Source organism: Papaver somniferum, chromosome 6 (genome assembly GCF_003573695.1).
Source record: "Papaver somniferum cultivar HN1 chromosome 6, ASM357369v1, whole genome shotgun sequence".
Classification (NCBI taxonomy): Eukaryota; Viridiplantae; Streptophyta; class Magnoliopsida; order Ranunculales; family Papaveraceae; genus Papaver; species Papaver somniferum.
Window position 1 is genome coordinate 59,973,731 of NC_039363.1, and position 144,179 is coordinate 60,117,909.

The window sequence follows — 144,179 nt, forward strand, 5'->3', positions numbered from 1 at the left end:
TTGAATCAAGTGCGCAGAATCCGGCATGGTCCTAGAGGCGTAAGGAACGGGGTTGTACTTTGATCAGTGTGAGATTGATTAGGGCTCAACTACATTCCAGTCCGAAGTTAACTTGGAGTAGGCTAGTGTCTGTAGCGGCTTAATACAATGTGGTGTTCAAATCTGGACTAGGTCCCGGGATTTTTCTGCATTTATTGTTTCCTCGTTAACAAAATTTCTGGTGTCTGTGTTATTTCTTTTCCGCATTATATTTTGTTATATAATAGAAATATCACAGGTTGTGCGAAGTTCAATCAGTTCTTGAATCCGACCTTTGGGTTGTTGATTGAATTGACTGACACTTGGATATTGGTTTGTGATACCATCCAAGTTACTTCTATTATTCAATCGGGCTCGCAAATTCCTATTTGTTTGATTGCGGTTTGAGAAACCGAGATACAAACTCTTGGATATATTTGCACTGATTGAGTCTGATTGTCTAGTTGATTCTCTTGGAATTATATTGGAGTTTTCCATAAAAATTGCTAAGCGAAATATTTGGTGTGGTTGTTAGACCCCCGCTTTTTCACGTTTACATATACTTCTGTTAGCATTGCCAGCTAAATTAAAGTGGGGCGTGAATTTAATCAATGCCTGTTTTGGGCGAAAGTATTGGGTCCGCCCCATCAGATGAACTTTAAATCTACGCTTGTAAGTTAGGCGTTCGCTATACCTTCGTTTGATACACATATTTGAAGTTCGTCGGGTATCAGGCGTGAATATTATCTACGCCCAATTCAGGCGAACACAATACCTTCGCCAGTGAGTGAGATGCGGATTATACGTCCGTTCAATTTCAGGCATAAATTAAACTGTGCTTGACCATAATTTACACCACACCCGTTGCGTTTGAACGCCTTCAAAGCCAAATTCTTTTATTTTTTAGTTTGATTTTTGCTATTTACTCTGTCTTTCTGGTGATTGTGGACGCTATTTAAAACTGAGATTGTAAATCGATGGTTCTGACTGTAGTCGTTCTACGGTATGGCTTTTTAAACTATCACCGAGCACCAGATGAACGACTCGACTCGGTTCAAAATGGCAGGTTCCTATCCGATTTATTGTCTCAGATCGGTTCATCCTAAAACATGCGGAGTGATCTATAATCCTCCCCTACCGGTCAAAAAATATCTATAGCTTGCCTCTGCCCACCTACCACATGGTCGATATTTTTCGAGGTACTTTCACCTATTCATTTTGTGCTATTCTCTTTGGAAAAGAGATACTTTCACCTATTCATTTTACCTAAAAATATAGGTTAAATTGGAGAAGAAAAAAAATGAGGATCTCTACTTTCAAAAAAAGTATTATTATTTATTTTTTCTATTTGTGCGTCTAAATGAAAACTTGGTGTAAGTTTATTTAATAACTAGACCCATCTTTTCAGGGACGGATGAAGTAGTATTCATCTATCAATTTAATTACGGTCACTATCAACCTTGAGCCTATTCGGTAACTGCTGAAGGCAAATAGCTTAAACCACCTGCATCATAAACCTCAACATGTGCCGCAGTCTTTACTAAACCGGGCGATCTCAAAGCTGAATTTCCAAAGGGAGTTAGGCAAGGACGTAAAGTAAAACCAATGAGGTTCACGACATGAAGAGCTCAAAACTTGAATTTTAGTGAACCCACGTCTATGTGATATGATTCTGTAAAAGAATACCTACATGGTGTGGGCTGTGAAAGGTAACATCAGTTCTTGCCCCACGGTCAAACAGGCCATTCTGCAGAAACATACCATGCCTGGTGTTGCAAGTAAAAAGCTTGCTCCGGTTTACTGTTAGTTCACTTAAAAGAAAAAGGTTCCATTTAGCCAGCCCTGAGACCAGCAACATTCTCAAAAATCTTTTACCATAATGTTGACAACAGAAGACTTTCTCAACTTTAGGCAAGTGACAATTCCAGTACCCAACAAAGACGAGATTTGATTTCCAACAGGAACAACTACAGAGCCTTGAACAACCAAGGGAAAACGAACACAAACTCTATTTTGTGTCATTGAAAGAAAACAAACCCTCCATTTTGCATGAACTTTAACCACTCCACAAAAGATAATAGCATTGTACGCCTCTTAGTGGATGTTCACATAGCAACATCAGGATCAAGTCTTCTCTGAATTGCAGCAGCAGCCTACAAAGAAGTTAAATCCAGTAAATAATGTTTGTAATATGAAATCAAGAACTCGAGAGGTTTTGAAAGTGCAATCATCAACATGAATCTGGTGGTGGCATTTACCTCGAAGTTGCCTAGCTTGTACTGATAAGCCATTTCTTCCCTCAGGCGACCTTGTTCTTTCATTGCTTGTGCCTGTTAATTTCACAAGAAAGAGAAAATCAGATGCTGCTGTAATTTTGCTTTAAGTTAGTAAAAATAAAAAGAATGGAGAAAAAATATAGCATGCACTAACAAGATGCTCACCATTCCACTCTGCATAGATTTTTTTAACAATTCCACCTGCTCCTGCTTTTGTTTTTCACGCGCTTGCTGCACCTCTAGCCTGTAAGGTGGAACAGATTTTAAGATCTTACTCAGTGATACCAACCCAGTACATTAAACAATAATCACAGTACATACAATAACCGAGATGTGAATAGCCAAATCAATAAGTCAAGAATAGTTTGTGAAGCCAGTGTTTTCATCCTAGCTAAATATGTTCATTTAGGAAACATGTAATAGACTAAGAGGTACTGACTTTTAGCAACAGTAAGACAGAAAGAGCATCAAAAGAAAATATAAGACTTCAACTTCAAAGAGAAAGGGTCAAAGCTAAACAGTTGTCCAGGATAGAAGACAACAGGCAACAGTTTCGAAGTAATTTGCTGGAAAAAAAAAAGGTTCCCATAAAACCCGCTTTCAAATTCCTAGCCCTAACAGCAATATTACTCCAAAAACTGTAACACACACTTATACCAAGGGATACAAATTTAAGTGGCCTCTATGGTACAAGGAACACAAGTGATATTTGTCAGATTTCTAAAGCGCGGACACAACTTAAGCCCGAAGAAACAGCGCAACGGTGCAAAAAATAATAAGTAATTCAGGAAAGTTGGATTAGCATATGAAAGGCAGAACCAACTATTCCTCTTTAAATAAATCAGTATTTGTGACTCAGCAGCTACATATGCAATTTGTATACTTGTATAAAAAATTTGGAAATTTGTCCACATACCGACGTTGTTCTTCGTCATTGAATAATGTACGCTCTTGCTGGACCTTTTTAGTACCTTTCTTGATTTCTTTTTCTATCTGATGCTTGTGATAAGCATCTAGACTATAATATCTACAACCACAGAAATGAAATGTTTTATGTTTTAAATTAGTACGCATGTTTGAGTATTAAACCTAGAAAAAATATCACTCATACATAAATGCGATATGGCAATAACACGAGTAAGAAAGAGAGATGACAACACATAAAAGTAGGAGCAGCAGAAGAAGAATACACCAGCTAAAAGGAGATGACGAACATACTAACTAAAACACATTATAAAGCTGGATTTCTCACAGAAAATTACTCTACTGGAAGTGATAATAAAACATTATTACTGTATATCTCATCTCCCACGGAAAAAAGTACCATGACAGTGATACGGCTTCTTTTAAAAAAAAAAATTGAAACGACATTGATATGGCTGATAGGGTTATAATCTTACTTTTTTGAAGGAAATGTAGCTGTATTGTGATCTTCCATAAATCTGTAAGAATATATAAATATTAGCAAAACAAATGAGATAACCAAACCATCCAAAGGCACTGCAAACAACATATTGTAAAGCCAGTCATATTCTTGATTAAGTGAGATAATCTTACTGTTTAAACAATTGCTTTTCTTCCCAATTAGGTACAGTTTCCAGGTTCACCTGTAATCATAATTCCAATTAGCTACAAGTAGATGACACCACAATTTCCAGCCATATCAAACTACAAAATACAAATTGACAGATACAACCTAAAAGAAAATGACGAGGATCAATGCGAAGAAATAAAGGCTAAATGAAAACCGTCATGAATACTTTATCCATCATAACATTGCATATAATGATAAGAATACAAGACAAGGTAATTAATGAATCACAATGGTAAAGGAGATAGCGCCGAAGTTAAAGGTATTTTTTCCCCTGTAAGCTTTATACAATACCTCTTTCACTTCTGAAAGCCAAGCACTAAACTCCGGTCTCTTGTTCCTGAAGAAAAACAGATCAAAATAGTGAAAATTACATTAACAAGCATGGAAAAGAGAGGCAAAAACAGATCAAAATAGTGAAAATTACTTTCATCTATAGTATAACTAGTCAGACATTTGATGTTACATACTACAGAACTACCATAAGTGCTTGAAGTCTAATAAGAGCTGCAACCAAACAACAATTGAAACAATTTGCATACTAATCAAATAAGATGTAACACCAATTTAAAAAACCTAATTCAGTGAGCAACATTACATACCACATATCAGTTTCTCTAATAATTCCATACTTCCCCCAAGAGTTTGTAACAGCTCCTTTAATTCCTTCCTTCTTATCTTTCTTCTTCTTGTTTTTCTTTCGATCTTTTCCATCATCACTGTCTTTCCTCTTTCCTTTTCTCTCTTTGTCTCTTCTTCTTTTCCTTCTTTTCTCCTTCTCACACTCTCTCTCTTTTCTCTTCCGTTCTTTCCTTTTCCTCCTCCTTCTCTCATCTTCACTCTCACTTTCTTCTTCAGATGAATAATCATCATCCGAACTTTCTGATTCAGATTCGGAACCTGATAATTCCGAATCAGATTCCTCGTCATCAGAATCAGAAGGCGAATCATCATCACTGTATTTTCTTCGAGAGCTTTTCTTAGAACCAATGCTCGATTTCCTTCTACCACTACTATTACCCTTCTTCTTCTTACTTCTACTTCTACTACTACTTTTATGTTTTTTTCTATCTCGTGCAATTGATTTATCATCTTCATCTGATGAATGTTCTTCTTCGTTTTTCCTTTTGGATATTTTTTCTTTTAGTTTACGATCTCTCCTTGATGGAGTTACTTCTTCTTCTTCATTATCATCTTTGCTGTTTCTCTCTGATGATGAAGATCTTTTTCGCTCTTTCGCCATTTTTACGAAGTTCTACCCTTTAGGGATTACGGACTCGAGAAAGAAAAGAAACCCCAAACTGTATGTTTTTGGATCGAGTTAGCAACTTAGCCCTTTAGCTATGGGTGTGCAGAAAAACCGAAACCGCCGTTTTCACCCGCAACCGTCCACAAAATTGCAGGTGAAAACCAATCAGTAAGAGTCTATGGATCGGACACGGTTGAGTTTTTAAATCCACAAGGTTTAGCGGTTTGGTTGCGGTTGGACTTTGAAATCCGCGGATTCACCCGCACCCGTAAAAATTGAGTTTTAGATTTTAGATTAGATTAGATATCTCTAATTTAATTTACTGGGAATAAGAAGTTCGTCCTCTTCAGAGAACATTTCAAGATCTGCATAATCTTCCTGAAGAAACTGAAGATTTTGAAGTTTCTCGATGCTTGCATGTGATCCACTTCGTGCGTTGTGAGAACTACTGGAAAAAGAAGTTGTGCCCTCCTCTTGATACTGAATATAAACAAAAAACAAGGTAGCAGTTAATTATCCGCCAAAGGTGGTCTAATGTGGACAAGAATCCTGCTAAAACACTAATCCAGGAAATTCATCTCGCTGTTTGCCAATTCATAAAGGAAATTAAATTCGTTTTCAAAAACAAGGGGCTACATCAAATGATTAAAGATCACTACACTTATCAGTTGCAGTGTTAATTAAGATTACTACCTAGTAAGTATATATTGTACTCATAATGTTGTGCAACAAAACTTTGGCATTTGCTTCATTGTTATTAATTTATTATCATGGGAGTGAGATAGTGAGTTAACATAAATAGAGAGATCAACCATACAAAGGGTTTTCACAGATAGGCAGACTTTTTTTTTAAAAATTCTAAATCCGCGGTTAATCCGCATCCGGTCCGCATCACCCGCTAATCCGTGGATGTCAAATTCGCGGGTGATTGGACCGGTTACGGTTCAATTTTCCAAATCCGCAATTTTGACGGTTTGGTTGCAGGTGACCCCTAATCCGTAACCGTCCATCCGTTACACACCCCTACTTTTAGCAATGAGTCACGGTGAGTGAAGAAGCCCAAAAGAATTATGTTCTTTCACGGGCCCAAAAGGATTACGTTCTAAATAAGGAGTAGTTGTCTCCTGCATTCGAGGACTTTGATTTACTCCATCTTTAGCTAAGTTTTCGAGGGAAGTTTTTAAACTTTATAATACTTTCAAAAGTAGATAAATAGTATACGAGCAACTGATCCATTTTGTAGTTGGCTTTCCAATTAGTTCTTCTCTTGCCTCTTGCAAAGTTTTGTTAATTTGGATGTCGTTTCCTTAAAGATAAAAATCTTTGCAGTTTAGTTGAATAGCTTACTCAGAGCATCTTGGATAACTAGGCAATCCCTTCTTCCTTTACATGGACTTTGTCTCCTCTTGTTCTTCTGCCAATGATTTATCCTCTTGCACCTGTAATAGAAACCTAAATACCCGTTAGTCTTGTGATATGATCAAAACAGCTCATATAAGCAAAGGATATATTTAAGGCATGTTCATTTAGTTGGTAGTCGAAGCTGTTAGCCGGGTTTCTAGTAGGATTTATAGTCTGCATAGCTCATATTGAGATGGTTTATTATGAGTTTTCCTATTCATGTAGGATAGGGAGTTGTCTTTTGATAGACCACTTCACATATTGACTTCCATATGAACTAACATATGGTGGCACATAAAGTTTTCCAAGGTCCGTGAGGGGTTTGGGGATGAGAATTTTGAAACCAACTGGAACACCACTCGTTAAAAGCATCGAAGCTATAAGTAGTATTATCCAGATTTAAAGAACAGAATGCCCAGACAATTCTAGTAAACGATCAATGCATAAAAAAGTGTTCTCATGTCTCAATTTCATTCTTGCACATAGTACAAAGAGGGTCTATATGATTTATGCAAACAAACAAAGCGTTACTGAAAGGCACGATATTATTCTTCATTTCCAGATGAAGAATTGGATTTTAGGAATAACATCGAGCCCCGGGATTTTTTCATCCAGACTATTAGTTACTGATGAAGTTTTTTATATCAATGAGATCATATAAAGATTTACTTGTAAACTTTCCTTGAGGGTCATCAATACACCTCCTCTTTATTTATATTAGGTTGGATAGTTAAAATTCTCTCCATGGTGTACCGGTCAAACATTTGTTGCAAGATATGAGATTAATTCCTCAACTATAGTATGAGTTCCTAAAAAAACGGGGTATAACAACCACACCCAATAATTCGCTCGGCAATTTGTATGGACAAACTCCAATATAATTCCGAGAGCACCAACTTAAGGCGAGCTCAATCAAGAGATACATCAAAGAGCTTTATCTTTATTTCTCAATCCAATCAACAAATCAAACAGATAGAAATCCGCGAGCCTGATTGATAAGATAAATAACTTGGATGGTACCAAAGACCAATGCCCAAGTGTCAATCAAGTTATATCCAACAAACAAGGTCGAGTTTACCAACTGATGGAAGTACGCACAACCTTAGATATTTCAATTATATAAAAAAATATAATGTGGAAAAAAAAACACAAACACCAGAAAATTTGGTTAACGAGGAAACCGCAAATGCAGAAAAACCCGGGACCTAGTCCATATTGAACACCACACTGTATTAAGCCGCTACAGGAACTAGCCTACTACAAGCTAACTTCGGAATGGAATGTAGTTGAGACCTAACCAGGTCTCACACTGATTAAGGTATAGTCGCATTCCTTACGCCTCTGGAACCACGCCGGATTCTTCCCACTTAATTCCCTTAGCTGATCTCACCCATAACTAAGAGTTGCTACGACCCAAAGTCGAGGACTTATAAAAAAATCTGTCTCCCACAGATATGTCTATTATTTATTCGGTTTGTGTTCCATATATTGATAAATCAAGATGAACAAGAACCAATTAATAATTCGGTCTTATACTCCCGAAGAGCATCCTAGAAATATTAATCACCTCACACTAACCCAACTGATTAACATAAAAATCTATTACGGAATCACAAGAGTCTCAGACGAAATTTTGTGATTAATTTTTATATCTTACATATAGGAGATAAATCTCAAGCAAATCTTAGATAAGATAGTACTCAACACGATAGAACAAGTAAGATCAGAATACGCAACTACAGAGAAAATAGTTGGGTCTGGCTTCACGAATCCCAAAGGAAGTCTTCAAGTCGTTAACCTGATATGGTTTTGGAAAAACCTAGGTTAAAGTAGAATCGACTCTAATCTGCAACTAGGACACAGAAAAGTGTCGGGATTAGGTTTTCCAGTTGCTAGAGTTTTCCCTTATATAGTCTTTCAAATCAGGGTTTGCTTACAATCAAAGCTAAGATAGCTTAGTAAAAAAGCATTCAATATTCACCATTAGATGAACTCCTGATTTAAGATTCAAGCTAAGTCGCTCTAAAACAAAGCAATCAATCTCCACCGTTAGATGGTTTTTGCTTGTTACACACAAATGAAATATACCTTCATTTAGATTTGGGTAACCGTACCTAAACGTGTATATTGAGTTGGCTCAATAACAGTTAACCGAAGTCATCCATATGAATACTTTTGTCTTAACCACATTCATCTAACACTTCTAGATCAAATATGGTGATCAATCAATCATGAAAAATAATCAAATGAATCTAATTGTGTTTCAAATAGAGTTGTTCAATTGTTCATTATCTCATAGAAATATATATGAACAAATTGAAACAAAATCGGATTGATTCGTAATTGTACAAAGTACTTATACAAGAATCAATTCATGAACATTAAGCCACGGTTTGCAAAGATTACACTCCTTAATTCATAAGTGTTTAGTTCATGAGTATGAGAATCATACTTAGGATGATTTTAAAACTTAACCACTGTGTTCGCAAACCAGGTATGCAAACAACAACTCCGAACCTTGGTCTTATCCAACCGTTCGCATACTAGGTACACAAACATCCATCCCGGACTTAACTCTGGCGAAACCGTTCGCATACAAGGTTCCCGTACCTTTATGGGTAAAGAAGTTCGCATACTAGGTACGCAAACAAGGTTCCCGCACCTAAATTATAACAATACAGTTCGCATACTAGGTATGCATACCGAGTTGTATCTAGACATGGATAATTATTCGAAACTCCCATTTCAATCATTGAAACATTCTTAGAAGACGACAATGGCTGTCTCACACAAACCATTAGCTTCAAGTAATTTTCAAGTGATCGAATGATCAATATGAAACTTTCCAAGTCGACATCGAATGATTGTCTCACACAATTCATATAAGATGTTTCAAGGCAATTTTCACATGATCATCTTTTGAGTTAATATCTAGTTTCCAGCAAATAAATTTGTCTCCAAATAAACTCGTCAAAAATAATGATAAACATAGTCAAAACAAAAAGCTTCTAACACATATTTCGAGAAATAGATAAGCGAGATAATCTCAACTCGAAATATCAAACGTGTATAATGTAAAAGTCTATATAGCTATATGACTTAGTATCATTAGAATATATAATAGAATAGACTTCTGAGTGAAAGATAAGTTTTAGTCTCCACATACCTTTTGTTGATAAAGTTCCTCCAAGCTCTCCTCAGTAGATCTTCGTCTTCAATCGATGAACGCCGTGAAGTCTAAAGCTCAACTACACATTTTATCCTAATCCGAGACATGGCTATAAGTAGACTAGAAATCAAGTATATAGTTTTGATCAACTAAACTTGACAAACAAGCTTGAGATAGCAACGGTTGCGAGTTCGGCCGAGCAGTGCTTTAACAATCTCCCCCTTTGTCAATTTTAGTGACAAAACTATCAATACATATGACTTACAAAATAAATAAACTTTGTAGCATCTCATCCATCATGCTTGATTTCCTTGGCTCTTCAGCATTCCTTGAATTCTTCTCTACTCCAAGTAATCTAGTGATTCTGTACGTTTTCAACTCAGCATCATTGTTGTTGAAGATCCGTAGTTGGTAGGCTTTGAAAGATGTATGAAATAAGAGAATAAGAAGCCTACATGTTAACCGCAAGTGCACGGTGTCGATTGTAGCTTGTGCAAGAACGGGTCATTTCCACAGGGACTAGGGTGTATAGTTGAAGTTTTTAAGCTAGTTATCTAAATTAACAAGGCAGTAAGTAAAGCAATGAGGTAACAGTGACAGAGAACAAAGAAACAGTGAAACAAAGACAAACAAACCAAGGCTGTGAGCCAAGGGCAGTGATGGAAGCTAAGGGATAAGGTGAGAACTAAGGCTTCAATTCCACCCCTAGCTGCATATAATTCTCTAAGATGATATACTAGTCTTCTCCTATCACAGCGATGCCTTAATCTCAGCTATCATATGTCAATCCCCTAGCATTACTTGTATTTCTAAGGTACAAGCAATCTAAGATTATACTACATTCAGTTCATATAGCCTTTTCGGAAATTAAAACATGCTTGTCATCAAACTGTCATGGAGAAGAAGTGCTCATACAATAGGGTTATATTTATCTAGAGTTTCATCTCTGCCTTAGTAGTAGAATTAAAACATGATGAAGTTCTTAAACATGTTGTTTGTCAGACAACAATGTATAAAACTATCCTACTGATGCTAACATAAGAACATAACATGAACATGAGCTTAATGAAAATTGTAACAATCACACAATCACATTCAAAACATGTTGGAGTTCTGAACAACAAATATTTAACAGTGCATTTGAATTGAAAATTGTGGAACTGAAAGATTGACAAACCCTAAAACTAACAGTTCATGGAAATGTAAATTACAAAACAAAACCTAAACTATTCCTATTGATGCTCTGGCTAATCCAGGCATACCTTATACAACACCCACACATCCCTATTTATAGTTGCAACATAAAAATATCAAAATCCCAAAAAATTAGGGTTTCACCTAAATCGAAATTAAATCATATCAACTCTCTGAAATTTGATTTTGATTTCGACCCATCCCTCTTGTGCGTCTCCTACATCTCATGTTGCTTCCAATTTCATCTTTAACCTAACCTATTTCATCAACCCCTAAAACTAGGGTTTCAGAGAGAAAAAGATCGAGAGGTTGATGTAATAGGTAGATAGAGTGATGGGTGTTGGTTGTTAGAGTGATATGATGAAGGTGGTGGCGGTATGGAAGATGCATACGGAGTTGGTGGTGGCAGTGGAGTAGTTGCAGAGGGAGTGAGAGGAAGAAGATGGGTTCGATGGAAAGAAGGAGGGGAGTGTTTGGCGATGGGTATAGGTGTAGGTTGTTACAGTGTGAAGCGGGTGTAGCCAATTCGATGTCCAGCAAAGCTGAGCCGTGGGATGCGGAAATGATAGATATATCTAACGACTACAAGTGAATAGGCTGGTATCGACCGTCGGATGCCTGATACAACGAAACTGACGGCTCAAGATGGGGTTAGGTGCTGTAGTGTTAGACAGGAGCTTCAGACTTTGATGTACTGACAATGCTGCGACCGTAGGATGCTGAGATGATCCAATCTGACGGCTAGAAAGGGAAACGGGTATGGATATAGGAAATGGATTTGGGTGAGGGTTTTTGGCCTTGGGTATGCCAAGCCCATATCTTCTTTAAGAACAATTCTTCCTCTTCAAGCCCAGTTCTAGCCTTTTGGTCTTACGCACAACATTCTTCGCGGCTTCCTTGTGTGATTCCTCTTGGCTTCCACCACTTTTCTGCTCTTTTTGCTCCGTAATTCATCCAAGCTTTATTTAGTACCTAAAAATGCAAAATTAATTAAGAAAAGTATTTATTCTTGAAAACAACGAAAACACATAATATGGGATAAAATGGAGCGTTAGTGCACAAAAGATGAGTTAAATGCCAAGAAAAATATATAGAAATATGCACTTTTTAGCACTCATCAAATACCCCCAAACCTGAATTTTACTTGTCCTCAAGTAAAACAAAACTAAGGAAATCCTACCTATACCACTGTCGCTGGTCTCTCGAATGCATTTAGCGTATGCACTAAGCCTTTTAAACCACTAAGTGTCCCTAGTGGACGAGTTGAAGTCTCGTGAAGGTTTTCTTAGAACATACCTACAAAGTTCTAGGACAAAATATAAGCTCAGATTCCATGAAATGTGACATGTGCAAGACAGTAGAAGCTCACAGCAAAATGGAGATGTCAATCTAACTATCAAAGGCACAATCCTAGCACTGATAACAACTAAAGACACGTGATAAGAGTGTAAAGTGTATCTACACATGTTTCTAGAATGACCTGAAGTTATGACTACTAATCACCAAGAGATAGTTTTTAGGCTAAGAACCGAATTCTAAGCCAAGCTAGCTGTCCGGCTTTACGAGAATTGTGAATGTTCACCCAATGAGTTGGTGATATTTCAGTTTACCCGCGTTATACATCGATGGATGCACCCTCCTTGCTTATTACAAGACTATTTACAACAAAAAGATGACTCTTTACATGACTCTTATTTACATTGATTACTCTCTTTTATTTTTGGAACAAGAGAGAACTATTGTCTTTAACATGACAAAACATGGAATAAATAAATACTTGATTTTTTTTTTAATATTTTTTTGATTTTTTTGATTTTTTTGATTTTTTTTTTTTTGAAGAAATAACTTTGATATTTACAACATAGTGACACTTTTGATACATGAACAAAAATAAAAACATAATTACATGACTCTTAGCAAGAGGTGGACCTTATCGAATGCATCCGGTCAAATTCTATGGTTGCTTTTCTTAACGTATCCTCCAACTTCTATCCCAACCAACCAAAGAACAAGCTAGTCAAGTCTCATTCAGTATTCTAAAGTGATTGGCAATCTAACTTCCTATCAAACACCTTGAAGATCGAGGCTATACATGTATTGGTAGATTGTGCGTGTGCAAGTTTCTTATCACATGTGAATTGTGCTAGAATCAGGGTGCCTAAATATCTAGACTAAGAATCCTTATGTTTACATACATGCACAAGAGTCAACATTTCAAGGTAAATGAGCTCCATTTTTATGATTTTTTTTTTTTGTTATTATTATTTTTTTTTTCAAAAAGAAAGAGTTCTGTTTTCAATTATTGCATGCTATCGTGGTATCTACTCTTTACCCCCAAACCTAAACTAAACATTGTCCTCAATGTTTCAAAAGATGAACAAAATTGTAATACAACATACGAAGAGGATCATGCTGAGTAGAGAAAAAGTAAAGAGATTACCCAATTTGACGGCGAAAGCAAGATTAGAACTCCGTTATTCAAGGCTAGAATCCAACATTTTTTTAGCCGAGATCATATTGGATTAGCACAATATATACAAAAGAAACAAAAGATTTATCTAGAATATTATCTACTGGATTATATACAAGAAAATTCACCATACACTAACAATCTAAAGAGTTCAGGATCAACCCAAAAGACGGAGTGTAGACATTTCAACAGCTTCACACAATCATAATAGGAAAGAAATGCTAGTGAGGCTGTGAAACAAAATGAGCTACCCTGAAACCTGGATTTTTCAACAGATATAATTTTGGGTACAAAATCTCGCAGTTTTGTGGGTTCATCATGCACGAGGTCTAGCTCGAAATGAACTTTGCTAGGGACGGGAAAACATGCTAATTCCAACCGTGGCTCCTCAAAGATATTATACTTAGATGCAAAATAGTCTAAAAGGACTTGGGAAGCACACAGTTCCAAACCTAGGTTGGGCATTCTCAGAAAAATTGGTTTGACAATATCGGTACAAACCAAATCTAGGTTGGGTGGAAGGCCATCAGATTGTGACTTATGTAGGACGATAGGCACATCATTATTAATCACATCAACATCTCCTAAGTCTTCTACAAGTGTCACAACATGCTCACCATGCTCACACAAATCAGAATCATCAACATCATCAGAAGAATTATTCTCATGCATCGGCAAATCAGTGGAAACATCACAACGTGACCCAGGTAGAGAATCAGACACAACAATTATATTTTCATGCATATTAGTGTCAACAGAAGATTCTATATTACCTAAGTCATTTTCATAGGACAAATGCACATGCTCAAACTCAGTATCAACATCACATGTATATGGAATACTAGAAGAAATATCATTCATGAAGGTCGAGGCAGAGAAGCCTAATGTATTTGAACCCAAAGGTTCCATAACATTTTCAGTATATACATGTTCTTCTAACATAACATCATAATCATCATCATCATCATGATAGGGATTTTGCAATCTAGGATAATTTTCAATCCTAAGGTCGGAGCTATCACAAGAATAAGACTCTAACTCATGGGGGTGACTCATACCATGTGGTGTTGTCCCTGTTTCCCTAAAAGATTCCCATTGATGAGTTTTCTCTGTAATCTCAGCTAAAAATTTCCATGCATCATCCACAGATTTATCAAGAAATTTACCATTACACATAGACTCAACCATGGTTCGAGATTTAAAGTTTAGTCCCTCATAGAGGATGACGACAAGTCTCCATTTCTCAAATCCATGGTTCGGACATTCGCTCAAAAAATCATTAAAACGTTCAAAATAGTGAAAAATAGTTTCCTCATCCAATTGGACAAAACAATTGATACTTTGACGAATAGCGATGGTCCTATGATGTGGAAAGAATTTTTTGAAAAATAGATCTGTGAGTTGGTCCCAAGTGTTGATTGATTGTGGTCTCAAACCGTAAAACCATGTTTTGGCCCTTTCCTTTAGAGAAAATGTAAACAAACGCAATTTCAGACAGTCTTCGTACATATGATCAGGTTGCATAGTCCGACAAATTTGTTCAAACTCTCTTACATGAGTATAGGGGTTCTCAGAATCGAACCCTCGAAATATATGAAGTATTTGTATCATGCTTGCATTTATTTTAAAAGAGTTATTGGTTTGAGGTAAGACAATACATGATTATGGAATTTTTATTGTGGGATACATGTATTCATGGAGAGCACGAGGTTGGCCCATATTGAAAAGACACAAAGCCCACTATTTGGTTTTTTATGGGAAAATTTTGGTTTTGATGGGAATGAAAAACATTTGGTTTTTATGGATTTTGAAAACTCCTTTTGGTTTTAATGGGATGAGGCCCAGCTAACTGGTTCAAATTTTCTGTGGGACAAGCCCAGCGAACGGCCTAGAGATTTGAGTACACGGCCCAACTAACGAGTTCAGCGAACCAAGCCCAGGAATGCACGAGGCCCAGCTGGGTATTTCATTTTTGGGCTCTCAGTTAGCCAAAATACGAGGCCCACTTGGGCCTAAAAACGTTTTTCAAATTTTTGTTGGGCCAAGCCCATAGTTCAGGCTTACTCTTGTAGCACAACCCAGCTGTTCTGTTTTAGTTGCACAGCCCAGTTGGGATTGGTTCACAGCAACAACAACTTAAGCAAGAGCACCAGAGGCTCATCAGCAACAGCAACAAAAAGAAGAAGCAGCAGCAGTAGGAGGCAGCAAGACAGCAACAGCAGCAACACAGAAAACAGCAGCATCACCAGAGGCTGGCTGTAGCAGCACCTGTTGGCTCAAAAGAGAAGATCAGTCTCTTTGAAGCAAATGGGTGAGGCCAAGAAGCAATGAGGAAAAATGGCAAGCATCACAGCAAGAAAATAACAAGTATGCTCAGGCAGCAAGTTTCAGACAAGGCAATGCTATAGGTGCTAGGCCACAGGGCAATGCTGCAGATGAAGCAAGGCTGCAGAGCATCATGCTTACAGGGCATGGCAAAGCTACAAGCAATGAGAAAAGCTGAAGAGAAAGGATGCAAACACAAATGGGCTGATGCAAGGATGCAAACACAAGGATGCAAGCAATGAGAAAAGCTGAAGAGCAAGGTTTGGGGGTATTTGATTTTTGGGCTCTCAGAGAGCCAAAGTGCCAGGCCCAAATGGGCTTTGAAAACGTTTTTCGAATTTTTGTTGGGTCAAGCCCACAGTTCAGTTCAAATTACAAACCCAATAGAAAATGGAAGCCCAGAATTTGGGTTCTCTTAATGGGTTTAGGCTTACTCTTTAAGCACAGCCCAACTGCTCTGATTTTGGTTGCACAACCCAGTTGGGCTTTGGTTCACAGCAGCAACAAGCTCCCAGCAGCAGCAAGCGCAGAAAACAGCAGCAGCACCAGAGGCTGGCTGTAGCAAAAGCAGGAGTTGACAGCAGCAGCAGCATCAGTTCAGCCACAGCACAGCAGCAAGTAGCACCAGCAGCAAGTAGTTCAGTGCAGCAGCAACGGGAAGAAGAAGAAAGAGTAGCAGCACAGCTGCAGCAACAACAGCAAGAGCACCAGAGGCTCAGCTCCAGCAGCAGCAACTCCACAGCAACAAAAGACAAACAGCAGCAGCACCAACTACCTGACACTCATTGTGTGTGATCAGTACACAGAAAAGGCAGGGAAAAAAAAAGGAAAATTGCATAAAGCAGTGCAGTTTGCAGATGTAGTTGGCACGGCCAAGATGCTTGACAGAAAATATGCAGCTACAGATGCAGATGGGGGTGCAGATGCAGTGAATGGAATGCAGATGCAGTGATGCAATGATGCAAATGAACAGCAAGAGAAAAAGCTAAAAGATAAATGCAAGTACAGCTAAGATGCAGATATGGAGAAGATGCAGGCATGCAATGAAATATGTTAATTATGCAGATGCAAGGTTATGCAGATGCAGATGATGCAGAAATTACAGACTAAGTTACAAAGTTGCAGCTAAAGCAGCTAAGTTACAGCAGGTTGAAAACAGAAAAGCAAGAGCAAAATTTTTTTTTTTTTTCTTTTCAACTACACAGCACCAGTCCCCGGCAACGGCGCCAAAAACTTGGTAGGCTTTGAAAGATGTATGAAATAAGAGAATAAGAAGCCTACATGTTAACCGCAAGTGCACGGTGTCGATTGTAGCTTGTGCAAGAACGGGTCATTTCCACAGGGACTAGGGTGTATAGTTGAAGTTTTTAAGCTAGTTATCTAAATTAAAAAGGCAGTAAGTAAAGCAATGAGGTAACAGTGACAGAGAACAAAGAAACAGTGAAACAAAGACAAACAAACCAAGGCTGTGAGCCAAGGGAAGTGATGGAAGCTAAGGGATAAGGTGAGAACTAAGGCTTCAATTCCACCCCTAGATGCATATAATTCTCTAAGATGATATACTAGTCTTCTCCTATCACAGCGATGCCTTAATCTCAGCTATCATATGTCAATCCCCTAGCATTACTTGTCTTTCTAAGGTACAAGCAATCTAAGATTATACTACATTCAGTTCATATAGCCTTTTCGGAAATTAAAACATGCTTGTCATCAAACTGTCATGGAGAAGAAGTGCTCATATAATAGGGTTATATTTATCTAGAGTTTCATCTCTGTCTTAGTAGTAGAATTAAAACATGATGAAGTTCTTAAACATGTTGTTTGTCGGACAACAATGTATAAAACTATCCTACTGATGCTAACATAAGAACATAACATGAACATGAGCTTAATGAAAATTGTAACAATCACACAATCACATTCAAAACATGTTGGAGTTCTGAACAACAAATATTTAACAGTGCATTTGAATTGAAAATTGTGGAACTGAAAGATTGACAAACCCTAAAACTAACAGTTCATGGAAATGTAAATTACAAAACAAAACCTAAACTATTCCTATTGATGCTCTGTCTAATCCAGGCATACCTTCTACAACACCCACACATCCCTATTTATAGTTGCAACATAAAAATATCAAAATCCCAAAAAATTAGGGTTTCACCTAAATCGAAATTAAATCATACCAACTCTCTGAAATTTGATTTTGATTTCGACCCATCCCTCTTGTGCGTCTCCTACATCTCATGTTGCTTCCAATTTCATCTTTAACCTAACCTATTTCATCAACCCTTAAAACTAGGGTTTCAGAGAGAAAAAGATCGAGAGGTTGATGTAATAGGTAGATAGAGTGATGGGTGTTGGTTGTTAGAGTGATATGATGAAGGTGGTGGCGGTATGGAAGGTGCAGACGGAGTTGGTGGTGGCAGTGGAGTAGTTGCAGAGGGAGTGGGAGGAAGAAGATGGGTTCGATGGAAAGAAGGAGGGGAGTGTTTGGCGATGGGTATAGGTGTAGGTTGTTACAGTGTGAAGCGGGTGTAGCCAATTCGATGTCCAGCGAAGCTGAGCCGTGGGATGCGGAAATGATAGATAGATCTAACGGCTACAAGTGAATAGGCTGGTATCGACCGTCGGATGCCTGATACAACGAAACTGACGGCTCAAGATGGGGTTAGGTGTTGTAGTGTTAGACAGGAGCTTCAGACTTTGATGTACTGACAATGCTGCGACCGTAGGATGCTGAGATGATCCAATTTGACGGCTAGAAAGGGAAACGGGTATGGATATAGGAAATGCATTTGGGTGAGGGTTTTGGGCCTTGGGTATGCCAAGCCCATATCTTCTTTAAGAACAATTCTTCCTCTTCAACCCAGTTCTAGCCTTTTGGTCTTGCGCACAACATTCTTCGCGGCTTCCTTGTTTGATTCCTCTTGGCTTCCACCACTTTTCTGCTCTTTTTGCTCCGTAATTCATCCAAGCTTTATTTAGTACCTAAAAATGCAAAATTAATTAAGAAAAGTATTTATTCTTGAAAACAACGAAAACACAGAATATGGGATAAAATGAAGCGTTAGTGCACAAAAGATGAGTTAAATGCCAAGAAAAATATATAGAAATATGCACTTTTTAGCACTCATCAATAGTCATAACAATAAGAAAACAAATGTTCTCAATCATTGTTATACAGTGTCATAGTATTATCTCACAGCATCAAAGTCCAATTGCATCACAACTTTGACAATAATACTACAGTGATATGTATCACTCCCTCTAAGTCAATACTTCATCTCATAGTGAAAACCACCCCCCTTACATAATGATCTGTAAACCATATGTGTGTAGTGTGAACTACCAAATAATTCTCCCCCTCTTTGTCAATATAAATTGGCAAAGGTACGAAAACTACGGGATCATAATGAAATTTTCAAGAAGATAATTCATGAACAAAAGAGAACATATCAACTTGTTTCGATGATTTCACATAGTCGAAACTTAGTGTATTCATCAAGGAGTTTATCAAGATACAAGATAACTCCTACAATATTCCACAGCCGCACTCCGCACAAAGATATGGAAATTAAGCACAAATTCAATTAAGAACTCACCCCAGTATATGTCATTCCCGAAAGAACAATATGACCTTACTTTTACAAGAAAGAAGAATTTCTTTGGACATTAACAAACCACATGGATTTATATCCGGTAAACTCGAATAAATGAACCACAAGAAGACCTTATTGATTAATTTAATCGGAAATGCTCAACATAAGAAAACTTACGGAGTCATACAGTACTTTCACATAAAAATTGATCAGGGAAAGATCAATACTCTCGGAATTTTCAAAAGTTCATTCTACCTTTTATCAATATTTGCATAATGACATAATAGACTTAACTTTTGAGCATATATGAGATAATCATAGTTCACGGACGTAAACACAACATATCCCATAAAATATTTTTGTAATATATTAAACCAATAAAGATTAATACTGCAAAATCATCTTCCAAATAACTCAGAATTTAAATAAATAAATCTAAAAACATTGCAAGATGAACATCGTTGAAATAGTTATGTGTAATCATAATATTTTCTATTCCAAACCCTAGTTATCCTTCTTAAAACATAAGAATAAATTCTCATAAGAAGTTTCCTAGACAAAATAAAATGAACTCCTAAGAACCAAAAAAGAACAAAGTCGAACTAAAATCAAAGTATACTTTCGGAACCTTCACGAGTCTTAAGACCTTTGAGCTTGTGATTGACAGCATCTACTACTTCTTCGGAGAAGATATCCTCATTGAGAAGATCTTTAACATGCGTTTTCATGAGAACAAGGTCAGAATTAACCTTTTTAAACTCAGTTCGTAACACATCGAGACCTTTCATAGTATCAACGAGCTACAGTTTTGCTTCTTCAAAGTATTTAAGAAAATCATGAACCACTTCAGCAGAAACCATTTCATCATGCTCTACATCTTGATGAGTATATGCATAATAGCATGAGACATCAGAATAATCATCAGGATTTTGAGCTTTGGCATCGTCAACTTCTACTAGGGTTCTTTTCTTCTTCCCTTTGGAACTGTAACCAATACCTTTATCAAGAAACCCTTTCGTAAAATCACAAGTGTGAGAAGGAGACGACATTCTTGATATGAGAAAATCAACCTAGAATGAGATAACTCAACTCAATAAGATAGATATATAAACGGTTTCTCATGGAATATATTTTCAGGGTTTTTCGGAGTAGGTTCGTGACTTGTAAAAAACGGGTACCCGTACGAACACAAACTTAACCCATAAGAGGAAATTTAGAAAGAAATATAAAGTTCCTTTTACAAAGGAAACACAACACAATTCTTGTTACGTGAAAATTTTCTTTCACAAATCTTAGATCAATAAATTTTATATGCTCACAAGAGGAAAACTTAGAGCACAAGAGTAGCATAAATATCCAAAAGATTGTAACAACTAAAATTTTCAAAACAAAAATTATTTTGAAGAAAATGAAAATACTTATGCAGTGTTGTCTGTGGGTAAAAGTCTAGCTAACAATCAATAAGATAGTAGCTCAGAGAATATTTTTTCCATCAAGTATACCTGATCATTAGCACAAGTATGAGCATTATGCTCATCAATTGAACAACGTTCTTTGTTAAACTTCTTTTTTCTTCTAATTTTTTGAGGAAACCCTTTTTGATGTGAAAAAGTATCATAAAACTTACTACCATCAAAGTATGAAATCAAGTTTGAATACTTAACCGAAGAGGTTTCTCTGGAGTACTTTGACAGCCTGTTGATAAGATCTTTGTACCATTTAATTATCATATTTAGGTTGTCCTTCACATCTCCATTTTTATTCACTCCTTATAGAACCTTTTTCACACCATGAGAACCATCTCCAAAACTAGTTTGAGAAGGATTCTTTTGAAACCTCCTTGACCGATTTGTATGAAAGCCTTTATCACAGGTTCCAACATTAGAAGAGTAAACTGAACTGATTTTCCTGGAGAGTTTCGTAAGGTGAGTTCTAAAATCGATTGGTTTAGACATACAAATGTCAGTTATACATTTGAGAATTAGATCCAAGGTATGTTGGAGTCGATCAATATAGTTTTCATCCAAACTTAATTTGCACTTCCATCAAACATGTCTCTTTGTATCACAAAAGAGACACACTTTATGATCACAAGCGCGATTATAGTGAATAGGTTTGACAACATCGTTAGAAGATTTCTCCCTTCCGTGAGATGTGGTGATTCCTTGATTAGTAGAAGATACAAGCACATCTTTAGCAATAGGAAGGGTTTGCAATTTAGCTTCTGAAACTGGCTTCATCAGAGAAACATGATTACACGTAGTCACATTTTCCAACATCACAGTTGAGTCATAAGTAATTTGTATAATGGACTCCTCATAAAATCCCTTGCACTGAATAGAGAGTTTGCTCAATAGACGTTCGGTTTCCAAGGCATCCTCCTTGAGTTTAGCATAGAGTAAGGTTCAAGATGAACAAACTACGACGTTTTCCTCACGAAGAATCCTTAGTTGGGAATCACGATCATTTACCATATCAATAATCATATTGACTTTGTGTTTCAGCCTATTGATTTCATCTGCCTGGATTCTAACAAGACTTTATAATCGTTGCACTCTCTTGGGCTGCTTCCCTTTATACTTCAGAGTCAGACTCGTCAATAAGATAATCATGGTAACACTTATCAATATATGTTTGTTTCGTGAGAACATAATGTTCATCTATATGCGATATCGACAAGTCTTTCTCTTTAATAGATTTCATAGGAACATAACTTTTATTCCTGGTGATGCATTTGTCAGAGATAACGCTTCTGTCTATAGAGTCATATTGCTATAAACACAGACTTATGAGGTTTTAGCGTGTTTGCCTGCTCTGATACCAATTGAAAAAGCGGGGATATAACAACCACACCCAATAATTCGTTCGGAAATCTGTATGAAAAAACTCCATTATAAATCTGAGAGCACCAACTTAAAAGCGAGCTAGATCAAGAGATATATCAAAGAGCTTTATCTCTATTTCTCAATCCAATCAGCAAATCAAACAGATAGAAATTTGTGAGCTTAATTGATAAGAGAAATAACTTGGGCGGTACCAAAGACCAATGCCCAAGTTTCAATCAAGTTATGTCCAACGAACAAGGTCGGATTTACCAACTGATTGAACTACGCATAACTTGATATTTCAATTATATAAACAAATATAATGCGGAAAAAAAATAACACAAACACCAGAATATTTGGTCAACGAGGAAACCGCAAATGTAGAAAAACCCCGGGACCTAGTCCAGATTGAACACCACATTGTATTAAGACGCTACAGACACTAGCCTACTACAAGTTAACTTCGTATTGGAATGTAGTTGAGCCCTAACCAAGTATCACACCGATTAAGGTACAGTCGCGTTCCTTACTCCTCTAAAAACCACGCCGGATTTTGCGCACTTGACTCCCTTAGATGATCTCAGCCACAACTAAGAGTTGCTACCACTCAAAGTCGAAGACTTATAAACAAATCCGTCTCCCACAAACATGTCTATTCTTTATTCGGTTTTTGTTCTGTCTTTTGATAAATAAAGGTGAACATGAACCAATTGAAAATACAGTCTTATACTTCCAAAAAGCAGCCTAAAAATATCAATCACCTCACAATAACCCAACTGATTAACAGAAAAATTTATCGCGGAATCACAAGAGTTTTAGACGAAGACTGTTGTGATTAATTTTTATATCTTACCCATCGGAGATAAATCTCTAGCAAATCTTAGAGAAGATAATACTCAACATGATAGAACAAGTAAGACCAGAATACGCAACTACAGAGAAAATAGTTGGATTTGGCTTCACGAATCCCAAATGAAGTCTTCAAGTCGTTAACCTAATATGGTTTTGGAAAAACCTAGGTTAAAGGAGAATCGACTCTAGTTTGCAACTAGGACACAAGAAAGTGTCGGGATTAGGTTTTCCAGTTGCTAGAGTTCTCCCTTGTATAGTCTTTCAAATCAGGGTTTGCTTACAATCAAAGCTAAGATAGTTTAGTAAGAAAGCATTCAATATTCACCAGCAGATGAATTCCTGATTTAAGATTCAAGCTAAGTCGCTTTAAAATAAAACAATCAATCTCCACCGTTAGATGGTTTTATCTTGTTACACACAAATTAAATATACCTTCATTTAGATTTGGGTAACCGTACCTAAACGTGTATATTGATTTGGCTCAATAACAGTTAACCGAAGTTAGCCAGATGAACACTTTTGTCTTAACCACATTCATCTAACACTTCTAGATCAATCGATCATGAAAGATAATCAAATGAATCTAATTGTGTTTCAAATAGAATTGTTCAATTGTTCACTATCTCATAGAAATATATATGGACAAATTGAAACAAAAGGGGATTGATTCGTAATTGTACAAAGTACTTATACAAGAATCAATTCATGAACATTAATCCGCAGTTTGTAAAGATTTCATTCCTTAATTCATAAATGTTTAGTTCATGAGTATGAGAATCATATTTAACAAATTTTAGAACTTAACCACTGTGTTCGCAAACCAGGTATGAAAACACAGCTCCGGACCTTGGTGTTGTCCAGCCGTTCGGAAACCAGGTATGCAAACATCCATCCTGGACCTAACTCAGGTGAAACCGTTCGCACACTAGGTACGCAAACAAGGTTCCCAGACCTTTATACGTAAAACCGTTCGCATACTAGGTACGCAAACAAGGTTCCCAGACCTTTACAGGTAAAACCGTTCGCATACTAGGTACGCAAGCAAGGTTCCCAGACCTGAATTATAACAATACAGTTAGCATAATAGGTATGCATACCATGTTGTACCCATACATGGTTAATTGTTCTAAACTCCCATTTCAATCATTGAAACATCCTTAGAAGACGACAATGGCTTTTTTCACACAAACCATTAGCTTCAAGTAATTTTCAAGTGACCGAATGATCAATACAAAACTTTCCAAGTCGACATCAAATGATTGTCTCAGAAAATCATGTAAGATGTTTCAAGGCAATTTTCACATGATCATCTTTTGAATTAATATTTAGTTTCCAACAAATAAATTTCTCTCCAACTAAACTCATCAAGAATAATGATGAATATAGTTAAAGAAAAAAGCTTCCAACACATATTTCGAGAAATAGATAAGCGAGATAAACTCATCTCGAAATATCAAATGTGTATAATGTAAATGTCTATATAGTTATACGACATAGTCTTATTAGAAGATAAAATAAAATAGACTTCTGAGTGATAGATAAGCTTTAGTATCCACATACCTTTAGTTGATGAAGTTCCTCCAAGCTCTCGTCAGTAGATCTTCGTCTTCGATCGATGAACGTCGTGAAGTTTAAAGCCCATCTACACATTCTATCCTAATCCGAGACATAGCTATAAGTAGACTAGAAATCAAGTATATAGTTTTAATCAACTAAACTTGACAAACAAGCTTGAGATAGCAACGCTTGCAAGTTCGACTAGGCAGTGCTCTAACAGTTCCAATGTAATCAGGGTTTAAGATTAAAGGATGGCTAGTCATATTGGGGAACCTATTATCCTTAAGGATATGAACAATATTACCTCTACCAATTTCCCAAATGCTATGCTTTTTAACTATCATCAAATACCAAGAGACACCATCATTACAATTACCATTGAAATAATTGGTAAAATGATGAAATGATGAGGGTACCAAATACACCACAATATTTTTGGTCCACAACCTATTCAAGACTCACCTTATATAATCTTCTTTAAGCAGCAATCACTAAAATATTATTTTAACAAGATATTCACTTGGGAGAAGGTTAGTCCGGTTGGGCTAATAATGTGGGATAAGGCCAAGTGACAATCGAGGAGAGTTAACAGGTTTCACGGAAGAAGTTGCACAAACCGTTTGCGTTATCAGCTGCAAGCCGTTTGTACCTTTAAACACTTCACTGGCGTGTTCATGCCCAACACAAACCACTATTTCGGTTTCCGAACATCATAATCATATGTTACTGCGTAACACCCTAGCATTTGTCTCCCCAAATTTCCCTTCACGACCAACTACCTAATTCCATTTCTCTTCATTACTCCTACCGACATCACCATCAACAACTTCTCCTTCCTCATCTTCCATCAATTAATCTCCCCCCATAACCACTCAAGGATCATCTATCTCTCTCTCTTACAATCACATTGTCAATAATAAAATCTAGCCAAAACTAGGTTTGCGGGAGCTATATATAGCTGCTACACCATCAGAAGAGGAGACAAGCATTTAGTTGACGCTGCAAGTAGTATGCAGAAGGGGGGAAATGGCACAGAAACATTTATGGTGAGTGGGTCTTGATTTATTGTTGAATTAAACCTGAATCACTGTGGGAATTGATGAATAAAATAGAGGTTGGGATTGTGAATTAGGGTATTCGGTGAGAATGATCAGAATGAGGAATTAGCTTCTTTTGTTATTTACATCTTCACTATAACTTTGAAATCATCAAATTTAAGAAATATTAGGTTGGATTGCATCAATGAATATCTCAATTACCGAATTTCATGTCACCTGATTTCATTTCTAGTTTCATAACTAGGTAGATGGAGCCCGTAGATGGAGCCCTTAACTTACTGCTAGTTTACTTATGTTAATGGAATTGTTCTTGTAAAGTTTAATTGAATAGGGATCGGTTTAATCCTTGTGTTGCAATGAATAACTTTCACCTTGAGTGTCTTGCATCCTTTGTAGTTAGAACAGTTATGTGTTGTGCATCAACTTGTGATAATCATGTTCAATTAATATGTGATCACTTGTGACATAACAAGACAGAGGTTGATACTCATCCATCTGAAATCACCTTGGATATGCGGCAGACTTGAATCTTCACCGCTATCTTTTATAAGGATAAGAATAGTTTCATTAGCTGAAAGTTCCTAGTAGAGGTTAGTTTCATTAGCTGAAAGTTCCTAGTAGAGGTTATGTGGTGGATTTTAACTGCCCTAATACCTTCATATCCAATGTTTAAATCTGTTATTTCAATTTCATTTTTGTATGATGTTAATAACAACTGTCTCGTCGTATCGACAATCCCTTGATCTGAACTAGTATATTTAGACTTAAGAATTCAACTCCGTATCATCCAAGTCCCCATGGGTTCGACCTGTATTTGCCTTGTTCTACATAGTAGACACCGTGCACTTGCTGTTTAGTATAACTGTAGGAATTTTTCTATTCCTACCAGTAATCGCCTCAATTGATCTTGTTACACGCTCCTTACATCTTTGTAAAACTTCTGATGCTACACAATAAGATTATATTTCTTGTGAGGGAGGTGCGTATGAAGTGTCTTGAACTGATTTCTATAATAGATGTTCTCTTTCATATTAGTATTTATGGGACATAAATGGCCGGGAAATTCTTAGAAAGCTTAAGTATTAGCACCTAAGAGCCCGTTCGGTTGGGAGAATTAGAATCCTATGAATCCAATTCCTAGGGAATGCGCCGAATTCCTTGAACCAAACGGGGCAAATTAACTCCATGTAATTGGGAATTTCAATTCCTAGGAATCCAATTCCCTCCATAGATTTCCATTGCATTGGTCCAGTGATGCAATGGAATTGGATTCCGGGGTAATAACAAAGGTGATTGGATTATCTCAACCGAACATGAATTTTTTGGATTGGAATCCAATTCCAAGAATTGGATTAGCCCATAATTGAATTCCTAGGATTCTAATTCTCCCAACCGAACGGGCTCCAAGTGTTACATATGAAGTTTACAGTTTTCGTTTATGTGGAATTGGTTTTATGCATGCTGAGATTCTAAGGAAACGATTTCAGTTGTAAAAAATTCTACCATGAATCATTGATGAGTATTAGAAGGGAAGGACCTCCAAGACTATGTATTTATTTTCTGTCATAGTAAAGAACATTGAAAAGCAATTGAGGCCATGATACTTTAATTGAATAGCTCATAGGTTCTGCATATAAATTGTCTATTTTGTCGAAATTTAAGATTCTCAAAGACACTGTTTAACACTTATTCTCTTTCAAATCCTTTGACAGGTAGCAAAATTGTCGTCGAGTGTACACGTGCCACTTACAGGTAGAGAGAAAAGATTAAAGGATTGGTGGGGCAGAAAATGCTAAACGTGGGACAGATGCAAAGGCAAAAAAACTCGGACAGATGCGGGACTGAGAAAAAGGGAGAGAAAAAGCAACGTGGCGCCCATCCGTGCTTCACGCCAAAAGCACCCCATGCTAATCCAAGGTCCAGGGAATGCCACCTCTTTTCCCGCATCTGTCCAACGTTTTTTGTCCTGCGTCTAGCGGCTCCAGTTGGGGAGATTGTTTTCACTTTCTTTAGAATTCATCCTAGTGTTAATCTCTGAGGCAAACTAAATCATTCGCAGATACTCGCCTCATCTACTCTCTAAGCTGGAGGGACTGTCTTAATCAGTCTCCCCAACCTGCTGCGGTGAGCACTAATAAGGTACTCACTCTTCTTTATAACTCTGTAATCTTATTTACTGTGGATATTGCTCCGTAGTTATTTTAATTTTTTCGCAGGCCGGCTCTACATTCGAGCACAAGGTTCTAGTTGTTGGATATCTAGAGATGCAAGTTCTTGTGTAGAAATGGCGGAAACCATGGAGAATATTGCAAATTTAGCTTGCCCTATTGTAGTACAGAACGTGCTCCAAAGATGACGTGCTCCCTGTCTAATCCAATTCTTTAACCAATGGTAACCTAGCTTGAAGAATTTATAAGTTGGTATAAAATGAAGAAAATGGAATCTCCTCAATTGGTCTTGTTACACGATCTACCTCGGAAACACACCATCGGGTGCGGAAAGTCATGTGGAGACGACTCATTAAATTGTTGCAGAAGGGGGTATGAAGATGAGATAAGATTTCAATACATTGATGGTGAGTTGGTCCTACTTGATATCATTTTCGCATACCCTCTCTCCATTTTCTGTTACTTTCCTACGGACCTTACCTACCTCTCTCTCTCCTTCTCTCCTTACTTGCAAGACGAAACTAGTATGACGTGTATGTAATGGTGTGTTTACTATTTTCATGATCTCTCCATAGAACTGCATTACAACATTTTTGTTTAACTTCCTTTACTGTCAGAAATGGTGGTCCTTATTGAAGATTTAGTATTGGACTTTTATAGTACATATGGGTTTCACTTTTCCCTCTTTAGTTTCTAATCTTATATTTTGATTTATATGGGTGTTTGTTGATGTTTACATATTAAAAACCCATGTCGTATTGGTGATCTTGTGTTTGAGCACTTACCTTTCAGATGAGTAGTGCTAAGGTTGTATTTATATGTTAGAGCACTGCTCGGTCGAACTCGCAAGCTTTGCTATCCCAAGCTTGTTTGTCAAGTTTAGGTGTTAAAACTATAAGTCTTCATTTCTAGTTTACTTATAGCTATGTCTCGGATTAATGTTAGGATAGAATGTGTAGTTAATCTTAGACTTCACGACGTTCATCGATTGAAGACGAAGATCTATTATGGGGAGCTTGGAGGAACTTCATCAACAAAAGGTATGTGGAGACTTAAACTCATCTATCACTCAGAAGTCTATTATATTCTATCTCCTATCGAGACTAAGTTGTATAGCTATATAGACTTTACATTATACACATTTGATATTTCGAGCTGAGTTTAACTCGCTCATATCTTTCTCGAAATATGTGTTGGAAAGCTTTTTGCTTTAACTACGTTCATCATTGTTCTTGACGAGTTTATTTGGAAACAATTTATTTGTTAGAAACTAAATAATGAGTCAAAAGATGATCATATGAAAATCGTCTTGTAACATCTTACATGATTTGTGTGACACAGTCATTTGACGTAGACTCGGGATGTTTCGTATTGATCATTCGATCACTTGAAAATTACTTATAAGCTAATAGTTTGTGTGAGACAGCTATTGTCGTCTTTTAAGGATGTTTCAATTATTGAAATGGGAATTTAGAACAATTAACCATTGTATGGATATAGCACAGTATACATACCCGTATGCAAATGATATGTGCATTATTTGCACTAGTTTGGTACTCAAATGCTTTGTTTTATTGGTAGTTTTTGTATCATTATGCTTTTTATTTCGTTTGCTTTTGAATTTGTTAGGTATTTGAGGCTATCTTAACCAAAAGGAAGTGGAACTCGCTCAAATTCGAGATTTCTTCGCATCACCTTGAAGAGAACGAAAAGACGAAGGCAACGGTGAAAGAATGAGGTCATTCCGACCTCGTATGAAGAAGTATGAAGCATTTGAAGCAAGCTAAAGTTGTGAAAGTCAGAGAATGCACAGAATTGATAAAGGCACACACGCCTTTTATTAGGGGCAGCCTAAGCAGCTCTAAAGGAATTTAAACTGTCAGTCCTCCAAGACTGACGGTAGAAAGAAGCAATTAAGGCTGCCGTGGTCTTCTCCATTGCTGACACGCCTGTATAGTTAGATGATCATGATTATTAACAGCAGGTGGAGCTGTGAAGAACTAACGGTGATGGAAAATATGATGCTGCTGCCGTATAATAAGGAGATGTTGTTGCTGGTGATCGATCGGTGCTGTGTATGGTGGTCTGTTGGTTACTCGGTGGAGAATGATGGCAGACGAGGAAGGTATGGTTAACTGATGTCGATGGAGTTGGTTGACGTTGTTTACAGCCGTGGGTGATGAAGAAGAACTCAAATTCGAGATAAGCAATGGTGCTGGTGACGAGATGGAAGGAGGAGTTTATAAGGAAAGCAGGGAGTTGAGTCTACGTGATTAATGGTAGTAGATAATAGCAGCCATTCGTAATGGCCATGGCAGAGTGTACGAAGGATGGCAGGGAGTGAGTTCGAGGCTGTAATGAAGCTTGAGAATAAGTCAGGGAAACGAGAGAATGGTATGGCTTGTACACTGACTACGGCTAGAATGGCCGAGTTATGAGATGGAGCTCAGGTGAAAAAGAGAAGAGTTTCGAGCTCAAACCTGTTGTTGCTCATGATTCATTGGCAGTGGTGATGATTGATCGATGATGGTGGCTTGCCGCTATTATCGGTGTTGGACATGAATGATGATGATGTTTTGATGGTTGTGCTGATATGAATGAAGAAGGACTCAAGCTCGAGTCTGTGATGGAAATGGAACGAGAAGAGTAGGAGCATGATTTGCCTATGGTAGTTAGCTCGAGCCTGAGTTGGAGAATAATGAAGATGGTGACGATGGCCATTGAAGTAGTCTGGCTATTGATTGATGCTGGTTACGGTACTGAGCACAACGGAGAAGGTAAACTTGAGTTTGAGAAGTTGAACATGCATGGCAGTGACTGAATAAGTCGAGAGAAGTGAGGAGTCGGCTGTTATATGTTGGAAAGAAAAGAAAAAGTTTTGAGAAAGTCAGGGGATTAGATTTCTCACGGAGGGGACAATATCTGTGAGTGGCTGTGTTGAGAAACCAAAATTCAGGAGAAAAATAATTTCATGGAGGGGCCTGGTATACGTGAGTCACTGACCGGCGAAAAAGAAAACTCGGAAGAAAAAAATACTCACGGATATATCTGTGTCTGCGGAAGAGTAGTTGAGGACCGTTGGATGTTCTGCACTGTCAGTTCTGCATAACTGACAGGCCAACTCTGATTTGTGGGCTGGACTTTGGCTGAACTGACGAAGCCCATTGGCTGGGAGATGATTTCTGCACGGTTATAAGGCAGAGTTTTCTATTTCGAAGGGGAGATATCTTTTATCATACACTTTTGGGAAGAGACGAACAGGAGCTAGGGTTTGGAGTTGCGATTGATAATCACGATTCTAGGGTTTGCTTTACCTATTCCCTTTTATATTTTTCATGGGTTTTGAGAAATCCGTGAGTAACTAAACCCTTTCTTATTGGTTAGAGATGTAGTCCTAAGTTGGAAAACATGTTATTCAATTGAAGTATTCACTCTCATTCATTCATAATTTGTTAGTGTCGCGTATGTTCTAGCGTTTATATATATGATTGATTGCTAGTTTGTTTAAGTTGCAAATTAAATGAGCATGCATTCATATCTATTGCTAAACTAGGGTTTGAGATCCGGAATTGTCAAATAATCCTTGTTAGAAGTAGCATAATATAGTTGTTAACGACGGGATGTTTCCATACAATTATATGTAGAAGCGTAACCTAGGTTAAATCCGTGTTGCTCTTGCGCCGGATTGCTTAGAATAACCTCAACTCATAAATATTAGTTTTTTCATTGGGTTAAACTTGTGTGGCTCTTGAGCCGAGTTATTTAGTGAAAAGGATTCAAAGTGCGGCTCTTGCGCCTTTGATGATAGTAGGAGTTTTGCCAGAGTAAGCCTGCGATAGGACGCTCTAGGGTTATTGATATCGATAGAAAATGAATGGTCAGATTGATTCAGTTGATAACATGTTGGAAGATGGAAGATGAAACTCTAACCAGTATTCTCTGATATTCATATTATTCTATTTGCTTTATTCTTATTTAGTTATAATCACAAATAAAACACCCCCAGTTTCTATAAGTAATCAAAACAATTTGACAACTCATATCTCCATGTGGAACGAATCTGTTCTTATAACTATACTCTTATTTATAATTGTGAAGTGAAAGAACTTCAATTATTTTTGCGTCGGCTGACAACTGACCAAATTTTGGCGCCGCTGCCGGGGAGGCATAGCGGATTGTTATTTTGTTTTTGATTTCTTATTTTTAGTTTTTAATTTTTTTTTGAGAATCGTGTTTCAGGTACCTACGTCTCATGGATGGACCATATTGGAACAATCGTTACGGTTTTCAACCTCAACAATATGACAACTTCCAATCAATATATGGGTATAATCAAAACCAATTTATTGGCTATGATCAATATCCTATGGAATATTGTGGTCCTTGTACGTACCAAGAACCTTATGGCGGGTATGTGTGTGAACAACCACAAGGGTTGGAGGATTCTTATGCTCATGAACAACAAGTCTCTAACTTTTTGGACAAACTTTCCAACTTACAACAAGAGGTTCAAAAAGCTAAAGAGACTAGAGACGAGCAACTCCAAAAACTTCGTGAAGGTATTGTTAACTTACGAAGAGGTATTGATCAATATAAGGAAGAAAGGTATGAGGAAGAACTTTGCTTTCAAAGCAATAACTATTCTAATGTGCCCGTGGTTTGTGATGAATATTTGATTGATGCTAATGTTGAAAAAGGCCAATCTTTGGGAAGTTTCGTTGATAATTGTGTAGCTTACTCAAGCGTTGATCTTTATAATGATCAAGAACCTATTCAAAAGGTAGAGCTCGAAGATGATGCAATGAGTGTTCTAAAGAAATTCCTTATGGATAGAATTTCATCTGCAAAAGAGTATGTGCTGAACAACAAGGAGGAGTATGTTGAGAATGTGACCGTTATGACTAATATTGTGGAAGACCCAATTGAGCTTGCAAATGATTGTAATGATGATGTTTACGCCGAGATTTTGGTTAAGGCAGAAACGAACGAAGAATGCTTGCAAGGTTTGATAGACCACGATGTGCAAGAGGTAAATAATTCACGTAAATTCTTTAAGCATGAAGAGGATACCATAACACAAGAGTTCCAAGGTTTGTCTAACCCTTTGCCTATTAATCCTTCTCCTTTACCTCTTATTAGCTTGAATGTATGTGCTTCGAGAATATTGTTAAAAGAATTTGTTTCTCGATATCTGCCATTAGAAACATTTTATTCTCATACTATGAATGTTTGCAAAGAAGAAACCATAGAAGTTCCCGATTTTTATGTTCTTTATACACTTCCAAGTGTAGAAAAGAATAAGTGTGGGGGAAACTTCTATGGGGCGATAGATTCAGTTTTGTTTTCTTGTAATAATATGTGTGTGAAGCAAGTATTTGCAAAACAGGTTACATGGAAGGATCCCCAACTTTTCAGATTATTGGTGTATGGGGAATTTATCTTGCAAGTCGGGCTGACGACTTTAAACTAAGCGCTTAATGGGAGGCAACCCATAAGTTTTGTATCTTAAACCATTTTATTTTTTGTTTTTATTGTTTCATATCATATTTTCATCCCCATGTTTAATTTCATTGAGTCCGAAATCTATTTTATAAGAAAATTATGACGAGTACCTTTTCGTCAGAAAAATTCAGACTGCGCATAGTTCAGTCCAGAAACCATAACTGTCAGACCGTTTGTCGAAACACTGTTCCCTTTTGAAACTATGTATAAAATACGTAGATGAACCACTTTTGTGAAATGGAGTTTTTCCTAATTCCTTAACAATTTGCACAGTTTTTGCGTTTTATCTGCTGCTATGTCATAATTCAGAATTTTCAGTTTTCCACATTGAGGACAATGTGAAGTTTAAGTGTGGGGGAGTATTTTGCATATAGAGTTTTTAGTTTTTTGCCTAGATTTTTCAAAATTTTGTATTTATTTGCATAAAACCTCTAACTTTTAGAGATTTTAGAGTCACTAGCATACTTCTAGGTAGGTTTACATAGAGATCCTGACCGACATAACTGAACTTGGAAGTGTTAGGGAACTACATTCGGATTTCTTACAAATTGGAGTGTTAAATAATGGATTTAATTATGCGGTGATGAAAATGAGGTGCAGGGAGAAATGCATTATTATATTTGCTGATCAATCGTTAGTGGAGACTACCCATTTTCATATCAACCGAGGCACCAGACCAGATTTCTTTATAAATGACTAAAGAGCTTTCTTTTGAGTGTGTGTCACTGTACGTTAATTCCGGGTAGAATGGTGAGCTACCCAACCTCCCACCAATAGAAGCACTAATTTTGATCTCTTGAGTTCTAATTTTTTCAATCATGAGGGTGACGTCTATAGATGAAAACCACCTTCTTGTAGTTTGATTTGCAGTTAGCACCATTCTCTCTCTCGCTAACAACAGGTCCATAGAAACACATCATCGTCAACAAGCGGAGCGACATCAAAATCTACAAGGAAAGTTGAAGACGTTTGAGGTTTACAAGCAATGGTACAAAAATGAGCAAATTTCATATCCAAGTAAAGCAACATACAATGGGCAGATTTTTATATACAAGTTGAAGACTTATTTACAAGAGCGAAGAAAATCAAAAGATGAGAATTATATTGAAGTTTATGATACGAAGACAATATAAGTTGTGAATAATCAAGCGGTAAAGTACTATTTTCATGGGTATAACAATTTCATTGTTTATTTTATATCCAGTTTGTAGTTATTTCTCTTGTCAAGTTGTCATAAAAAAAAAAAAAGAAGACAAGAGAAATTCTTTGTATTATTTTGGTTTGTATTTATTTTTGTATCCATTTAATAAAGCCATGGGAAGAAAGAAAATTTATGAAGAAGTTTCAAGCAACAAGGAATTGAAGATAAAGAGTTACAAATTGTCGAAGTTCTACGAAGTTCAAGAGTTTATCATCAACAGTTGAAGACCGAAGACGAAGACCAAGAAGATGAAGAAGACGTTTCTATTGAATGATGTGAGAGTGGTGCTACCAATATTGCCGATCGAAGGTGAGTGAGTACTCCCATCCTTGCATATAGTTGATTTACTTTCTAAGAGATCATCAGAAAAAGTCTTTTAATTTTCACTATTTTGTGGAGTCTCCAGAAATAATTCGGAAGGTTTCCTTCCCATCATTCAACGTGTGTAGGATTCTCTCTTCATTCCTACCTACACACATGTGAGACCCATAAAAAACCGTCTTATTGAGTGCAATTATCATAAAATCCTTTTAAGTGAGGCAGAAGTCTAGGAGAAATGCTTATTGATCGCTCTCAAACACGCATTCTCTCATTATGGTGTGGATATTTCTCACTCAAGATTTAAGAATGAATATGTTCTTTGCTATTTCTAACTTCTTATTACTAGCATGCAGAAACTCGATGTCATCATAACTCCTTGGATGCTTGGGACGCTGGAACGCTTTGAAGTTGGAGTAGGTTTTGTGGGTATATCTCTAGTAAACCCTCACGAGAATATAACTCGTCCACCAGGGACACCCAGGGGTTTAAAGGCTTGTTGCATATGGTAAATACAACCGTGTCCTCGGCGATAGGGAGTTGTTGTACTTTATTTTATTTTTGTAGTTTGCTCGAGAACTAGAAAAAGGTAAGTGTGGGGGAATTTGATAGGTGCATTATTTGCACTAGTTTGGTACTCAAATACTTTGTTTTATTGGTAGTTTTTGTATCATTATGCTTTGATTTCGTTTGCTTTTGAGTTTGTTAGGTATTTGAGGCTATCTTAACCAAAAGGAAGTGGAACTCGCTCAAATTCGAGATTTCTTCACATCACCTTGAAGAGAACGAAAAGGCGAAGGGAACGGCGAAAGAATGAGGTCATTCCGACCTCGTATGAAGAAGTTAGAAGCAGTTGAAGCAAGCTAAAGTTGTGAAAGTCAGAGAATGCACATAATTGATAAAGGCACACAAGCCTTTTATTAGGGGCAGTATAAGCAGCTCTAAAGGAATTTAAACTGTCAGTCTTCCAAGACTGACGGTAGAAAGAAGCAATTAAGGCTGCCGTCGTCTTCTCCATTGCTGACACGCCTGTATAATTAGATGATCATGATTATTAACAACAGGTGGAGCTGTGAAGAACTAACGGTGATGGAAAATATGATGCTGCTGCCGTATACAGAGGAGATGCTGTTGCTAGTGATCGATCGGTGCTGTGTATGGTGGTTTGTTGGTTACTCGGTGGAGAATGATGGCAGACGAGGAAGGTATGTTTAGCTGATGTCGATGGAGTTGGTTGACGTTGTTGACAGCCATGGGTGATGAAGAAGAACTCAAATTCGAGATGAGCAATGGTGCTGGTGACGAGATGGAAGGAGGAGTTCATAAGGAAAGCAGGGAGTTGAGTCTACCGTGATTAATGGCAGTAGATAATAGCAGCCATTCATAATGGCCATGGCAGAGTGTACGAAGGATGGCAGGGAGTGAGTTCGAGGCTGTAATGAAGCTTGAGAATAAGTCAGGGAAACGAGAGAATGATATGGCTTGTACACAGACTACGGTTAGAATGGCCGAGTTATGAGATGGAGCTCAGGTGACGAAGAGAAGAGTTTCGAGCTCAAACCCGTTGTTGCTCATGATTCATTGGCAGTGGTGATGATTGATCAATGATGGTGGCTTGCCGCCATTATCGGTGTTGGACATGAATGATGATGGTATTTTGATGGTTTATGCTGTTTTGATGGTTTTGACCTGGTTTTCTGACTGAATTGAATCGGTGTTGACTCACCGAGTTACCTTGTATTGACCTGACTTGACTCAGTTGACCGTTGACCAGACTTTGACCTTGACTTGTACTTGACCTCAACTTACGTTGGCTGTTAGTTGAGCCCGTTGATCTCTAGAGACCGTTAGTGGACCAAATAGACCAGGCCTTAGTTTAATAGACTGGCTTAGTGGACTTAGGCCTTTGGCCAGATTTCTCAATTAGTGTTTTTGGACCACTTATGGTCTTTATTAGCCTTTTTACTTATTCTACAAAGTGTAGATATTCATAAGACTTAGCTATGGACTATAAAATCAATCTAATTGGACTAGTAAACTTTTAGTTATGTTAATGATTGATAGTAAAAAGGTGCGGAACTATAAATGGGCTTAGAATCATTAGATAGACTTGTATGATTCTTGTATGAGCCTTTTGGCTATATTCTTAGACTTCTTGTGTGATTAAAAGTTAGTCTATATTAACAATGATCGATTAAAAGGATGAACCAGTGGATGGCGGATCTCTAGGTAGTCGTGGCTTGTCATCAAGAGAGGTGGGAATACTTTTAACTCTTTTGAAACCATTGTTTCTTTTACAAAAGTTTATGTTTAATAAACTCATGCATTGTCAGTTTGTACATTTCATGCATTGTTTAGTTTGTATTATGATTGTTCTGTTTATTCTTTGAATCTTTCCATGGTTTGGCAAGGACTTGTAATGTTTGAATGTCAATAAGAATTTTTATGGGAAATAAGAATTTCCACCTGTGGTATATAGGATACGCTCCTTCACATTTATACCTATAGCTCTTATGATATATTGGTTGGCATTTTGCGAATTCGTAATTGTCGACATCCATATGTACGATTAGATGTGGATTTGCGAGTTCGGAATTGCACAACCATATTATACATTGTTTGACGAAGGAGTTTGTCCATATACATATTTGTGCATTCCAGTGACTTAGTCACTGATGTTTGGGAAAATATTAATTGTTTTCCAAATCTTGCTCATGATATATCTTTAAAGTTAAATGTTATTCCTACTGGGCACTCTGTGCTCACCCTTTTCCACTTTCAGTTTCAAAGACTGATCAAAGCTGCACAGCGAAAGCTTCGAGGAAATGACTCCGTTAATTAGTTAAATATTGATATATATATATATATATACTATGTTGTAAATTTTATTGCAAACCAAATGACTATTGTATATGTATCGCTTGAAATGAGTTCTGGTATATATATATTTTTCTGAGCGGGGTTAGTTTTGGGTAAAGTTTTGTAGCAGATTTCTTAATTGAATGTTTAAGTAAATGATTTAGATTCATAGTGCCTCTTTATTTAGTTTAATCTGTTGGTTTAGTTAGATTCTAGCTTAGGGGGCGCTACAGTGTTGGTATCAGAGCTCACTATTAGATCTTATATGGGAAACAATAGGAATAGCCAGTCCCAGTTAGTGAACTTGATTAGTTTAGAACTGGGTTGGGTTGTGAGATAAATCTTAATCACCAAAAAAAACTATCTACAATTAAAAGAATTATTTGATTGATTGATTTTTTTGTTTGCAATGAAGTAAAAAAAATTTGTAGGGTACACCAACAGAATTAGCTGATATGGATTTGGGAATAATTGATCTAAATAGTATGAACAGGTACACAATTCAATACTAAAAATAGTGAGATTAGTATTACTGAAAAATCTTGAAAGTCACATATATATACTTTTTAAGCACCTTGACTTATAAGTAAGGTCAATAATTTATTATCACATAAATGTTAATAATACTTTTGGGACTCAATAATAATTGAAAGACTAGTTAGAATAAGAGTTCGACCATCGATGTTAATAATAAAAATATTATTATAATTATTATAGGATAATAACAACAAAATGTAATTTTTATTAATAGTACAACTTAAAGATTATTTAGCAATAACATAAAATTTAATTACCATTAACTTTTATCGGCCTAAGAAATAAGAAATAAATGTTATATTGATAATACAATATTAATACCAAACGATTATGGCAAATTGTTAGTGGTATTTACTTATATCCAGTCACATAATGAAATAAACAAATAGATACGTTGAAGATAATATGTAATGATTCGTATAACTAAATTGTTTAAAATGTTGTGAACTATTTATATATTTTACGAAATAAATTATAATACTTACACCAATTACGATAAAATTTTAGAGACTAATTAATTTTAATAAATTAATAATTAGTTAATCCGTCACTGGGGAATAATGAAGGTTGTGTTTTCTCTGTTCGTAGGAAGGCATTGTTGGGCTTGGCCAACCTTGACAGGGCAACTGCATTCAGAGATGACCGATCATAGAAGCTTAGTATTATTCTTTAGGAAACGGATAGATATAAATTCACTTAGAAATAAATTCGTAGGAATCTCCTTTGTAATTAGAGACAGGTATTTTCTAAAATAGAAATCAGTGTAAGGAACTTAGAGACTAAGATTTATAAGTTCCGTTATATAAATTAGTGTAAGAAACATAGACTTTCCTATTTGATAGAACTTAAATCAACATAGTAGAGCCACAAATTTTAGTTGTAGAAAGCGATATATAGGTTTGTGGTTTGCTTTTTGTTGTTTGTGCTTAGACAAGAGATGGGATTATTCTTTAAAGTGGAGAGTTTTTGAAGACTGGAAGGATGGTTTGATTTTCGGGGACGGAAATGATATAAGGTGGGGAGAATGTAAGGACCCTCAAGCTCGTCAACGCTATTAGACCGGTCAAGTGTCGAAATAGAAGATAATAACTCGATTAGTCTAGCACGAACGTTAATTAATATAAATTAATATAACAACGACTTAGATATAAAATTAGTACCGCTGGATAGATCTCAAAAAGTTACGCGGAATGGGATACTCGAACGTGTCATCCGGATATTGGAGGAAGAAGAAATCTTCAGTTTAGCATGAAGGGAAAAATAGACTTTTTGAAGTGGACCTCCTGGCTTCCCATATCTTTTGGATGGGAGCCTTTACCATTCGTGTTTGGCCTTATCAGCACCGAATCGAGCAGATAAGCTCATTATTTCTTCTTCTTCTTTCTTCTTTCTCTTCTCGTTTATTCTCTTTCTTCTTCCCTGTCTTCTGCTGCTTGCGATTTTGAGTGAGGTTTGAGAATTCGTTGAGAGAATCAGTTGATAAGAAGGAGTAGATTAAGTGGAGGATGTTGATGATGAGATTAGAGGGTTCGATTTGAGTTCAAGATATGGAAGATTTGATTAATTAAAGATGGAGTTGAGTGGTTGATGATGAAGAACAAAAAGGGTTGTTGTTCAATTGAGTTTCTGGAGTGTAAATCAGAGAATCGAAGTTTGTAATTTCTATTAGGGTTTCTCAGAGAATTGAATTTGAGTTCAATTTGAGTGACGATTAAGGAGAATTAGACAAAATTATTAGATGGGTGTGGTGTTTTAAGAAGTGAATCGAAGTGCATCTTAAATTGGAGAAGAGGATATTTGAGAATTGGTTTTAGGGTTCTCCTGAGAATAAACGATGGAACTGAAGATTGAGAGATAAAGACTAAGGCTCGGTCCTGTTAATAAGAAGGTGATGAAGATGTTATTAGGGTCGAACCTGAACTGAGGTAAATCTTCTAACTGAATTGAAGATGTTTATAATTATTTTGATTGTGTTGTTGTTTGTTTTGATGAAGTTGTTAATGGGAAAGTGATTTCTGATGGCTATGAACCGGAGATTTAGATGTAGTGTAGGTTTGTGTTGAATTACAGGAAACTGTTGGTAGTGGTTATCTTGATACTGAATAAAGATGCAAGGTAGTTGTAATTTCTGGTAGTGATTGAGAAAATGATGTGCTTGGTATTGAAGTGGTATCTAGGGATGGTGGTGTTGGTGATTATCTGAATTGAGTATCTAGTGGTTGTTTAAAGAGTTACAATGCAATCTAATTGAACCGAGTTAGTGGTGAACTGTAGAAGTTGTTGGCGGAACGGTAGATTGAAGTTTAGATGAATATGGTTATAGAAGGGGAATGAGTGTAGCAAGTTAGTTTTACAAATGGTGTTAGTCTGGGTTGGTTGGTATCGAGTCCAGTAACTCTGTGATACCGAGAAGCTATAAATGGTAACTGATGAAGAACTGAGATTACAAGGATTAGGTGGAAATTGTAAATGGTTACTGGTGATGGCAATAAGAAATGAGTTCAATTGCATAATCAACACATATTGGCGGTAACTATTCTTTTAAGTTAATTTTGTTAAGCTATTCTTCTTGATTGTTGAGTGTATGTTGTTAATGGAGCCGAGATTAAAATGGAATGTGAGTCTGTAATAGGAGGAACATATGGATTGAAATTACATGGAGACAGGTTAGCTATTGTTGGTAGTGTAAGTGGTGACAGATTCATGAACTGGTTGTGTTGTTGGTTGATTGTCTGAATTGAGATACAATTGTGACTGTTGAGAATGGAATGAGATGAACTGATATTAATATTGTGGGAGGTTGTAGCTCTGACATTGCAGTTGAGCTGTTGATCTTTGGCAGCGAGGTTTGGAACTGAACTCAGTTGAATGAGATAGAGAAGTAGATTGTTAGAGTTAATCGAAGTGTTAATGATTCAGGTTGTAAGAGCTGTTATGTGACTGGAGTTTTAGAAAGAGAATTAGATGATTGTGTTGAGATGATCTGAGTATGGCTTACAGCTGCAATTGCAGGTAGGTTGTGTTATTTTTGTAAATCAATTTTGAATTATAATTTGAATGAAATGTATAGTGATTATTTGAACTTCTATTCTTGAGACTTAGGCCTGTTAGTCATCCCAGTCAGTTTGTCTGACTGAGTTAGTTTAACTGACTGAATTGAATCGGTGTTGACTCACCGAGTTACCTTGTATTGACCTGAGTTGACTCAGTTGACCGTTGACCAGACTTTAACTTTGACTTGGACTTGACCTCAACTGACGTTGACTGTTATTTGAGCCGGTTGAGCGCTAGAGACCGTTAGTGGACCAAATAAACCAGGCCTTAGTTTAATAGACTGGCTTAGTGGACTTGGGCCTTTGGCCAGATTTCTCAATTATTGTTTTTGGACCACTTATGGTCTGAATTAGCCTTTTTACTTATTCTACAAAGTGTAGATATTCATAAGACTTAGCTATGGACTATAAAGTCAATCTAATCGTACTAGTAAACTCTTAGTTATGTTAATGATTGATAGTAAAAAAGATTAGAACTATAAATGGGCTTAGAATCATTAGATAGACTTGTATGATTCTTGTATGAGCCTTTTGGATAGATTCTTAGACTTCTTGTGTGATTAACAGTTAGTCTATATTAACAACGATCGATTCAAAGGATGAACCGGTGGATTGTGGATCTCGATGTAGGCGTGGCTTGTCATCAAAAGAGGTGAGAATACTTTTAACTCTTTTGAAACCATTGTTTCTTTTACAAAAGTTTATGTTTAACAAACTCATGCATTGTTATTTTGTGCATTTCGTGCATTGTTTAGTTTGTATTATGATTGTTCTGTTGATTCTTTGAATCTTTCCATGGTTTGGAAAGGACTTGTAATGTTTGAATGTCAATATGAATTTTTATAGGAAATAAGAATTTCCACCTGTGGTATATATGATACGCTCCTTCACATTTATACCTATAGATTTTATGATATATTGGTCGGCAGTTTGCGAGTTCGGAATTGTCGACATCCATATGTACGATTAGGTGTGGATTTGCGAGTTCGTAATTGCACAACCATATTATACATTGTTTGACGAAGGAGTTGTTCCATATACATGTTTGTGCATTCCAGTGACTTAGTCACTGATGTTTGGGAAAATATTAATTTTTTTCCAAATCTTGTTCATGATTTCTTTAAAGTCAAATGTTATTCCTACTGGGCACTCTGTGCTCACCCTTTTCCACTTTCAGTTTCAAAGACTGATTAGAGTTGCACAACGAAAGCTTGGAGGAGTTGACTCCGTTAATTAGTTAAATATTGCTATATTTATTATGTTGTAAATTTTATTTGCAAACCAAATGACTATTGCATATGTATCATTTGAAATGAATTATGGTATATATATACTTCTGAGCGGGGTTAGTTTTGGGTTAAGTTTTGTAGCAGATTTCTTAATTGAATGTTTAAGTAAATGATTTAGATTCATAGTACCTCTTTATTTAGTTTAATCTGTTGGTTTAATTAGCTTCTAGATTAGGGGGCGCTACACTTATGTTCTACCATTTATAAATCCATGTATGATTGATTGCTAGTTCGTTTAAGTTGCAAATTAAATGAGCATGCTTTCATATATATTGCTAAAGTAGGGTTTGAGATCCGGAATTTTCAAATAATCCTTGTTAGAAGTAGCATAATATAGTTGTTAACGACGGATGTTGCCGTACAATTATATGTAGAAGCGTAATCTAGGTTAATCCGTGTTGCTCTTGCGCCGGATTGCTTAGAATAACCTCAAATTATAAACATTATTGCTTTCATTGGGTTAAACTTGTGTGGTTCTTGCGCCAAGTTATTTAGTGAAAAGGATTCAAAGTGTGGCTTTTGCGCCTTTGATGATAAAAGGAGTTTTTCCGGAGTAAGCCTGCGATATGACGCTCTAGGATTATTGATATCGATATAAAATGAATGTTGAGATTCGTTCAGTTGATAACATGTTGGAAGATGGAAGATGAAAACTCTAGCCAGTACTTTTTATCTCTGATAATCGTATTATTCTATTTGCTTATTTTTATTTAGTTATAATCACAAACAAAACACCCTCAGTTTCTATAAGTAATCAAAACAATTTGACAACCCATATCTCCATGTGGAAAGAATCTGTTCTTATAACTATACTCTTATTTATAATTGTGAAGTGAAAGAACTTCAATTATTTTTGCGTCGGCTGACAACCGACCAACAAACTGTTGTAAGAATGATTCAGGTCCGGGAACCAAGTATGCATACCCGTATGAGAACGGTTTTAACTGTTAAAGCCCGGGAACCAAGTTTGCGTACCCGTTTACAAACTGTTTCACCTGAGTTCAGTCTGCAATGACAGTATGCGTACCCGTTTGCGAACTATCGGAAAAGATCAAAGTCCGGAAGTATAGTCTGCGTACCCGTTTGCAAACAGAGTTGGTTTAAGTTCTAAAATCGGTTATGTATCATTTCGTACTCATGAAAAAATACATTCATAAATTAAGGAATGCAATATTTGCAAACCGTGGCTAAAATGTTCATAAACTGATTCTTTTGAATCAATCCAATCTTGCTTCAGTTGTGTCTTGTATACTTCTATGAGAATATAAACAATTGAACAACTCTATGAGTAACATGATTAGATTCATTTGATTATAATTCGATTTAGAAGTGTTAAGATGAATGTGTTTAATACAAAAGTGTTAATATGACTAACTTCGGTTAACTATTGTTGAGACAACTCAATATACACGTTTAGGTACGGTTACCCATATCTAAGTGAAGGTATATTTCATTTGTGTGTAACAAGCTAAGACCATCTAACAGTGGAGAGATATTTCTTTGGTTTTAAGCAAACTTAGCTTGAATCTTAAAACAAGTTTTCATTAACGATGAATATTGATTGCTTTGTTTCAAAGTTATCAAACCCTGATTTGAATACTATATTAGGTAGAACTCTAGCAACTGGAAAACCTAATCCCCACACCTCTTGTGTGATACTAGTTGCTACTAGAGTCAATTCTACTTTAACCTAAGTTTTCCTAAAACCATTATAGGTTAACGACTTGAAGACTTCATTGGGATTCTGAAGCCAGACCCAACTATTTTGTCTAGTAGTTGCGTGTTCTGATCTCACTTGTTCTATCGTATTAAATACTATCTTCTCTAAGATTTGCTCGAGAATTATCTCCGATAGATAAGATATAAAAAGTAATCACAAAGCTCCCCGTCTCATTCTTTGTGATTCCACAATAACTTTTTCTACTGCCATATAGTTAAGTTATTGTGAGGAGATTGATATTTCTAGGCTGTTCTTCAGGAATATAAGACCGGATTATCAATTGGTTCATGTTCACATTGATTTATCAAAAGACGAAATAAAAACTTCATAGGAATTTTTGTGGGAGACAGATTTATCTATCAGAATAGACTTTTCAGTGGGAGACAAATTTGTTTATCAAGTCTTTGACTTTGGGTCGTAGCAACTCTTAGTTGTTGGTGAGATCAGCTAAAGGAATCAAGTGCGTAAAGTCCTGCTGGGATTCAGAGGCATAAGGAACGCGATTGTACCTTAATCAGTGTGAGACTGGTTAGGGCTCAATTACATTCCAGTACGAAGTTAACTTGTAGTAGGCTAGAATCTTTAGCTGTTTAATACGGTATGGTGTTCAAATCTGGACTAGGTCCCAGGGTTTTTCTGCATTTGCGTTTTCGTCGTTAACAAAACTTCTGGTGTCTGTGTTATTTATTTTCCACATTATATTTTTATATAATTGAAATATCACAGGTAGTGCGTAGTTCAATCAATTGGTAAATCCGACCTTTGGTTGTTGATTGAAATTGGTTGGCACTTGAACATTGGTTTTTGATACCGTTGAAGTTATTTCTCATATCAATCGGGCTCACAGATTTCTATCTGTTCGATTGCAGATTGTATTGAGAAATTGAGATATAACTCTTGAATGTATTTCGTTGGTTGAGTCTGACTGTCTAGTTGATTTTCTTGGAATTATATTGGAGTTAGTCCATACAAATTGCTGAACGAAATAGTGGATGTGATTATTAGACCCCGCTCTCTATTTTTTATGGTTTATTTAATTAATTGTTAGATTGAGATGTTGTATCCATACGTTTTGTGTGCAGACTCCTTTTATTCAACCAATCATATCACAAGATTTTAGTGTGTGACAGTTGTTTCCATCTGAGATAACAGAAGTCGTTTTCTGTTACAGTTGTATTTCAGCTTCGAAAATTCTTTATAGCCCCAACAAACCTTCCCCACACCCTTCCCACGTGACGTGTCGTCACCTTAATGGCCTAATTCAACAATAATGGACCCATGTTAGCTCCAGAACCAATGAGGAATGCCACATCATTGGGGAAATTGGTGGGTGGTGTGTAGCACGATCGATGTCAGCACCTCCTGTATTTTTCCCTTCTGTTCTGTTGAGTCAAGTCTATATAAAGACTTTCACCATGTTTGTTTACTCCTGACTCATCTGAGTCGTCTGGATCTGAATCATCTGGATCTGAGTGAAATCACCTGACTCATCTGGATTTGAGTCGATATGTTTGTTTTGAGTCAGATCTGACTCATCTGACTCGGAAATAAGTGAGTCAGTGGTTTGGTCCCATGAGTCAGGGGTATTTTGTTACCTGACTCAAATGAGTCCGAGTCAGGGATTATATCTGAGTCATAGGTCGAGTCAGATCTGACTCAAAATGGAAAACAAACGGTCCGACTGCTGACTCGGTCCGAGTCAGGGGTTGACTCAGATTCAGACGCCGAGTCAGCTGCAAACAAACAAGTTCTTTGTCCCGTAACTTTCATTTTTTAACTTTACAATCAATACATACCATTTCTTACAGTAATCAGATGTGATATGAAAGCAGAGTTCACACCATTATCTCTTTCCCTCTTCAATGATGACTCGTCTTCTAGAACAAACTTCACCTACTCACCACAAAGTTCCTCTGCCAAAAACTTCAAATGTCAGTTTCTTTATTGCCCAAAGCAAAAATTGGGCTGCACATACACATCTAATTTTATAGAGCGTCCGCAATGGATGCAAGACAGGGACCCTACGTATCGCGGCCGCATAACAGCGACCCTACGGGGGCGCGTACGTGTTTTATGTTGGGACGTAGCAGAGACGCGCGCGTATGGATTTATTTTTTATTCCAGTCCCTATAAAATTTAGAAATTAACGAGACAAAATAAAAATTTTCTAGATGTTAATAGGTCTTCAAATCACAAATCTATTAAACAAGAATATACGTTGGTGACCATTGTTTCCGATGAGCTAAGACAAGAATATTATAACCAATACAGCGACACAGATCAACTTCGAAATGTGGATACCATATTTTCTTATAAGTTCAAACTGTAAATTCACATTAACTGACATGTGCTAGCTATAAAAATTATGAGTTAAGTAAGGTGAAGTATAAAAACTTGAAAGATGTGCAATCAGATTACAATTCATTCCGCAAACGGTTTGCAAATTTCTTTTGACGGAGACAACAAATAAAAAGGGGCATGAGAACTTATCCGCTTTGAAATTTGAAGTAGAGATTAAGTAGGCTCAAGCTCAGTGGCGGATCTAAACCTAGAGTTGGGCTAGCTTAAGCCACCCCCAAGTTCAGATTTTTTTTTTAAAATGGATAGTGAAGCTTAGCTGATGACAATACAAATCCAGTTGAAATTGTTATCAAGCCACCCCTAGCATGCATAAAATTTTCCCAAGCCACCCATAGTTCCAAATCTTAGTTCCGCCCTTGCTCAAGCTATACTTGCACACTTTCTCAAGATACAAGCGTATATTCTTCGTTTGGAACGATACTTGGAAAGGAAATATCATGAAAAAGAAAACCTGCAGATTGAAGAAACCACAATAAGTAAGAAACTAACCATTATAGGCATACTGCCAGAAAATAGGGGTGGTGGTGGTGGGTGTTAAGCTTCTTCATTTAACCCAGCAATTCACAAGCAAAGTAGACTTCTAAAGTATAAATGAAATGCCATCATAGTTCAATATGCCAATATTTCATAAAAATAGACTAAGGTGAAAACGAGAGCCTTATCCACTCATCAGAATCATATGGAAGCTAATAACTACGACGAAAAGGTAGATCCTTATGTGTAGCACTTCTCATAGGACAAGTCAAGACGACTCAAACTGAAATCACGAGAAAGAATGTTTTACCAAAGGAACGTCACTGAACAAGAATAAGGCATTCTCTACCTAAGAGTAGAGAGAATCATACAACTATAAGTTTTGCATTTCAATGTATATGTGGCTGCAATCTACACTCAGTAAACCAGCCAACAAGCTAAATTGGGATTCGCCGAGTCATGAATCATCCGAAGAAGTGCGCGAAGTGTGCAAGAGATGATTTCCAGCTAGTAACATTTGAAGATAGTGCTATATCATCGACTACTAATCCCACCTTTAGTTTCTTTGTATGTTTTTCAGCTCCTAACTTATAGTACCCGACATGGGAACAAAATATTTGACACAAAAATATACGACGTATAGATATTTGACTTGCGGGGTTGCCCTCTTCTCATAACAATTTTAGATATTTCCAAAATATTATTCTATTATCATACAAAATTTTTACTGTATCTTTTGGTGATGTTCATGAAAAAAAATAAGGACAAACTATGGTCGAATTAATTTTCTGTTTAGTTGAAATTGATCATCGCTGATTCATATGAAGGTCAAGGGACACAAACACCTTGACCAATAATTATATTACGACAACACGCATACATCAAGGTAAAATAAACCAACTAATAAACATAAAAAGCACAAACATCATATGGTTAATAAATCAAGATCGATAATCGATTAATCAAACTCAATTTTGATACCTTCAATTATAACAACCTCTTTTCCTCTTCCTGAATCTTTGGGTATTATAGTAACAAGAACATCATCATCATCTTCGACATCTAAATCTTCAAGAATATTAGTTATTCCTAACTTCAAACAAGTCTTGATTTTCTTGTCTTTCTTTCCATGTTTATGTGGTACATTGGTAAAACTACCTGCAAATTCACTTGATTCAGGACCAACTTCACCTTCATCGTAGATAAAAACGTCGAATTTTACAAGATCACCTTTTTCAAGCTCAATGCCGTTTATAATTAATATCTCTTCTTTATCTTATTTTTCTTTCTTGCTTCGTGATTTGGTCTTAGCCTTTTACTGTCTTATAAAGTATTATTGGGAATTCAGTTTTGCCCACTGATTTTTGTTTTGCTACTTTCTTCTCCACCTTCCTTGCTTTAGGAGTTTTAGGTTTTGTTTGTATCCATGAAATTTCCACATCTTGATACTGATACCTTAGATTCTCTTGTTCTAAACAATCTTTGATTTACAAATTATCAGCAATATTTTAATAAATTATTTTCGTCTTTTACAAAAGTAGATTCTAATATATATGATTTAGGATTATGCTTTGGTACAATCAGGCATTGTGGCTGGTAATTCTAACTTTTAAGGGTCCTAACACCTTTCAACAAAAATAAACATGATGGTTTTGGTTCTTTTACATACGTGCATGTGATCATTAAACATGGAACTACATTTTTCTTTTATGTATTATCAAACAAACAATCCATGTATGGAATTAGATTAGAAAGAAAAATCGCATTTTTTTAGCTCCTATGGTTTGGTTTAACATTTCAAATGCAACATTTTAATACATACCACTAACATGAACTAAATAATGCACTAATAATTTGTTCCAGATCTAGTACTGAAATATGTGGAACAAAGTATAATATATTTCTAATTCAGTTCTACAAGTAAAAATTCAAGAAGATGCCGGGAATCTGATGAATATAGAAGATTTCAACGTACCGTGACTCTGACGAGCTGTTTTTTCTCATCGTAAAAAATAAAAACAGCGTTTAAAAAATTAGGATCGGTGAAATCCTTTCGGTTTCCTCCCAAACTTTTCCATATGGTCCACATCCGATCATAATTTGAATGATGGGAGAAAAAGATTGGATCCCTAGCTGCAGAATAGAAACTACCCATGTTTTCAGTAGAAGGTTGGGTTCTGTTGGGATATATGTTTTAAAATATTTCTTTTGTACATTTATTTTAACAATTAGAGCTTGGCCTAGTGGTTAAATATTTTGGGCCTTGAGGGTGAGGTCTCAGGATTGAATTCTTCCCCCATTGTATATATATATATATATATATATAAGTAATACTTTTGTTAAAGGGAGAGCAGAATGTGATCTGAGGAGAGCAAAAATCTTTCATTCTGACGTTTATATTTTCCCAAATCAAACTCGGTTTATTTTGAAAATTTGCCCAAACGAAAAATTGTCAAAATGGCCCATGTGTGAAAAATACAATGTGTTATTATATAAACTTTTGTTTTTGTTAATGAATATGTTTGTACATATACTTTTTCTAGTGCAATATGATTTATTTTATTTTCTAATGCAATACTTATTAGGGTGAAGTGGATCTACAAGGTGAAGTACAATGCGGATGGATCGGTTCAAAGGCACAAAGAAAGGACGTTGGTAGCAAATGTATACTCACAACAACCCCGCATCGCCTATAATAGTACTTTTACACCGGTTGCTCGCCTTGACACCATTAGACGTGATTGTTATGGCTTCCCAAAGATGTTGGTTATTATATCATCTTGATGTTAACCGGCATTTTTGAATGGAGAACTCCAAGAAGAGGTCTATGTCCAACAACCACAATGTTTTGTGATTGAAGGAGAATAACTTAAGGTATACAAGTTGAAGAAAGTATTGTATGGCCTAAAGAAAGCACCAAGAGCTTGGTATAGTGAGATAAATAGATTATTCAAAAGGAAAAATTTCAATAAAAGCATGATTGAGCCTACATTGTATGTGAAGACACATGGTACATCCATTATTATCGTTTCTTTTTACATGTTGATGACCTAATTTTTACGGGTAATGATGTTCATATGATTGGATAATTCAAGAGAGAAATGATAATGAAATATGAGATGAGTGACATGGGATTGCTCAAGTACTTTAATGGTATAGATGGAGTTTTATTTTCTCAAAGTTGTAACCGCACATCAACACCACTTATAGTGAATGAGATACTCAAGAAAGATGGTTGGGGAAGAAAGGTTGATGAGACTTACTATAATTTTTGTTCCACATAAGACCGAGTATTATGTTTGCTTCAAGTATGCTTTCTAGATTTATGAGTTCACCTAGTCATTTACATCTTGGCGCGATAACGAGGTTGTTAAGGTATATTCAAGGAACAATGAATTTTGGAATCATGTATTCTAAAAATTTCGATGTCAAATTAGTTGGATGTTGTGATAACGACTTGGGAGGTTGTATTGATGACATGAAGAGAAAATCACGATATGTTTTCTCTCTTGGTTCAGGGATATTCTCATGGGTATTGAAGAAGAAACAAAATGTAGCTCAATCCATAGGGGAAGCGGAGTATATTTCAACATCAATAGCTACTTCTCATGTTGTATGGCTAAGAAGAGTTTTAGAAGACATTCAAGAAAAACAAGAAGAAAGAACTGAACTTTTTTGCGATAACAAATCAAAAACTGGTGCGTCCAAAAATTCAGTCTAGGCACATAAGGCTCAAGTATCACTTCATTCGAGAATCGGTCGGATATGGTGAGATTCAACTCGAGTATCGCAAAATGGAAGATCAAGTGGCAGACATATTCACAAGGCTCTTCCAAAGGTAAAAGTTCAACATTTTCATGAGCTGTTAGGAGTACTGGAACATCACATTAAGGAGGATATTGTCAGTTGATGTAATGTTAAATAGTATCGAAGAATATCCACATGTCTTCTTATCTTAAAATTCATATATTGACCAAGTAAAGAGAGAAGAGTATTGAGAAAAAGAGTTAATATAATAGAAGAGAAAGAGAGAAACTAGCACCCCTTATCCATTTCGGACAAAATCAATCAACAATCAAATCTATTTAATCAAAATACAATAATAGTCACATATCTACTTTTAACCGAACCATTGGACTTTTTGGCATCATTTATTGTTAGACTGTTACAAATATTTAATATAGATTAAATGTTGTTAGTTTTTTATTATAATAGTAGTTGACTCACTGATTAATGCCAACTCAATATTTTCTTCTAACTCGGTCTAAAAAATCCTTACCAGCACACAAGCTCTTCACATGGGTTTAAAAAGGACATTCCTTCTCCTCTTTGTTGTCTTTCTTCGTCGTAAGTATTTTTCATGAATCTTAGAAACTTTAAATTTTAAAGAAAGAAAAAGAGATCTCCTTTCATGGACGAATTTTTGAAGGTAAAAACAGTTTGTCAATATTTAAATCATTGATTTCCCGTTCGCCATATAGTGTAGGAGATAAGATGAGATAAAGAACTGTATATGTACGTAGGTACGTTCTAACATTGTTTAGAAAAAATTTCGTTTTATCTTCTTTGATTTTGAAATCGTTAGCATCATTGTTGCGAATGAGTCAAAAGTTCCCTAAGAAGTTAAAAGTCAGTAGACTTCCAATTGCTTAGTCAAATTTACCCACGTATTGATATGATTGGAATAGAGGAAAATGAAAGCACTAAACGCCTGACCGAAAATAACCCAGCTTGCAAATAAGATGTAAGCAATCATACTACTGCTTGTAAAACACTTCAATGGAGATTTTTATTTATTGTTCAAAAAATGTAAAGTGATACTTTTAGGGTTCATGAATCATGATTTCCCGAATAATTTATATGTAAGAGAATAGAGTAATTCAATTTTTTAAACGTGTGAAAAATATGTATGGTTTGTAAGTATATTTTGGACTGAGTTAAAAAAATATACCGAGTTTGTCCTAGTTAGTGGGTCGACTACGATTTTCGCCCTCCTGGGATCACATTTTTCTCTCCCTATAACAAAAATCACAAATAATATATATAACATTAGTTCGGGAGAGAGACCTTGGAAGGTCTCTTGAATTTGGTAATTATTTTTTTGCTGATTTTGAAAATATTTTCAACCCATTTTTACTTCCCTTGATTATGTTATTAATTATGCTAATTATGATATGATTAATTTTTCTGTTTTTTTACTGTTATGGAATTTATAATGTTTGCAATTAGTTAATTCAATATATTTTTCATTAATTCATATTCAATGCTTGGGATATAAAAATCAGTTTTGGAAGCAGAAACAAAACAAGTTTTTAACATCATTGTTTTTCTGAGAATCAAGAGACCAATTTTCTGAGCAAGATTGGAAAGAGTTAAAGTGATCAATTTCTCATTGCGTGAGAGATTCAAGAGAGTTTTATCTCGAATGTTTTATCCCGGGGCATTGTGACGAAGAAGGAACTGCTTGCACAAAACCCAAGGCAGAGCTACGAAACGTCTTAAAAAGAGCGACCTGGTCATGAATCATCCACTATCTTGTTTTTTGTGTTGAACTTTAGTTTTGCAGGTGTGAAATCGGCAATTGTTTCTATCTCCAAACCAAATATGATCTGGACCATGTGGAAAATTCTCAAGTGTTCCTGCACCAGGATTCACTGCTCTACCGGATGGTATGGGGATCCAAGGAAAAAAGTTGTTGTCTTTCCACCTGACACCACTTGACGATACATAATAGTAAGATTATTGGTATACTGTTGTCTAACAGGGAGATTAGAATCAAAAAGATAGTAATTAAGATCGAGTGTATAGGGTGGTTCATGTTTAGCGTCACGAAGTTTATCATAAAGAAAAGAACTTGGCTTTGCATACATAAAAGGAATTTTCATACCAGCAGGAGACTCCCAATTCCAAAAAGGCAAAGATTAAACTGCCAAGATTTTCTCATGGAAGTAAACATAATATCTATGGAATGGAAATAACAACCATGAGCTATGAACTTGAATTTTCAACGTAAGAAAACCAGCTAAATCTTGATCATAAGCACCCTCAGAGTAAGAACAATGGACATTAGCTTGTTGTTTAAAACTACGTGGATCATCATCAGGTAGAGCACTCATGAGTTCATAAGCTTCGTTATATTTCACAATATAAGCCTCGTCAACTAAATGAGAAGCTGGACGAATCCTAAGAGGAAGAAGATGGTACTTGAAAGTCGACGATCTTTGTCTTTGGTGGTGGATAACAATTTATTAGTGTCTTTCCCAAGAGTAAGCTTTGATGGACCACATTTTGGTAAGTAGGGTGGAGCTATTGGAGCCGCCATGGCCATACGACCAGCACCAAACCCAACTGTTGCTGCACCATATTAACCTCCCGTTGGAAATATATGTTTTAAAATAAAATAACTTATATTTATTATTTTATAAAAAGAGGCCATAAGAGGCATTTATTATTTTTGTTATAATTAATGTAAAAGTCTTAATGATCTTCATAAAAGCAATTTATTCTTTTGTTATAAATTCGTTGACCGTTTTATGTTACAAGAACAAATTATTTTTATTAAACCGTATAAATATTTTCATTAAACTCTATTGAAACTCTTGAGTACAAAAACATATTTTTGGGTGGAAAACAAGAAGAGAGTTTTTCTTAATGTTTTGAATTTATAAAGAAAAACATAGAAATTTGAGAGAAAGAAAACTAGTGTGTGATCATCATTTGTTTTCTAAAAGTTTGACTCTGATCAAGAATAGAAGTGTTCGAGTATCACATACTCTCAAAGTGCAAGAGCGTTTGTGAAAGAGATTTTACTTGGTTGTTTTATCTTGGGGACGACGCGTCATGGAAGAACTGCTTGCACAATCTTGGGTAGAGCCACGAAAAGTCTTAAAGAGAGCGACCTAGTCGTGACTCAGCCATAACATTTTATTTTGTTTGGTTTTATTATTATTCATTAACGATTAAATATGGTGCTTGGAATTTTAGATTATTTACAACTAAAATTGAATTTTGATGTTTAATCGTATTAGACACGGATTGTGACATATTCCGGAGTTTTCTGTGGATATCTTAAACGAAAATGAATTTGATCTTGAAACTTTTACTGTATATATTAGACATCATGAATATCATCTAGGTTAAATTTCAGAATTTTTGGATACCAAAAAGTATCTCTAAGGTATTTTACAAAACCGCATAACGTTGTTGAAAATTTCTGACTGAAAGAAATTTAGCCCAAATTGAATTCGTTTGTCCCAATCTTTGTGTAGCTATTTTGAGTTTATGAAATGAAACTTGTAGATTACGAAATTATCTTCAAAACCCATTTTAAAATTTTTTATTTGGATTTTGGTCTGAGAGTTGTTGTGATTTTAAAATCAGTATGTATGTATGTCCAAAATATGAGTCGTGATACTTGTATAAGTATAGAGATTAGAGATGCAAGAAATTGTTTTAAAATCATGTTTTGATTCTAGTATTTCATGTTCTTTTTTTAGGAATGAAAAATAAGATTATTGTTATCAATCAAACTGATGCACCACATATGTTTGATAATATGCCTAATAAAAAGTTATAAATATATGATGTTATAACTATAGATCTTTAAATCTTTGTTGATACTTAAGAGCAACTTGGACCTAATTTTGTAATTGATTTTTATATAAATATATAAGTGCATATCTTACTTATTTTTGGTTTCAAATGCTAACATGTAAATGATTGTGATAGGTGAGAATTCCTTACTTGAGAAAGTTTTTATTTTCTAATGAAATAAAAATTGCGAGCAGATACATGAGATTAGTCAATGTGTGGAGCAATGGTTTTGCTTATTTATTTGTTGGTGTGGAAAGAATGGACAATGGTTTATGACCAATTGAGATTTCAAAGAAAATGAGGTATATTTGCTAAACAATTTGTAGTTGGTGTAGTGATCAAATAGTTGCATTCTACATTGAAAATAAATTGATTCTTCAATATTATAATGAGTTGTACGGAAACTACATATTGAGAATTATTGTTTATGACAATAAACTTGAGTCTCATACAAGTTTGGAACTTATGAGATATAACTCGATACCAAACCAAAACCAAAATAAGAAGAAACCTAGTCAAAACAAATATGAATATCAACTCTCACCAAGAAATGAACATAATTTTAATTATGAAGTTATTTGGTATGATTGCATTAAACCAAGTCTTAAGACACGACATTACAAGAATATCAAATATTATTAACAATGCTTTTGAATCTAAGTTAATGTAATTGTGAATACGGTGAGAGGTTGGTATTATTGGTGTTTTACACCATATCTGTTTTGATAGGTTATGGTTCAAAAGTTGAACCGAATCGTTTGAAAGAAAATGGTGTTGAGTTATACTCACATCTCTAAGATTTTTGGTATTGATATGGTCTCAAAAGTTTGCTTCGGGTAGAACTATCTTGTTAAAGATGTTCATACCACCAAAAGGAGAAAGAATCTGGATTCCGCCTATCTTGTTTTTTAACAAGATTGAGATTAATTTTTTTGTTGAACTTGATCATTGCATTACTACAATAGAATGTTTGAACCAAATATTATATTATTTATATGATATGACTGAATCTTTGAATGTTTGAAATATGTGATTTTATTTTACTTTTATAAAAATTTTGAGTTAGTGATGACTATGAGCATGTTTTGTTTTCCTCCAAACTTTCTAATAATTCTTTGAGTAATGTATATCTACTTTTACCCAACTCACCAAAACATGTAGAATCCAAACCTTGACAGTTTGCAAAAGCATCGGATGGAATAAAATGCTTGAGATTTTTATAAGATATTTTTGGTGTTTCACAGAGTCTAACTTGGTGACCAAATTGATCTTTACAGAATGAATTAGGCGACGTTGTCTTCACGAAAAATGTTCGAGTGTTCGTCCTCGATATTATGTCAAAAGAATATTGAAATTTGATCATTACTTTATTAGTCATGAGCAAGAATGCATAGCGCATCAAATATGAACTTAGAAAAATTATTTGTGCTTAAAAAATTATTTCTAATTTTTGTATGAGTGGAAAAATTTTCTGGTTTTTGAATTGGTATTAAATACCGAAATCCGACGTCTAACGAAGTTTATTGAAATTTTTGAATGAACGTGGGAAGAAATGCAATTTGCATAAGAAACTTCTTAGTTTTAGATATTTTGGTGTTGATTTGAAATTTACTCCCCAGTTACGAACAAAGTAGATTTGTATCCCAATATTTTTCTCTCTTCTCGCCAGTTGCGAACAAAGAAGTTAAAAATAATGATCTTAATGTTAGAGGCACTAAGATACAAGATTTTCGTGACAAAAATAGTAATCGACAAAAGCTATTCTCTACGCCAGTTACGAACAAGCAATTAACGCGATATGACTCAACATAATTATAACTTTTCTTGTCATGTACGGACGTATAGATTAAAGTTCAGCACTTATTCCCTAGCGGTTATCTAATCAAGGAAGAAATAAGATTCCTATATAACATCTTATGGAATCTTGTAGCAGTATATTCACAAAAGTGTTATCATGGAGAGAACAATACTGCAATTCTAAAAATAGTTTACTCCTCTTTTGCAAGAGTTAAGAACTTAACCTATGAGAAAATATGAGATATATGTTTTAATCACCAAAATATGATAGCAAATAACAAATCTCGCAAAATAAGGAATACATATATGTATAATCCATGAAGATTAGGTATTGCAAATCATTTTAACTAAATAAAATTTAAATATGGAAGATGTGAAAAAGCGGGGGTCTAACAACCACACACAATATTTCATTTAAGCAATCTGTATGGACTAACTCCAATATAATTCCAAGATAATCAAATAGACAGTCAGACTCAATCAAGGAAAATTGTCCAAGAGTTATATATCAATTTCTCAAATCAATCTGCAATCGAACAGATAGTAATATGTGAACCGGAGAAATAACTTGGATGGTACCAAAGACCAATATCCAACAGTCAATCAATTTCAATCAACAACCAAAGGTTGAATTCACCAATTGATTGAACTACACACAACCTGTGATATTTCATTTATATAAAAACATAAAGCGGAAAAGAACTAACACAGACACCAGAAATTTTGTTAACGAGGAAACAACAAATCCAGGAAAACCCCGAGACCTAGTCCAGTTTTGAACACCATACTGTATTAAGCCGCTACAGACTCGAGCCTACTACAAGTTAACTTCGAACTGGAATGCAGTTGAGCCCTAACCAATCTCCACTGATTAAGGTATAGTCGCGTTCCTTACGCCTCTGAATCCCAGCAGGACTCTACGCACTTGATTCCCTTAGCTGATCTCACCCACAACTAAGAGTTTCTACGACCAAATTCGAATACTTGATAAACAAATCTGTCTCATACAGAAAAGTTTATTAAATAGATAAATCTGTCTTCCACAGATTACCTACGAGTTTTTGTTCCGTCTTTTGATAAATCAAGGTGAACATGAACCAATTGTTACACTTAACTTATATTCCTGAAGAACATCCTAGTAATATCAATCACCTCACAATAATCTTAATCGTATGGTAGCGAAACAAGATACTGTGGAATCACAAAGAATGAGACGAAAAGCTTTGTGACTACTTTTTATCTTACCTATCGGAGATTAAATCTTAGAGAAGATAATACTCAATACGATAGAAAAAAGTAAGATCAGAACACGCAACTACAGAGAAAATAGTTGGGTCTGGCTTCAGAATCCCAATGAAGTCTTTAAATCGTTAACCTATAATGGTTTTAGGAAAAACATAGTTTAAAGGAGAATCGACTCTAGTCGCAACTAGTATTACACAAGCGGTTTGGGGATTAGGTTTCCCAGTTACTAGAGTTCTCCCTTATATAGTAGGGTTTGCAATCAATGCTACCTTGGTAACAAAGCATTCAATATTCACTGTTAGATGAAAATCTGATGAGAGTCAAGCTAATAATATCTTTCAAACGTTAGATTGACTTAGGTTGTTACATACAAATGAAATATTCCTTCATTTAGATATGGGTAACCGTACCTAAACGTGTACACTTGGTTGGCTCAACAATAGTTAACCGAAGTTAGCCATATGAACACTTTCATATCAACCTTGTTCATCTTTATCAGAACTAGTTCAAATGACTCAAATAAACTAGTTATAGAGTTGTTCAATTGTTTATATTCTCATAGAAGTATACAAGACATAATTGGAGAAAAATCGGTTTTGATTCACTCGAATCGATACATGAACATTATAGCCACGATTTGCAAAGATTTCATTTCGTATTATATAAATGTATTTGTTAATGAATATGTAAACATACATAACCGATTTTAGAACTTAACCCATTCACGTATGCAAACGGGTACGCTAGTATGCAAACAGGTACGCATACTGTTGTTCATGACCGAACTCAGTTGAATCAGTACGCATACGGGTATGCATACTAAATTCCCGGACTTGGAATACACTTGCACCAGTTAGCATATAAGTACGCATACTGTCCTATATCCAAGCAAATGTTAATTTTTCTAAACTCCCATTTCAATCATTGAAACATTCTTGGAAGACGAGAATATCTGTCTCACACAAACTATTAGCTTCAAAGTAATTTTTAAGTGATCGAATGATCAATATGAAACATTCCGATTCTACATCAAATGTCTGTCTCACACAAATCATGTAAGATGTTACCAGGATATTTCCACATGATAATCTTTTGACTTTCGTCAAGAATAAAATATGAACTTGGTTAAAGTGAAAGCTTACCAATACATATTTCAAGAAATATGTAAGCGAGTTAAACTCAACTCGAAATATCAAATGTGTATAATGTAAAGTCTATATAGATATACGACTTTTATTTCAATAGGAGATAGAAATAAAATTCTGAGTGATAGATGTGTTCAAGTCTTCAGATACCTTTTGTTGATGGAGTTCTAGAGGCTCCCCTTAGTAGTTCTTCGTCTTCAATTGATGAACGTCGTGAAGTCTAAAGCTCAACTACACATTCTATCCTAATCCGAGACATATCTATAAGTAGACTAGAAATCAAGACTTATAGTTTTGACTACTAAACTTTACAAACAAGCTTGAGATAGCAACGCTTGCGAGGTCGACCGAGCAGTGCTCTAACAATCTCCTCCTTTGTCAATTTTAGTGACAAAACTATCAATACATATGAATTACAAAATATATAAACCTTGTAGCTTCTCATCCAAATGCTTGATTTCCTTGGTTCTTCAACATTACTCGAAATCTTCGTCACTTCCAAGTACTCCAGTGATTCTGAACGTGTTCAAATCAACATCATAGTTGTTGAAGATCTTTAGCCATAACAATATATAAAAACAAGATGTTTTCGTATTGTTATACAGTGTCATAGTATTAGTACACATCATTAAAGTTCAATTGTTTCATAACTTTGACAATAATACTACGGCGATATGTATCACCCCCCCCTTAGTCAATACTTCCTCGCACAATGAAAACCACCCCCCTACATAATGATCCGTAAACCATATTTATTTGTAGTGTGAACTACACAATAATTCTCCCCCCTTTTGTCAATATAAATTGGCAAAGGTACGAAAACTAGCGGGATCATAATGAAATTCTCATAGAGATACTTCATGACTAAAAGAGAACATATCAACTTTGTTTCGATGATTTCACATAGTCGAAACTTAGTGTATTCATCAAGGAGTTTATAAAGATACAAGAAAACTCCTACAATATTCCACAACCGCACTCCCCAAAAAGATTTGGCAATTAAGCACAAGTTCAATTAAGAACTCTCCCCCATAAAATGTCATTCCCGAAAGAACAACAAGAGCGAACTTACTTTTACAAGAAAATAAGGATTTCTTTGCACATTAACAAATATGTTGATAGTGGATTTTCAACAAGGGCTAAAGTCGTAAAATCATGATACTGCATGTTTCTGACTCGGCTTCAGGAACGCATGTGACGATTCATGTTTTATATCTGTGAACCGTTTCACGATCTCTGGCTGAGTGAGCATTTCTTTCAGACCCATGATGAATATGTTCCTCAAAAGGCCTCCCACTAGCTGAGCTTTCGATGCTACGGATTTCATCGTGCCCTCTATGTAGAAGAACGATTGGGCAGTCCTCTAGATATAATTGTTTGTTAGAGGGCTTAACACCTTCAGGACGTCGACGATACTCGTTGTTCCCCGACTATATAGAGAGACCCCCCTTTACATAGAAGAACGATTGGGTGGTTCTCTGGACATTATTGTTTTTCGGAGGGCTTAACACCTTTAGGACGTCGACGATACTCGTTGTTCCCTGACTATATAGAGAGATCGTGTATAGATTCAGGTGGCTCTCTGGACATAATTGTTTGCTAGAGGGATAAACGCCTTCAGAACACCAACGCTGCACGTTGTTTCTTGACTATGCACTCTTCAGAACGAGTATGATGCTTCAACTATCTCATATCTCTATTCTACAATAGATTAATTCTACAGTGACATTCAACAACTGAATTCCTAGAAAATAATCTATTTTATCTCATTACTCCGTTCCATGGCTATCCCCAACTGATTCCATGGATTAGTAATAGATAACCATTTTATCTCATTACTCCGTTCCCTCAATTCCCCGACGGGATTCATGGATTAGTAAGAGATACTCAATTCATTGTTATTATTCTGTTTCATGAACCATTATCCGCTGAATTCCATGAATTAATAATAATTACTCAACAATTGGGCGTCTGGACTAACACCATGTAATCCCCAAGAAAATGGTGCAAGTGCACTCAACAATGATGCCCGAACGAGCACCCAAACGCATGAACGAGCATTCGAAAATATGGACAAACGAGGAATCCTACAAAAAATAGGAGAGAGAAAATAATATTAAAAAATAAAAGAGGCGCCAAGGGACCGGGCCCACGGGCCAGCTGGTCATGCCTTCGTGGCCGGTCCCCCACGCCTCTTCCTTTATTTTTCTAATTTTTATTTTCATCATCTCATGAAACTCCCCCGTTTGAGCAAAAACCCAGGTTTTTCCATATTCGAGCAAATTTCGTTGTTTGAGCAAAACTCACGGTTTCTCCATATTTTCACGGTTTCATGAAAAATAATAAAATAGGAAAAGGTGTCACGGGACCGGCCGGCCATGCCCTAGCCGTGGCCGGTCCCACACCTTGCAATCCTTTATTTTTCATAAATATTATTTCCCTCATCTCATGAAACTCCTCCGTTTGAGCAAAAACCCAGGTTTTTCCATATTTTCTCAAATATTGCTCAAACCATGAAAAAGCCAAAAAGTCAAATGGTCACATGACCGACTAGGCTATTCACGAAATATGTTAAAATATTATTATTTTAATATTCTCAAAATATTGATCAAATGAGCAAAGTCCTACTTGCTCATTCGAGCAAAATCAAGAATTCCAGTCAAAGATCAAACTCTTCTGAAAATACAAGTTATTGCTCAAACACACACCAGAAAATACCAAAACTCTCAGGACTGAGACGCGGACATTATGGTGACACGGGCATGCTTCCTTGACCGACCAAGGCCGTCCTTAACGCTTGCAAGGAGCCGGTCCTGAAAAAGCGGGGGTCTAACATCACCACCCAATATTCCACTTAGCAATCTGTATGAAAAAACTCGAATATACTTTTAAGAGAATCAACAAGACTTGATCAATTAAAAGTACATCAACGAGTTTATATCCCTCTCTCTTGATTTGATTTCCTCAAACAGAAACTGCGAGTACTAATCAAATACAAGGAATAACTTGGATGGTACCAAAGACCAATATCCAAGGATCAATCAATGACAATCAACAACCAAAGGTTGGATTACTCTAATTGATGATCTAACGCACAACATGTATTATTTCAATTATAAATATAAAACAATATAATGCGGAAACTGAAATAACACAACCAGAATTTTTTTTAACGAGGAAACCGCAAATGCAGAAAACCCCGGGACCTAGTCCAGATTGAACACACACTGTATTAAGCCGCTACAAACACTAGCCTACTCCAAGCTAACTTCAGACTGGAATGTAGTTGAACCCCAATCAGTCTTCCACTGATCCAAGGTACAGTTGTATTCCCTATGCCTCTGACCCCAGCATGATACTGCGCACTTGATTCCCTTAGCTGATCTCACCCACAACTAAGAGTTGCTACGACCTAAAATCGCAGGCTTTGATAATAAACAAATATGCCTCACACAGAATAGTCTATCAAATGATCAATCTGTCTCCCACAGAAAAATCCTAAAGTTTTTGTTCTGTCTTTTGATAATAATCAAGGTGAACAGGAACCAACTGATAATCCGGTCTTATATTCCCGAAGAACAACCTAGATAAATCAATCACCTCACAACAATCTTAATCGTATGGCAGCGAAACAAGATGTTGCGGAATCACAAACAATGAGACGAAGATGTTTGTGATTACTTTTTATATCTTGCCTATCGGAGATATCAATCTCAAGCCAATCAATCTGATTATACTCGTACGATAGAAGATGCAAGATCAGGTCACACAACTACGATAAAAGTAGTATTGGTCTGGCTTCACAACCCCAATGAAGTCTTTAAGTCGTTAACCTGGTTTTAGAAGAAGAAAACCAAAGGTTAAAGGAGAAACGATTCTAGCACGCGAGCTAATATCACAGTGAGGTGTGGGGATTAGTTTTGCAGAGTTGCTATATGTCCCCTTATGTAGTCTTTCAAATCAGGGTTTCGCCTTGGTCACAAAGCAAACAATATCCACCGTTAGATGAAAACCTGATTTCGATTTAAGATAATATTTCTCAACCGTTAGATCGAAAACTTAGCTTGTTATACACAAATGAAATGCACGTTTCTAGGTTTTTTAACCGTACCCAAACGTGTACATTGTTGGTTCAATAATAGTTAACCAAAAGGTTAGCCATATGAGTATTTCATACCAACCATATTCTTCTTCACCATAACTAGTTCAAATGACTCAAATGAACGAGTTATAGAGTTTTTCAATTTCAAGGAAATCTTATGTACTACACAAGACACAATTGAAGCAAAGATGATTTATTCACTCGAATCGGATCATGAACTTTATATCCACGGTTTGAAAATTTCATTCCTTAGTATTTATAAGTTTAAGTTCAGAAATCATCTTCAGATATATAACCTTCTTAAGTTCGCACACTAGGTTCGCGGACTTAAGAAACCGGGGAGAGTTTACAAACTCCAGCAGAAAATCTCGGCAAAGACTTTCCGCCGGTTCGTGGACTGGTACTCACGCAACTAGTTTGTCAACTCTAGCAGAATTTCTCGGGATGAGAAGTTCGGCAGTTCGCGGACTTGGCAACAAGCCATTATTCCGGTTTCTCTTCATCAACAAAGTTCACAAACTTTGGTTCAAGGGGTAGGACTTATGCACATATTTGTTTCCACAACAATACTTATGTCCATCATTGGTTATGTAATCTAAACTCTCATTCCAACCACTGAAACATTCTTTGAGGACGTTATGTAGTTGTTACACCATTTCTTGTCAAAGCAATTTTCAAAGTGATTGAAACATATCATGACTTTCGTCACTAGGTAAAGATAAACATGGTCAAAGCGAAACGCTTACCAATACATATTTCGATACATAGATAGGCGAGGTATAATCGGCTCGAAATACCAAATGTGTATAATCTAAGTCTATATATAGCATACGACTTTTTGTCTCAAGAAGTAGGAGATGGAGTAGATAGACTTTTGAGTGAAAGATAAGTTCAAGTCTTCACATACCTTTTTATCGAGAAGTTCCACCGGTTCCTTGAGTAGTTCTTCTTCTTGTATGATGAATCGCCATGAAGTCCTTGAGCTCAACTACACTTTCTATCCTAGTCTGAGACTTAGCTATAGTAGACTAGAAATCAATACTTATAGTTTTGATCACTAATATTGACAAACATGCTTGAGATAGCAACGCATGCGAGTTTGACCGAGAAATGCTCTAACAATCTCCCCCTTTGTCAATTTTAGTGACAAAATTATCAATACATATGGAATAGAAAAAATATAAAGAAACTTTAGTAGCTCCTATTCAACATGTCTAATCTTCAACATTCCTCGAAATCTTCGTCACTTCCAAGTACTCCAATGATCCCAAAGGTTGTAAGTTTAGCATCACCGTTGTTGAAGATCTGTAGCTATAACAATGAGAAAGCATCGGTCTCGATCATTGTTATACAGTGTCATAGTATTATTATACAGTGTCAAAGTCCAACTGTATCACAACTTCAACAATAATACTATGGTGATATGTATGACTCCCCCTTAGTCAATACTCCATCTCACATGGAAACCACTCCCCCTTACACAATGATCCGTAAATCATATGTATTTGTAGTGTGAACTACATATTAATTCTCCTCCTTTTTGTCAATAAAATTGGCAAAGGTACAAGAACGGGATTATAATGAAATTTCCGTAAAATACATTTCATGACTAAAAGAAAATACAAACCATCTAATTTAGATGTAATTATATAGCCGAAGCTAATAACATTCATCCCCTTTAAAATTCCACAGCCGTACACCCCTCAAGATATGACCATTAAGCGCAAGTTCAAAATAACTCTCCCCCATTTGATGTCATTCTCAAAGGAACAACAAGAGCGACCTTAATTTCAAAAGAAAAGAAGGATTTTTATTGGACACCAAAAACCATGAGAATGATTTTCTATATCTAAAAACTCAATCAAATTAATTACAAGTAAACCCATGATTAATCTAATCGGAATACGCAATCAAATTAAACACAAAAGTGATCAACTTAATTGATTATGCTCGACATAAGAGAACTTACGGAGCATACGAATAACATAACCATTAGAAAATGAATAGGATAGTCGTTCATATACTCAACATAAGAGGAATCTTATGGAGTATGAAAATAGTCAACTAGATTAATTACACGAGAACCCATAATTAATCTAATTGGAATACACAACCAAATTAATTATAAAAGTAATCAACTTAATTGTCATTTGTTTTGCTCGACATAAAAAGACTTATGGAGCAATAACTAAATAACCAAACAAGATGATTAATTTATTTCAAAAACGCTCAACATAAAGTACCTTACGGAACAACCAACATAGCTAATCAAAAATTAATCAACTTGATTGTATCGTGCTCAACATAAGACACATTACAGAGCCTCACAATATTACATAAAATATGGATCAGTGAAGATCAATACTGTGGAATACACAAGGATTCATTCTATCTTCCATCACTATTTGTATAACGATTTTTAATAGACATAATCCTTGAACACAAAAGATTTTAACCTATCTTCCATCAAAGAATTGACAATATAGGCTTAACTTTTGTATATGTCAAAAGTCCATTCATTCTTTTACCAGTACGTGAATACGGAACACGAACGACTTTACTTTTGAAAAAATATGGGACAACATAGTTCACGGACGTAAACACCAATATCCCATGACAAATTGCAATATAACAAATCATAAAGATTAAATACTGCAAACCATCCTCCTCCAAATATTTTTAGAATTTAATACCAATAAACCTAAAAAAAAAAGATGAAAACAATAGCTATGTGTAGTCACAATCATTGCTATTCGAGCACTAGTTATTCTTCCAACTAAACCAAAAAGAAGACACACTAGGTAACAATAAAACTCATTTTTCCTTGATAATTTCATACCTCTGAAATGGTCCATCGAAATAGGAGTCACTGATATCCTTGATTTTGTTGACCGTAGAGACACCATGTTCATGAGTCAGAATGTTAGTTTTTCGATCAACAATGCGAACAAGGTGTCGAGCCTTAGCGCAGTCAAGAATAACTTTTTTCTGATTCCTGATCAAGATATTATGAGTACCAAGGATTTTTTTCCCGTCCATCAATAAGCTGGTTGATCTGCAGTTGAAGGTTAGCAAGTTCGTCTTTACTTCATTCTGAACGAGAATTAAATCCTTGACAGATTCTCCAACCGAAGAGTTGTACTCTTTCCTTTCAAGCATCTTCTTCAGAATAAACTCTTGAGCAGGATCACTCCCTTTGAGATCATCCTCTACAGTAGGGTTAACTTCTTCTTTGGGAATAGTTTCCATTGAGTTCCTTTCTTGAAGATTAATGAACACATATATGAAATATATATATGTTCAAGTGTACACCTTAGATGGAAACCTTAGGGTTCCTTGAGGAGATTTGGACGTTTGTGGACTAAGCCATACGCCAAAGAATAGATCCAACCAGGAAAACTGCATACTGTGTCGCTTTCAAAAAAATTCCAGCCCTAAAAAGAAATGTCACAATGAAGAAGGAAGGAAATACTAAAAACTCACATCAAGAGATATCAAACATACAAACTAATGGAATTCAGTTAATTACTTGAGCATCTCTCAAACATCATCCTTGCATCTCTCAAGTTAGATACAAGAATGGAACTTTCTGCTACTAAGTAACAGAGGGAGACATGGTCTCACCATAGGTTTTGAGAGAGTAGTTGTGATTTCCACCAGGATATATGATCTCAGCATTTCTTGTCTTCCCATGATAGTTTCCATTTTTAGGGAAATTTCTCATAGCTCTTCCTGAAATCTCAAGAGAAGGATCTTTCTGATTACTGAGTCTAGGAACTCTAGAGATTGGTTCAAGAGGATTTTTAGAGATGGGTTTCCAAACTCTAGACTTAGATTCACCAGAGTTGTTCTTATAAGCACAGGTCATGCTTTCATCAAGCAGGATAAGACTTTATACCACTAGAATGCACAGAAGTCCTGTAATGATTCCTAGGAAGGAGATCATTTTTATAAGATGTATGGTGTTTTGTGAGCATGAGATTCACTGCAGTAGTCGACTGACTATTTACTCGTTGACAGTGGAAAGAAGCAAATTACGAAGTTTAGAAATTTGTTTCTTCTTGGAAAAACAACGGATAGCATAGTGATTCCCTTTTCCACAGAAAGTACAGGTTCGTGGAGAAGACGCAACAGATGACATCTGTTTTAACTTTACAGCCCTGTGAGAAGATCGTAAGTTATATAAACTTTTCTCGACAAAATCTTCTTTTGGAGGATATTTCTTCATGTACTGTATGTCAAGAGGAACAGTTAGAACAGAAGAATTTTTCCTTAAGACAGAGTTTTCCTTTTCCAAGGTTATACACTGTTCATGGGCTAGTGAAAGTGATGCATCTAGCTTCTCTTTTTCAACACGAAGTCCGTCAAGATCAGATGAATGCATCTTGATAAAACGTTTTTCTCTAATTGAGCATTCTTTGATAACCTTTTCAAGATCACAAATCTTTTCACGCTGTAGGTTATTCTCTTGAAGAAGTTTCTCAATATCCTTAAAGAAGGACTCAATAATGTTATAGAGTACACGTTCTCGATCAATAGACTTTTCAAATTCATCGATGAGTTGATCATGATTCTGAAGATCAACAAACTCAGTAATATTTTTGGCGATTCCGGTGAGCTCCATTTCTGCTTTCGCCATTGTGTCCAATGTCTCATTGGAGGAAGAGTAATCAACACAAGACGAGACAATCTTCCTACCTCGGGATTCGGAAGAATCAACTAAGGAATAATCCTTTGAGGTATTCTCGATACAACTGACATAGTTGAAAGCTTTAGGAGGAATCCTGGTATGCGTAAGAGATTCTGTCCTCAGACTCAGATTGCTACAAACACAGACTTGTAAGGTCTTGAACGTGTTTTCCTGCTTTGATACCAATTGAAAAAGCGGGGGTCTAACAACACCACCCAATATTTCACTTAGCAATCTGTATGGACAAAATCGAATATACTTTTAAGAGAATCAACAAGACTCGATCAATTAAAAGTACATCAACGAGTTTATATCCCTCTCTCTTGATTTGATTTCCTCAAACAGAAACTGCGAGTACTAAACAAATACAAGGAATAACTTGGATGGTACCAAAGACCAATATCCAAGGATCAATCAATGACAATCAACAACCAAAGGTTGGATTACTCTAATTGATGATCTAACGCACAACCTGTATTATTTCAATTATAAAGATAAAACAATATAATGCGGAAACTGAAATAACACAGACACCCGAAATTTTGTTAACGAGGAAACCGCAAATGCATAAAAACCTCGGGACCTAGTACAGATTGAACACACATTGTATTAAGCCGCTACAGACACTAGTCTACTCCAAGTTAACTTCGGACTGGACTGTAGTTGAACTCCAATCAGTCTCTCACTGATCCAAGGTACAGTTGTATTCCCTACGCCTCTGCTCCCAGCAGGATACTGCGCACTTGATTCCCTTAGCTGATCTCACCCACAACTAAGAGTTGATACGACCCAAAATAACAGGCTTTGACAATAAACAAATTTATCTCACATAGAAAAGTTTATCAAAGGATCAATCTGTCTCCCAAAGTTTTTGTTCCGTCTTTTGATAATAATCAAGGTGAACATGAACCAATTGATAATCCGGTCTTATATTCATGAAAAACAGCCTAGATAAATCAATCACCTCACAACAATCTTAATCGTATGGTAGCGAAACAAGATGTTGCGAAATCACAAACAATGAGAGGAAGATGTTTGTGATTACTTTTTACATCTCGCTTATCGGAGATATCAATCTCAAGCCAATCCATCTGATTGTACTCGTATGATAGAAGATGCAAGATCAGATCACACAACTACGATAAAAGTAGTATCGGTCTGGATTCACAATCCCAATGAAGTCTTTATGTCGTTAACCTGGTTTTAGAAGAAGAAAACCAAAGTTTAAAGGAGAAACGAATCTAGCATGCAAACTAATATCACACGTGAGGTGCGGGAATTAGTTTTGCAGAGTTGCTAGATGTCCCCTTATATAGTCTTTCAAATCAGGGTTTCGCCTTGGTCACAAAGCAAACAATATCCACCGTTAGATGAAAACCTGATTTAGATTCAAGCTAATATTTCTCAACCGTTAGATCGAAAACTTAGCTTGTTATACACAAATGAAATGCACGTTTCTAGGTTTGTTAACCGTACCCAAACGTGTACATTGTTGGTTCAATAATAGTTAACCAAAAGGTTAGCCATATGAGCATTTCATACCAACCATATTCTTCTTCACCATAACTAGTTCAAATGACTCAAATGAACGAGTTAGAGAGTTGTTCAATTGCAAGGAAATCTTATGTACTACACAAGACACAATTGAAGCAAAGATGATTTATTCACTCGAATCGGATCATGAACTTTATAGCCACGGTCTGCAAATTTCATTCCTTAGTCTTTATAAGTTTAAGTTCAGAAATCATCTTCAGATATATAAGCTTCTTAAGTTCGCACACTAGGTTCGCGGACTTAAGCAACCGGGCAAAGTTTACAAACTCCAGCAGAAAATCTCGGCAAAGACTTTTCGCCGGTTAGCGGACTGGTACTCATGCACCTAGTTTGTCAACTCCAGCAGAATTTCTCGGGTTGAGAAGTTCGGCAGTTCGCGGAATGAGTTCGAGGACTTGTCAACAAGCCATTCTTCCGGTTTCTCTTGATCAACAAAGTTCGAAAAATTTGGTTCAAGGGATAGGACTTATGCACATATGTGTTTCCAGAACAATACTTATGTCCATCATTGGTTATGTAATCTAAACTCTCATTCCAACCATTGAAACATTCTTAGAGGACGTTATACAGTTGTTACACCATTTCTCGTCAAAGCAATTTTCTAAGTGATTGAAACATATCATGACTTTCGTCACTAAGTAAAGATAAACATGGTCGAAGCGAAACGCTTATCAACACATATTTCGTGATATAGATAGGCGAGGTATACTCGGCTCGAAATACCAACTGTGTATAATCTAAGTCTATATATAGCATACGACTTTTTGTCTCAAGAAGTAGGAGATAGAGTAGGTAGACTTTTGAGTGACAGACAAGTTCAAGTCTTCACATACCTTTTTTTCGAGAAGTTCCACCGGTTCCTTGAGTAGTTCTTCTTCTTGTATGATGAATCGCCATGAAGTACTTGAGCTCAACTACACTTTCTATCCTAGTCCGAGACTTAGCTATAGTAGACTAGAAATTAAGACTTATAGTTTTGATCACTAACATTGACAAACATGCTTGAGATAGCAAAGCATGCGAGTTCGACCGAGCAATGCTCTAACAGGTCCCACACATTCTTATAATTATGACTTAATTTGCTCAATTGCTCATATTGGGTCCATACTCTTTCCAACCAACTTGGAATTTTCTCGAACAACCATCAGCTGGTCCCACGACCACCAAGGTCCGGACTCATGCTCTCTTGGTCGGTCCCTCACTTCCCCATAATTATATTTTATTACCTAATGCTCATACGAGCACTATTTTAATAAATGATTAAACTAGCATTTAATCATCATTCCACAAACTAGTCGACGGAATGTGGTGCATGATCACACGAGCACCTGTGCACTACATGGTCGTCCATCATCCCATGTAGCCGGTCCCTCATTCACTCAGTGATTGATCTTCAATAAATCACCAAATGATCAACACTCAGTCAAAATTAGGGTTTCGAACTGAATGCTCTGCAAATCGTAATTTTGGGAAAGTTTAAACACTAATAATTTTATGTTGACTCAGCAATCGACATTTTAATTAATTATATAATATTCGGCCCAGTTACCAATATTTTAATTAATATTTTATTTGGTCATGCTACCAATAATTCATCAAACGAGCAATATTCGCTCAGACGAGCAATATTTGCCCAATCGGGGAATATTGATTTAACTCAGACGAGTAATATTTTATCAATCCATCAATATTGATTCAACTATCAATATCCAACAATCCATCATACAAGCAATATTTGCTCAGACAAGCAATATTTGCTCCGTTCAGCAATGTTTATCATGTTGATCGAATTATCAACATTTATTCAAGAACTATACGTCTCAGTAGACATGTTTATTCACGAATTCTAGAGCATTCAAAAATCATTCTCAACAGAACAATACTTAGATTCACCGTCTAATCAGTCAATAATTAACCAATTAAATACACGTCTGCCTTGAAGACTCCACGTTCGTGAGACATCAATCACGTCACATGGGGGAGGGGGTATTAATTAGGGTTTTGGTCTGGCGGCCTACGACACATGTGTTCATCCAAAATGAGAAGTTTGAGTAAGTTTTGCAAGCGGTTGAGGAAGTTAACAAAGTAGTGGGTGGACGATCAACCAAGTCTCCACACGACATGTAACTGATTTTACCACGATCTCCCACGGAAGAGAAAAGCCAAAAAGACATCTTCAACTGCCGATCCTGAAGTTGTTGCAGTCCACGTAGTTGAAAATGATGAAGTCCACAAAGCTGCAGAAAACCCACCAACAAAGGAGCCTGCCGGTTTCATCACTCGTGAAGATCTGGAGCGTTTTATGGAGGATCGAAGAAAATGCAGTGCATCATTGATGAGTGCCAAATATTGTATATATTTATCCCTTTTTGTTGGCATTTAACTCATCTTTTATGCATTAATTCTACATTTTATCCCATATTTTGTATTTTCATTGTTTTCAAGAATAAATATTTTTATTAATTAATTTTGCATTTTTAGGTAGTAAATAAAGTTCGGATGAGTCGCGGAGCGAAAAGAGCAGAAAAGTAGTGAAAAGCCGGGAGAAATTACGCAAGGAAGCCGCGAAGAATGGTGCGCACAACCTCATTTTCGACACACAAAAGCGCCTCCGTTCTCAGCCATCAGATCATTTCTCAGAAGCATCCGACGGTCGCTCCTTCATAGAGCATCAAAATCTGAAGTCTATGCCGAGCACCACAGCGCTGGAATTCCAAGCCTTCAGATTAGATGGTAGTTGAATCCAACGGTCGCTCCATTGCTGTTCATCAAAGTTTGATATCTCCGCCTAACACTACAACACCTAACTCCATCTGGCATCGTTGATTTTGTTGTATCATATAATCCAACGGTCGCTCATCGCTTGCCTCCGCATCACCGTCCGATCTACCAACCATCTTCGCATCTCGCAGCTCAGAGTCACAGAACATCAAAACTAGATACACCCGCCTCACACCCTAGTGACCGAGCACCATCCACCTAACTAAACAACCCCTTCTCCCAACCAGTCGACCTTCTCCTCCACCCACCCCTCTGCAGAACCATCTCCCTGCAACCATGTCCTGCCACCACCTTCTCCACCTCTGTCACCACCTGCTCCGCCACCCACCTCTGTCACCACGTCAAACAATGATAACCCCATTGTTCCCATCCCCCTAGTCCATCTAATTCACTTATTTCACACATTTTCAACCGAACCCTAAAGTGTGAAATAGGTAAATTGGGTTGAGCTAGAGTGAAATTGAAGGCATGGAGAGGTAGAGAAGGACAAGTAGAGTAATGGGTTGCGTTCAATTTGATGTTGCTACATCAAATTAGGTAAGAATTCACCAACCCTAGCTCTGTCAGTTTGGGAATTTTTTTTGTAGAACCCTAATGTGTTGTGGGTATATATAAGATTGTGGGTATGTTGTAATAGTTATGTTGGGATTAGCCTGCATCCAGGACTCTCATGTCCTGTTAAATGTGTATCACTGCATATGTTTAAGTTTCCATTTTACTCATGTTTGGACTAGCCTGCATCCAGAACTTTCAAGTTCTGTTAATTTTCATGTTTCAGTTCAATTTCAGTTAAGTTCAAATTTTGTTAATGTCTGTGCAATATCCGTTAGTGTTCTGTTAAATGTTCATTGTTAATTTCAGTTATGTTCATGTTAGTTCAATGTTGTTAAGGTTCTGTTAGACTCTAGAATATCTTGTTAAATGTTCCTGTTATGTTTAAACTTGCTGTTAGTTTGATGGAATGCTAGGCTAGGTATCTGTGAAGCATTGGTGTGTTTGTGCAATGGAAGAAATCAGTGCTCATAGCAAGCTGATTATCTTGCCATTCTTGTTGTATGCTTAGGTTGCACTGTGATTGAGCATTGGGAGAAACTAGTGCTCATAGCAAGCTAGTTTTCTTCCCATTCTATTTGTTTGCCTTAGCTTTGCCTTAGCCTTGCTCTGTCAGTTTCACCACATCCCTGCCCTTGGCCTTAGGCCTTGGTTCATCTTGCACTGTTTTATACTTGTAGTTGCTTTGTTCTTTGTTTCTGTCACTGTTTTACTTTCATTTCCATGTTCATTTTGTTTGCTGTTTTCTTCTTTTGCTGATTTACCTCTATTGCTGCTACTTTTTTGGCTTGCTGCAACTCTGTTGCATTTCTCTTATTCCACTACCCTGCAGCTGCTGTGCAGCACTTGTGCTGCATTGCCTTTCCTTCCCTTGCAGCTGCTGCTGCTGCCTTGCTTTCTGCAATTCCTGCTGCCACTCCCTCCCACTTTGCAGCTGCCCTTCTGCTGCTGCTGCTGCTGTTGTTGCTGCTGCTTCCTGCAGCCAAGCAAAGGCCCATCAAACTGAGCCCAATCCAATTCAGGCTTAACCAAAGCCCAGTTGTTTAACCCAAAGGCCTAGTTCAATAGTTAAGCCCAATTCACAGTTGAACTGTTGAGCCCAAAGCTCAAATCAGTCACTGAAACCAGAGCCCAATTCATTCAAAGGGCATTCAAACCCATTAGTACTCAAAGCCCAATTTAAGCCAAAAGGCTTCATAGCCCAATAGCAATTTAGGAACCCAAAATAGCTAGAAAACTCCAAAACACTCCCGATCTCTGTGGATCGACCCGTACTTGCACGAGCTACAACTGACGACCGTGCACTTGCGGTTATAATTTGTAGGACCTTTTAGAAGCCTACCAAGTTTTTGGCGCCGCTGCCGGGGATTGGTGCTGTGTTTTATCTGTGTTTTTCTTAGCTATTTTGCATTTCACTGCATAGCATTTGCATCTGCATCTGCTTCATTTCATTTGTTGTTGGACATGCTGATTCTGAACCTGTTTTTCCTCTGCTGGGACGCCACCAAGAAAAAGAACCAAAACCCAACTGGGTTTTTGCAACAATATCAGAGCAGCTGGGCTGTGCTAAAAAGGTAAGCCTAAACCCATTCCATTGAGAGAACCCAACCTGTGGGCTTCCAAATTTTTTAATTGTGGGCTTGTAATAATTAACCCAATTTTTTGGGCTTTTTATTTTTCTATTTTGGGTTTGTAATAATTTATTTGTGGGCTTGTATTTTTTTTGTGTGGGCTTGTTTAAATTCTTCCATTGGACTTGTATTTTGGACTCTGGGTTTAAACCCAGCTGAGCTTATAACTGGTTGTGGACTTGTAAGTGGACCTCGAAACCAAAGTTTTAAAACAAACGTCGGGCCTTAACCAACTGGGCCAAATTAAACTTTCAAAAATTAAAACTTGGATTTTCGTAGGCCGCAGCCTTCATTTCATTAGAGGCTTGCACAGTGGGCTTGCTCCCATTTCAAAAACCAAATTTTTATTTTCTTCTTTTTATTATTTAAAAAAAAAAAAAAAAACTTGCTCCCAGATTTTAAAAACCAAATTTTATTCTGCTCCCACATTAAAAACCAAAATTTTTCTTTTTCCCATTAAAACCAAATGTCTCCCGCCAAAACCAAATTTTTCCCAACAAAACCAAATTTTTCCAAAAAGTCCAATCCCTTAAAAACCAAATTTTGAGCTTAGAGCCCAATCATGTATAGATCTTTTTCTACTGTTGGGGAATACAACGAATCCCTTAGAGAACTTGCGTATGGACAAACTTCACGTTATGAACCTCCCACAGACCATGATGTCAATAGTTATAGGAATTATTATGGACATTTTCAAAGTCCCGAGCCGCAATACATGAACCCTAATGACTATTCATACATGCATCATTTATCGCAACGTGAAAATGAACATTTTGCTAGTGCCTCACTCACACAATCATCTCTGATGGATCAATTAGAAGCTCGAATCGCAGCTTTAGAAATGCAATCACATGAGGAATCTGTCACATCTAATTTTCTTAGGCAACCTGAAATCTATGCATGTCCCGCATGTGGTAGTTTAGACCACCCTGTTGAGCATTGTCATATTTTGCATAATTTTAGGCCATCAAGAGAAAATCCAATGTATGAAATGCCCATGAATTGTGAGAATGGTAGTCATTGGGACCATAATCAATCCTTTGAGGGTTGCGATCAATATTTTGTAGACCCTAATGACCATGCATACATGTACCATTCACCACAATTTGAACATGAAGAATTTTGTACTCCCATGAATTTAGACTCCACCACAGAAGCTTTAAGACTTAGTGAGCAAAACTTCGATAGATCTACATCACGAATTCAGGCATATTTAGATCAGATTTTGCTTCACCTACAAAAGGAGGAAATTCATGAGGAAATGTATGTTGTCCCTAATGAAGTGTCTAGTCCCATTCATGTAAATGATGTTGAATATGAACCTAATTTAGAGGAACATGAATTGACTAACGACACCACCACTGTTAATGAGGACCAATATGCATGCTACCATGATGATGATTATGATGATTATGATGATATGTTAGAAGAACATGAAAATATTGTGGAACCTGTTGGTTCAAAAACATATGGCTTCTCGCCCTCGACCTTCATGAATGTTGTTTTTTCTAATACTCATTGTAATTCATATGATTTTGATATTGACATGGGATTCGTACAATTATTCTGTGAAGATGAACATGACATAGGAATAGTTGAATCTTCTGTAGACACTAATATGCATGAAAATATATTTGATGTGTCTGATTCTCTACCTAGGTCACATTGTGATATTTCTCCTGATTTGCCAATGCATGAGAATGAATTTATTGATGATGTTGATGATTCTGAGTGTGAACTTGCTAAACTGTTTGATGATTGTGAGCATGTTGTGACACTTGTAGAAGACTTAGGAGATGTTGATGTGATTAGTAATGATGTGCCTATCCTCCTACACGAGTCACAATCTGTTGGCCTTCCACCCAACCTAGATTTGGTTTGTACCAACATTGTAAAACCAATTTTTCTGAAAATTCCCAACCTAGGTTTGGAACTGTGTGCTTCCCAAGTCCTCTTGGACTATTTTGCTTCTAAGTATAATACATCTGAGGAACCACAGTTGGAATTAGCATGTTTGCCCGTCCCTAGCACAGTTCATTTCGAGCTAGACCTTTTGCATGATGAACCCCCGAAACTGCGCGATTTTGTTTTCAAAATTATATCTTCTGTAAAATCCAGGTTTGGGGGTAGCTCATTTTGTTTCACAGTTTCACTTGCGTTTCTTTCCTGTTATATATGTGTGAAGCTGTTGAAATGTCTACACTTTTCTTTTGGGTTGATCCTCAACTCTTTAGATTGTTAGTGTATGGTGAATTTTTTGTATATAATCCAGTAGATAAAATTTCTTAAAAACCCTTTTGTTCCTTTTGTATATATTTTGCTAATCCAATATGATCTCGGCTGAAATATGTTGGATTTTTGCCTTGAATAACGGAGTTTTAATTCTGCTTTCGCCGAAATCGGGTATTCTCTCTCCTTTTACTCTACTCAGCATGTCCCTTTCCATATGTTGCATTTTAATTCTTTCCATATTTTGAAACATTGAGGACAATGTTTAGTTTAGGTTTGGGGGTATAGAGTAGATACCATGATAATTTGCCATAATTAAAACGAACTCCTTCTTCTTTTTGAAAAAATTGAAAAATTCCAAAAAAAAAAAAAAAAATAAAAATTAAAAAAAAAATTCAAAAAATTAAAAAATGAAAAATCATAAAAATGGAGCTCATTTACCTTGAAATGTTGACTCTTGTGCAAATATGTATTTTAGGAGTCTTAGTCTAGATATTTAGGCACCCTGATTCTAGCACAATTCACATAGTGATAAGAAATTTGCACGCGCACGATCTACCAATACATGTATGGCCTCGATCTTCAAGGTGTTTGATAGGAAGTTACGATTGCCAATCACTTTAGAATACTGAACGAAACTTGACTAGCTTGTTCTTTGGTTGGTTGGGATAGAAGGTGGAGGTTACATTAAGAAAGACAACCATCGAATTTAACTGGGTGCATCAAAAAGGGCTACCTCTTGCAAAGTGTCATGTAATTTTTGTTTCCTTTTGTATTGTATCAAAAGTGTTTCCTTATGCTAAAAAAAAAAAAAAAAAAAAAAAAAAAAAAAAAAAAACGATGTATATATTCAGAAAAAAAAAAAAAAAGAAAAAAAAATATCAGAAAAACAAAAAAAAAAAATCAAGTATTTCAATTCCATCATCTCTCTTGTTCCAAAAATAAAAGAGAGTAGTCAATGTAAATAAGAGTCATGTAAATAGTCATCTTTTGTGTTTTTGTGTTGTAAGCAAGGAGGGTGTATGCCATTAATGTACAACGCGAGTAATTGTGAAATACCTCCAACTCATTCACAATTCTCGTAAAGTCCGGACAGCTAGCTAGATTTCGACCTCAGTTCTTAGCCTGAGAAACTATCTCTTGGTGATTAGTAGTCATGACTTCAGATCTTTCTTTACACATGTGTAGATACACTTTACACTCTTATCACATGTCTTTTTTTGTTATCAGTGCTAGGATTGTGCCTTCGATAGCTAGATTGACATCTCCATTTTGCTGTGAGCTTAAACTGTTTTGCACATGTCACGTTTGATGGAATCTGAGCTTATATTTTGTCCTTAGGTTTTGTAGGCACACCTCTGGTAAACCTTCACGAGACTTCAACTCGTCCACTAGGGACACTTAGTGGTTTAAAAGGCTTAGTGCATACGCTAAATGCATTCGAGAGACCAGCGACAGTGGTATAGTTAGGATTTCCTTAGTTTTGTTTTAATTGAGGACAAGTAAAATTCAGGTTTGGGGGTATTTGATGAGTGCCAAATATTGTATATATTTATCCCTTTTTGTTGGCATTTTAACTCATCTTTTGTGCAGTAATTCTACATTTTATCCCATATTCTGTATTTTCATTGTTTTCAAGAATAAATATTTTTATTAATTAATTTTGCATTTTTAGGTAGTAAATAAAGTTCGGATGAGTCGCGGAGCGAAAAGAGCAGAAAAGTAGTGAAAAGCCGGGAGAAATTACGCAAGGAAGCCGCGAAGAATGGTGCGCACAACCTCATTTTCGACACACAAAAGCGCCTCCGTTCTCAGCCATCAGATCATTTCTCAGAAGCATCCGACGGTCGCTCCTTCATAGAGCATCAAAATCTGAAGTCTATGCCGAGCACCACAGCGCTGGAATTCCAAGCCTTCAGATTAGATGGTAGTTGAATCCAACGGTCGCTCCATTGCTGTTCATCAAAGTTTGATATCTCCGCCTAACACTACAACACCTAACTCCATCTGGCATCGTTGATTTTGTTGTATCATATAATCCAACGGTCGCTCATCGCTTGCCTACGCATCACCGTCCGATCTACCAACCATCTTCGCATCTCGCAGCTCAGAGTCACAGAACATCAAAACTAGATACACCCGCCTCACACCCTAGTGACCGAGCACCATCCACCTAACCAAACAACCCCTTCTCCCAACCAGTCGACCTTCTCCTCCACCCACCCCTCTGCAGAACCATCTCCCTGCAACCATGTCCTGCCACCACCTTCTCCACCTCTGTCACCACCTGCTCCGCCACCCACCTCTGTCACCACGTCAAACAATGATAACCCATCATTGTTCCCATCCCCCTAGTCCATCTAATTCACTTATTTCACACATTTTCAACCGAAACCCTAAAGTGTGAAATAGGTAAATTGGGTTGAGCTAGAGTGAAATTGAAGGCATGGAGAGGTAGAGAAGGACAAGTAGAGTAATGGGTTGCGTTCAATTTGATGTTGCTACATCAAATTAGGTAAGAATTCACCAACCCTAGCTCTGTCAGTTTGGGAATTTTTTTTGTAGAACCCTAATGTGTTGTGGGTATATATAAGATTGTGGGTATGTTGTAATAGTTATGTTGGGATTAGCCTGCATCCAGGACTCTCATGTCCTGTTAAATGTGTATCACTGCATATGTTTAAGTTTCCATTTTACTCATGTTTGGACTAGCCTGCATCCAGAACTTTCAAGTTCTGTTAATTTTCATGTTTCAGTTCAATTTCAGTTAAGTTCAAATTTTGTTAATGTCTGTGCAATATCCTGTTAGTGTTTCTGTTAAATGTTCATTGTTAATTTCAGTTATGTTCATGTTAGTTCAATGTTGTTAAGGTTCTGTTAGACTCTAGAATATCTTGTTAAATGTTCCTGTTATGTTTAAACTTGCTGTTAGTTTGATGGAATGCTAGGCTAGGTATCTGTGAAGCATTGGTGTGTTTGTGCAATGGAAGAAATCAGTGCTCATAGCAAGCTGATTATCTTGCCATTCTTGTTGTATGCTTAGGTTGCACTGTGATTGAGCATTGGGAGAAACTAGTGCTCATAGCAAGCTAGTTTTCTTCCCATTCTATTTGTTTGCCTTAGCTTTGCCTTAGCCTTGCTCTGTCAGTTTCACCACATCCCTGCCCTTGGCCTTAGGCCTTGGTTTATCTTGCACTGTTTTATACTTGTAGTTGCTTTGTTCTTTGTTTCTGTCACTGTTTTACTTTCATTTCCATGTTCATTTTGTTTGCTGTTTTCTTCTTTGCTGATTTACCTCTATTGCTGCTACTTTTCTTGGCTTGCTGCAACTCTGTTGCATTTCTCTTATTCCACTACCCTGCAGCTGCTGTGCAGCACTTGTGCTGCATTGCCTTTCCTTCCCTTGCAGCTGCTGCTGCTGCCTTTCTGCAATTCCTGCTGCCACTCCACTTCCCTTGCAGCTGCCCTTCTGCTGCTGCTGCTGCTGTTGTTGCTGCTGCTTCCTGCAGCCAAGCAAAGGCCCATCAAACTGAGCCCAATCCAATTCAGGCTTAACCAAAGCCCAGTTGTTTAACCCAAAGGCCTAGTTCAATAGTTAAGCCCAATTCACAGTTGAACTGTTGAGCCCAAAGCTCAAATCAGTCACTGAAACCAGAGCCCAATTCATTCAAAGGGCATTCAAACCCATTAGTACTCAAAGCCCAATTTAAGCCAAAAGGCTTCATAGCCCAATAGCAATTTAGGAACCCAAAATAGCTAGAAAACTCCAAAACACTCCCGATCTCTGTGGATCGACCCGTACTTGCACGAGCTACAACTGACGACCGTGCACTTGCGGTTATAATTTGTAGGACCTTTTAGAAGCCTACCAATCATCTATACATCGTCATCAAACTTCATATCCTGCTGCCACACAGAGAATTCCTCTTCCAAAAGGCTGCACCTGTCCCACGTTCACAATGTACAATGGAACAGGGAACGCCCGAAAACATGTCTCCCGATTCTTGGAAGCATTAGGCGAGCATGAACACAACCATGTTGTCAGTATGAAAGAATTATCAAAATATTTGACAGGCCGAGCATACACATGCTACAATAACATTGCACCAGGGAGCATCGATAGCTGAGGAGAAAAGGTTAATGCCTTCTACAGGAAATAATTCTTCATCTCTGAGAAGATTACTCTTTCTGACTTAGGAAGGATGGCTCAGAAGCACACTGAACATCCGAACGAGTATATGAAGAGGTTCAGAATCCAAGCTTTGGATTGTCATAACCCAAATATCAATGAACAATAATTAGTGGACTTGTACATCAACGGGATGATCCCATTGTACACAGCCTTGCTGGAAAATCTCCGGTTCCAACTTTCTCAGAACTCCATGAAGTAGCCAAACGATCAGCAACCACTGCTCCAGCCTTGCTGGAAAGAACAAAAATAGTCAAAGTCGAGGAGCCGAGAGACACTCTAAGCAGCACCAGGCGTCTGATCAAAAAACAGTACAATGTTCAACCTTTCATGAACAATACTGAAGGAAGCAAGAGAAAAGCCGAAACGCGACAGCATAAGAATGCTTCTTCGACGTCCCAGCCTGCAAAAACGCAAAGAAAGGATAACCAATCCTGAAATGCACAAACCTCGACCTAGCATCAACAAACCGGAAATGATACTCAAACTTCCTTCTTACCATTGAAGAAATGATCGATTTACTGGAAGTCTGGATTCAATATGGTGCAATCAAATTTCCATTCATCAGAAGAGAGCCAACCGAAGAAATGGAGAATCACAGGACATCAATCTCTCCGAGCAACCTTTCAACGAAGAAGTTCAATCTTTGGTCGAACATATATGTGAATTGCTCTATATGTCGAAAGAACAAAGGAGAGACGTATTCACAGAATCACATCGTGTCAGGAAGATACTTTCTGAGCCTCCAACCACAGACAAAGAGATATACGACTGGGGACTGCTTACCATAGTCAATCTCAAAGGAAACGAATTTTGGAGAACGTTGATCGATGTTGGCACCACTATCAACATTGTTTCACTGAGAGCCCTCAGATCCACAGGCATCACTCGACAAGAAGCTACTCATGCTCCATCTCAATTAGAGACCATGAAGGAATACTCAGAGATGCTTATGGCTACATCACTCTCAAATTGAAAAGAATTCAACCTGGACGGAAACCATGTTTCACATAATCAAGAAGATCTAAGATATGACATAATCCTCGGAAGAGCGTGGATCCATGCTAAAAAGATGACTACAAACAAAGCGTCTTTGGTTGCACATCTCTCCAACAAAGAGAGTTCTGATCCAGAAGATTTGGCGGACGTTCCATCATCAGAGCACTTGGGGGAAGTTCGAACTTTGAAGAGGTTGAAACAGGAACCTGCAAAAGATGCATAGATATTTATCAAGAGGTTTCGCACTCAGTTTAGTCTCATTCCTCTCATGTCTATGTCATTTATTTCCTTACATGCTATGGGGACTCAATTCTGCTAGCATCTCTGCGATTACAAGACGCTACGAGTGGTTAATCTCACATCATCAATATTTTATCAAGTGGTTGAATCTGAGACCTCTCCAAATCGAGCATCTCACTGAGACGTTCATTACTGAGATGATGTTCAAGCATGGCAAAAAAAAATTGGGCATTTCTCCATAGACTTGCAGGAGTATCCATGTGTGCCACAAAATCAGAATTCTCTGATGTCTGCACAAGTGTTGAATCCCACTACCGCAGTGAAAGGAATGCTGAATGAACAGAAGATACTCAGGGACGAGACGATCAAGCCTAAGAAATTCGAAGCTTAAAGGATATGACGCTTGAATTCTCAAGCATCTAAGAAGTCTTCAAATTATACTCTCAATCAAAGAGTACACCTTCGATAATGGCGCCTATGGCTTCAACATAAATATCGCGACGATGACAAACTGATTCAACACCAGCACGATTAAAGTGAAACTGAACTACAATCGTTGAGTTTTCACTATCTCCATGACAAGACTTCTGAAGCATATGCAACATCATTCTTCCATGGATGACACAAATTCCTTAAATATGCACCGGGGACTTGATCTTATCGGAGAAATCGACTCAAATCTATTTAAATAAATGTCACCCACCTAACAAGTTATTGGAACCTAATGTGATTCCATGAAACTTCATCAATGGGACCTCTCTACATCACAATCCTTGCACGCCCAAAGAACTTTTTCTCCTCACATCCAGAATGAAGACTGTCGTTGTTGTCTGCTACAACAACATTGATTCCCTAACGAAGCCACTTCAAAGTAAAGTCATATTCAGGAGAATTTGGGTTGAAATCCTAGTACATCTTTATCTTAGGAATTCTACTAATTAGTTCGTGCATGTAAAGGCTCACTGGATGGAGGAGCAACTACTATCTAGCCTTTTCGGTCTCTGGAGCAACTCCAACCATAGTATCGGCATCAACAAGGATATGTGGAGGAAATTCATTCATAGTTTCAGCATCAACAAGAATTTCTATAGAATATTCGATTGTGATCTCAGCATCAACAACGGTCACAGGAGCAACATCCTCATGACAGGGCTTCATCAACTATCCATTCTATGAAGTGTTACTCGATGGACCGGACTTCTCCGAGCACTAATGATTCATATCAATATGTGTAGACATGAAAACATATTCACATGAAAGTATTCCCAAAGCTTGCACGACGGATGGGCACAAGCCAAAGTCTTCTACAAGATGATCTCATCATCTCTACAAATGAGATGCAACACACTTCAGGCCATGGGTTCACAAAAACGTATTAATGGGTAACGAATAGGACAATGCTTCCTCAACGAAAGATGTTCATCTATGTCCCATCTACAACATACCGAAAGTATGTATCAACAGGACATACGAGCAGAAAGATATGGCTTCCACATTCAGGTTTATGGAATCTGAAAATTTGCACGGGATTACAAGTTGTGAATGTGCATGCGTCATTGACTGCCCTAGACATCTCCAAACTGAGGGATTCTTTTTGCATATGATTCCTCAGTCTCTTAGCTTGAAAAGTTGGTGTCAAACACCAAATTATGACGTTGTATGAGGTCCCTAAAGCTGCCAGAGCATACAACATTCAAATAGTAATTCTTAGACGGGATTCATAACCTCCACAGTCGATCGATGTCCACCAGGTTCTTACGCTAAGTCCTTCATCGAGGTACCTGAAAAATCGGGGGTACAACAATCACACCCAATATTTCGATTAGCAATCTGTATGGACTAACTCTAATATACTTTCAAGAGAATCAACTAGACTCAATCTTAATAAAGTATATCAAAGAGTTATATCTCTCTTTCTCGATTCAATTCTTACTCAAGCAAATTGAAATATGCGAGTCTAATTGAATAAAATAGAAATAACTTGAACGGTACCAAAGACCAATGTTCAAGGATCAATCAATTTCAATCAACAACCAAAGATCGGATTTCCCAATTGATTGATTCAAACGCACAACCTGTGATATTTCAATTATAAAGATAAACAAGATAATACGGAAAAAAAATAACACAAACACCAGAAATTTTGTTAACGAGGAAACTGCAAATGCAGAAAAACCCCGGGACCTATTCCAGATTGAACACACACTGTATTAAGCCACTAGACACTAGCCTACTACAAACTAACTTCGGTTTGACTGTAGTTGAACCCCAATCAATCTCACACTGATCCAAGGTACAGTTTTGCTCCTTACGTCTCTGATCCCAGCAGGATACTACGCACTTGATTCCATTAGCTGATCTCACCCACAACTAAGAGTTTCTACGACCCAAAGTCGAAGACTTTAATAAGAAATTATGTATCACACAGAAAATTCTACGGTAATAGATAAATATGTCTCCCACAGAAATGCCTACGAGTTTTGTTCCGTCTTTTGATAAATCAAGGTGAACAGGAACCAATTGATAACCCAGACTTATATTCCCGAAGAACAACCTAGGATTATCAATCACCTCACAATAATCTTAATCGACGTGGCGAAAGAAGATATTGTGGAATCACAAACGATGAGACGAAGATGTTTGTGATTAATTTTATATCTTACCTATCAGAGATATCAATCTCAAGCCAATCGTTATGATTGTACTCAATACGATAGAAACAGCAAGATCAGATCACACAACTATAAGAAAGTAGTATCGGTCTGGATTCACAATCCCAATGAAGTCTTCAAGTCGCTAACTTACAGGGTCTCAGTAGAAACCTAAGGTTAAAGGAGAATCGACTCTATCTAATACAACTAGTATCACACAAGAGGTGTGGGGATTAGATTTCCCAGTTGCTAGAGTTCTCCCTTATATAGTCTTTCAAATCAGGGTTTGCAATCAATGTTATATTAGTAACAAAGCATTCAATATTCACCGTTAGATGAAAACCTGATTAGATTCAAGCTAATATCTTTCAACCGTTAGATCGAAAACTTAGCTTGTTACGCACAAATTAAATGCACGATTTTAGGTTTGTGTAACCGTACCCAAACATGTACATTCGTTGGTTCAAGAGTAGTTAACCAAATGGTTAGCCATATGATCACTTTCATATCAACCATATTCTTATTTACCACAACTAGTTCAAATGACTCAAATGAACTAGTTATAGAGTTGTTCAATTTCTTAGATCTCATAGAAGTATACAAGACACAATCGAAGCAAAAACGATTTGATTAACTCGAATCGATTCATGAAATTTATAGCCACGGTTTGCAAACTTGCATTCCTTAGTTAATATAAGTATAAGTTCACGAATAATCGTTTTTAAAAAATAACCAACCTAAGTACGCGGACTTAAGTACCCGGAATAAGTTTGTAAATAGTTCACAAACTCTGGCAGATTTTCTCTGAAAGAGAACCTCCGACAGTACGCGGACTAGGTTCGCAGACTCTGTTCCGGTTTTCCTGAGCAGCAAATTACGCATACTTTGGTTCAAGGAATAAGGACTTATACATGTATGTGTTACCATACAATGCTTATATCCAACAATGGTTATATAATATAAATTATCATTTCAATCATTGAAACATTCTTAGAGGACGTTATATTCACAAACCAATTTTCGTCAAAGCCATTTTCAAGTGATTGAAACTTAACATGACTTTCGTCACTAGTAAAGATGAACTTGGCCAAAGCGAAAGCTTACCAGCACATATTTTGAGAAATAGATAAGCGAAATAAACTCTTCTCGAAATAACAATGTGTATAATCAAAGTCTATATAGAAAAACGACTTTTGTCTCAAGATAGGAGATATAGTAGATAGACTTTTGAGTGATATATAAGTTCAAGTCTCCACATACTTTTTAGTCGATGAAGTTCCACCAGTTCCTTGAGTAGTTCTTCATCTTGTATGATGATCGCCATGGAGTTCTTGAGATCAACTACACTTTCTATCCTAGTCTGAGACTTATCTATAGTAGACTAGAAATCAAGACTTATAGTTTTGATCACTAACATTAACAAACATGCTTGAGATAGCAACGTATGCGAGTTCGACCGAGAAGTGTTCTAACAGTACCTCCAACTTCGACCACCTAGGTATTTACATCAATTTTATACTTGGGTCCTCTATCTAGGTCTTGCAAGAAGAAGGGAAAACGAAAGGGAGAGATTTAACAAAATACTGGAGACTGACGGTCCATAGGTCATGACGATCAATTTCACAGTCCAAGGTACCAATCTCTCCTATGCTAATCCTTCATCATAAAATGAATGCTACAACCGGGACATACAACCATGGTCATTACTTCATCCTCTTTGAGAGCAACCTCAGTTATGGTCCCATGACCAGGGTTTCATAAGTGATGTTTCTACGACCGATAGAAACAAAAAATGGTACTGCAAGCACCAGGGTCATGTATCAACCAAAGGTTTCATGTTGAAAATTAATCAATGGCATTTAAATCCTTCATCAAGCGTTCAAGATACAAGCAAATGGTCTAAAGACACAAAATAAACGTTTTATAGCAAGACTGTCTGAAGTGATTTTACACTTCCCTGTATAAATCGACGATATGGGAGAAACTGGTGAGGAATCTAAGGTTGAGTCATATGTCATTCTCTTCGTATGGATGTCCTATACAACATATACAAAATTCACAGCAATTCGATAAACAAGCAAAGAGATGTGACCAAAACATTAGACTACATGTCAGCTGAAAATTTTCTGGAAGTCTCCTGGAAGTTTACTGTTTCGCCTATTTCGGCCCCTAAACATGCTCGAAACTCAAAAGGATTATTTAACAAAGCTTTCAAATTTCATGTGGATAGATCGCGAAAATCCGACATCGGACGAAGATTCTACAACGTTTTTACTGAAAGACTGAGTCTGGATTTTTCTGGTGGCGTATTTCGGGAAAATTTCTCATATATTCGTATGGATTTTCATTCATTAATACACAAGTAAGCAATTTCATACTTCTATGAAGAAATTAAAGGAGGAATACTTATTTGAGGAGTCTCTAAGCCATTCGAAGGACTAATGTTGTTGAAGTCACCATTAGTGGCATTACTACCTCCATTCAGTTCCGGGTTTTGAAGATTCCCTGTCTCCTCATTTTCCAAGGAAGAATGTGCTTCATCAATATGTTGTTTTTCTGTAATTATCTCCTCCTAGATACATCAACAACAATTATTATTACTTCATTCAAGGAGATGCCATGATCGCTTGCACGAAAAGAGATACTTACATCAACTCCCTCATCGGTGTTGGATTCCTGCATTGTTTGCCCAGGAGCAAGATGAAGACTGTCAGTGATCAATGGAGAAAATTTTTGGGATTAATAAACATTTTTTTGTGATCCTAATTGTACGGATAAGAAAAGTCATGACGGAGGAAACATCGACAACTCACCAAAGAAACGGTTGGGGACTGCACGTCATTTACTAACATCATGTAATCCTTACTTTTGGGTTCTCCGCCCCGAAGACTTTCTTCCATTGCCGTGAAGTATACATTGATCCGGGATCTCACTACACGATCATCCTGTGATAAAGTTAATAAAATAACCAGGAGTACAACTCAGTATGAAGGATCTCTCACTATCACTCAGAGGTCCCAGAAGTACCATTTCTTAAAGTTGCATCCGTAGAGATGTCATCTCTGGAAACACCATCTTTGGAAGTGTCGTCATGGGAGTCAGTCATTCTTGCAAAGTGGATGTGACAGATGCATAACATTTCTACTTCAGCACACCGTTCATAGAAAGCACATGATTCAACAAAACAATGAATCATGGAATAAAGGTACTCACAACAGCGTCTACAAAAATGGTAATTTTCAACTCTTACCTGTTTACGATTCCACTAACAGTAGTGATTGTGATACAAGAGTTAATACTTCAAAATTTGCTCGTCTCCTCGAACCTGCAAAAAAAATTTATTCAAAATCATAACTTGATTTTCATGTGAGAAATTCACAAAATTTTCACCGTGTGAGCGACTCCCACCGAGTGAACACTGATTGGTTTTTGTGCATACACTATCAGATCACAAAATCCATACAAACAATATCTTATCAAAAATTGTTTACTTCTAGCAGTTGCTGAAAATCAAAATTCGATTTCATATAAATTTTCACTGTGTGAACATTCACTGGTTTTTCAAAAATTGGACAGACGTCCATTCTACAATTGTGAAAACTCACACACAAACATTATTTCACCGTAAATAATTGTCTACTTTTAACAGTTGTTCAAAATAAAAACATTGATTTTACAAAAAAATATATATTTTAACGTGAAACTCACGTAACTTTGAAAATATTTGTATATATATTTTTGCTCCCTCTCACGAGCATTCGTCTTTTAAACGAGTGCATATTTTCAAAAAATTTATGAAAGCTCATATATCGAAAATAAATCTTTTAATGAAAGCTCATAGACAATTTTTATTACTAACAGACGCACGTCTATTAAAAAAAAAATTATTTTTCTCGTCCGAGCATCCAACTTTGATATGAGAGTTTATTCCATTTTGTGAAATCTCACAGATTAAAAAAAAAAAAAAAAACCCTCTTATGCTGGGGATTATTGATTTTTTCTTAAACTAGCAAACGAACATCCGTTCCTAAAACAAGGATTTTATTTTTGGGCCCGGCCCACAAACGCTAAACCGACCAAAACTGGACCTCCGGTCGTCCAAATCAGCAGTACTCCATCTTCCCGTGCTCGCGCTCTATCATACTGTCAGGGTCCTTACCTGGGGCATTTTATCGTACATGACACCATTGGAGCAAATCAGGGATTCTGAAAATTCCTTGGTACGACTAAGCCTGATTGCTTATCTCGTCCACTGGAAAATTACCATCTAGTGCTTAATGCGGAACATGACTGTCCCCCACTAAGCAGGGGACTTAATGTTGATGGTGGATTTTCAACAAGGGCTAAAATCGTAAAATCATGAACAGAATGTTTCTGACCCGGCTTCTGGAATGCATGTGACGATTCATGTTTCACGGTATCTGACTGAGTGAGCATTCCTCTCAGAGCCATGAGGAATATATTTCGCGAAAGGCCTCCCACTATATGAGCATTCGATGCTACGCATTTCATCGTGCCCTCTATGTAGAAGAACGATTGGGCGGTCCTCTAGACATAATATTTTGTTAGAGGGATTAACGCCTTCAGGACGTTGGCGATACTCGTTGTTCCCTGACTATATAGAGAGATTCCCTTATACATACAAGAACGATTGGGCGGTTCTCTGGACATAATTTTTTCCGGAGGGATTAACACCTTCAGGATGTCGGCAATACTCGTTGTTCCCTGACTATGTAGAGAGACCGTGTATAGATTCAGGCGGATCTCTGGACATAATTGTTTGCTGGAGGGCTAAACGCCTTCAGGACACCAACGGTGCACATTGTTTCATGACTATGCACTCTTCAGAACGAGTATGATGCTTCAACTATCTCATGTCTCGATTCTACAATAGATTAATTCTATCGTGACATTCACCAACTGAATTCCTAGAAAATAATCTATTTTATCTCATTACTCCGTTCCCTGAATTCCCCGGCTGGATTCATGGATTAGTAATAGATACTCAATTCATTGTTATTACTCCGTTTCATGAACCATTCTCCGTTGAATTCCACGAATTAATAATAATTACTGAACAATTGGGCGTATGAACTATCACCGAGTTAGCCCCAAGAAAATGGTGCAAGTGCACTCCACAATGATGCATGAACGAGCACCCAAATGCACGAACGAGCATTCAAAATATGGACAAACGAGGAATCCTCCACAAAATAGGAGAGATAAAATAATATTAAAAAATAAAACAGGCGCCTAAGGACCGGGCTCACCGGCCGACCGGTCATGCCGTCGTGGCCGGTCCCTCACGCCTCTTCCTTTATTTTTATTATTTTTATTTTCATCATCTCATGAAGACTCCTTCATTCGAGCAACTTTCCTTGTTTGAGCAAAACTCACGGTTTCTCCCTATTTATACGGTTTCATGAAAAATAATAAAATAGGGAAAGGTGTCATGCGACCGGACTACCTAGCCGGCCGACCATGTCTCAGCCATGGCCGGTCCCACACCTTGCAAACCTTTATTTTTCATAATTATTATTTCTCTCATCTCATGAAACTCCTCCGTTTGAGCAAAAACCCTGGTTTTTCCATATTTTCTCAAATATTGCTCAAACCATGAAAAAGCCAAAAAGTCAAATGGTCACATGACCGACTAGGCTATTCACGAAAAATATTAAAATATTATTATTTTAATATTCTCAAAATATTGATCAAATGAGCAAAGTCCTACTTGCTAATTCGAGCAAAATCAAGAATTTCAGTCAAAGATCAAACTCTTCTGAAAATCCAAGATATTGCTCAAACGCATACTAGAAAATACCAAAACTCTCAGGACTGAGACGCGGAAATTATGGTGACACGGGCATGCTTCCTTGACCGACCAAGTCCGTCCTTAAGGCTTGCAAGGAGCTGGTCCCACACATTCTTATAATTATGACCTAATTTGCTCAATTGCTCATATTGGGTCCAAACTCTTTCCAACCAACTTGGAATTTGCTCGAACAACCATCAGCTGGTCCCACGACCACCAAGGTCCGGTCTCATTCCCTCTTGGTCGGTCCCTTACTTCTCCATAATTAGGTTTTATAACCTAATGCTCAGACGAGCACTATTTTAATAAATGATTAAACTAGCATTTAATCATCATTCCGCAAACTGGTCGACGAACTTTGGTGCATGCTCACACGAGTACCTGGGCACGACATGGTCTTCCATCATCACATGTATCCGATCCCTCCTTCACTCAGTGATTTATCTTCAATAAATTAACAACTGATCAGCAATCGGTCAAAATTAGGGTTTCCAACTGAATGCTCTGCAAATCGTAATTTTGAGCAAGTTTAAACACTAATAATTTTAAGTTGATTCAGCAATCAACATCTTAATTAATTACATAATATTCGGTCCAGCTACCAATATTTTAATTAATATTTTATTTGGTCATGCTACCAATAATTCATCAAACGAGCAATATTTGCTCAGACGAGCAATATTTGCCCAAACGAGGAATATTGATTTAACTCAGACAAGTAATATTTGCTCAATCCATCAATATCGATTCAAATGTCAATATCCAACAATCCTTCATACAAGCAATATTTGCTCAGACTATCAATATTTGCTTAGTTCAGCAAGATTTATCATGTTGATCCAATTATCAACATTTATTCAAGAACTATACGTCTCAGTAGACATGTTCAATTCATGAATTCTAGAGCATTCTAAAATCATGCTCAAATGAAAAATACTTAGACTCACCGTCTAATCAGTCAATAATTAACCAATTAAATACACGTCTGCCTTGCAGACTCCACGTTCGTGAGACATCAATCACGTCACATGGGGAGATATTAATTAGGGTTGGTATGGAGGCCTACGGCACGTGTGTTCATCCACGATGAGAAGTGTGAGTAATTTGTGCAAGCAGTTGAGGGAGTTATCAAATTAGTGGGTGGATGATCAACCAAGTCTCCACACGACATGGAACTACTTCTACCACGATCTCCTACTTTCCCACTCTTTCACTCAAGAAACCGTCACACTTACAGGGATCAACGTGTTCACTATTCTGACAATATAAATAAGTCCTGAATCAATGACTGAAAGACGACAATTCTCTCGATCGAAACTTATTCACAAAACTCAGCACTAAGAAGTTCATCAATTTGCAGATCCCACAATACATCCACAATCCTTGATCATTATTGATCCCACACAATTCTCAGCTTCCCTCTTACAGATCAACCCATCTCCTTCTTTGTGACCGAATTGACTATGAAACGTCCATTGACTTGGTTTAAGCCGGAGTCCTATAGATTGATCTCTCGAACTCAAAGCACTCCCGTGTAGTGCATCTGTTTGAGGTTAAGCAGTTTTGCTCGGTTGAGGAGTCTCATCCACACGGTCGTCTCTTCAATTCCCTAAAAATCCAGCAAATCGTTTTTTCCCATCTATAAAATCACATGAAACATGAATTTGTATCCGAAAAAACTCAATTAAATTAACCATAAAGGAACCTCAATGATTAATTTAATCGGAATTTCTCAACATAAGAAAACTTACGGAGATATACGATACTTTCACATATAAGTGGATCATGTAAAGATGAATACTACAGAGTATTCAAATATTCATTCTATTTTTCATCAATATTTACATAATGATATATCATAGACTTAATCTTTGCAATCAAAAGTTCATTCCGTTTTCCATCACTATTTGCATAATGACACAATAGACTAAACTTTTGACATATATGGGATAATCAAAGTTCACGGACGTAAACACATATCCCATGATATTATTTGCAATATATAAAACCAATAAAGATTAATACTTCAAAATCATCTTCCAAATAAACTTTAGGATTAAAATAAATAAATCTAAAAACAATGCAAGATGAAAATCGTTAGCAATAGCTATGTGTAATCACAATATATGATGTTCCAAACCCTAGTTATCCTTCTTAAAACACAGGAATTAATTCTCATAAGAAGTTTGGTAGACATTGTAGAGCTCTCTCAGAGCATCTACTGAGAATTTCTTCTCATTATTGAAGAACTCATTGATTATGGGTCATTTAATTCCTTTAGATCTTCAGAAATATCAGTTAACTCACTAAGTTCTCTTTTCAATTCACAAAAGGTGCTCTTTTTCAGAGATAACATTTGTTCATAGTGGGCTATCCTTTCCAAAGAGAACATGATTTGAGATTTTAAATCATTTCTTTTTCTTATGAAATCCTTCACCGTAGCCCTAAAGTTATTATCATTTAGACAAATAAACAAAATACAGTTAGAGGAAGAACCCTTTTCATCATTTGTAAATTTCCCTTTTTTCTTCCTTGAGGAATAAATTCCTTCACAAAGATACACATTAACTTCTTCTACTGCATCTTTTTTTGTGGTACCTCCATGAAACTGTATCTTTCAAAGAGAAAGGAGTGAAGGGCATTTTGATTACAAATGAGTATAAATAGAGTACCAGATAACTAAACCCTAAACAAAAACTTTGAAAAAGTCTTCACGATTCACGATCCATTATCTATTTTTGATAAGAAAATATTCAATTGCAAATCTTAACTTAAATAATCTTAAACTTCCAAGGATAAGCAATTAACAACTGTATAAGACTTGAGCAACCTTTGATGAAATCCTCATATTCTCAAGTTAATAATGAGGATGCAAACATCACTGTAATTAAATAGTGATGAGGTGAGCATAATGCTCACATCTTGTGTCATCAGGTGACTTATCAAGGTTTGTTGTATAAACAAATTTCTTACCTCTGTCTGACTCTGGTTCTCTTATACTTCTTATTGTCTTCAGGAATTCCCTGTTGATTACCCAAAACCAGATTCATCCTTTACATGTCACTCTGAAGTTTTTGTCAATTCGTTTGTTGTTCCTCTTGAATTTCAAACACTTACTTTGAACATGATTTGAATTTCCACAAAACATACACTTCAGAGATGAATTCTCGTTTTGCAGATTTGACTCCTGTTTATCACAACTTTTAATATCCATAGTTCCAGAACCGATCGAAATAAAGGAATTATTTGAGCTCACAGTCTTGATTTTCAACCCTAAACCATTTGTGTTTCCAAAAGATTTTTGACCGAATAACATTGCTGAAATATTGTCACAGCTTCCAGATAACCTTTGCAGGTCACACTTAAGAGTATTAATCTCGTTTTCTTTTAAAGACAGGGTTCTGGTGAATTCATCATTACGACAGTCAATCTAAAGATATTTCACCTGAAGTGATGATTCAAGTTTATTCAACTTCAATTTTAGTTGAATATTTTCTTGGTGAATTTCTTCATTTTTATCCAAGAATTCAAAAATCTCAGTGTCAGACTCGCATTCTGAATCAGAATTTGAGATAGTAGAAGTTTCTGTGGCAAACACTGAAATTTCTGTGCAAACTTCGGAAGTATGAGTATTGACCAAATGAATTGATTTCCTTTATATTGAATCATCTGAAGCATTAGAGAGAGAGACATCCTTGGATCTTTTTCTTCTTCTCATAATATTCTTGATCTTTTGTAAAATTAATGACCTGTCAGGATCAATATGATTTGAACAACATTCATCAGCCCAAGACAAGTAAGGAAGAACACTTGTGTTGGATACAACATTAAACGCCGATGTTCAGGCTGTGTTCTGATCATGATCAAGAACTCTTAACTTTCCGATGAGTGAGTTTCTGGAAAGTGTATCAAGGTTATTCCTTCAACGATGGAATGTTTCTTAGAATCGTATTTGGATGGCAACGATATGAGAATTTTCATCACAATGTCCTTTTCAGGAATAGTCTTACCCAATGCAAAAGATGCATTAAAAATTTCAGACACTTTGTGATTAAACTTAGCAAATGAATCTTCATCATCCATACGAAGGTTTTCCCAGTCAGAATTTAGGTTTTTAAGCCTAGCTTCTTTCTCATAGGAATTTCCTTCAATACAGTTTCTAAGATATCCCGGGCTTCTTTAGACTTAGTGCACATAGTCACATGGTGCTGAAGATCTGAGGTAATGGCATGGATGATAGCATTTAATCTGTCAGAATTTTGCTTTGCAATGAGAGTCTCGGCAGGATCATATGCACCAATATCCTTTGGAACAATTATATCGCCTTCTGTAACAACCGGAGGATCATAGCCATTAACTACACGAACCCATGATTGAAAATCACGTGCTTTAAATGCACGCATAGAAATTTTACACCATAAGTAATTCGATCCATCGAAGACTGGTGGTACGTTTATAGAGATAGTGTTTCTGTCCATACAGTCAGATTGCTACAAAACACAGACTTATGAGGTCTTGAACGTATTTGCCTGCTCTGATACCAATTGAAAAAGCGGGGATCTAACAACCACACCCAATATTTTGTTTAGGCAATTTGTATGTACTAACTCCAATATAATTCCAAGAGAATCAACTAGACAGTCAGACTCAATCAAGAAAAATATATCCAAGAGTTATATCTCAATTTCTCAAACGAATCGATCAAATATTCACTACACACCACAGGCACATTAGAATAGTTATTGCTTTGACAACAAATTTCTTCGTTAGCTCTATCCTCCTTGTACTGATCAATGTATCTTCATAAGTTGTTCACGTCCTCTTGAAGTTGTTGCAGTGATTCATCCCGAACTTAGAATGTTGGAAAATACCAACCTATGGATACTTTTGATGACGCTAGTGTAGCTTACTCGAGCCTTGATCCTAATAATTATCAAGCACCTATTCAAAAGGTATATCTTGAGGATGATGCAATAAGTGCTTTTAAAAGATTCCTTAGGGAAAGATTTGAATCCGCAAAAGTGTATGAGCGTTGCAACAATGAGGAAGTTATTCCAACTCCGAGTCATAATAACGATCCATCGCCTATTCAAAGGGAGCAGATTGGGTGTGACATACCTATTGTTATAAATGGTGTAACACCCTCACAAGAAGATCTTACAATTTATACCGAGGAAGATTTTATGAGAGAGGAATGACCCGATTCCGATGACGAGGATGTTGAAGAGGTGATGCTTGAGAATGCAACCGAATTGAATAATATTGTGGAAGACTCCATTGAACTTTCTAAAGATTTTAATGATTATAATGATGCCAAAACTTTAGTTAAGGTAGAAAACAACGAAGAATGGATGCAAGGGTTGATAGAGGACCACGATATACAAGAGGTAAGTAATCCACTAAAGTTTTCTAAGGATGAAGAGGATTCCGTAATACAAGAGATTGTGAAAGGTTTGTCTAACCCATTGCATATTGATTCTTCTCCTTTACCACTTATTGGTTTGAATGTATGTGCTTTGAAAGTATTTTTGGATGATTTTGTTTCTCGATATCCACCATTGGAAACACTTGATGCTAACACCATGCAGGTTTGCCAAGAGGAAACCATAGAAGTTCCAAAATTCTACGTTCTTTATACACTTCTGAGTGTGGATAAGAATAAGAATGGGGGAAATTTCTATCGGGCGATAATTTCACTATTGTTTTCTTGTGCTAACATATGTATGAAGCTATTGTTTGCAAAATAGGTATTATGGATGGATCCCCAAATTTTCCGATTGTTAGTATATGGGGAGTGAATCTTACAAGAAAAAAGTCGGGACGTCGACGTTAAACCAAGCGCTTCATGGGAGGCAACCCATAGGTTTTGTATTCTTATCCTTTTGGTTTTTATTTTCTTTTTGTTTCGTTTATTTATTTTTTCTTGTTCCATATCATGTTAGGATTTCCCATCTTGACTTTGCTAGGAGGATTCAATTACATTGAGGACAATGTAAGGTTTAAGTGTGGGGGAGTGGTTAAGCATATATAAAAAAAAATTTGCATAAAACCTCCAACTTGTAGAGATTTTAGAGTCACTAGTATACTTCTAGCTATGTTTACATACGGAATTCTCAGTCGAAATAATGGAACTTAGAAGTGCTAGAGAATACTAAAAATTAGGTGTTATTAATCATTGCGAGAAGTCATTACTGTTTGTGACTCAACTTAACCATGTCGGTGGCAAATGAGATTCAGAAAGATATTTAGTATTAGAGTTGCTGATCAATCATTAGTGGAGACTACCCGTATTTATATCATGTGAGGCACCGACCATAAATTATTTGTAGCATACTAAAAAAGCTTTGTTTTGAGTGTGTGTTATGATACGTTAATTCCGGGTAGAATGGTGAGCTACCCAACTTCACACCATTTTCAGCACTATTTTTGATATCTTGAATGCTAATATTGTCAATCATGAGGGTGACGTCTATGGATTAAAGCCTCCTTCCTGTAGTTCGATTCGCAGTTAACACCATTCTCTCGACAACAAAAGGTCCATAGAAACACCATTATCATCAACAAGGGATCAACATCAAAATCTACAAGGAAATTTGAAGACGTTCAAGGTTTACAAGCAACGGAACAAGAAAAGAACATTTTTCATATTCAAGCAAAGCAACATACAATGAGCAGATTTTTGTATATATGTTGAAGACTTACAATACAATGAGGATAATTATACACACAAGCTGAAGATTTATATTTACAAGATAAAAGAAAAGCAAAAGGTAAGAATTATTGAAGTTTATGATTTCGAGACGGTACAAGTTGTGAAGAACCAAGCGGTAAAGTACTTTTCCACGACCATGGTTTGATTTATTTCACTTTGTTTTGTATTTTATTTCTCTTGTCTTTCATAAAAAAAAATGAAAAATGAAAAAAACAAAAGTAAAAAAAATGAGACAAGATTTTTTTTTATTATTATTTATTTAATAAGCCGTGGGGAAGGAAGTTTCAAGCGACAAGAATTTAAGGTAAAGAGTTACAAATTGTCAAGGATCTACGAAATTCAAGATTTTATCATTAAAAGTTGAAGCCGAAGACGAATACCAAGAAGATGAAGACGAGGAGCCGAAGACGTTTCTATTGGATGCTGTGAGAGTGATGTTAACATAACTGGCGATCGGATGTGAAGGTGAGTAAGTAATCTCATCCTCAATATTAATGGTTGATTTCCTTTCTTAGAGATCACCTGAAAAAGATTTTTACTTCCCATGATTTTTTGGGGTCTCCAGAAATTATTCGGAAGGTTTCCTTCCCACCATTGAACGTGTCGCAGGATTTCTCTCTTCATTCCTACCTGCACACATGTGAGAACCATAAAAGTGCGTCTTTTGAGTGCAATTTCATAAAACCCTTTTGGTGAGGCAGAAGTCGAGGCGAAATGCTTATTGGTCGCTCTCAAACCTGAAATTTTTGATTATGGCATAGGTTGACCGGCCACACTTTATTCGATTAATCGCACTTTATATCTGAATTTTCTCTTATACTTCTGATTTCTTGACACTAGATTGAGAATCTTTATGTCTTTATAGCTCTTTGGATGCTTGCGACGCTGGAGCACTTTGAAGTTGGAGTAGGTTTTGTGGGTATATATCTCGTAAACCCTCACGAGACTATAACTCGTCCACTAGGGACACCTAGGGGTTTAAAGGCTTGTTACACATGCTAAGTTTAACCGTATCCTCGATGAAATGGAGTTGTATGTATTTAGTTTAATTTTCTCGAGGACTAACAAAGCCTAAGTGTGGGGGAATTTGATAGGCGTAGAATTACACCCTATTTATGATCTATTGTTTATGCTGTCTTTGTTATTTTTCTTGTGAATTATGTATTTTACGTTTAATTTGAGTGCTTTAGGTACTCTGGAGTCATGCGGAGAAAAAGAAGAATAAATCATCCAAAGTTGAGCAATAAAGGAAAAATATTTATTTCACAGGAGAACATTGTTAGAGCATTGCTCCGTTGAACCCACTAGCGTTGGTATGACAAGTTAGTTGTCAATTTTTGTTGCCAAAATGCATTCTTTATTTAGTATACTAAAGATAGTTTCGGACTAGATTAAGACTAAGAAGTAGAATCGAAGCTATCCTTGAAGGATGAAGTTTGAAGATTACAAGAAGACATCAACAAGGATTTCATCAACAAAGGTATGTGGTAATTGATTTCATTTGGATTCTTGTTCAATTCTACTTTTCTAATCTATCAAAACAAATGCTCACTTTATGGAACAATTCAAATGACGGTAAATATACATTTATGTATGTATACTCGAGGTTATTTGAGCCACGACTTTTGTGACAATAACCTTTATCCCTATAGAGGTTCTCATGTTATGGTGAATGATCTTACGAATTCAATGATCCAAGAGTCACTCAATTCCGAGTTATAACGATGAGGTTATGAGTGATTTATTAAAGTAACAGTTACAAGTGTTGTTGTAACTGTTCTCTAGTAGGAAACAATCCATGGACTGTTTGTAACGGTTCACGGACTTGGGAGGTTGGGCCCAATTATGTGACTAGAAGTCTTTTTTAGTCAAATTGGTGATGTTTCGTTATCTCGGCAGGATGGCTATTAACCCAAACATATTTGATTACCGTATTAAAGTGTTTGTGATAGCTTTTAATTCCTGCCTACGTCAAAATGTGATTTATTCACATAAATACAATATTTGCTAATTATTTATTTGTTTAATTATTTGGCAAGAGTTTGTAACTTAGGAAAGACTCCCAAAATTAGGAGAGTCTTGAAAAAGGAAAATGCTTTGCGTAGCTTCCAAGTTATTGTTCACTATAAATAAAGGGTTCATGAGTGCTACGTTTTCATCCCCTTTGGAAAATTGGTGTAAGCTTCATAAGGTTGTTTTCCATGTCTTCTGTTCTTCGTGAACAAGAGTGAGATAAAAGTCTTTGTATTGGGGATGACAAAGCCGAGTTGGATTAATCTTCATGATTGATTATACAACTTGTAATCTAGGTTTTTTACTTCTTGTACCTATTCTAAGGTTTTCTCTTCTGATATAAAACCATTCAAGAGTTGTTGATCATAAACCCTAGGTTTTGATAGATATCAGTTTCCGATCGTATACCAACACTTGTTAGTCGAAATCGGAAGATAGAAAGAAAACTTCGATTAAGGTATCTCGTAAAAATCCTTAAGAAGTTTTAAACAAGATATCTCTAGATTTATTCTAGTTGTTCTTGTTGTAGAATTATTAGGGTTTTCTTAACTTGGAAATTGATCTTTGGAATCGCGCAAATTCACTTACGAAAATCAGGTTCACGGACTCCTTGTGTGTACACATACTGATTGTAAGTTAAAACCCTAATCTACAAGTTTGTTTTGATATTACTTTTACATAGTAATTTTTTTCTCAAAACAAACACAAGATTTCCAAAACCTTGATTTAGATCTAAAGGGAAATCGATTCGGTATTTTGTGAAAACAATAGATCAAAAATATCAACCGTGTTTTTGTATCTTCTAAAGAGAGCCTTGGGTTCTGCTAGAAGATTTACGAGAAGAATTCCTAATGAGAATCGGTGTTCTGCTAGGAGTTCTATAAGTGTTTTAATACAGCTGAAGGAGGTATTACATCTAGTCTGAATAGGTAGTAGTAAATTGGTGTAACAACTTTTAATCAGTGTGTGTTTATTCTGGACTAGGTCGCGGGGTTTTTCTGCATTTGCGGTTTCCTCGTTTACAAAATTTATAGTGTCTGTGTTATTTCTTTTCCGCATTATATTTGTTTATATAATTGAAATATCACAGGTTGTGCGTAAGTTCAATCAATTGTGAATCCGACTTTTGGGTTGTTGATTAAATTGGTTGACACTTGGATATTGGTTTTTGATACCGTCCAAGTTATTCCTTATATTCAATTGGGCTCGCAAATTCCTATTTGTTTGATTGCAAATTGAATTGAGAAATTGAGATATAACTCCTTGATATACTTTTCTTAAGATTGAGTATGACTGTCTAGTTGATTCTCTTGAAAGTATATTGGAGTTAGTTCATTCAGATTGTCAAACGAATTATTGGGTGTGGTTTTTAGACCCCCTCCTTTTCAATTGGTATCAGATCAGGCAAACACACTAAGACCTCATAAGTTTGTGTTTGTAGCAATCTGATTCTATGGACAGATGTGTTATCTCTATACATGTACCGCCAGTCTTCGATGGCAAAAACTATTTATGTTGGAAAATTGCTATGTGTGCTATTATTCAAGCGTGAGATTTTCAATCATGGGTTCGTATTGTTAATGGCTGTAATACTCCATTAGTCACAGTAGACGGTGTAACGGTTGCAAAGGATATTAGAGATTATAATGATCTTGAGATTCTTGCTGCAAAGAAAAATTCTGAAGGATTAAATGCTATCATCCATGCCATTAACCCAGATATTCAGCACCACGTTACTACGTGTAATAAGTCTAAAGATGCTTGGGATATCTTAGAAACCGTATTCGAAGGGAATGCCGCAGAGAAAGAAGCAAGGCTTCAAAATCTAGCTTCTAACTGGGAAAACCTTCGCATGTATGATAATGAAACCTTTAATGAGTTTAACCAAAGACTTTCTCAAATAGTTAACTCCTCATATTCATTAGGAAGAACTATTCCATAGAAAGTTATTGTGTGCAAAATTCTCAGGTCTCTACCATCAAGATACGAGTCTAAGAAACATGAAATTGAAGAAGCAAACGATCTTTCTACACTCTCCAGAAACACTCTTGTTGGAAAGTTAAAGATCTTTGATAATGAACACGCATCTATAAAAGAGCTGATCTCTCTTAAAGTTGCATACAATTCTGAATCCTCCAAGGATATATCTAGTTCGCCAGATACTAAGGATGTTACTCCACGACAATTTAGAAAACTCTTGAGAGACAGGAAAAAGAGTTTTTCTAAAGTTACAACATCTCATAATGATGATGTACGATGCTATAACTGTCGTGGTTTCGGTCACCTTTCTTCAGTATATCCTAGCTGGAGCCGTAGACAATCGACATATGCAGCAGCTTTGCCTACTCTTGATGATGGAATCGAATATTATCACCAAGAGTACGCAGGCGAGGTTGCATTAGCTTCTGGAAAAATTCTTTCGGATAATGATTCTGACGAAGAAGTGTTCCATGTAGATCCAGTTGCTAATAATCTTCTTAAGGAAAGTCATCAGAAACTCTCGGAAGTTGAAAACACCATTTTCAGTGAGAAAGTTAAATATGACTGACTTCGTAGTCGGAATAAAGACTTGCAAGACAAACTTGATTCTCAACGAAATACGAATGCTTAAACAAGAAATTGTCGGAAGTCAAGATCGGGAAATTACTCTTCAAGCAAAGCTAGATAACTTGGAGAACATTCAGATGAACTTGTTATTTGATTCGGAACGAGAAAATCTCAAAGCTCAATGTGAATCATCCAAGAATGATCTAGTTATTGCGATCGAAAAGTTCAAAGGGTTGGAAGAAGAAAACTCGATCTTAAAAGAGAGTTTTTCTAGAAATAGCAGCTCAGAAAAATTAACCTCGATATTGGGAGCATGTAGAATTCATCGTGATACACGAGGATTGGACTATGAAGGAATAAACGCTTCTGGTATTTGCAAAGAGGTAAAATTTGTCAGAGCTAAAGATTCTTCTAAACCAAAATCTTTCACGGTTGACAAAAGTGAAGTATCTCTATCAATTGCCGATGACGAAAAGAGGAAATTCTATCAAGCTCCGAAACAAGCACATATACATTCAGGTAATACTAAACATAACTTTTTCCATTCTACTAAACATTGCTTTTATTGGGGAAAACCAGGTCACTTGCAAAGAAATTGCAGATATCTTAAACGAGATAAAACCAGATCTGATTCTGTTAAGATGACAAGATATGATGTTCCAAACTGGAGAAATACTTAGTCTCATAATTTCAGTTCTTCTAGTATTCTCTCAAAAAAATTTCATAATTATATTGGGGAGAAAAAGAAATACGTTGCTCCAAAAGATACTCAGAAATGGGTACCAAAGAAGATCAATAAAGCAAAGAGTACTATTAAGAAGGATCTCCCAGACAAGAGTTCGACAAGGAATAACATCTTAAAAAGGTATGGAACAGTTATTGAAAGTGTTAGAGCATAGCTCGGTTGAACCCACTAAGCGTTGGTATGTCAAGTTTGATTGTCACACTTTAGTGAATCAAAACTCATTTCGAGAGTCGCTTGATTAGGTACTAGAGTCAACTTTGTATAGGTTAGCTTGAAAGTATTAGGATATGAGACATTACAAGTATTGAAAAGACTTGAAGAAGTGAAGAAGTAAGAAGCTACAATGACAACATCATCCTTCCACTTGAGGTTAGTGATATTTTACTTGAACTATTTCATTCCCTAACGTATCTTTTAAGTCGTGCATATTGGAAACAAAACTGCGAAGCATATTTGAACTCTAGATAGACATAGTATTAAGGAATACAATACGAGGTTTATTGCTTAACCATTAAACTTCGTAGATAATACACTGACATAATCGCTTAAATGATATTTTGATTATGTATGGGTATGAGGTGAGGATTTCATCCTAGGAAACAATGTTTTACATGTGTTTTAAGGAAGTAAGTTCATAAACTTGTTTTATGAATCGAAAAGGAAATCGCTAGGAGTTATTGGTATTGTTATTCATTGCATATCTTGTGAACAACCAAAATGTGTGATTTAGTATAACCACTCATGACTTGTTTGTTTTCTTGGTAAAACTATTCACAAAGGCTTGACTTATGTATTGGTATGACTTTTATTAGTGAAACCGATCTTAAGTAATCACCTGAGATGGTATGATCGAGTTTGTGATTTTGTGTATGACCAACTCTGGGTAAAGGGTAACCGATCCTAGTAAGAGGTGCAACACATCACAAAGGGGAACCGATCCTTGTATGAGGTGCAGCAAATTATAGCAGAAAGGGGAACCGATCCTATGTACATGTGCAACACGTTTTTAGGCAAAGGGGAACCGATCCTATCGACATGTGCAACACATATAAGTTACATACCATATATATGTTTGGAACCGATCCTAGTACCTAGTCAACCGAATTTTGGAAAGCTAGTGTGATTATGCACAATACACACATGGAGGTGGAACCGAAACTTGTTTTGGTAGAACCGTTAAACCCATGATTTGTGATTGAGTGTTCTTGATCAATCACATAGTTCTTGAAAGTCAGATGAACCAATTCTAAACTTGTTTGGAAGTGTGGAAAATCGGTTTCAAGGTTGTAAATATGAAAGAGGACTTATAAAGTAAGGATGTCGACATACTTTGAACACAGGCAGTAATGTTTATCTTTTATTGTTCAAAGTTATTCCTTAATAGCTAAAGGAATAAAATCCCAGGATCGAAAGATAAATAAGTTAAGAATCTTTTATTTAAGGTTTTTAATTTTATTTTAGGAAAATGAAAATTAGTAATGTGCATTTACTAGTTGAAGATTTTCCAAAGAGATTTTCGGTCATTATTTTGGACAGAGCACTCCAGGAATTATGGAAACCGAATTTGAAATACATTGCATATCTTGAGAATATTTTCGGTTTTGGAAATTCCTTGGTGTCCAAACTTCCTTGTCTATAAATACTTGAAGTTTGCATTTCTAGCAACCTAATCCTTCGTGATATCGAACTTCATCGGTTGTGTTGTTACTAGTGAAGCCGGCTATTCAGAGAGGTGAATAACCTAATTAGGAGAAATATCTTACGGCCGCTCAGTTTAAAGTCTTCTTTGGGATTGAGAAGCTCTATTAGTACCGTTGGTGGGAAACTAGATAATTGCGGTTTATCTTGTGTTTTCGATTGATTTGATTGACTGACGGTGGTTGAACTTTGATTGCACCTAGTTTGTTTATGCTTGAGAATCTTCTCTTCTGATATAAGATTCACTCAAACTATATCGAAGTTTCGACAGTGATCTTTAGATTGTTGTTAGTGTTAAAGACGATCTTGTGATAATCCATTATTAACAGACTCCGTTCTGTGCGTGATTAATCACAAGAGATTCAAGTTGTTGTGTGCATGTGTTTATTGAAGATCTAAGAAGATTTGAAGACAAAGAAGATATTCAAGATTTATGATTTGGGGTTCATAATCTTTGGTGTGCACAATACTTGTTTCGGTATAGAGGATCCAACTATAATCGGTTTATCCTTGTGGTAGATTGGATTGATTAGTTATGTAGATCGGCATCAATACAATTCTTTGTGATTAAAAGTATTGATTTCAAAATCTTAACGATTACTTTGGTAATTGAAAATAAGATAGATCTAATAACCTGACGAAGGAGTTTATTGAGATAAACAGAAGAGCCTTTGTCGAACTCACATCACTTGGTTGAAGAGAGTTGCTACCAAACAGATTTGTTGTTCGTTTACTGTTTGGAATATGAACCAAAGTAATTGTTCCAAGTAAGTGAGGGGGAATACCGACGGAACTAGGTGAACTATAGGTTTAGTTGCTTGGTATCAACTATACGAAGTTGGTTTAATTTTGTGTAGCGGCTTAATCCTAAGAGTATTGAATTCTGGAAAAGGTCCCGGGGTTTTTCTGCATTTGCGGTTTCCTCGTTAACAAAATTTTGCTGTGTCATTTACTTTTATTTTCCGTAATTATAATTTTTGTTATTATAATTTGAAGTAAATTACACAAACATTAATTCTTATTTACTTGATAACAATCCTATTGTGTTTGGTCAAGTCCGAACCTTTTATCAAGGAAACATAATTCGTTGTTTTATTGTGTCGATCTCGTATCCATAGATGATCACACGAAGTGTGAACCGATTAGTTTTATTATCCCGACTCAGTCCATAGACAATCACTTTCGGAGAAAGGACTTATAGGTAGGAAAAGTTTTAGCTTGAGGTATATTTGGGTACCCTCGCCTTTTCAGAAAGTTTCAAGGAAGTTGTTAAATTCCTAGAGTCCATGCATGATTTTGTTTCGGATACCTGTGGTGAGAAAGATTTTGTTCACCTCAACACAACCTGATTTTGTTGGAAGAGCATCCTCACCAAGAAGCCTTTGTAAATGCGGTGAGGATTGCAAAAGAATTGGGGCGCACATATTATGTTGGTTAATTTTTGAATATTTGTAACAATTTATTGTTTCGAGCTGAGTTTAACTCACTTACATATTTCTCGAAATATATGTTGGTAAGATTTCGCTTTGGCCAAGTTCATCTTTTCTCGTGACGAAAGTCATATTAGTTTCAATTACTTGAAAATCGCTTTGACGAAAAAATAGCTTGTGAACAACAACTATATAACGTCCTCTAAGAATGTTTCAATGATTGAAATGAGAGTTTAGATTATATAACCTCGAAAGGATATAAACATTGTGTGAGAACTCATACCTGTGTAAGTCCTTATTTCTTGAACCAAAGTATGCGTACTTTGCTGCTCAGGAAAACCGGAACTGAAGTCCGCGTACCAGTACGCGCGCTGTCGGAAGTTCACATCCCGTGAATTTCTTCTGGAGTTTGTGAACTGAAAACGAACTTATTTCGGGTACTTAAGTCCGCGTATCAATATGCGTACTTAAGTGGGTTAGTTTCTAAAATTGATTATTCGTGAACTTAAACTTATATAAACTAAGTAATGCATACTTGCAAACCGTGCTATAAAGTTCATGAATTGATTCGAGTGAATCAAATCGTTTTTGCTTCGATTGTGTCTTATATACTTCTATAAAATCTAAGCGATTGAAAAACTCTCTAACTAGTTCTCTTGAGTCATTTGAACTAGTTATGATTAAGATGAATATGGCTAAATACCACGTGTATGATTCTTAATTACCTAACTTGATTTGTGATTAAAATTTTTAAGCATAACATGTTAGAAGCAATAATCAAATACATTGGATGTTTTTTTTCCTTTCTGAATCACATTTATTTATTGATTGAAAAATAGAGTTTTAAAGAAATACAACCCAAATTATAAAGGAAAAAATAGGCCAACTACATAGGCCCTAGTGAGAATTAAAGAAAAAAGAAAAACCCATTATTTAGCTGAACCTTCCACATCTGGCATCTCTACTCTTATTAAGAAATTTGGTCTTCTAATGGTTAACTTTCTTTCACCTGCTGTCAATCTAACTCCCCTTTTTACAACTGTATCAGCAGATAAATTAGTTTCTCTGAAACAATGTTAGAACATAATGGAAGAGACTTTACTCTCTGCTTTTTGCCATCTCTTCCTTATAAACCATGGAGTCTTCCTTTGATAAAACCATCAATAATTGTTTTTGAATCTGAACATATGATGATATTTTGTAGCTCTCATTCACCTGCCAACTCCACTGCACATAGAACTGCATAATTTTCTGCAACAAAATTGGTTGTAATGCCTATGCCTCGTGATAATGCTCCAATCACCTGTCACAAGTGATTTCTAATCACCACTCCAAATCCTGCTGCTCCAGGATTACCAAAAGAAGATCCATCACAGCAAAACATGGTGTATCACATTGGTGGGGGAGACGAGTAACAAGTTTTGATGCAGTGAAATTTGCTGTATCTAGTACCCAATGTAAAAGAATCTATTACCTGGAAATCATATGCTTGATTCCAATTATTTCCCTTCATCCTGTATCCTCCTTCATACACCAGCTTCTTTATTATGTTTTTAAATTGAAGCTCATTAGGCTTGATTTCTTCAAAGAATCTTTTATTCTTATGAAACCATAGCTCTCTGACTACATAACAAGCTGTTGTGATCCAAGCTTCTCTGAAAATTGGGCTTTTGTTCCTTGCATTATTCCATATATCATCAAATGATGTTGGAAGTCTAGTAAAAAATACAACACACAACCATGTCTAGATTTTAATGCTGAATTGACATTCCAAAAGAAGGTGATTCACACTATCCTAGTCTTTCTCACAGATGCAACATCTTGAGGCAAGTTCATATCCATTTCCAAGCATGACAGTATCATCCACATAAATTCCTTGTAGAATTTTCCATACATTACTTGCAATACTTGGATGGAGAAATGTATTCCATATATGAGATGCACAATTCTGTTTGGGTTCTTTATGTATTAACTGTTCTATTGCAGAAGAGGTTGTAAACTTACCAGACAATTCACCAGTCCACATCAATGAGTCCCGCCCTCCTCCTATATCTGGTAAACACAAGGAACTGATGATTGGTTGAATTTCAGTAGGAATGCACCACCTTCCATTCTGAATAAGGTCTGCTACTTTTAGATGCTCATTGTCTTTAGCATAAGTATTAATATCAATATTTCCAATTAAAGGAGTATCACCAATCCAGATATCATGCCAAACATTGACCTTCTGCCCATTTCCAATGCACCATCTCATATTTTCTTTTAATGCTTCCCAAGCCCACTTCAGTCCAGGCCAAATAGATGACAGTTTCCAGTTTTCACTCCATTTCCCATTTTTATTTAAGTACTTTGCTTTAATGAATAAGGCCCATTCATCTTCAGAGTTTATTATTATCCACATTATTTTCATTAATAGAGCTATGTTGATGATTTCAATCCATTGAATTCCTAAGCCACCTTCACTATAAGGAGTACAGACCTTCCTCCAAGCTAGAATAATATATTTCCTCACATTTTCATCACCAGACCAAAGGAAATTTATTATGAATTTTTCACAGACTTTAATTACTGATGCAGGCCACTTGTACACAACCATATTGTAAATTGGAATACTTAAAAGTACAGATTTTATGAGAACCAACCTCTCTTGAAAAGATAGTAGTTTCCCCTTCCAAGCTGCAAGCTTTCTCTATATTAACTCTACCATAGGCCACACTGTAGATACTTTAACTCTGCCAGGAGATAAGATAACTCCAAGGTACTTGTCAGGGAAGTTACTAAGTTCCATTTGCAGTATCTCTTTAATCTGATTTTTCCTTAGAACAGAAGTACCATCAATAAAAAGCTTGCTTTTAGATTTATTTATAATTTGACCTGAACCTTTTTGATAATCATCCAGCAACTTTATGAGATTAATAGTACTTTTCTTAGATCCATTACAGAAGAGAAAGACGTCATCTGCAAAAAATAAGCGTGTTGGGTGAATACCTTTCCTTACTACCATTGGTAGGATCAAACCAGCTGCCACCTTCTTATGAATGCATCTGCTTAGAACATATTCCATTATAACAAAAAGAGTTGGAGACAAGGGGTCTCCTTGCCTTAGTCCCCTTCCAAATGAAAAAATTTCATGAGGCCCACCATTGACCATTACAGATATTCTAGCTGATTCAAATAAAACTCTTAACCAATGACACCAGGAATTAGAGAACCCATACTTGCTTAGTACTTGAAATAAGAAATTCCAACTTACAGAGTCATAAGCTTGAGATATGTCTAGTTTTAAGCCCACAATTCCACCCCTTCTCTTTTTCTTCATGTCATTGACCATTTCTGAAGCTAATATAATTTGTTCTTGTATGCTCCTGCCTTTGATGTAGGCTACTTGTTGAGGTGTAATCAGCTTTTGCATAAGAGAGCTCATTCTTGTATTTATGATCTTTGTAAAAATCTTAAAACTCACATTGCTTAGACCAATTGGTCTAAAGTGATTGGTAGTTTTTGCACCTTCTGTTTTAGGCAAGAGAACAATAAAATTTGAGTTAAGGCCCTTTAGGATAAATTTCCTCCTCCAACAAAACTGCACAGCTTGAACTACATCCTTTTGTATAATCTTCTAGCATGCTTTATAAAAGCAACCAGAAAAGCCATCATGACCTGGTGAACTGTCAGGATCCATGCTGAAAATTGTAGATTTTATTTCTTCTGCCTCATGTATAACATCCATCATTGTTTGATCCTCATCTGTAACCACTTTTGGAATTACATCCAGTAGAGACTCAACATCTTCTGTTTCTTGAAATTGAAATTTTTGCTTGAAGTGTTGTACTAAAGTTTCTGCAATAATTTTTTGATCTGATACCAAATTTCCATTGGAATCCTCCGACTCACTTATAAGATTTTTTGATTGCCTAATCTTCAAATTTGTATGAAATAACTCTGTATTAGCATAACCTTCTTTAACCCATTTGATTCTAAATTTTTGCTTGAGCATGGTGTTTAGTTGGACTTCGTTACTATTGTAATCATTTTCAGCAGTAACAAGATTATTCAGAGCTTTAATGTCATGAGGATTTTGATCTGATATGGTCGTTGCTCTATTAACTTCTGCTTCAGCTTCTTTGATTTGAACATGAACATTACCAAAAACTGACCAATTCCATTGCCTTAGAATATTCTTCAATTTTTTTAATTTTTGTTGAAATACATAAGCAGGATCACCTACTATTTCTTCAACCCAACTTTGAGACACTACATCCATAAAATTTGGGTGAGTTAACCACAATTTCTGAAACTTTAAGGGAGCATTTGAAGGTTTGGGAATAATTGCACCACCACCTAACAAGGGGGCATGATCAGAAGCAATCCTCAATACAACTTTGTAACTCCAATTCTCATGCATTTGGAATCACTTATGATCAAAAACAACTCTATCTAAATTACACATAATCCTCTTGTTCCCATGTTGAAAATTGGACCAAGAATGCATTAAACCTGATTTAGGAGCTTGTATCAATTCACAGTTATTAAGACAGTTATTAAATTCTTGCATTGTTCTTCTATTTGCAGCCCTGCCTCCAATTTTTTCATCTTGAGAGATAATAGAATTAAAATCACCAATATCAAGCCAAGGTTGATTCAGATCACTGATACTCTCCATTTCATCCCATAGAAATCTTCTTTGAGCAACCCCTACATGTGCATGAATTCCAAATACTAGAGCTCCACCTATATCCATTGTGATCATTTGGCTAGACATGGATACTACTCTTGGTTCTGGTAATGTCTTATTCCAAAATAACCGAATATTCCCTTTTTTTTATTAGAAACTGAGTTGTGAATCACTTTATTTTCCATCACAAGAAAATTAATTTTCTTACAAAAAGAAGCACTGCAAACTACTTTAGGTTCAACTATAAAAATTAAAGAAGGTTTAAATTGATTTATTAAAGTCCACAACTTATTTTGAGCCCTAGTTCTCCTAAGTCCCCTAAGATTCCAAAAAAGAACTTTCATTGCAAATATTGGAGGCCTTTAGTGCCCCCCTTTGCATTATTTTTCCTAAAATTATATTTACCAGGAACTGGCTGAGATGTTACCTTGGTTATCACCCGACTTTGCTGATCACCAGAAGAAGGTACTTGCTTTGCTGCAGGTTTTTGAATTACTCTGGACCAGGAAGTAGAAGGAATTTTCTCTTCTGAAATAGACCCGTCTTTGCCATTAATATATTTAACTACACTTTGTTCTAAAGCATTGTATTCAACTACTTGTAATATTTTTGTTGGAAGAACAGTTTCTTCATTTATATTTTTATCTTTTCCTTCATCAGTTGCATCTTGTAATGAACCAAACATTCATGTAGTAATTATAACTGGATTTTCTGCCTGCTGAATGGAAGTTGTTGAAAGTTGAATTGTATTGATTGGAGTTTGACAAATGTCAAAAGGCTCTCAAATACTTGTTGATGTTGAATTATTAGCACCTCTGACAATTCTGCTTGTTGATACTGGAGTTCCTTCGGGTTGATGATTAAACCATTTGCCATGAGATAAAATGTTAACATTTGACTTTGGAGAACCGCGGTTACCTTGTGGTGTCTTAGTTTCATTTGAAGCTGCTTGAAACCGGCATTTTGCTAGAACATGACCAATGATTTTGCACTTATCACAGAATTTTGGTGGCTTAGTTAGTATAACATTCTGCATAAAACCCCCATACTTTGTTTTAATCCACAGTTTACTAGGAATTTCTTTGCAAAATCTATGTTAACTAGAATCCTTGCATAATAACCACTCTCAAACTTCAAAGTTGCTTCATCAACTTTAACAGGATCTCCTAGAGCTCTGCAAATATTAAACAAGGTTTTCTCATCCCAGTACTCCAAACTAAGACCTGGAAGATGAACCCAAATTGCTGCTACTGATGTTTTATGATTTTCAGGACGAAAATTAGGAATCCAATTTCTGTACCATAATACCTGATTAGAAACCTCCCACCTTCCAGCTTTGATAGTATTATTATATCCTTCATTGTCCAATTTGATAATGAAGAAACCTTCTCCTAATGGAATCATCTGACATTGCCCTTTCAATTTCCATTGATTTTTCAAATTTTGAACAACATCAGAAAATTTCAGATGAAGAAGGTCAAGAAAACCAATAAGAAAAAATTGCCAAGCCACACATCTTTCATCTATATCATTAATAAGGTCTATCGATGGGTTTTCCTCATAAGATTTGTTTAGATCTACTACAGATGAATCCATTTCTGAATTCTTATTTTTCTCCATGAAAGATAAATACGAAAAAACTAATTAAAACTAAATAAATCGATAGCAGTAATATTGAACACCAATCATTACAGATAGATTTGCAAGAATTCACCTGAATTAATGATGTTGAACACAGAAATCAAAGAAAAAATGATAAAGAAAATGACCGAGTCAATCGCCGATCCTCAGAGCTCGAATCAGGCCGATAAATCCATTGGATGTTGGTTTTTATTGTCAAAGAGACTTTTTCATACACTTATGGTAACCATTCTTGGTGTAAACCCTTGTTGAAAAGGCTATTTCTTCCTTCTAAGCATATCGATTCTTGTTTATACAAGTTTGTATCTTAAAAAAGATGATCACAATACTTGATCTTCATGATTGCATATTGTGTATTGTTACCATGAGATAGTTCTAAAGTTTTAGTAACACGATCTCATGAGAGACTTTTAATGATTGGTTCTTAAATCATATATCCTTGTGGGATTTCTAAAATCCAATATATAAATCCTTCTCACTGGAGAAAGGTCGCTCTTGTTGTTCTTTCGGGAATGACATCTTATGGGGGAGTATTCTTAAATGAACTTGTGCTTAATTGTCATATCTTTGTAGGGAGAAGCGGGTTTGGAACATGAAGGGATTACTTGTATCTTTATAAACTCCTTGATGAATACACTAAGTTTCGACTATGTGCAATCATCAAGACAAAGTTGATATGTTCTCTCTTGGTCATGCAATAATTTCTTTGAGAATTTCATTATGATCCCACAATTTTCGTACATTTGCTAATTTATATTGACAAAAAGGGGGAGAATTATTGTGTAGCTCACACTACATATATATATGGTTTGCGGATCATTATGTAAGGGGGAGTGGTTTTCATTATGAGATGAAGTATCGACTAAGGGGGAGTGATACATATCACCGTAGTATATTGTCAAAGTTGTGATACAATTAAACTTTTATGTTGTGTAATAATACTATGATGGATCTTCAACAAGTACATGATGAACACACGCATAATTGAAGAGCCAAGGAAATCAAGCGTGTCAGGTTTTGGAGCTGTAATGCTTTTCACAAGTACAATCCATATGTAAAATGGTTTTGTCACTAATATTGAAAAAGGGGAAGATTGTTAGAGCATTGCTCGGTTGAACCCATTAGCGTTGGTATGTCAAGTTAGTTTCCAAAATGCATTCTTGATTTAGTATACTAAAGATAGTTTCAGACTAGATTAAGACTAAGAAGTAGAATCGAAGCTATCCTTGAAGGATGAAGTTTCAAGATTACAAGAAGACATCAACAAGGACTTCATCAACAAAGGTATGTGGTAATTGATTTCATTTGGATTCTTGTTCAATTCTACCTTTCTAATCTATCGAAACAAATGCTCACTTTATGGAACAATTCCTATGACGGTAAATGTACATTAATTTATATATACTCGAGGTTATTTAAGCCACGACTTTTGTGACAATAACCTTTATCCTGGAAAGGTTCTCATGTTATAGTGAATGAGCTTACGAATTCAACAAGCCAAGAATCACCCAATTCTGAGTTATAACGATGAAGTTATGAGTGATTTATTAAAGTAACAATTGTGTTGCTGTAACTGTTACAGTTTGTTAGTAGGAAACAATCCATGGACTGTTTGTAATGGTTCACGGACTTGGGACCAATTACGTGACTAGAAGTCTTTTTTAGTCAAATTGGTGATGTTTCCTTATCTAGGCAAAATGGCTATTAATCCAAACATATTTGATTACCATATTAAAGTGTTTGTGATAACTTTTAATTCCTGCCTAAGTTAAAATGTGATTTATTCACATAAATACAATATTTGCTAATTAATTGTTTATTTAATTATTTGGCAAGAGTATGTAACTTAGGAAAGACTCCCAAACTTAGGAGAGTCTTGAAAAAGGAAAATAGCTTTGCGTAGTTTCCAAGTTATTGTTCACTATAAGTAAAGGGTTCATGAGTGCTACACATTTTCATCCCCTTTGGAAAATTGGTGTAAGCTTCATAAGGTTGTTTTCCATATCTTCTGTTCTTCGTGAACAAGAGTGAGATAAAATTCTTTGTATTGGGGATCACAAAGCCGAGTTGGATTAATCTTCGTGATTGATTATACAACTTGTAATCTAGGTTTTTCACCTCTTGTCTATTGTAAGGTTTTCTCTTCTGATATAAAACCATTCAAGAATTGTTGATCATAAACCCTAGGTTTTGATATATTTCAGTTTCCGATCGTATACCAACACTTGTTAGTCGAAATCGGAAGTTAGGAAGAAAACTTCGACTAAGGTATCTCGTAAAAATCCTTAAGAAGTTTTAAACAAGATATCTCTAGATTTATTCTAGTTTTTCTTGTTGTATAATTATTAGGGTTTTCTTAACTTGGAAATTGATCTTTGGAATCGCCCAAGTTCACTTACGAAAATCAGGTTCACGGACTCCTTGTGTGTACGCATACTGATTGTAAGTTAAAACCCTAATCTACAAGTTTGTTTTGATATTACTTTTACCTAGTAATTTTTTTTTCTCAAAACAAACACAAGATTTCCAAAACCTTGATTTACATTTAATGGGAAATCGATTCGGTATATTTTGAAAACAAAAGATCAAAAATATCAACCGTGTTGTTGTATCTTCTAAAGAGAGCCTTGGGTTCCGATAGAATATTTACGAGAATAGTTCCTAATGAGAATCAATGTTCTGCTAGGAGTTCTATAAGTGCTTGAATACAGCTGAATGAGGTATCACATATACTCTGAATAGGTAGTAGGAAATTGGTGTAACAACGTTTAATCAGTGTGTGTTTATTCTGGCTAGGTCCCGAGGTTTTTCTGCATTTGCGGTTTCCTCGTTTACAAAATTTCTGGTGTCTATGTTATTTCTTTTCCGCATTATATTTTAATATATAATTGAAATATCACAGGTTGTGCGTAAGTTCAATTGTGAATCCGACCTTTGGGTTGTTGATTAAATTGGTTGACACTTGGATATTGGTTTTTGATATCGTCCAAGTAATTCCTTATATTTAATTGGGCACACAAATTCCTATTTTTTTGATTGCAGATTGAATTGAGAAATTGAGATATAACCCTTTGATATACTTTTCTTACAATTGGGTCTGACCGTCTAGTTGATTCTCTTGAAAGTATATTGGAGTTAGTTCATTCAGATTTCCCAACGAATTATTGGGTGTGGTTTTTAGACCCCCACTTTTTCAATTGGTATCAGAGCAGGCAAACACGCTAAGACCTCATAAGTCTGTGTTTATAGCAATCTGATTCTATGGACAAAAGTGCTATCTCTATACACGTACCGTCAGTCTTCGATGGCACGAACTATTTATGGTGGAAAATTCTTATGCGTGCTTTTATACTAGCGGGAGATTTTCAATCATGGGTTCGTATTATTAATGGCTATAATCCTCCATTAGTCACAGTAGACGGTGTAACGGTTGCAAAGGATATTAGAGATTATAATGATCTTGAGATTCTTGCTGCAAAGAAAAATTCTGAAGGATTAAATGCTATCATCCATGCCATTACCCCGGATATTCAGCACCACGTTACTACGTGTAATAAGTCTAAAGATGATTGGGATGTCTTAGAAATCGTATTCGAAGGGAATGCCGAAGAGAAATAATCAAGGCTTCAAAATCTAGCTTCTAACCGGGAAAACCTTCGCATGTCTGATGATGAAACCTTTGATGATTTTAACCAAATACTTTCTCAAATAGTTAACTCCTCATATTCATTAGGAAGAACTATTCCAGAGAAAGATATTTTGTGAAAAATTCTCAGGTCTCTATCATCAAGATACGAGTATAAGAAACATGTCGTTGAAGAATCAAACGATCTTTATACACTCTCCAGAAACACTCTTGTTGGAAAGTTAAAGATCTTTGATAATGAACACACATCTAGAAAAGAGGCGATTTCTCTTAAAGCTGCATACAATTTTGAATCCTCACTAAGGATGCTACTCCATGACAATTTAGAAAACTCTTGAGAGATAGGAAAAAGATATTTTCTAAAGTTACAACGTCTCCTAATGATGATGTACAATGCTATAATTGTCGTGGTTTCGGGCACCTTTTTTCATTATGTCCTAGTTTGAATCATGGATAATTGGCATATGCAGCAGCTTTGCCTACTCTTGATGATGGACCCGAATATTATCACCAAGAGTACGCAGATGAGGTTGCATTAGCTTCTGGAAAAATTCTTTCGGATACTGATTCTGACGAAGAAGTGTTCCATGTAGATCCAGTTACTAATAATCTTCTTAAGGAATGTCATCAGAAACTCTCGGAAGCTGAAAGCACCGTTTTCAGTGAGAAAGTTAAATATGACAGACTTCGTAGTCGGAAAATACTTGCAAGACCAACTTGATTCTATTGGTGAAAGAGATTATCTCAACGAAATACGAATTCTTAAAGAAGAAATTGCCGGAAGTCGAGATCGGGAAATTACTCTTCAAGAAAATCTAGATAACTTGGAGAACATTCAGATGAACTTGTTATTTGATTCGGAACGAGAAAATCTCAAAGTTCAATGTGAATCATCCAAGTAGAATTCATCGTGATACATGAGGATTGGTCTATGAAGGAATATACGCTCCTGGTATTTGCAAAGAGGTAAAAGTTTTCAGAGCTAAAGATTCTTCTAAACCGAAATCTTTCACGGTTGACAAAAGTGAAGTATCTCTACCAATTGCTGATGACGAAAATAAGAAATTCTGTCAAGCTCCGAAGCAAGCACATATACATTCAGGTAATACCAAACATAACTTTTTCCATTCTACTAAACATTGCTTTTATTGTGGAAAACCAGGTCACTTGCAAAGGAATTGCAGATATCTTAAACGAGATAAAACCAGATCTGCTTCTGTTAAGATGACAAGATCTGATGTTCCAAACTGGAGAGAAACTGAGTCTCATAATTTCATTTCTTCTAGTATTCCCTCAAAGAAGTTTCATAATTATATTGGGGAGAAAAAGAAATACGTTTCTCCAAAAGCTACTCAGAAATGGGTACCAAAGAAGATCAATAAAGCAACGAGTACTATTAAGAAGGATCTCCCAGACAAGAGTTCGACAAGGGATAACATCTTAAAAAGGTATGGAACAATTATTGAAAGTTTCAAGGAAGTTTTTAAATTCCTAGAGTCCATGCATGATTTTGTTTTGAATACCTGTGGTGAGCAAGATTTTGTTCACCTCAACACAATCTGATTTTTTTGGAAGAGCATCCTCACCAAGAAGCCCTTGTAAATGCGGTGAGGATTGCAAAAGAATTGGAGCGCACATATTATGTTGGGTAATTTTTGAATATGTGTATTGTTTCGAGCTGAGTTTAACTCGCTTACGTATTTCTCGAAATATATGTTGGTAAGCTTTCTCTTTGGCCAAGTTCATCTTTTCTCGTGACGAAAGTCATATTAGTTTCAATTACTTGAAAATCGCTTTGACGAAAAATAGCTTGAGAACAACAACTATATAACGTCCTCTACGAATGTTTCAATGATTGAAATGAGAGTTTAGAATATATAACCTTGAAAGGATATAAACATTGTATGCTAACTCATACGTGTGTAAGTCCTTATTTCTTGAACCAAAGTATGCGTACTTTGCTGCTCAGGAAAACGGGAACTGAAGTCCGCGTACTAGTACGTGCATGTCGGAAGTTCACATCCCGTGAATTTCTGTTGGAGTTTGTGAACTGAAAACAAACTTATTCCGGGTACTTAAGTCTGCGTACCAATATGCGTACTTTAGTGGGTTAGTTTCTAAAAACGATCATTTATGAACTTATACTTATATAAACTAAGAATGCATACTTGAAAACCGTGGCTATAAAGTTCATAAATTGATTCGAGTGAATCAAATCGTTTTTGCTTCGACTGTGTCTTATATACTTATATGAGATCTAAGCAATTGAACAACTCTCTAACTAGTTCTCTTGAGTCATTTGAACTAGTTATGATTAAGATTAATATGGCTAAATACCACGTGTATGATTCTTAATTACCTAACTTGATTTGTGATTAAAATTATTAAGTATAACAGGTTAGAAGCAATAATCAAATCCATTGGATGTTGGTTTTTATTGTCAAAGAAACTTTTTCATACGCTTATGGTAACCATTCTTGGTGTAAACCCTTGTTGAAAAGGCTATTCTTCCTTCTAAGCCTATCGATTCTTGTTTATACAAGTTTGTATCTTAGAAAAGATGATCACAATACTTGATCTTCATGATTGCATATTGTGTATTGTTACCAAGAGATCTTATGGGGGAGTATTCTTAAATGAACTTATGCTTAATTTTCATGACAGAGTTTCAATGATTGGTTCTTAAATCATATCTCCTTGTGGGATTTCTAAAATCCAATATATAAATCCTTCTCACTGGACAAAGGTCGCTCTTGTTGTTCTTTCGGGAATGACATCTTATGGGGGAGTATTCTTAAATGAACTTGTGCTTCTTTGTAGGGAAAAACGGGTTTGGAACATAAAGGGGTTACTTGTATCTTTATAAAATCCTTGTTGAATACACTAAATTTTGACTATGTCCAATCATCAAAAAAAAGTTGATATGTTCTCTCTTGGTCATGAAGTAATTTCTTTGAGAACTTCATTATGATCCCACAATTTTCATACCTTTGCCAATTTATATTGTAAAAAGAGGGAGAATTATTATGTAATTCACACTACATATACATATGGTTTGCGGATCATTATGTAAGGGGGAGTGGTTTTCATTATGATATGAAGTATCGACTAAAGGGGAGTGATAATATCACCGTAGTATATTGTCAAAGTTGTGATATGATGTTGTGTAATAATACTATGATGGATCTTCAACAAGTACAGGATGAACACACGCATAGTTGAAGAACCAAGGAAATCAATCATGTCAGGTTTTGGAGCTGTAATGCTTTTAACAAGTAAAATCTGTTAGAGCATTGCTCGGTTGAACTCGCATGCGTTGATATCTCAAGCATGTTTGTCAATGTTAGTGATCGAAACTATAAGTCTTGATTTCTAGTCTATTATAGCTAAGTCTCCAACTAGGTTAGAAAGTTTAGTTGGCTCAAGGACTTCATGGCGATTCATCATGCAAGTAGAAGAACTACTCAAGGAACCGGTGGAACTTCTCGACAAAAAGGTATGTGAAGACTTGAACTTATCTGTCACTCAAAAGTCTATCTACTCTATCTCTTACTCTTTGAGACAAGAAGTCGTATGCTATATATATATAGACTTGGATTATACACATTTGGTATTTCGAACCCAGTATACCTCGCCTATCTATATCTCAAAATATGTGTTGGTAAGCGTTTCTCTTCGATCAAGTTTATCTTTACCTAGTGACGAGAGCCATGATATGTTTCAATCATCTTGAAAATTTCTTTGACGAGAAATGGTGTAACAACTATATAACGTCCTCTAAGAATGTTTCAATGATTGAAATGAGAGTTTAGATTACATAACCAATGGTGGACATAAGCGTTGTTGTGGAAACACATTTATGTATAAGTCTTATTCCTTAAACCAAAGTTTGCGAACTTTGTTGATCAAGAGAACCTGAAGAATGGCGTGAGCCCAGTCCGCGAACTCAGTCCGCGAACTGCCGAAGTTCTCAAACCCGAGAATTTATGCTGGAGTTGACAAACTACTTGCGTGAAGCTAATTCCACGAACGCAGTCCGCGAACCGGCAAAGTTCTCATTCCCGAGAATTTCTGCTAGAGTTTGTAAACTCTGCCTGGTAACTTAAGTCCGCGAACCTAGTCTGCGAACTTGAGAAGGTTATATATCTGAAGATGATTTCTGAACTTAAACTTTAAGAAGACTAAGGAATGCAGTTTGCAAACCGTGTCTATAAAAGTTCATGAACCGATTCAAGTGAATCAAATCATCTTTGCTTCAATTGTGTCTTGTGTAGTACATGAGATTTCCTTGCAATTGAACAACTCTCTAACTAGTTCATTTTAAGTCATTGGGATTGCGATTCTCCTTTAACCTTTGGTTTTCTTCTTCTAAAACCAGATTAACGACTTAAAGACTTCATTGAGATTGTGAAGCCAGACTGATATTACTTTCATCGTAGTTGTGTGATCTGATATTGCATCTTCTATCGTACGAGTACAATCAAATTGATTGCATTGAGATTGATATCTCCGATAGGAAAGATATAAAAAGTAATCACAAACATCTTCGTCTCATTGTTTGTGATTCCACAACATCTTGTTTCGCTACCATACGATTAAGATTGTTTTGAGGTGATTGATAACTCTAGGCTGTTCTTCGAGAATATAAAACCAGATTATTGATTGGTTCCTGTTCGCCTTGATTATTATCAAAAGACGGAACAAAACCTTTAGGATTTATATGTGGGAGACAGATTGATCCTTTGATAGACTTTTCTGTGGGAGACAGATTTGTTTATTATCAAAGCCTGCGATTTTGGGTCGTAACAACTCTTAGTTGTGGGTGAGATCAGCTAAGGGAATCAAGTGCGCAGTATCCTGCTGGAATCAGAGGCGTAGGGAGTACAACTGTACCTTGGATCAGTTGAAGACTGATTGGGGTTCAACTACAGTCCAATCCGAAGTTAGCTTGGAGTATCCTAGTGTTTGTAGCGGCTTAATACAGTGTGTGTTCAATCTGGACTAGGTCCCGGGGTTTTTCTGCATTTGCGGTTTCCTCGTTAACAAAATTTCTGGTGTTTGTGTTATTTCAATTTCCGCATTATATTATTTTATCTTTTTAATTGAAATAATACAGGTTGTGTGTTTAGATCATCAATTAGAGTAATCCAACCTTTGGTTGTTGATTGTCATTTATTGATCCTTGGATATTGGTCTTTGGTACCATCCAAGTTGTTCCTTGTGTTTTATTAAAGACTCACTGATTTCTATTAGAACGAGTAAATAAAAACAAGAGAGAGATATTCACTCCTTGAGATACTTTTACCTAGATTGAGTCTGACTGTCTAGTTGATTCTCTAGAAAGTATTTCGGAGTTAGTCCATACAAATTGCTAAGAGAAATATTGGGTGGTGTTGTTAGACCCCCGTTTTTTCAATTGGTATCAGAGCAGGCAAACACGTTAAAGACCTTATAAGTCTGTGTTTGTAGCAATCTGATTATGGACAAGTCTATCTCTAATAACTAACTAGTTCAGAAATTACCAGATGATTCTAAAAGCTTGGATTCACCTGAGAGAACTGTCACATCTAAGTGAATATCTAAACATTCTCTTGAAGTAAAAACTATTGATTGAGAAACTTTCTTAGAAGAACAGTTGGATGAACTTTCTGATGAAGGTGATTCAGATATTGATAGAGATGTTGATGAGGAAGTATCAGAGTATTTTAAGTTTTTGGATTCATGGAAAATGAAGAAGATTACAACTTCTCATGTCACACCTCTTCTGACTCCTCTCTATCGAGAAAACAAGAAATTGAGAAGATGTTATGCAGGTGTTTATTTTTCGAATCGTTCTACCGAATCGATCCTCAAGGATTCTGAGGAAAACCTACGTATGAAGTCACTTGAATGTGATAATCTTTATCAAAAGTACTTTTTGTTGGAAGAGAAACTTGCAGAATCTGAATCAAGGTTTAACTCTCAACAAATTAGTTTTGATGACAGATAAAGTGCTTGTCTCACTTGAGAAAAATGCCTTTAGGCTGATTTAGATGCTGCTCTTGATAAAATAAAGATGTTGGAAGATGACTTGAAAAAGTTCAATACTAGTTCAATCAAATTAACCACTATGCTAGGAGCAAGTAGAAATCATCGTGATACACGAGGATTGGGCTATAAGGGAATAGATGCTCCAAGTATTAGCAAAGAGGTAAAAAATTTTAAGGTTCGTGATTCTTCTCAACAAAAGGTTTCCACTGATGAAAAAAGTGAAATACCTTCACCAGAAGTTAAAGTTCGAAAGAGCAAAGTATATCAACCTCCCAAGTCAGCACACGCGGATCGAGGTAAGAACATTCCTTATGTTTGCCACTATTGCGTAAATAAAGGTCACCTGGAAAGGAGATGTCGTTTCCGTATAAGGAATGAGAAACTTCATGATGTTCTTTTTTGGGCATCACAAGAAGTTGTGAAACCAAGATCATATGTTAAGACTAATCCCCTTAATGTTACAGGTTGTAACTGTCCAACCTTTAGGTAAAGGAATCAGTGTTGTGATAATCCTAGTTTTGCCTATAAACGTCATACGAATCCTTTTCACAATCGTAATGGTTATCAAAAGGATAACTTCGTAAGACGAAGACAAGATCCGATGCTCCTAATCGGAGAAAGACTAACTTGCAAAATAATAGTCAATCCAATTCTCTTCCGAGAATTCTAGAAGAGAGTAATGGGAAGAAGGTTCTGGTTGTTCCTACACACACTCAGAAGTGGGTACCAAAGAAAGCCAATGATGATTTGAGTGTGAAAAGGAATGATCTTCCAAAAAATTCCATGACTATGAAGAAGACAGTATCCATGATGTTGGAACTTAACAAATTTTTTGGAAAAATGGAATTGGATGTGAAAGGTTCTAAAAGCGATCTCTTTTATGATAATCCAAAGGTCACTTGTGGTGAGCAAGACGTTGTTCACCCCAACACAATTTGATTGTGTTGTAAGTGCATCGTCACCAAGGAATTCCATGTTATGTATACGGTAAGGGAAGCACGAGAATTGGGGCATACAGATTATGTTCGGTAAGGCTGTAGAATTCAACTGGATTCTTCTAAAAAGGTATGTCTATAAACCTGAGCAAGATTTTTGTTTTTATAATGATTCATGTACCTTGTTTATTCTTCATTTCTACCTAACTTGATCCGTGTTTAAGGTTCTTAAACGTTTAGGTTTGAAAATAGTAGTTCAGGATGTTTGGACTTCATGGTACACCTACCAGATATGCATAACATCTTTTAAAAACAAAATCCAGGGGTTTAAGTTCGCCGACTTGAAAATTCGTTTGCAAACCCGTTATGCATATTTTCCTGTAGATGTCAATATTCGGTCGACTTGTTTTGGCCGTAACTTCTTCGTCTGAATTCGGAATGAACTCATTCTTTTTGCATTCTCTTCCTCTTTAAATTCTATTTAAAATGGAGATAAGAATTATTGATTTTGGATGAGTTAAGATTGGTATTTGTCCTGTCTCTTGTTTTTGAGTGTTTTGCTCCGTTTCGTTGCACTTGTTTCACTTCTCTTAGACTTGGGAACTTGGGTTCATGGAGTAGTACTCTTCTAATCTCATTTGTAGCTTTTACAAGAACGTTGTTGGTGAATCACAAAGAAGGAAGTTCAATAATGGAAAGTAGTACACATTACTATGGGATTCTTGAATGTTCACAATCATTTATGTGAACTATGGTGCATGGTTGTTAATGACTTTGTATGTTCTTCTTTGAAAATCTTTTTATACGCCTTTGGTAGCTATTTTTGGTATAAATCCATGCGAAAAAGATTGATTATACTCTCTAAGGAAAAATCATCTTATATGTGCATTACGAGTTTGTCTTGATGCCTAAGAAACTTCTTATGAGAATTTATTCTTGTTTTTGAGAAGGATTACTAGAGTTTGGAATAGCAATTATTGTGACTACACATGGCTATGTCCAATGTTTTCATCTTCATGTTTTTAGATTTATTTGTTTAAATTCTAAAAATATTTGGAGGATGATGTTTTTGCAGTATTAATCTTTATGATTTGTTATATTGTAATGGGTTATGGGATTGGTGTTTACGTCCGTGAACTATATTTGTCCCATACTTTGTCAAAAGTAAAGTCTTTCGTGTTCGGTATTCACGTACTGGTAAAAGAATGAATGGACTTTTGAAAAATACTAAATTTAAGCCTATATTGTCAATTATCTTGATGAAAGATAGGTTAAATATCTTTTGTTTTCAAGGATTATGTCTATTATTGTTGTTATGCACATAGTGATTGAAGATAGAATGAATCCTTGTGAATTCCGCAGTATTGATCATCCATGATCCATATTTTATGTATTACTGCGAGGCTCAGTAATGTATCTTATGTTGAGAATTATACAACCAAGTTGATTTTATTAGCTTAGTTGTTGTTCCGTGAGATATGTTATGTCGAGCATATTGAACTAAATTAATCATCTTATTTGGTTATTTAGTTATTGCTCCGTAAGTATTCTTATGTCGAGCAAAACAAATGACAATTAAATTGATTACTTTTGTAATTAGTTTGGTTGTGTATTCCAATTATATTAATTATGGGTTCTCTTGTAATTAATCTAGTTGGGTATTTTCGTGTCTCCATAAGTTCTCTTGTGTTGAGCACAATCAATTGAATTGATCACTTTTTGTGTTTAATTTGGTTGTGTATTCCGATTAAATTAATCATGGGTTTACTTTTGATTAATTTGATTGAGTTTTTGGATATAGAAATCATTCTCATGTTTTTTGGTGTGCAATAAAATCATTCTTTTCTTATGAAATTAAGGTTGCTCTTGTTGTTCTTTCGGGAATGACATCAAATGGGGGAGAGTTCTTTTGAACTTGTGCTTAATGGTCATATATTGAGGGGTGTGCGGCTGTGAAATTTTAGAGGGGTTATCTTGTATATTTAAACTCCTTGATGAATGCATTTAGCTTCGGCTTTATGATTGCATCTAAATTAGTTGGTATGTATTTTTTTTTCTTTTAGTCATGAAATGTCTCTTTCGGAAATTTCATTATGATCCCGTTCTTATACCTTTGCCAATTTTATTGACAAAAAGGGGGAGAATTAATATGTATAGTTCACAGTACAAATACATATGGTTTTCAGATCATTGTGTAAGGGGGAGTGGTTTCCATGTGAGATGGAATATTGACTAAGGGGGAGTGATACATATCACCATAGTATTATTGTTGAAGTTGTGATATAATTGAACTTTGACACTGTGTAATAATACTATGACACCTTATAACAATGATCGAGAACTATGCTTTCTCATTGTTATAGCTATGGATCTTCAACAACGGTGATGCTAAACTTACAACCTTTGGGATCATTGGAGTACTTGGAAGTGACGAAGATTTCGAGGAATGTTGAAGATTAGAGATGTAGAATAGGAGCTACTAAATTTTCTTTATCTTTTTTGTATTCTATATGTATTGATAGTTTTGTCACTAAAATTGACAAAGGGGGAGATTGTTAGAGCATTGCTCGGTCGAACTCGCATGCGTTGCTATCTCAAGCATGTTTGTCAATGTTAGTGATCAAAACTATAAGTCTTGATTTCTAGTCTATTATATCTAAGTCTCGGACTAGGATAGAAAGTGTAGTTGAGCTCAACGACTTCATGGCGATTCATCATACAAGTAGAAGAACTACTCAAGGAATCGGTGTAACTTCTCGACAAAAAGGTGTGTGAAGAATTGAACTTATCTGTCACTCAAAAGTTTATCTACTCTATCTCCTACTCTTTGAGACAAGAAGTCGTATGCTATATATATAGACTTGGATTATACACATTTGGTATTTCGAGCCGAGTATACCTCGCCTATCTATATCTCGAAATATGTGTTGGTAACCTTTTTGCTTCGATCAAGTTTATCTTTACCATGTGACGAAAGTCATGATATGTTTCAATCATCTTGAAATTGCTTTGAAAAGATATGGTGTAACAACTATATAACGTCCACTAAGAATGTTTCAATGATTGAAATGAGAGTTTAGATTACATAACCAATGGTGGACATAAGCATTGTTGTGGAAACACATTTATGTATAAGTCCTATTCCTTGAACCAAAGTTTGCGAACTTTGTTGATCAAGAGAACCGGAAGAATGGCGTAATCCAAGTCCGCGAACTCAGTCCGCAAACTGCCGAAGTTCTCATTCCCGAGATTTTCTGCTGGAGTTTGTAAACTCTGCCCGGTAACTTAAGTACGCGAACCTAGTCCGCGAACTTGAGAAGGTTATATATATGAAGATGATTTCTGAACTTAAACTATAAAAAGACTAAGGAATGCAGTTTGCAAACGGTGGCTATAAAAGTTCATGAACCGATTCAAGTGAATTAAATCATCTTTGCTTCAATTGTGTCTTGTGTAGTACATGAGATTTCCTTGCAATTTAACAACTCTCTAACTAGTTCATTTGACGTCATTTGAACTAGTTATGGTGAATAAGAACATGGTTGATATGAAATGCTCATATGGCTAACCTTTTGGTTAACTATTGTTGAACCGAAAAGTGCATACGTACGGGTACGGTTAACAAACCTAGAAGCGTCCATTGTCAATTGTGTGTAACAAGCTAAGTTTTCGATATAACGGTTGAGAAATATTAGCTTGAATTTAAATAAGGTTTTCATCTAATGGTATTGATTGTTACTAAGCTAACATTGATTGCAAACCCTGATTTGAAAGACTATATAAAGGAGACATCTAGTATTGTGCAAAACTAGTCCCCACACCTCACGTGTGTTACTAGTTTGCATACTAGAGTCGATTCTCTTTTAACCTTTGGTTTTCTTCTTTTAAAACCAGGTTAACGACTTAAAGACTTCATTGGGATTGTGAAGCCAGACTGATACTACTTTCATCGTAGATGTGTGATCTTATATTGCATCTTCTATCGTACGAGTACAATCAAATTGATTGCATTGAGATTGATATCTCCGATAGGAAAGATATAAAAAGTAATCACAAACATCTTCGTCTCATTGTTTGTGATTCCACAACATCTTGTTTCGCTACCATACGAGTAAGATTGTTTTGAGGTGATTGATAACTCTAGGCTGTTCTTCGAGAATATAAAACCAGATTATCGATTGGTTCCTGTTCACCTTGATTATTATCAAAAGACGGAACAAAACCTTTAGGATTTATATGTGGGAGACAGATTGATCCTTTGATATACTTTTCTGTGGGAGACAGATTTGTTTATTATCAAAGCCTGCGATTTTGGGTCGTAGCAACTCTTAGTTGTGGGTGAGATCAGCTAAGGGAATCAAGTACGCAGTATCCTGCTGGAATCAGAGGCGTAGGGAGTACAACTGTACCTTGGATCAGTTGAATACTGATTGGGGTTGAACTACAGTCCAATCCGAAGTTAGCTTGGAGTATCCTAGTGTTTGTAGCGGCTTAATACAGTGTGTGTTCAATCTAGACTAGGTCCCGGGGTTTTTCTGCATTTGCGGTTTCCTCGTTAACAAAATTTCTGGTGTCTGTGTTATTTCAATTTCCGCATTATATTTTTTTATCTTTATAATTGAAATAATACAGGTTGTGCGTTTAGATCATCAATTAGAGTAATCCAACCTTTGGTTGTCGATTGTCATTGATTGATCCTTGGATATTGGTCCTTGGTACCATCCAAGTTGTTCCTTGTGTTTGATTAAAGACTCTCTAATTTCTATTAGCTCGACTAAATCAAAACAAGAGAGAGATATTCACTCCTTGAGATACTTTTACCAAGATTGAGTCTGACTGTTTAGTTGATTCTCTAGAAAGTATTTCGGAGTTAGTCCATACAAATTGCTAAGCGAAATATTGGGTGGTGTTGTTAGACCTCCGCTTTTTCACAATCCATATGTAAAATGGTTTTGTCAATAAAATTGACAAATGGGGAGATTTTTATATCATTGCTCGGTTGAACCCACTAGTGTTGGTATGTCAAGTTAGTTGACAAAATGCATTCTTGATTTAGTATACTAAAGATAGTTTCGGACTAGATTAAGACTAAGAAGTAGAATCGAATCCATCCTTGAAGGATGAAGTTTGAAGATTACAAGAAGACATCAACAAGGATTTCATCAACAAAGGTATGTTTTAATTGATTTCATTTAGATTCTTGTTCAATTCTACCTTTCTAATCTATCGAAACAAATGCTCACTTTATGGAACAATTCCTATGACGGTAAATGTACATTTATGTATATATACTCGAGGTTATTTGAGCCACGACTTTTGTGACGATAATCTTTATCCCTGGAAAGGTTCTCATTTTATTGTGAATGAGCTTACGAATTCAACGAGCCAAGAATCACTCAATTCCGAGTTATAACGATGAAGTTATGAGTGATTTATTACAGTAACAGTTATAAGTGTTGTTGTAACTATTACAGTTCGTTAGTAGGAAACAATCCATGGACTGTTTGTAACGGTTCACGGACTGGGGCCCAATTACATGACTAGAAGTCTTTTTTAGTCAAATTGGTGATGTTTCCTTATCTAGGCAAAATGACTATTAATCCAAACATATTTGATTACCATATTAAAGCAATTGTGAATCCGACCTTTAGGTTGTTGATTAAATTGGTTGATACTTGGATATTGATTTTTCACACCGTCCAAGCTATTTTTTATATTCAATTGGGCTCGCAAATTCCTATTTGTTTGATTGCAAATTGAATTGAGAAATTGATATATAACTCTTTGATATATTTTTCTTAAGATTGAGTCTGACTGTCTAGTTGATTCTCTTGAAAGTATATTGGAGTTAGTTCATTCAGATTGCCAAACGAATTATTGGGTGTGGTTGTTAGACCCCCGCTTTTTCAAACACAATCGGGAGTCCAACGAGGTTAAGGGACAACTCTCTTTTGGAGAATAAATAAAGAGAACCAGCTGAGGTTAAGGGGTGACCATCTGTTATAGGCACCCAGTCTGGGGTGGTTCTTATCCCAAACTATGGGACATGGGTGTCTGAATCCTGCCCTAAACTATGACCTACCCTAAAATCAAGAGATATGTTTTCTTTCATTCATTTGATTCACCTAAAACAGAAGTTGAGAAATAAAACCAGCAGCCTCTGTTACTGAAACTGATAGATATATAGAAATGGATCAGAATCGAGACAAAGAAGAAGATGATGATGATTTGATATTGTTGTTGAAGAAAGAATTGGAGTTTGAGTTATTTTGTTGGATTGATACAAAGATCAAATGGGATCTGAGATTTACAGTAATTGAAGATGGAAGAATCTGCCTGAAGAACAAGAAATTGGAGATGGGTTTGTGGTTGAGTCTGAGAAGAGATAGAGCTGCTGCTGTCGAAGATTGAATCTGTGTTGGAGATTGAATAGAAGTCTGGTTTGTTTATGGTGAAATGGTTAGCAAGGAAGAAGAGGGGTTTGCTTCTTAGAAGATGGTAACTTGTCTTTGTTAAGATTTGAGAACAGAATGGCTGAATTTTGAAATTAGGGTTTGAAGAAAAAAATGGGTGTTGATTTAATTTGAAATTGAACAGAGAAGAAGAGGTTGTTCATTACTGGTGATATGGGTTATATGAAGAAAACCGATTCAGAGAGGAGTTTTAAGAGACACTGTGATGAAGAAGATATAGAAGATGGGTTTGATTATGGACTCGGAGTTGGTGGTGTACAAGGAATGACTGTAACAGAAGCAGATGGAATGGCGTTGATTCAATGGTCTGTGGTCTGAGTATGAAGATGATTCTGGTGCTGTAAAATGAATGGATGGGTAGTATGAAGTAAAGCTGTTGAACTCAATAGATTTATGTTAGGACAGGGCCATTCTTGAGAATTTTTTGTCCTGAACCTAATAATTTTCTTTTGCCCCCTTAAAGAAATAATTAAGCGCACACTTAATTACATTCGTATCATTTGCCGCTATTCTTATCACATTATCTTTAAAAATATTCAGATGAGTTTTTCTAAGTTGACAAAGCTAGAATACCAGCATGTTAGGACAGGAGGATAATAAGAAAGTAGAAAAAATTAATCCTAATTAACCCCATTAAATTCATGTCCTTATATTTTATGTGAATTATATATAAGTCTCTGGTAATTATTTAATCCACCAAAAACACCATATGAAAAATATGTATTTGGTTGCCCCCGTCCCCTTGTTGCCTCAAAGTGGGTCTTGTCCTTCTTACCCTACAGGACCGGCCCTGGCTAGGATCTTTTGTAGGAATGGATTTGATATTGGCCTGAGAAACGCCAGAAAACAAATGAAACTCTGCCTGAATTTCTTGCAGGCGAGTCAACTCAGTGGCCGATTCAACCCACTTGTGTCAGACCAGTCAGTCGAGTTAGATAGCTGAATTGATAACTGACTCCGCTGACTTCCTTTGTCTTGACCCTTTGACTACCAGAAGACGGTTAGATTGACTGTCAAGTATAACGGTCCGTAACGGAATATCCTGTCGTCTGCAACAGTATCTCAGGTGATCGGCATTGATTTTACCGACCGATTTCCGTTGATCCCAGGGTTTCTCCGACGACCCGATATGTGCAGAATTTGTGAAGAGTATTCTAAACTCATGGATGTGGAATTTGACTTGGAACTTAAATTTGGAAGATAAGTGGAGGAATTTTACAAAGACAAGGACTTGGAGATTGAAAGGGAAAAGAATTCTACTCCTAATAGGATTGCAAGGAAATTGAATCCTATAAATAGAGAAGTTCTATACTTTTCTCTATACACACAACACTTCTCTTTTCTTTATTCTTTGTGTGAACTCCTTACCATGAGTAGCTAATTTTATTATTGATTGGGGATGAATTCTAGTTCTTAACATGTTTTGGAGTTTTGTTTTGAATCTACTTTGAAGTTTTCACATGATTATCGTTTGTTTTTACTAATATGAGTGTTTATGATTTGATTGATAGGTTGTTTAGGGTGCGCAACTAAATTGATTTGTTAATTGATCTAAAGCTAGTGAAGGTTAGGGAATACGTAATAGTTTCATGACTTTTTATACAAGTAGAAAACACGAGAACCTTGCGGAGGGATTCCGTGGAGTAATTGTCTGTGAAAACAACGCTAGAAAGTGGACCGAGCGAACCGAGTCTAACTACTAGTGCTAAACCTAAATTCATAAAACTTTATGTGTTCATGGAATTACATCTTGTAAGCGAACCTCAAGGTGGTTCTTTAGAATAGAATTTGATAACTAAGTGGACCCGTTACTCAGTGAAACAGGAATTTTGGGGTTAGCTAAGCGAACCTGCTATCCTACGGTTGGTAATAATCTGTGACTAATAAAAAGTGGAAATGAACATAACTTGAATCATTGTTTTGCAACGAAGAACGATTCCTTGATCTTGTTTCTCTTATTGATTTCAACTTTATCTTTTTAATTGCTTTGTTTATTTATTTCGCTTTATAAAATCTAAAACCAAAATTCCCCATTTTTGTGACATTATAAGACAACTAAAAACTCTTGATCCTGTGGGAACGCACTTAAATACCACCATATTACTTGTTAATTAAGTGGAAAAATATTCACTAATTTGTTGTGGTTACGATACGCATCATATACCACCAGACTTTGTGATTATAAGGCCTAGGTTATTTTCCAGGTGATATTACCGATGTCGTATTATGTCGTTCCCAGTGAAGTAAGGATAAATCTAAGGTCCTTCGGTAAAATCCGAAGAATATTTTAGATATCATTCACGGACTTCCTTTCCTTGGTCTCGCGTGTCTAACTGTTTGGAGCCCTGTAAACGTGTTGAACTATTACTTATCCTAAGAGCCATTATTGAAAATGAGAGGGTACCAAGTACACCACCAAATTTTTCGTTCAGCAACCTGTATGGAAAAAACCTAATAAAAGTGCAAGTAAATCTAAATTAAATATTCTTGAACAATATGTATATAGAGTTTTCTCTTATCTCTTCTATAATAAATATGTCTAGACTAAGAGGTCCATGAACCTGATTGTGCAGAAGAGTTCTTGGATGATATCACAAATCAATATCCAAGATCTATCTAGTAGTATCCAAATCAAGAGGATCTGAGTTCTTAAAAAGTGTAAAATTTGTCTCATATGATGACAATTAATAAAGACTTAAACTACCTAGATTGAACAAGTCCCATATGATGACAATTAATAAGGACTTAAACTACCTAGATTCAACATGTACTACTTATTTATTCATATTATATATATAAAATAATACAATGCAAAAAATTAAAAACAAAGACACCAGAAATTTTGTTAATGAGGAAAACTGCACATACAAAAAAACCTTGGGACCTCGTCCAGCTTTGAGGACCAAGTTGTATTAATCCCCTACAGACACTAGCCTATTATCATACTTCTGATTGGAGTTTAGTTGAGACCGAATTAATCCTCTAAGCAATTCAGCTGCAGTCATGCTCCTTATGTCTCTTGAACCACACAAGGCTCTACGCAATTGATTCCCTTAGTTGACGTCCCATATAACCTAAGTGAAGACTTTTGATACCAATCTTCCAATAATACATAAAATATGTTTGCAATAGACAAACTATAGCAAATCTCATGAATCCGGAACACTTAAAATCAGTTAGCTGAGAACCCTGGATTACTGACTACCTCTCAAGAATAATTCAAACAAATCAATGAAGAATATTTTTAGTTATCTATTGAGGAATCACAAATCTGATACGAAGAGAACTTTGTGATTTCCATCTCGTTTCTGATCGGATATTGGCGAGAACCCCAACGATCAACAAAAAAAAATATATGAGAACTCTTAGGTAAAAGATATTCGGACTTGGAATCAAGAATCCCTAAGTAAAGTCTTGAAGTCGTGAACTTGATTATGTTTCACAGAGGAAATCTAGGTTAACAGAGGACGAAACTAGCAATCAACTGGGAGAAGAAAGTGTCAAGGATTGAGAAGTCATGTTGCATGAATCTCTTTATTTATAGATTTTCAAGGCTCTAGGTAGTCTGAATTCAATCTAAGATAACTTGATATTCAAGCAAACACTTTCTCAGTTTAGGTGAAATTTTTATTAGGAATTCATGACTTCTAGTAGATTTATTACAAAGAAGAAATTTCGAGTCAAGCTTGTCTTGTTAAACGTCTTGAAATGTGCTTCAAGCAATGGATGTTCATTGGTCATTTTGAAATTTAGTTTGAAAAGATTTATTGTTCAAGAACTAATGTTTTGGATCATTTGAAAATTTCCCAAGAAATGATTTTATCATTTGGAAAGGTTCCAAACATCAAAGAAAGAAATTCAAAAGTTCTGTAATTTCGGCTAAGGGTAGGTTGGAGAACCATCTCGCAAACCCTAGATATATGAGTTTTGGGAATATAAAAAGGTTGGCGTACCAGTTCGCAAATCTTAAGTTCGAAAAGGGACGTTTCACCAACCCGGTTCATGAACTGTGGTGATCTGAATTGGTGAAAGGCCAAATAGTTGGTGAACCCAGTTTACGAACCGTAGCGCCCGAATTTCATGAGTCTTTAATGGTTGGCAAACCCCACTCATGAACCGTAGCTCCTGTGCTCACTAATTGACTCACGGATTCACAAACTGTTTCACCAACGGTCCCAGTGGATTTTTAGCAGATGCTCATTGTCGTATTTTTTTTAAATATGTTTAACATTGCTATGGCTCTCATAAACACCTCTAAGACATCTATGATCACTAAAAAACTTTGTAAGTGTATCAAGATTAAATACGTAATTATTTAAATGAACATGATATTGCTTAATATTTTATAGGGAATATTTTATCAAAGGACGACCATGCTTACTTGAAACCCTTATTAGAGTTTCATCTATTCGGGAAAGTGTTTGCTTGAATGTCAAATAATTATCTTAGCTTTAATTTCAAGAAACCTTCAGTCTTGAACATCTGTAAATAGAGATGCTTTTTCAACTGGGAAATTCAATCCCTGACTTTTTGTGTCCTAGTTGATTGCTAGAGTCGTCTTTTATTGACCTAGGTTTCCTCCGAGAAATATAATTAGGTCCACGACTTAAATATTTCACTTGGGGATTCGTGAAGCCAGGTCTGACTATCTTTACCTTGATAGTCCGTGAATCCAGATCTTACATTTCTGTTTTTGAGGTTCTTGTAATTTCTTCCAGGAAAGATAAATAGAAATCAGACTTTGTGATTCCTGAAGATAGATATCTGAAAACTATTTTTAATTGGTTAACTCATGATTGTTCTTAAAAGGCGGTTAAAAATCCAGGCTTCTCAGCTAACTGAATATAAGTGTTCCGGATTTTTGAGGTTTGCTACCTTTGCCTATTACAAACATATCTCATAACTTAGATCAAAAAGGGAATCAAATAGATTTATCTATTAGAGGCAGATTGTTATCAAAAGTCTTCACTTAGAGTTGAAGCAACTCTTAGGGTGTAAAGGACGTCAGCTAAGGGAATCAGAAAAGGAGGGGGTACCAAGCACACCATCAACTTTTTCATTCGGAAACCTGTATGGACAAAACCAAGACATAAACTGAGACAATAAAACACATTTTTAACACAATTAATTTTTGTTGGGGATCAGCATCAGTGAGCTCACCGCTAGATTCTTGCACAGGTTTTTCAATCTCCATTGATCATTTATATCTCGGTGTCTTCTTTCATTTAGGTTTATCCTTTTCTTTATAAATAATCACACTTTGAATAGAAGAAGAAGGAACATAGTTACATACTTTAGAAGGGTTTGAATTTTGAAAGAGTTTAAACATATTTATCAATCGACTTGCCCTCATTTGAATTTTGTTGACATACCTTAATTTTTTTTTGTACTTGAAGCATTGTTTGAGTCGTGACCTTCAGTAGTATAGTGAGGGCATGTTCGGTTGACAAGAGGTTCTTGAGCACTTTCGGTTTCAGCTAGACACACTTGAGACGTTCTTGAAACATCAATATTAGAAAGAGAAAAATCCATTATATCCTCAAATGTTATAAATGAAGGATCTTAGAAAAGCGTGTCAAGATTGATGTGAGTATCGTTATTATCATCAAGATATCTACTTCAACCAAAACTTTTATGCTTAAAATATCCTCTTTTTATGAATCACAGTGATCACTATTTTCATGAAGAGTTTCAGTGAGACTCTTGTTGCCAATGTATTTTCTTTGATTTGGAAACTCATTAGAAAAGTGGTTGAATCCTCTAGACTTGAAGCACTGAGGCTATCCTCATCATCCACCCTATTACTCGGAATATTATCACGTGGCTTGGCTGATAATGACAGATGTTCCCTTGAGAACCGTTTATACCTCTTCTAAAGAAGATCTCTAAACTTTCTTGTAATAAGGGAAGTCGAATTTTCAAAATCTTCATATAATAATTTGTTGACAAGATCTTTCTCAGAGTTTCTAACACTCTCACTTTTATCAAGTACTTCAGTGTTCTTGAGTCCTTGAAAGATAATATTTTTATCAGCTTTTGTTTCCTGTTCATGATCAAAGATCTTTAACTTTCCAACCAGGGTACTTATTGAAAGTGTGTCAAGATCGTTTCCTTCAGTAATGGCATGTTTCTTAGACTCATATCGAGCTGGCAAAGATCTTAGAATTTTCATCACAATATCCTTTTACGGAATAGTTCTCAAATGAATCTTCATCATCCGTACGAAGGTATTCCCAATCAGAAGTTAGGTTTTGAAGCCATGCTTCTTTCTCAACGAAATTTCCTTCAAATACGGTTTCTAAGATATACCGAACATCCTTCAATCTAGTGCATGTACACACATGATGTTTAAGATCTTGGATTATGGTATAATAGCATACAACCCATCAGAGTTGTGTTTAGCATCACTAATTTTACTTTACTATATGTAGTTATATCTTTTGGAACATCAGTTGCCCTTTCTCCAACCATTGGAGTATTGTATCCTTTTACAACAAGAACCCATTTCCTGAAATCATGAGCTTGTAAGAAATATCACATTGTTGTTTTCCATCATAAGTAATTTGTACCATCAAAGGCTGATGGTATGTTAATCTACATTACACTCTTTTCCATAATTCAGATCACCACAAACATAGAATTGTTAGGTCTAAAGGTGTTTGCCTACTCTGGTACCAATTGAAAATGAGAGGGTACCAAGTACACCACAAACTTTTTCTTTCGGCAACCTGTATGGACAAAACCTACTACAATTGCAAGTAAACCAACTTAATGATCCTTGAAAATATTTATGTAGAGTTTATATCTCTATCTCTTCTCAATTGGAACATATATACAAAAGAATCCGTGAACCTAATTGTGGATTACTTGGAAGATCTCGGAAATCAATATCTAAGATCAATCTAGTCATATCCAAATAATCAAATCGAAATTCTGCCAAGTAATAAACTTGTTATTTATCTTTCAAGATACGAGTTCTACAAGAAAAAAGTCTTGTAATCAATCATAATTTTATGGACGTATATACTAAGATTGAATACATCCTACTTGTGTAAATCATATTATAAAGATAAACAATGTAATTCGGAAAGGTAAAACAACAAAAACCAGAAGTTTAATTAATGAGGAAACCGCAAAAGCATAAAAATCCTGGGACCTCGTCCTGATTGAATATCAAACTGTATTAAGCCACTACATAAACTAGACTATTATCAGACTTCGGACTGGAATGTAGTTGAGACCGAACCCAAAATCCAAGTGGTTATAGTCACGCTCCTTACGTCTCTTGAACCTTGCAAGGCTCTATGCAATTGATTCCCTTAGATAACATCCTTTACATCCTAAGAGTTGCTTCAACCTTGGTGAAATTTTTTAATACCGATCTTCCTCTTACAGATAATCCTATTTGATTTTTCTTTGGATTAAAGATCAAGGCTTAGAAATCTGTTTGCAATAGACAAATCTAGCAAACCTCTCAAATCCGGAACACTTACACTCACTTAGATGAGAGTCCTGGATTCTTTACAACCTCTCAAGCACCATCTTCAACTTATTAATTAAAAATAATTTTTAGATATATACCTTAAGGAATCACAAAGTTTGAGACGAAGAGAACTTCGCGATTGCTATCTGTTCGAGCAATGCTCAGTTGAACCTACAAGTTCTTCTATCCCAAGCTTGTTGTCAATGTTAGGTGATCAAAACTATATCTTTATTTGTAGTCTACTAAGTCAAGTCTCATACTAGGTTAGAATTTTAGTTGAGTATCAGATATTACCCTTGAAGACTGAAGATCGGCGAAGACATTTGGAGAAATTCTGTATCAGGTATGTGAAGACTGAATCATTCTATTTATTTACTATTTTACCATTCTATCTGTCGAGACTATGTGATCATATGACTTCTAGTATATTTACGAATAAGAAGTTTCAAGTCAATCTTGTATTTTCAAAATATTGATATATGATTTAGCAATGATGTCCAACGGTCCTTAACAATATTAGTTTTAGGAATTATTTTTTGGATCAATTGAAAATTTCCCGTACAAATGATTTTATCATTTTAAAATGTTTCTGAAAAAACGAAGGTACCCAAATATACCTCAATCTAAAACTTTTCCACCTATAAGTCCTTTATCCGAAAGTGATTGTTTATGGACTGAGTCGAGACAATACAACAAATCGGTTTACACTTCGTGTGATCGTCTATGGATACGAGATCGAGACAATACAACAACGAAGTATGTTTACTTGATAAAAGGTTCGGATTTAACCAAACATAATAGGATTGCTTATCAAGTAAATAGGAATTAACGTTTGTGTAATTTACTTTAAATTATAATAACAATAATTATAATTGTGGAAAATAAAAGTAAATGACACAACAAGATTTTGTTAACGAGGAAACCGAAAATGCAGAAAAACCCCAGGACCTTGTCCAGAATTGGATACTCTCAGGATCAAGCCGCTATACAAAATCAAACCAACTTCGTATAGTTGAGACTAAGCAATTAAACCTATAGTTCACCTAGTTTCGTCTGTATTCCCACGCCTCCGACCTGTAATAAGTCACGTACTTAGAACAATTCCTTTGGTTCCTATTACAAACATTAAAGGAACAACAAATCTGTTTGGTATCAACTCTTTTCAACCAAGTGATATGAGTTCGACAAAGTCTCTTATGTTTGTCTCAATAAACTCCTTCGTCAGGTTCTTGGATCTATCTTATTATCAACTACCGAAGTAATTGTTAAGATTTTGCAATCAATACTTTTGATCACAAAGAATTGTATTGATGCCGATCTACACAACTAATCAATCTAATCTACCACAAGGATAAACCGATTATTGTTGGATCCTCTTTTACCGAAATAAGTATTGTGCACACCAAAAATTATGAATCCCAAATTAGAAATCTTCAAAGTCTTCTTTGTCTTAATATCTTCTTAGATCTTCAATAAATACCTGCACACAATCAACTTGAATCTCTTGTAATCAATCATGTACAGAACGGAGTCTGTTAACAATGGATTATCACAATACGTCTTTAGATCTACAAACAGTCTAAAGATCCCCGTCGAAACTTCGATATAGTTTGAGTGAATCTTATATCAAAAGAGAAGATTTTCAAGCATAAACAAACTAGGTGCAATCAAAGTTCAACCACCGTTAGTCAATCAAATCAATCGAAAACAAAAGATAAACCACAATTATCTAGTTTCCCACCAACGGTACTAATATAGATTCTCAATCCCAAAGAAGACTTTAAACTGAGCGGTCGTAAGAGATTTCACCTAATTAGGTTACTCTCCTCTCCGAATAGGCGGCTTCACCAGTAGCAGCACAACTGAGATAGTTCTTGCTGTACGAGGATTAGTTTGCTCGAAATGCAAATTTTCATAATTATAGACCAAGGAAGTTTGGACACCAAGGAATTTCCAAAAACGAAAATATTCTCAAGATATGCAATATACTCCAGATTCGGTTTCCATAATTCCTGGAAATGCTTTGTCCAAAATATTGACCGAAAATCTCTTGAAAAATCTCCAACTAATAAATGAACATTACTAATTTTAGTTTTCCTAAAATAAAATTAAAAACCTTAAATAAAAGATTCTCAATTTATTTTATTCAATCTGGGATTTTCTTCCTTTAGCTATTAGGGAATAACTTTGAACAATTAAATATAAGCGTTAGTGCACATGTTCAAAGTATGTCGACATCTTTACTTTGTAAGTCCTCTTTCATACTTACAATCTTGAAACCGATTTTCCACATTTCCAAACAAGTTTAGAATTGGTTCATCTGACTTTCAAGAACTACGTGATTGATCAAGAACACTCAATCACAAATCATGGGTTTAACGGTTCTACCAAAATAATTTTCGGTTCTACCTCCATATGAGTACTTTGCATAGTCACACTAGATTTCCAATATTCGGTTGACTAGGTACTAGGATCGGTTCCCCACATATATATGGTATCTAACTTGTACTTGCTGCGCATATCCATAGGATCGGTTCCCCTTTGCCTAAAAACGTGTTGCACATGTTCATAGGATCGGTTCCTCTTTCTGCTAAAAACTTGTTGCACCTCATACAAGGACCGATTCCCCTTTGTGATAGGTTGCACCTCTTACTAGGATCGGTTCCCCTTTACCCAGAGTCGGTCATACCAATAACACAAAATCGATCATATCATCTCAGGTGATTACTTAAGATCGGTTTCACTATTAGGAAAAATTGCTTCCGGCAGTTGTTTCCTTGGTAACATATCAAAACAAAACTACTTTGTAGTTTCGGTTTTGATATTGGTTATCAAAAATGGTGTGTGGAACCCTCGTCTTAACTCTTATCGGTTTTGCAAGTCTCTTTGTAAGATTTCTAGGATCCTTTCGGTTTGTCATTTATTTGCTCGTACCTTTGTCATTTTGTGACAAAAAGGGGGAGAAATATATGGAGTAAACAAATGATATTGATATTGATTTGTATTGATTTGGTATCACTTAGGAAAGGACAATGGTGCTTAAACGTTATATCTAATGAAAGAGTAAAGCATAGACTAAGGGGGAGTAACATATCATATGATGATGGAAATAAAAAATACGTGTGGATTTAAAATCTACCTATCTTACCTTTAGGGGGGGTATTAGCTTTTTTATTATAATGTCAACACGGTATTTATGAATTGAATGTATACAGGTTATTGTGTTGTTGAATTTGGGAATCAAGCGTATGTGCAATGAATTCTTGTAATTTTTTTTCCATATGATATAAGAGTTTTGTCACTAAAATTGACAAAGGGAGATTGTTAGAGCATAGCTCGGTTTAACCCACCAAGCGTTGGTATGTCAAGTTTGGTTGTCATATTTTAGTGAACCAAAACTTATTTAAAGAGTCGCTTGATTATTTACTAGAGTCAACTTCGTATAGGTTAGCTTGAAAGTATTAGGATATGAGACATTACAAGTATTACGTGAAGACTTGAAGAATATGAAGAAGTAAGGAGCTACAACGACGACATCATCCTTCCACTTGAGGCTAGTAATATTTGACTTGAACTGTTTCATTCCCTAACGTATCTTTCAAGTCGTGCATAATATTGAAAACATAACTGCGAAGCTGTGAATGATTATACTCTAGTTAGACATAATATTAAGGAATACAATACGAAGTATAACATATATCTTTTGAACTTCGTATATAATACATCGACATAATCGTATGAATGCTATTGTGATTATGTATGGGTATGGATGAAGATTTCGTCCTAGGAAACAATGTTTTACATTCTTTTAAAGGAAGTAAATTCATAAAAAAAATTTGTGAATCGAAATGTAAATCGCTAGGCTTATTGGTATTTTTATTCATTGCAAATATTTTGAATTACCAATATGTGTGTTTAGTATAACCGCTCATAACTTGTTTATGTATCTTGGTAAAACTATTCACAAGGCCTGACTTTTGTATTGGTATGACTTTTATTAGTGAAACCGATCTTAAGTAATCACCTGAGATGGTAAGATCGATATCTTGAATTTGGTGTGACTAAATACTAGCCATTGGGTAAACGATCCTAGTAAGAGGTGTGACCGATCACAAGAGAGAGTGTAATCGATCCTTGTAAGAGGTTTAACAAGTTTTAGTAAGTTGGTATAATCGATCCTATAACTTGGTTAAACGATCACAAGTTTTACCATAAGAAGTGGTAACCGATCCTAGTACTTAGTTAGCCATTTTATGGTAACTAGTGTAACCGATCCTAGAACCCACTTGGAGGTAGAACTGAAACTTTATGTTGAGGTAGAACCATGAAACCCATTAATGGTGATTTGATAGGATAATCAATTCACATGGTTCTTGGAAGTCAGATGAACCAATTCTAAACTTGTTTGGAAGTGTGGAAAATCGGTTTCAAGATTGTAAATATGAAAAAGGATTTACAAAGTAAAGATGTCGACATACTTTGAACATGTGCAGTAACTCTTATCTTTTATTGTTCAAAGATATTCCTTAATAGCTAAAGGAGAATCCCGGATCGAAATAAATTGAGAATCTTTTAATTAAAGTTTTTAGTTTTTATATGCTTTTAATTTCCAGCAATTAAATGCATATATTTAGAAAATAAAAATTGGTAATGTGTATTTACTAATTGGAGATTTTCTACTGAGATTTCGGTCAATATTTGGACAAAGCATTTCCAGGAGTTATGGAGACCGAATTTGGAAATATATTGCATATCTTGAGAATATTTTCGGTTTTGGAAATTCCTTGGTGTCCAAACTTCCTTGGTCTATAAATATTGAAGTTTGCATTTCGAGCAAACTAATCCTTAGGGCCAGCAAAACTACCTAGTTGTGTTGTTACTGATGGAGACGCCTATTCGGAGAGGAAAGATACCTAATTAGGAGAAATCTCTTACGGCCGCTCGGGTTAAAGACTTCTTTGGGATTGCGAAGATCTATTAGTACCGTTGGTGGGAAACTAGATAATTGCAGTTTATTATTAGTTTTCGATTGATTTGATTGACTAGCGGTGGTTGAACCTTGATTGCACCTGGTTTGTTTATGCTTGAGAATCTTCTCTTCTGATATAAGATTCACTCAAACTAGATCAAAGTTTCGATGGGGATCTTTAGAATGTTTGCAGTTCTAAAGACGTCTTGTGATAATCCATTGTTAACAGACTCCGTTCTGTGTGTGATTGATCACAAGAGATTCAAGTTGATTGTGTGAAGGTGTTTATTGAAGATCTAAGAAGATTTGAAGACGAAGAAGATTTTTCTGATTTGGGTTCATAATCTTTGGTGTGCACAATACTTGTTTCAGCTGGAAAAGGATCCAACTATAATCGGTTTATCTTTGTGATAGATTTGATTGATTAGTTGAGTAGATCGGCATCAATACAATTATTTGTGATTCAAAGTATTGATTGAAAAATCTTGACAATTACTTTGGTAATTGTTATTGGATTGATCTATGGACCTGACAAAGGAGTTTATTAGGATAAACGGAAGAGCCTTTTGTCGAACTCATATCACTTGATTTAAAAGAGTTGTTACCGAACAGATTTGTTGTTCTTTTACTGTTTGGAATACGAACCAAAGGAATTGTTCCAAGTGCGTGGCTTATTACAAGTTGGAGGCGCAGGGATACAGATGGAACTAGGTGAACTACAGGTTTAGTTGCTTGGTATCAACTATACGAAGTTGGTTTAGATTTTGTATAACGACTTAATTCTGAGAGTGTTCAATTCTGGACAAGGTCCCAGGGTTTTTCTGCCTTTGCGGTTTCCTCGTTAACAAAATCTTGCTATGCCATTTACTTTTAAATTCCGTATTATAATTGTTTTATTATAATTAGAGTAAATTGCACTTTGTACGTTAACATGGAACTTGTTATTGATCCCATTGGTTTCGGTTATTTTCGTACCTTTTATCAAGTGATCACTTTGTTATTATATTGTCTCGATTCCATATCCATAGACAATCACACAAAGTGTATTGCTTTTCTTCACTTGCCTTTGATATTTAATTCAAGAGTTAGACTAGTTCGGACTAACCCTATATCAAGTGGACATTGTGTTGAAATATTCCTTGAGTGATTGTATATCCAAGAGGTTTATACACAGTGGGTCATGTATATGTTGTGATCAAAATAAAAGATTGTGGTGTATTTGGGTACCCTCGTCTTTTCAGGATAGGTATGTATATTCTTATACAACCATTTTGGAACTGTGGTAAGGGAACCGGGTTTAAGTATCCAAACCGGTATGCGAACCAATACAATTCTACATTCTAAAACCAGTTTAGTACCCAAACCGGTACGCAAACTGAAAAGGTTATGTGAACTCCGGAACCGGTAAAGTTTTAAGTTTTCCAAACCGGTTCGCAAACTGAAAAATTCTGTGAACTCTGAAACTCAGTTTTGCACCTAAGTTTACAAACCGATACGTGAACTGAAACGTTATGTCAACCCCGGAACTCAGTTTTTCTCATAAGTTTGCAAACCGGTCCACGTACCATCACTCAGCCGATTCACGAATGGATCATGTATTTCTACTTTGTGCATTTACAAACTATGTCGATTATGTTCAAATGCGATTAAATTATTTCTACGAGATGATTTGCATTTGATCAATTATCTAATTAACACGAGACTTATTTGATCACATCATTGTGACTCAAGATTAATGTATTTGTGTTCATGGAAATGAGTGTTAAGCTTTTCAATTCAAACCGGCTAGTTTCGGCTAACCATGTTGAACATAGTCTTTATACACGGTTCGGTTACGGTTTACCTAACCAGAGTGTATATCTTGTTTATGTGAATAATATTCAAAACTTTCATCTAATGGTGAATATTGTTTGCTTGGTTCCAAAGCTATCTTAGCTTAAACTTGAAGCAACCTAGGGTTTGAAGTCTATATAAGGGGAACTCTTGGAAATTGGGATCTTTGAATCCTGACACTACTTTTTGGTGTGTATATAGAGTCGTCCTCTACAGAACCCTTTTACGGTTTAGCGAGTATCAAAGACTTCATTTGGATTCGTGAAGTCAGGTCCAGTTGTCTTTTATCTTGATAACTTGTCCTGATCTTGTTCGATTGTTGATTTATCACTTAAACAAGATGGATAGTAATCACAAAGTTCTCTTCGTCTCAACTTTATGATTCCACAAGTTTTATAATTGTGAGGTGAATAATAATCTAGGCCGCACTTCGGGTTGCATAAGTCCAGATTTTGAGGATAGCCATACTTCTGTCAAGTTGTTATCGGTTCCATCACCTGGATCTTTCGTTTGATTTGATCACCCGTTTAGATAATAAATAAGGAAATCAATTATATAGTCTTGGCCTGTGGGAGGAAGATTTGGTTTAAAATCTTCAATTGAGTTGAAGCAACTCTTAGTTGGTGTGACGTCATCGAAGGGAATCAATTGCGTGGAGTCCTGCTGGGATTCAAGAGGCGTAAGGAGCGTGAATGTACCTGAATCAGTGGAAGACTGGGTTCAAGCTCAATATAGTTTGGTGTTCAATCTGGACTAGGTCCCGGGTTTTTCTGCATTTGCGGTCTCCTCGTTAACAAAATTTCTGGTGTCTGTGTTATTTATCTTTCCGCATTATATTGTCTATATTTATAATTGAAATATCACAGGTTGTGCGTTGATCAATCAAACTAGATACGTCCGACCTAGTTTGTTGGATACGACTTGATTGATCCTTGGACATTGGTCTTTGGTACCGTCCAAAAACTCTCTTTTTGATTAGGTTCACGGAGTCAATTCCGTAAACGTTTTAATTGCAAGAGAGATAGATATATAACTCTAGACACTTTCCTTGATTGAGTTTGTACTCTCGGAGT

At 36.0% G+C, this 144,179-nt stretch overlaps 1 protein-coding gene, 1 long non-coding RNA gene and 1 pseudogene across 4 annotated transcripts; 1 reads left to right on the forward strand and 2 right to left on the reverse strand.

Annotated features, from left to right (window-relative positions):
- Window positions 1-1,790: 1,790 nt before the first annotated feature.
- LOC113287704 (nucleolar protein 58-like) lies at window positions 1,791-5,191 on the reverse strand. The gene is made up of 8 exons (XM_026536524.1): window positions 4,488-5,191; window positions 4,180-4,225; window positions 3,852-3,901; window positions 3,695-3,736; window positions 3,211-3,321; window positions 2,460-2,538; window positions 2,277-2,348; window positions 1,791-2,171 (listed from the first exon to the last, which is right to left on the reverse strand). Exons 1-8 carry the CDS (start codon window positions 5,126-5,128, stop codon window positions 2,124-2,126), a joined length of 1,089 nt encoding a protein of 362 aa, XP_026392309.1. The 5' UTR covers window positions 5,129-5,191; the 3' UTR covers window positions 1,791-2,123.
- A 20,094-nt stretch (window positions 5,192-25,285) lies between these two features.
- LOC113287705 lies at window positions 25,286-28,749 on the forward strand. Of its 3 annotated transcripts, none has more exons than XR_003330265.1 (4): window positions 25,286-25,575; window positions 27,300-27,726; window positions 27,804-28,162; window positions 28,701-28,749. It is a non-coding gene; the product is annotated as an uncharacterized LOC113287705 (long non-coding RNA). The 3 variants fall into 3 exon arrangements; XR_003330266.1 differs by having other exon boundaries at window positions 28,706-28,742; XR_003330264.1 differs by lacking the exon at window positions 28,701-28,749 and having other exon boundaries at window positions 27,804-28,419.
- A 19,278-nt stretch (window positions 28,750-48,027) lies between these two features.
- On the reverse strand, window positions 48,028-108,020 carry LOC113290838 (annotated as a pseudogene).
- Window positions 108,021-144,179: the final 36,159 nt, after the last annotated feature.

Bases quoted from the DNA above. Each gene is read 5' to 3' on its own strand.
- LOC113287704 (XM_026536524.1), bottom strand. From the start codon at position 5,128: ATGGCGAAAGAGCGAAAAAGATCTTCATCATCAGAGAGAAACAGCAAA. The intron at 3,322-3,694 runs GTAAGATTATAA...CTGTGGTTGTAG, and splicing joins GCTACATTTCCTTCAAAAAA to ATATTATAGTCTAGATGCTT. The intron at 2,172-2,276 runs GTAAATGCCACC...ACTTCTTTGTAG, and splicing joins ACAAGCTAGGCAACTTCGAG to GCTGCTGCTGCAATTCAGAG.